This window comes from Silene latifolia, chromosome 7, assembly GCF_048544455.1.
Source record: "Silene latifolia isolate original U9 population chromosome 7, ASM4854445v1, whole genome shotgun sequence".
Taxonomy (NCBI): Eukaryota; Viridiplantae; Streptophyta; class Magnoliopsida; order Caryophyllales; family Caryophyllaceae; genus Silene; species Silene latifolia.
The window spans coordinates 67082872-67227050 of NC_133532.1; positions in this window are offsets into that span (position 1 = coordinate 67082872).

Consider the following 144179-nt stretch of genomic DNA (forward strand, 5'->3'; position numbering starts at 1 on the left):
AACATATGTAATCCAGCTCCCGAGTGGTTTTGAGTTATATTTATATAACTGTTACTATGTACCCAGTTTATCTAAGAACATTATTTATGTGGGATTTATCTGTATGCATCCCTTTAAATATAAGGACTATAACGAATTAATCATGATGAAAGCATCTCATAAAATAAATTGCATAAACAAAAAGGGTAAAGAGATGACGAAATAACCTTCGGTCCTAGCTAATTCGGCCTATGAACAATATCGCAATGATATTCTCCTATCAGTTGCACCCAAGATGCTCCGAGAAATGCCCTTTGATTTTGCTAGAATCGATTCCAAAATTTTCTGAAAATTTTTTGGTTATTTTTGGGTTTTTTCTGATGAGAGGAGGCAAGAAGCAGTGAAAAATTAGGGTAGGATTATTAGGGTAGAACAATGAGCTCCCTCTTCCTCTTATTCTAACCGAAAAAGAGGAGTGAATGGGGAGATATTTTTACCCTCCTAATTTTCGGCCCAATGCTAACCGAAATAAGAGAGATCCATTTGAAATGACCCAGAAAATAACTCCTCGAGTGGCCCTGAGAGATAACTATACCTGATAAGGGTTAGATATTTTCCTCAACTCGAATCCTGCAGATGTAAGCACAGTATGAAATGACCCAGAAAAAAATCTACTTAACCTCCAGTTACGGCAGACCGTGAGAAAGAAACCAAAGTCACCCAAAAACTGCCTTAATCTCAAGAGACAGTCGATAGTCAAAAGAATCTTTTCTAGGAACACAATGGATGTCCTATCCACGACCTGGCACCGAATGTTTTTAAACATTTAGGACTCCATTACGTTGTCACAAAAAGTTGTCCTACGAGGTATCGTTATAATCTCGCATCTGTGATCGATCAGTCAAACGTTTGACTTATGCCTCGTTGAACCCACCATCAATCGACTGCACAATATACTAGCCGGAGTTATCAGCTCACATTGACGATTACGGACCAAAAAAAATATAATGTAATTCAGTTCACTTTGTGGCGTTCAATGTTGTCAGTACAATCCACATGAAAAACAAAATAATATAAAACGATGAAGTTATAAATAGTTTATGAAAAAGATAACGTATCAAATTCATAATCAACTACTATAACTCAGGTATACGTTTAATTTTCATGGAAATAACGTGCCCTCTATGCTTATCATACTTCAATGGCTCAGTAGTAGAATCTGCTACAACTTCCTGTTTGGAACTATTCCAGCTGACCGCAGCACCATTAAGAGTAACAACGAATCTAGACTGAGATTTCTAATCATCTCGATCCGTTTGGAAGCTAGCATCTGCGTAACCGATTGCGCATAGCTTAGTATCTCCTCCATAAGTCAATACCCTATCCTTACTCCTCCGTAGGTACTTGAGGATATTTTTAACAGCTATCCAATGTGTTTCACCTGAATTCTTTTGGTACCGACTCGTCATACTCAATGCATATGCCACGTCTGGACGTGTGCATATCATGGCATACATGATTGATCCTATTGCAAATGCATAAGGAACACGACTCATACGCTCAATCCCTTCAGGCGTCGTGGGTGACTGAGACTTGCTCAACTGCATCCCAGACGTCATTGGAATGTTCCCCTTCTTGGAGTTGGTCATGCTGAACCTCTCAAGAATCTTATCCAAATAAGACTCCTGACTAAGTGATAACGTCCGTCATGATCTATCTCGGTAGATACGGATTCCCAAAATGCGTTGTGCCTCACCCAGATCTTTCATCTGGAAATGGTTCTTCAACCATCCTTTAACCGAAGATAGGAGAGGAATGTCATTCCCAATCAAGAGTATGTCATCGACATACAATATCAAGAATACAATCTTACTTCCACTCGACTTGGTATATAAGAATGGTTCCTCGACCGATCGAGTAAAACCATACTCTTTTATCACCTGGTCGAAACGATGATTCCAACTCCGAGAAGCTTGCTTAAGTCCATAAATGGAATGCTTAAGCTTGCATACTTTCTTAGGATGTTCAGGATCTATGAAACCTTCGGGTTGCACCATGTACAACTCTTCCTCCAAATAACCGTTTAAGAAGGCGGTTTTTACATCCATTTGCCAAATTTCATAGTCATGAAAGGCGGCAATCGCTAAGATTGTAAGAATGGAACATAGCATGACTACAGGTGCAAAAATCACATCATAATGCAATCCATGCACTTGAGTGAAACCTTTTGCCACTAGTCGTGCCTTATAGGTATCTGGTTGCGCGTCTACAGAACGCTTTAATTTGTAAAGCCATTTGCACTGTAGAGGTTTTACCTTATTAGGTAAATCAACTAGATTCCATACGTTATTCTGATACATGGAGTCCATCTCGGATTGCATGGCTTCGAGCCATAGCTTTGAGTCGGAACAGGTCATGGCACCTTTATAGGTAGCGGGTTTATTACTCTCCAGGAGTAAAACGTCATTCTCCTCGACCATACAAATGTATAAATGGGAGGATTAGAGACTCTACCCGACCTCCTAGGTTCCTCAGGAATATTAACCGTATCATCAGTTGGAGGAACAACTTCCTCTATCTGTTCCTCGGTTGTTGGTTCTGGAACCTCCGACAGCTTGAAGGTTCTATTACTTGTCTTGTTCTCGAGAAATTCTTTCTCTAAGAACGTCGCACTAGCCGCAATAAAAACTCGATGTTCGGTAGGCGAAGAGAACTAATGACCAAATGTTCCTTTTGGATAACCTATAAAGTATGTCTTGACCGATCGCGGGCCGAGCTTATCCTCGTGTCTCCACTTGACATAAGCCTCGCAGCCCCAAACCCGAATAAAGGACAAGTTAGGGACCGTTCCCCTCCACATTTCATATGGAGTCTTGTCGACAACTTTAGTCGGACTTGATTAAGTATAAGAGCGGTGACAAAGAGCATAACCCCATAATGAATCAGGCACTACCGTGTGACTCATCATGGATCGAACCATATCCAGTAAGGTTCGATTTCTCTGTTCGGACACACCATTTAATTGAGGTGTTCCAGGTGGAGTTAACTGTAGTACGATTCCACAGTCTTTAAGGTGTTGATCAAACTCATTTGAAAGATATTCGCCACCCCGATCTGAACGGAGTGCTTTAACCTTTCTACCCGGTTGGTTTCGAACCTGTTCCGGTATTCCTTGAATTTCTCAAAGGACTCACTTTTATGCTTCATTAAGTACACATATCCGTATCTACTCAAATCGTCCGTGAAAGTGATAAAATATCTATAGCTATCTCTAGCGGTAATTGACATAGGTTCACAAACATCAGTATGTATGAGTCCTAATAGGTCACTAGAGCGCATTCCAACACCTTTGAAGGAAATTCGAGTCATATTGCTAATGAGACATGATTCACACGTGCCATATGTAGAAAGTTCGAATGCGGGAATAGTCCCATTATCGACGAGTTTCTTTTCGCGTTTCTCATTTATGTGTCCCATTCGACAATGCCATAGATAGGTTTGATCTTTGTCACCAACCTTTAATTTCTTATTATTCATGTGTAATTCTTCCGTGGTTTGATTTAAGATCTAAATTCCATTCATGGAAACTGCTTTGCCATAAATCATTTCATAAAAAGAAAATACAGCTATTATCCTTTATTGAAAATGCAAAACCGTCTTTAACAAGTACGGAAACTGAAATAATGTTCTTAGATAAACTGGGTACATAGTAACAGTTATAAAAATAACTCAAAATCACTAGGGAGTTGGATTACGTATGTTCCCTTCGAGGCTATGACAACTCGTGCTCCATTCCCGACTCGCAGGTCCACATCACCCTTTTCGAGAGGCATGATGTTCTTTAGGTCCTGCAAATAATTACACTGATGAGAACCACAACCAGTATCAAGTACCCAAGTTCCGAAACTTGCATGGTTTATCTCAATCATATGAATATAAGATGACATACCAACAGGAACGACGCGGCCTGCTTTTATGTCCTCACGGTACACGGGACAGTTCCTCCTCCAATGTCCAGTCTTGTGACAATGTTGGCACTCAATGTCACCGCCCTTGCTCTTTGTCTTGCCCTGTGAGCCACTAGTCTCACCAGGCCCACTCTTACCGTTTCCTGGCTTCTTGAACTTTGGCTTACCTACAGCTAGGTCGCCATGAGCCTTGCCCTTACCTTTACTTTTATTGGAAATCATGAGAACAACCTGCTTCATGCTCCAACTAAATTTCATATCCTTCTCGGTCTGTACAAGAAGGGAGTGTAACTCATGAGGACTCTTTTTCAAGTCATTCATGTAGTAGTTCGCCCTGAAAAGGGCAAAACCATCATGAAGAGAATGAAGCATTCGGTCAATGACAATGCTCTCACTGATTTTGCAATTAAGTGCCTCCAATTTCTCGACATTCTCAATCATGTTAAGAATGTGTGGGCTAACCGGTTGGCCCTTTTGGAGTTTCGCATCAAAGAAGCGATAGATATGCTCATAAGTAACGATTCTCGGTGCCTTTGAGAATTCGTTAGTGAGCGTGGTGAAAATATTGTTTGCACCTTGGGCAATGAAGCGTCTCTGCAAATTGGTTTCCATTGCAAATATGAGTACGTTCTTTATCGCACCCGCTTCCATAACGAAATCACTATAAGCGAGTGACTCGTTGACTCCTGCATTGGGGCCTGGGTTTACCGGTATTGGCTCAGTTAAGTACCTGAGCTTACCGTCAGCAATGACAGCATTCCGTAGTGCTGCCTCCCAGTCCGCAAAGTTGGACCCGTCATTTTTTAGACGTGTGAACTGATTCATGTTGTCCATAAAAACTTTCAGCCAGGACGCGCGATCAAGTGTTGCACTTGGCATTGGGATTTCGTTATTTCCAGCCATTTGTTGTAACAGTAAAATTAACGTGTTCTACACTGCGAAAATAAAATTGAATAATAAGCCTATGCATCGATTTGATTTTTAAGTCTAATGCAATACTGTTATAACGCGAAGACTCATGCATTTAGACAATTGACCTTCCTCAAGAATTATATAAATGATCCCAAGACTCAATTTCTGTAAATTGATAAGCCCACCTCTTGGCTAATTCTACCTTTAGAATTCTTGGTCGATAAATTTCTGTAAATTCTGTCTTTAGTCCATTATAATCACGAGAAACTCTTCGGACTATAATGTTGAGATAAACTAAGTCAACACAAACTACTTACCCAACGTAGAAGGGGTCATATTATGCCTACCGATGAAGAAGGTATTCATAGTTGTTTGCCCTTATAAAGACTAATCTCAATTTCCGTTTTAGAGGAAGATCCCATCAACTTTATTTTAATTCATTTTAAGTGAACTAATATCTAGCATGCGTGAATGAATAAATTAAGTTGATGGCTTAATAAGTATGTGACGTCTGTATGTCCATGAAAACTAACATACAATCTATATGAGTCAATTTTCATGCATTTTAGTAGTAGGTGGTTTGGTTTAGGCGGAATATGATGCATTAACTAGCATGTGAATGAAAAACAATAAAAATAGTAAAATGTAAAAACAATAATAGAGTCCTAGTGTGGCCTATCCTATCAAAATGAACATAAATACAAGTTTGGAATCCATCCTTGGACCCGAGAAGCTTGTCTTGATGTTCCATCTTGATCCATGTAGCGGGAGTGAGCTCCAACCTCCATCTTTAGTCTTCTTTGAAATTACAATAAATAAAATTACATAATAAACCTATTTATTACATTCTAATTTCAAAAACTCAAAACTAAAGAAATAAAAAAAAAAGAGATTCGAGATCTCATAATTACATAAAAATTATGTTTCCTTCATTACGAAAACATAATTTGACTAAGGCCATACTAAGTATTACAAATTACAACCGATTGCAAAAATAAGTAAATTAAACCATTCAAACGATTCATTCAACTAAATAAAATGCATCAACTAAAAAAAATTAAACATGCAAGACATAATTCTTTAATTATGTAGATTAATTTTATCCAAACCACCCATTTAAATTATCAAATTAAGTGACAATTCCTCAATTAATCACATTAATTTCAATCTTAATTCATATTAAACTTGTAATATGAATTTAATCAAATCAAAATTTTATCTTGCTTTAAAATGATTAGGAATCCATGAATTATGAACCGCTTCACAATAATTAATTGGCCACAACAAACCCAAAAAAATTTTCTTTAAAATTTATCTCGGTAAAAACCGAAACAACCCAAAGAAAACTTTTTCGATTTTACACTAAAACCGAAAAAAAAAAAAAACAATTTTTTTTTTAAATCATCAAAGACGTGAACGAACTTGAGAAACCAAAAATTTTTTTTTACTTTTCTCTCTACTGGATAGACAAAACAACAAAAGCGACCCGTTTTATTTCTTTCTTCTAGCGGTTTTTTCAGAAAAACCATAACAAAACAAAATTATTTTTTTTATTCTCGCCACTTTGTGAAAGCGGTAACCACGTGAACGAGACAGGAAAAAAATTTTCTTTTCTCGGATGCTTTTCAAATCGGCATAAACAAAAACAGTAGTAAAAAACTTTGTCGGTTTTTCAGAGGGCGAAAGGAAAAAAGAATTTTTTTTCTTTTAAAAAATACTGTTCATCCGTGAACAGTAACGGAAACGAAAAAAAAAAATTCCACGGCTCAAAAAATAAATCCAGCCGATTACCTTTTGTTTTCGCAAACCCTAATTATTGTTTACAAACAATTTTATGAAAATCATCAAAATTAAAATTCGTGGCCTTGGCTCTGATATCACTTGTGTGATTTATTTGTATGCATCCCTTTAAATATAAGGACTATAACGAATTAATCATGATGAAAGCATGTCATAAAATAAATTGCATAAAAAAAAGGGTAAAGAGATGACGAAATAACCTTCGGTCCTAGCTAATTCGGCCTATGAACAATATTGCAATGATATTCTCCTATCAGTTGCACCCAAGATGCTCCGAGAAAAGCCCTTTGATTTTGCTAGAATCGATTCCTAAATTTTCTGAAAAATTTTAGGTTATTTTTGTGTTTTTTCTGATGAGAGGAGGCAAGAAGCAGTGAAAAATTAGGTTAGGATTATTAGGGTAGAACAATGAGCTCCCTCTTCCTCTTATTCTAACCGAAAAAGAGGAGTGAATGGGGAGATATTTTTACCCTCCTAATTTTCGGCCCAATGCTAACCGAAATAAGAGAGATCCATTTCTCTTTTTTCTGTTTTTCCAAAAATGTATAAAATGTGTTAAATTCTAGTGAGGATCGAACCCATGACCTCTTGGTTTGAGTACCCTCACTATTACCACTATGACACATTCATCTTGTTGATATTAAATATAACCGATTACATTTAATTACGAATTAACAGATTAATTCGTCCAAGCTAACATTACATACATTTAATTAAATATAACTTATTATATTTAATTTACTTAATTGATGATTAATTGTCTCAACTAATATTATTTAATCTTCATTAAATAATTGTCTCATCAACACATTGACTAACTGTTTAGTCATACAAGGCATCAATGTGATTATATTTCTATAACCACATCTCTCAAACACATCCTATAGGTGTGACCTTTAGGGACCAGTTGATCACCGCCATCTGTATGATAATAATGTCAAACTTTCTAGCAAGCCAACCGTTATTAGATAATCGTTAATCAACTGATTAAAATACGAAGTATACCCTTGTGAACCTTTAAGAGATTTATTAATGTTATCACACTAATTTGTGGAGGACACAAACTCCAACAATTTCTGTTTCCGTACTTGATAAAGACGGTTTTTCATTTTCAATAAAGGATAATAGCTGTATTTTCTCTTTTAATGAAATGGTTTATGGCAAAGCAGTTTCCATGAATGGAATTTATATCTTAGATCAAACCACAGATATATTACATGTGAATAATAAGAAATTAAAGGTTGGTGACAAAGATCAAACTTATCTATGGCATTGTCGAATGGGACACATAAATGAAAAACGTGTAAAGAAACTCATTGAGAATGGGACTATTCCCACATTTGATTTCTCTTCATTTGGCACGTGTGAATCATGTCTTATCGGCAAAATGACTCGAATTTCCTTCAAAGGTGTTGAAATGTGCGCTAGTGACCTATTAGGTCTCATTTATACTGATGTATGTGGACCTATGTCAATTACCGCAAGAGACGGCTATAGATATTTTATCACTTTCACAGATGATTTGAGTAGATACGGTTATGTCTACTTAATGAAGCATAAAAGTGAGTCCTTTGAAAAATTCAAGGAATACCAGAATAAGGTTGAGAACCAACTGGGAAGAACAGTTAAAGCACTCCGTTCAGATCGGGGTGGTGAATATCTTTCAAATGAGTTTGATCAACACCTTAAAGACTGTGGAATAGTTTTACAGTTAACTCCACCTGGAACACCTCAATTAAATGGTGTGTCCGAACGTAGAAATCGAACACTACTTGATATGGTTCGATCCATGATGAGTCACACGGTAGTACCTGATTCATTATGGGGTTTTGCTCTTTTGGCAGCTGCTCTTATACTTAACCGAAGTCCGTCTAAAGCTGTTGACAAGACTCCATATAAAATGTGGAAGGGAACGGTCCCTAACTCGTCCTTTATTCCGGTTTGGGGCTGCGAGGCTTATGTCAAGTGGAGACACGAGGATAAGCTCGGCCCGCGATCGATCAAGACATACTTTATTGGTTATCCAAAAGGAATGTTCGGTCATTACTTCTATTCGCCTACCGAACATCGAGTTTGCGGCTAGTGCGAAGTTCTTAGAGAAAGAATTTCTCGAGAACAAGTCAAGTAATAGAACCTTTGAGCTGTCGGAGATTCAAGAACCAACAACCGAGGAACAGATGGAGGAAGATGTTCCTTCAACTGATGATACGGTTAATATTCCCCCAGGAACCTAGGAGGTCGGGTAGAGTCTCTAATCCTCCAGACAGATACATTGGTATGGTCGAGGAAAATGACGTTTTACTCCTAGAGAGTAATGAACCCGCTACCTATAAAGGTGCCATGACCTGTTCTGACTCCAAGCTATGGCTTGAAGCCATGGAATCCGAGATGGACTCCATGTATGAGAATGACGTATGGGATCTTGTTGATTTACCTAACAAGGTACGACCTCTGCAGTGCAAATGGCTTTACAAAATAAAGCATTCTGTAGATAGGCAACCAGATACCTATAAGGCACGACTAGTGGCAAAAGGTTTCACTCAAGTGCACGGATTGCATTATGATTAAATTTTTGCACCCATAGTTATGTTGCGTTCCATTCGAATAATCTTAGCGATTGCCACTTTTCATGACTATGAAATTTGGCAAATAGATGTGAAAACCACCTTCTTAAACGGTTATTTGGAGGAGGAGTTGTACATGGTACAACCCGAAGGTTTCATAGATCCTGAAAATCCTAAGAAAGTGTGCAAGCTTAAGCGTTCCATTTATGGACTTAAGCAAGCTTCTCGGAGTTGGAATCATTGTTTCGACCAGGTGATAAAAGAGTATGGTTTCACTCGATCGGTCGAGGAACCATGCTTATATATCAAGTCGAGTGGGAGCAAGATTGTTTTCTTGATATTTTATGTCGATGACATACTATTGATTGGGAATGATATTCCTCTCTTATCTTCGGTAAAAGGATGGTTGAAGAACCATTTCCAGATGAAAGATCTGGGTGAGGCACAACGCATATTGGGAATCCGTATCTATCGAGATAGATCACGACGGATGTTATCATTGAGTCAGGAGTCTTATTTAGATAAGATTCTTTAAAGGTTCAGCATGACCAACTCCAAGAAGGGGAACCTTCCAATGACGTCTGGGATGCATTAGAGCAAGTCTCAGTCACCCAAGATACCTGAAGGGGTTGAACGCATGAGTTGTGTTCCTTATGCATCAGCCATAGGATCAATCATGTATGCCATGATATGCACACGTCCAGACGTGGTATATGCATTGAGTATAGCGAGTCGGTACCAAGGCAATCCAGGTGAAACACACTGGATAGCTGTTAAAAACATCCTTAAGTACCTACGGAGGACTAAGGATTGGGTATTGACAAGCTATGTGCAATCGGTTACGCAGATGCTAGCTTCCAAACGGATCGAGATGATTCAAAATCTCAGTCTGGATACGTTTTTACTCTTAATGGTGTTGCGGTCAGCTGGAAAAGTTCCAAACAGGAAATTGTAGCAGATTCTACTACTGAATGAGTACTATGCCGCTTGAAAAAAAGAAAGGAAGCTATATGGATGCGTCAATTCTTATAAGGAATAACCATAGTTCCTAGTTTGAATGACCCAATCACCATCTATTGTGACAATAGAGGTGCCATCTTCCAGGCCAAGGAGCCTAAGTCTAGCAACAAGTCTAGACATGTACATCGGAAAGCTCACCTGATCCCTGATTACGTGGAGCAAGAGGAGATAGTGATTGACAAGGTAGCTTCGGATGATAACATCGCGGATCCTCTCACTAAACCGTTGAAATATGACAAGCATGAAGGGCACGTTATTTCCATGAGAATTAAACGTGTTCCTGAGTTATACTAGTTGCTTATGAATTCGATACATTTTCTTTTTCATATGCTATTTATAACTTCATCGTATTATTTCGTATTTTGTTTTTCATGTGGATTGTACGACAACATTGAACGCCATAAAGTGAACTGAATTACATTATATTTGTTTTGGTCCGTAATCGCCTACATGAGCTGATAACTCTGGCTATTATTTTGTGAAGTTGATTGATGGTGGGTTCAACGAGCCATAAGTCAAACGGTTGGCTGATCGATCACAGATGCGAGTTATAACGATACCTCGTAGGACAATTGTGACAACATAATGGAGTCCTAAATGTTAAAAAACATTCGGTGTCAGGTCGTGGATTGGACTTCTATTGTGTTCCTAGAGTAGATTCTTTGACTATCGACTGTCTCTTGAGATTAAGGCAGTTTTGGGTGACTTTGGTTTCTTTCTCATGGTCGACCGTAACAGGAGGCTAAGCAGATTTTTTTCTGGGCCATTTCATACTGTGCTTATATCTGCAGGATTCGAGTTGAAGAAAATATCCAACCTTTATCAGGTTTAGTTTTTTCTCAGGGCCACTCGAGGAGTTGTAACTGAAATGCATGGCCATGCTCGAATGATGATTCGTTTATCAGTTAAGTTACTCTCTAGTCGAGAAAACCACTCTTGATACTGATCACTTGTAAAATACGACCTTTGTGAATACGGATTTTGCAAATTGTTTTACATTGAGTGGGAGAAATTTTAGGATATGAGAATCGGTTATCGCACATACACTTGTGAGGACAAGTGGGAGATTGTTGGAGCTTGTGTCCTCCATAGTTAGTGTGATAACGTATATAAATCTCTTATAGGTTCACAAGGGTATACTTAGTATTTTATCAGTTGATTAACGTTAACATAATAATGGTTGGCTTGCTAGAAGTTTGACGTTATTATCATACTGATGGCGGTGATCAACTGGTCCCTAAAAGTCACACCTAAAGGATGTATTTGAGAGATGTGATTATATGAAAATGTAATCACATTGATGCCTTATATGACTACAAGGTTAGTTCATGTATTTGACTAAAAAGTTAGTCAATGTGATGATGAGACGATTATTTAATACAATTAAATAATACCAGCTGAGACGAATTAATTGTTAAATTCGTAAATTGAATATAAAATGTTATATTTAATTAATGTATATAATGTTAGCTTAAACGAATTAAGATGTTAATTCGTAATTAAACGTAACCAGTTATATTTAATAAGCAAATTATAAATATAATAAGCAAATTATAAATATGCGATATTTATAGTTAATGTATATATTATACGATATTGTCATAATAAATGATGACAGACCGGTATTAAGTGTGTGGACTTATTAATACAGCACGACATAAATGACAATTGATAAATAATACACATTTTATACATTTTGAGAACAACCAAAAATAAGAAGATTTTCTCCTTATTTTTGGTGATTGGTGAAACCGAAAATAAGAAGATAATTCTCCTTATTTTCTCGGTTGTTACACACAAAAAAAGGAAGAAAAAATCTTCCCTTATTTACCTCCTTTTACATGGTTAAGAGGAGAGGATTTGGGGATCATTTTCTGAGCTTTTTGACCTAATTCTCACATCACACAAAAACCTAAAAATTCGAAATTAGGGTTCATCTTTTCTAGCAAAAGAGAGGCATTTCTCATAGCATTTTGGGTGCAACAATTAAGAGAATATCGATTTCGATATTGTTCTTAGGCCAAATTCCTAGGACCAAAGGTTAATTCTAAATCTCTATTCTTTTGTTTATGCAATTCGTTTATGACTAGGAATTTCATATATCATAATTCGTTATAATCCGAAATTTTCTTGTTGAAATATACCGATATTTCCTACATACGCCACCACCCACGACCACCCACCAACTCCTCTCACACCCCCTACTTTCACCGCCCAAAATCACCCAAGGTCAGGCCCACGACGGTGGTCAAAACACTAATCCTAGAACCGAGTCATATAACCCAACATACCCTAGATCTACTCGGTCACACGTGGGTATGGGTGGTCAACGGTGGTCAGGGTTGAGACGGTCGAATAAAATAATATATAAGCTAGTGAGACGGTCTTACCTTACGAACTCAAGGCGGAGGGACAAAATCTCTATTTTCTCTTCCTTTTTCTCTCTTTCTCCCATCTCTCATGTTTGTGGATTTTGTGAGATTACAAAAGGATAGGGTTGGGGTGGATAAGGTAGGGTATCTATGAGTTGAGTGCGGTATATACTACACGTATAGTATATCATATTATTATTATTATTATTATTATTATTATTATTATTAATATTAATATTCCGTCTGAAACACAATTCCTATAAAATATAACATAATATTATTATTATATAATTATAAAATACGGAGTATTACAATGTGTCTTCTAGACAATGCTTCAGCAACCACATTATCCTTTCCCTGAATAAACTTGCTGGAAAATGAGAATGATTGCACGAATTCAACCCATTTTGCATGCCTTGGATTTAATTTATGTTGACCATTGATATATTTGAGTGCCTCATGATATGAGTGTAACACAAAAGGTCTTGGCTTTAGATAAGGACTAATGATTGAGAGCCCTGGCAATAGCATAAAACTCCTTATCATAGGTAGAGTAATTAATCTTTACCCCATTTAACTTTTAACTGAAATAAGCCATAGGCTTGTGTCCTTGCATCAACACAACACCAATCCCCACTCCACTGGCATCACAATTTACTTCAAACAATTTAGTAAAATCTGGTAAAATGAGAACATGTGAGTTGCAGAGCAGCTTCTTAATCTCTTCAAAAGAGATCTGAGCTCTTTCATTCCACTTGAATTCTCCTTTTTTCATGACTCAGTGACTATTGTCATGACTGAATTGAATCCTTGAATGAACCTTCTGTAGAATGAAGTTAGGCCATGGAAACTCCTGACCTAAGTTATGATCTTAGGAGCAGGCCAAATTTTACTGGCTTCAATCTTTAGAGATCAACAGATATTCTTTTATCAGATATCACAAAGCCAAGAACTTGACCTCAGATTGCATATGATGCAAGAGCATACTCTGAAAGAGCAAGCAACACAGGTTACTTGAAAGGCAAGGAAGCTAGAGCTATCCACACGATTTCCTAAACCGTGTATTAACAATTATGTCAAGTTTTGTGATCATAATTTAGTTTCCTAAAACTAGTTTCCTAATTAGTTTAAGGTAATTGTTGTTTCTTTCCTAATTTCAGTAGAGGCAAAAATAAGGCAATAATGCCATTTAGAAGTCGGTTTCCTAATCACATGAGAGCTGTTTTTAGGACGTTTTTCCTCTTATGTATCAGGAGATCTTAGTCGGCCTACTCTACTATAAATAGAGGTCTTTATTTGTATTAAGTTTTATTCAATGGGAGTTTGAGAATTAATATAAGATTTTCTTGTTGGGTGCTTAATGCTTGCGAGTTATATGTTCTTTATTTCTTCTTTGCGAGGTTGAGATTTTAGTGTGATTCGATCCTTGCGAGGTGAGAGCCACCATTCATGTATATCTTCGAATTTTTTGCGAGGAAGGAGAGTTTATTCCGCTGCGTATTTTATTATTCAAAAATCAAACATCAAAATCTGAGTAGTTTTACATCAGTTTGGTAAAACATGTGCTTATTTTATATCAAAGTGTTATCCGATCAAGGTTTAGATTTATTTCTCAATAGATCTGTCTTGGGAGTTGAGTTTATCGTTGTCACTGATATTGTTATGTCTTGAAAAAAACTCAAACAAGCATTGAGGAAGTGGGAGGAATATGAGGAAGAATTGTTATTGGAGGATATAATAAGAAGAATCGACCATCTTTCATCCAAATACGAGAAGTGGGAGCGTGAACTTTATCAATCTTTTGGAACGAAGGAAGAAGAGATAAAGATTGAATCTTGTAAATTAGCTCACGAAGAAGAAGCAAAAAAGCATGGAGAGACGTCACAGAATAGTCTAGAAGACTGTCAGATTCAGAATGATGAAACAAAGGGACAAGGCGAGTTTATCACATATATTATTGAACCGGTAAGTGACGATGAACAATAAGAAGAATTTCTGGTTTGCAACTTAAATCTTCAAACTGATCTGATTAAAGAAGAAAAGAGTGTATCTTTTAATGATAATCATGAAAAATAGAAGCGCATAGAAGGCGCGTTTGCAGATGAAAATCGTTTTTTGAAGAGGAAACTCATGCAAAAGATACATCTTTATTTGACCCTAATCTGCCAGCTATTTTTGATGAAGAGAATGAAGATGTGTGATATGGTCGTTATGTACCAAAAATAAATAACTAAATATAACTAACAGAAGCTAGTGATAAGTAGGGTCGATCTCCACAGGGAGGCAAGGTATCTATCTGTAAGTCCGTCTATCTAAGTCACAAATGGGGGGTTTTAAATTGGTTTTCTAAAATACTGAGGATCAAAGGTCAAGAGAAATAAAGCAAGGGCAATAAAGTGAGAAAATGAGATATACATGATCAGATAAAGAGGTATGTCAGGATTTCGGTTCACCATGGCAGTTTATCGACTTAATGCAAATAGCCTAGACAATCTACTAAGAGAAGGGCAAGGGAAAGGTCCTTCCGGTCCGCTATCCACCCTAGAATTCCACTAACTTAACTTCCGTCCTCATTAGGGTAGTCTACTGTTCATCGCAGGTGTGTTTATTCCAATCTTCCGATCCAAGAACAAAGTTAACCAAATTAATGTTATTTAGAAGCGTGCACTCAACTAAATATGTTATAGTTATATTGCTATGGTGATAGATTCTCACAAGTAAAGCATCTAGTCTATTTAATTCATCGTCACATCGCTACCATGGACCCCCTAATCCTAACATAAAGGGATTAGCTACTCATGTTCTTAATGTGATCAACAATAATAACAATAAGCATACTATTTAGAGACATAATGAAGAAATAATAAATAAGCATAAACTAAAGAAGAACAAGAATAACAATAAGAGAACAAGAAATAAAAACAAGCAAAGTATTAAGATTAAGATTAAGAGAAAGGAAAGATTATAATCCAAATGAATCCGGCGTAAAGAACAATCCACCGTAATTATGAGCAAAAGTTGCAAAGTGATTAAGAGAAGTTCAGAGATTAAGAAGTATGTAAAACGTAGCTAAGAGATGTTTTATAACCTAATGACGACTCCTTTATATAAGGGAGCGAAAATTAACATAATTAAACCTATCACGGATTACTAAAACCCGTGTAACACAGCAAACTACTCGATCGAGTACTTTCAGACTACTCGATCGAGGTCTTCTCCAGCCAAACTGTTCGATCGAATAAAAAGGGATCTCGATCGAACTCTTCCAATAAAGCGCATTTCGATCGAGTATAAAGAACCACTCGATCGACCTCTAATATCTGCAAAAGTACTCGATCGACTTCCAGAACCTCTCGATCGAGTGCTTTCCACTAAGAACAGCCTTCAACTCGTCTTTGCAGCTTCATATGACCTTCCTTCACACATCCCGAGGTACGACTCTTGCTCTAACAACTCCGTCTCCTTATAATGCATGCTAAATGGGACGAATAAGAGACGATTTCGCTACTTCCGGGTCCATTTCTGCAATTAAGACAAAACAAACCAAAGTAGCCAATTCGGGGCATTTTGCAATACAAAGCGATACATATGGCATAGAAATGCGTGCAATAAGAGGGTAAAAAGTCTATATAAATTGTACTTATCAAATCTCCCCAAACCGAACCTTTACTCGTGTTCGAGTAAACTAAATGCAAACTAATGGAACGGATATTAAAACTCAGAGATAGCTATAACTTGTCCATTTAAACCAATTTAATGCAATAAAAAATTAACAGCTACAGCTATAGCAGTCAATACGCAAACGAGTTGTATGATGTCCATAAATAAGCTAACATATCGACCTTGGAAGACCATCAAAATCGGACTCTCGCGGGTCACTCTTCTCCCATGAAGCAAAGGGTTAATATATGTGTAAGAGAGAAAGAGAAAAAAGTCACTCACCTAAACTGCGACCCACATAACATGCATGCAACAAAAATGATAGACGATTCAAGTACTATACATACATTCCAACCAACAATGTCCGTCACAGCCGAGGGCTTACAAAAGATATGGGAGAGTGAGGTTACAGGTAAGAAAAGGCAAAACATATTATGGAAATGTGGAGGTAAAGCGTCAAGCTAGCACCTAAATAGGACCAGTTACGACTATCCAATTATCAGCTGACTAGAAATCAAGCACAAACACGCCCTTCCATCGATGCAAAACTCACTACCCAATACAATGCACAATCTCCTCAAAAAAAATACAAATAAGAGTGAAGGAGTAGACCGTCAGGATTTCGGTTCACCATGGCAGTTTATCGACTCAATACAAATAGCTTAGACAATCTACTGTGAGAAGGGCAAGGGAAAGGTCCTTCCGGTCCGCTATCCACCCTAGAATTCCACTAACTTAACTTTCATCCTCATTAGGGTAGTCTACTGTTCATAGCAGGTCTGTTTATTCCAATCTTCCAATCCAGGAACAAAGTTAACCAAATTAATGTTATTTAGAAGCATGCACTCAACTAAATATGTTACAGTTATATTGCTATGGTGCCAGATTCTCACAAGTAAAGCATCTAGTCTATTTAATACATCGTCACATCGCTACCATGGATCCCCTAATCCTAACATAAAGGGATTAGCTACTCATGTTCTTAATGCGATCAACAATAACAACAATAAGCATACTAATTAGAGACATAATGAAGGAATAATAAATAAGCATAAACTAAAGAAGAACAAGAATAACAATAAGAGAACAAGAAATAAAAACAAGCAAAGTATTAAGATTAAGATTAAGAGAAAGGAAAGATTACAATCCTAAGGAATCCGGCGTAAAGAACAATCCACCGTAATTAAGAGCAAAAGTTCTAAAGTGATTAAGAGAAGTTCAGAGATTAAGACGTATGTAAAGCGTAGCTAAGAGATGTTTTATAACCTAATGACGACTCCTTTAGATAAGGGAGCAAAACTTAACATAATTAAACCTATAACGGATTACTAAAATCCGTGTAACACAGCAAACTACTTGATCGAGGTCTTCTCCAGCCAAACTGTTCGATCGAATAAAAAGGGCTCTCGATCGAACTCTTCCAATAAAGCGCATTTCGATCGAGTATAAAGAACCACTCGATCGACCTCTAATATCTGCCAAAGTACTCGATCGACTTCCAGAACCTCTCGATCGTGTGCTTTCCACTAAGATTAGCCTTCAACTCGTCTTTGCAGCTTCATATGACCTTCCTTCACACATCCCGAGGTACGACTCTTTCTCTAACAACTCCGTCTCCTTACAATGCATGCTAAATGGGACGAATAAGAGACGATTTCGCTACTTCCGAGTCCATTTCTGTAATTAAGACAAAACAAACCAAAGTAGCCAATTCGGGGCATTTTGCAATACAAAGTGATACATATGGCATAGAAATGCGTGCAATAAGAGGCTAAAAAGTCTATATAAATTGTACTTATCAAATCTCCCCAAACCGAACCTTTACTCGTGTTCGAGTAAACTAAATGCAAACTAATGGAACGGATATGAAAACTCAGAGATAGCTATAACTTGTCCATTTAAACCAATTTAATGCAATAAAAAAATTAACAGCTACAGCTATAGCAGTCAATACGCAAACGAGTTGTATGATGTCCATAAATAAGCTGAAATATCGACCTTGCAAGACCATCAAAATCGGACTCTCGCGGGTCACTCTTCTCCCAAAAAGCAAAGGGTTAATATATGTGTAAGAGAGAAAGAGAAAAAAGTCACTCACCTAAATTGCGACCCACATAACATGCATGCAACAAAAATGATAGACGATTCAAGTACCATACATACATTTCAACCAACAATGTCCGTCACAGCCGAGGGCTTACAAAAGATATGGGAGAGTGAGGTTACAGGTAAGAAAAGGCAAAACATATTATTGAAATGTGGAGGTAAAGCGTCAAGCTAGCACCTAAACAGGACCAGTTATGACTATCCAATTCTCACCTGACTAGAAATAAATCACAAACACGCCCTTCCATCGATGCAAAACTCACTACCCAATACAATGCACAATCTCCTCAAAAAAAAATACAAATAAGAGTGAAGGAGTAGACCGTCAGGATTTCGGTTCACCATGGCAGTTTATCGACTCAATACAAATAGCTTAGACAATCTACTGTGAGAAGGGCAAGGGAAAGGTCCTTCCGGTCCGCTATCCACCCTAGAATTCCACTAACTTAACTTTCATCCTCATTAGGGTAGTCTACTGTTCATAGCAGGTCTGTTTATTCCAATCTTCCGATCCGGGAACAAAGTTAACCAAATTAATGTTATTTAGAAGCATGTACTCAACTAAATATGTTACAGTTATATTGCTATGGTGACAGATTCTCACAAGTAAAGCATCAAGTCTATTTAATACATCGTCACATCGCTACCATGGATCCCCTAATCCTAACATAAAGGGATTAGCTACTCATGTTCTTAATGCGATCGACAATAATAACAATAAGCATACTAATTAGAGACATAATGAAGGAATAATAAATAAGCATAAACTAAAGAAGAACAAGAATAACAATAAGAGAACAAGAAATAAAAACAAGCAAAGTATTAAGATTAAGATTAAGAGAAAGGAAAGATTACAATCCTAACGAATCCGGCGTAAAGAACAATCCACCGTAATTAAGAGCAAAAGTTCTAAAGTGATTAAGAGAAGTTCAGAGATTAAGACGTATGTAAAGCGTAGCTAAGAGATGTTTTATAACCTAATGACGACTCCTTTATATAAGGGAGCAAAAATTAACATAATTAAACCTATAACGGATTACTAAAACCCGTGTAACACAGCAAACTACTCGATCGAGGTCTTCTCCAGCCAAACTGTTCGATCGAATAAAAAGGGCTCTCGATCGAACTCTTCCAATAAAGCGCATTTCGATCGAGTATAAAGAACCACTCGATCGACCTCTAATATCTGCCAAAGTACTCGATCGACTTCCAGAACCTCTCGATCGAGTGCTTTCCACTAAGAACAGCCTTCAACTCGTCTTTGCAGCTTCATATGACCTTCCTTCACGCATCCTGAGGTACGACTCTTTCTCTAACAACTCCGTCTCCTTACAATGCATGCTAAATGGGAAGAATAAGGGACGATTCCGCTACTTCCGGGTCCATTTCCACAATTAAGACAAAATAAACCAAAGTAGCTAATTTGGGGCATTTTGCAATACAAAGCGATACATATGGCATAGAAATGCGTGCAATAAGAGGCTAAAAAGTCTATATAAATTGCACGTATCAATGGGTTTAGGTGAAGGGCGATTCCATCAAGAGAAGAAGCAAGCCAAAATTCTGATTCTTGCCTTGTACATAAGTTTCCCAACAATGAATTTAAAAGTGCTTACACATCTCCATTGGAATCCTATATAGATAATTTCTTATACGGTGATATAAGTAATGATACTGATTACTTTACTTCGTTGTTAATGGGGAAAATTGAAGATAAAATTAAAGTTTGTGAATTGAAATTTATTTTTGATAAATTCGTGCATGGACGGTGGCGGGGTGGAAGGCACGATATGTAATACTACGGTTTTCTCTGTCTATGGGTATTCTATCGAGTGAGGCTTACTCTGTCGAGTAAGTATGTTTTTACGCAAAATAGTAGCGGACATGATGGGTACTCGATCGAGTAAGTGTGATACTCGATCGAGTAAGGGGCACTCGATCGAGTAAGTCACTTATTCGATCGAGTAAGTGCGTCTTCGGGTTATTTTAGCCGGGTTTTGTTAATAACGCGTGATTAATATATTTCCGTCATTGTCTTTAATCACTCTTTCACCTTTCTAAAACCTTTCAAAAGAAAAGAAGTTACGTAGTTCTCTCTCGTCGCGTTGTTAGCAAATCCTAAGGTCTAGGATCGTCGGATTATCTTGTTCTTTACGCCGTTGTGATCATCGTGTCAAGGGTAAGCTTCTTGTATAATTTTTATAACATGTCGTTGAGTTTGGTTAAAACCCTAATTGGGTAGCTTTAGGGGTTTTGGGTGTATTGTGTGGATTTGGTGCTTCCTCGGCTGAGTGGAGTCACTTGCGGGAGTGGGTTCACGCCCTTGATTCACCTTCTGTGGAACCGGCCACAGAAGGGATGTGTACATTTAGGAACTTGGGTTTATCGCTCGGATGAGATGAGCGGGGCTTAGGTGGGAACGGCTGCGGTCCCCCAATGGCGGTGTGGAATACTTGTTGTGATCAATATTCTAGCAGGACTGCACACTTTAGTGTGTAGACAGGTGTGTGGTGGTATGATAGAGATTGGTTTGGTTTGATTTAATTGAATTGTTGTATTGCTTTGTTGTATCGTTTGTGTAATCAGTATTGACCCCGTTTAATTGTTTTGAAAACTGTGGTGATCCATTTGGGGATGGTGAGCAGGTATGAGATGGCTTGCGCGAGGGATAGCTGGGATGGAGTCATCATATAAGGCACTAGAGTCTTCCGCTGTGTCATGAACTTATTTTATTATAATTTGTTTTGTTTTGGAACATTTGATTTGGTTTTACGGTTTTGGCTTTGGATTGTAATCAGTTAAATTCATTTACTTAATTAAGTACATTTCGTTATTGTCTATTTGATATACATTTGCTCGGGTAACGAAGATGGTAGCACTTTCATACTTTAAGTGGTCTTGGTAAGGCACTTGGGGTATGAGGGTGCTACACGATAAGAATTGCCACGGACATGGAAAGTATAAGAAGAAGAGGTTGAAGATAATATGGCACAAGAAGAGCTTGGAATAAAAAAAAAGATGAATGAGCTTGAAACTTGCATCGAGGATGATGAGCTCAAATATGATTCGAGTGCATTACTATTCCTTATCAACGATCTTGCGTCCAGATTTAAGATTCATATTTGATCCGGGAGGTCGATGGTTAAAGAATCAGGTCGATTCTTTTTTGAAGAAGGGGAGTATGATGCAGGAGCATACTCGGAAAGAGAAAGCATCACAGGTTACTTGGAGGGCAAGGAAGTTAGAGTTGTCCACACGATTTCCTAAACCGTGTATTAGCAATTATGTCAAGTTTTGTGTTCATAATTTAGTGTCCTAATTAGTTTCAGGTAATTGTTATTTCTTTCCTAATTTCAGTAGAGGCAAAAATAAGGCAATTATGCCATATAAAAGTTGGTTTCCTAATCACGGGAGAGCTGTTTTTAGGACGTTTTTCCTATTATGTTCAAGGAGATATTAGTCGGCCTACTCTACTATAAATAGAGGGCTTTATTTGTATTCAGTTTTATTCAATGGGAGTTTGAGAATTAATACAACAATTTCTTGTTTTGTGCTTATTGCTTGCGAGTTATAAGTTCTTTATTTCTTCCTTGCGAGGTTGAGATTTTATTGTGATTCGATCCTTGCGAGGTGAGAGCCACCATTCGCGTATATCTTCGAATTTCTTGCAAGGAAGGAGAGTTTATTCACGTCATATCTTTATTGTTTTCGTTAATCTACAAATGAAAATCAAACAAAAACACAATTTATTCCGCTTGCTTATGCTATTGGGAGATTGCTAAAAGGTAGGATATTTTTCTACTCGATTTCAGTAATATAAATGTTAGTCATGTTTTTCCATATGTCATTCTTATTTTTGTTAATTTTACATGCATTGTATTTGCATTATAACTTGTAATTGGATGATTGTGTCTCAGTGGATGGTTGTAAAGGAGGGGATTGCTTTATAACATGTTAATTGGGAAGTATATCTTGAAGTATCACTTTTATTGTTGGTTCACATGAGTACATGGCTTAATTGACATCCATTTCATATATGAGAAAGAAGCATGTTTAATAATCATTGTACATGTGAAAATATCATGGTAGCATATTGTGTTGCATATTGAGATATATGTGATTGTGATGGATGTTGAAGGTTGTGGTGGAGTTCTGGTGGTGATATATGGTTGTTAAGGAGATGTAAGAGGGGTCGGGAGACCGTCTTACGCTCGATTCATCTCTTGGAGCTTCCCACTCCGAGAGGGACGTGCACGTTTATGACTTGAGTATCGAGGGGCTCGTGTGGTGTCACAGCGCCTGGCAGGGGTCCGGTTAGCGTCCTGGCTTGGTACCACGGATGTGTTCCGAGTACCAATTTTTGGGCTGCGGTCCGACTATTTGGCATGCAGTGCTGGGGTGCCGTCACCTGGTTGTTAGTCATGTGGATGTGTTCTTGGTACTGGTGTGGTGGGGGTGGAGTGGTAACTTTTGTTTTTATTTGATGCATTGCATATTCACATTCATGAGTCGTATCTTGAGTTTTGATATTATAGACGTGTGCTTATTATGTGTAATTGTGGCCTTCTTTAATTGGGTGGCTTGTGATGAACCATATGATATTTTTGGTCATATGGGGAACAGTTTGAGTATTGGTTTGGTTTTGGTACCTTGCGGGAGACGGGACGAGCTACGGACACTTGTAGTCAAGTTGCATAGCTAGAGGTTACACAACATAGATTATAGTTGAGTTGTATAATGTATAGTTCACACTTGTTATTCATTTAGTAGTATGTATATCATTAAACATGTCATTTATATATAAAAATTTACTTCATTGTTGTTCTGATTCATTGCCTCGGAAACCCGAGATGGTGACATCTCTTGATACCTTGGTCGGGTAAGAAGGGGGTGTTACAATCGGAGTGAGAGTATATGGTTCCCGAAATGGGGAATGTCATGGCCTTAATTGACATAAATTGTGTTGGTCATTTTGAGTTATTTCTCTATGGTTTGGAAGACTATTTGTATTAGTATATTTTGTTGATAAAGATAATCTACTTTTGTATTTTTAGCATTGATATATATATATATATCTATATATATATATATATATATATATATATATATATATATATATATATATATATATATATATATAGAGTCAAGATCTGGTGCAAACGATCACTCGGTGCAAACGGTGAGAACGACCTTATTAATAAACATTTAAAAAAGAAAAAAAAGGCTCGCACACACTCATAATGTAAACAGCATACACTCAAGTCTCTCTCATCCATACTGACGATGATATCAACCATCAGTCCAACTCTGGCAGTCCGCACCGGCACCAACTCCGTCACCGTCGTCCACCGTCGCCACCAAAAGACTCGCAATGCGCCGACGTCACCCACCGTCCACCGACCAATTATTCCCCGTTCGTTCTCCCCTTCGTCGGCGCTGAAATCGGAATTTCTCCATCAAACCATACACTCCTCTTAACTTTATACAATGGCCGCAAATTAAAACAGGAGGAAAACCACAACAAACCACCAAAATTGGAGAAATGAAGTCGATTCTCAAAAACCTCAATACTCCATTAATTTGATGCTTGACTGTTCTAATTTGCAAAAAATACACCTCCAAATCAGATTAACTTCAAAGTTCAAACAGACATTGAAAGTGCACCGGAGTGATGCCTGAGATGGAAAGTGATTGCCGGAGCAACAAATCAATTTAAGCTTCACGAAATTAGTGTATCTGGGTTCTATATTGATGTATCTCACACCAGTTTTTATGTACCTAGAAATTAATTTTGTGTATCTATGTTAGATACATTAAAACAATGGTTAGGTACATAAAAAATTGGTGTAGATGCATTGCAATAGACGGGAAATAAACGATGGGGAGGAGTGTTGGGGTTGGTGTCCCTAACAGTTAGTGCAAGGACTCATAAACCTCTAAAAGGATCAAAGGGCATACTTTTGGTATTATTATCAGTTGATCCACGTTTATCAATAACGGTTGGCTTGCTAGATAAGTTTGACGTTATTGTCATACAGATGGCGGTGATCAACTGGTCCCTAAAAGTCACACCTATAGGATACGTTTGAGAGACGTGACAGTATGAAAATACTGTCATGTAGATGCCAATTTTGACTAACCAGTTAGTCCGAGTTATTTGACTAGTAATTAGTCAAAATGTGATGTTGAGATATTATATTTAATACGGATTAAATATCATGGGCTAAGGCGAATTAAACAGTTAATTCGTAAATTGAATATAAGCGTTTTATATTTAATTAAATGTATATTGAATATAATTGTACAATATTGTCTTTGTCGGACATGCATTAATAACTCAACTAATCCGTGTTATTAGTTGACGTTTTAATGTCCGATAACCGATGACGATTTATAATAAACCGTGTCATATACATTTAGTGGATTTCGGATTGGGCCACGAGTTAAACATAAGGAGAAAACGGAAGCCCATTCCCTCCTTGATCCACTCGGCCAAACCGAGATTAGGAGAACAAAAGGAGAGCTCCTCCTCTTGTTTAACCTTATCATCATTAGTGAAAAATAATTAGGGTTTTGGAGATTAATTTTCTCTCTGAAACCGAGATCTCACATCTCGAAAACCTCACATCAAGTTCTCCCAATATTGCAAGGCAATCGGAGAACACCTTCTAGCACAAGGGCATATCTCGGACAAATCTTGGGTGCAACAATTAGGAGGGAATCTCGTTTGATTTCTGTTCTTTACGCCGTGCATCAAAGGACCCGAAGTTAATTCTTTACCTTTATCGTTTCTCCTGTATTTACGCTTTATGACAATATTTCACATGCTAAATTTACGTTATAGTCCTAAATTTAGAGGGTCTTATACGGATATTACCCTACAAGTGGTATCAGAGCGAGGCCACGTAAATTTTCATTGTGATTTTTCATAAAAAACGATTTTGAAACGATTGTTTTGTCTCGAAAACCGTGCCATGTATACACGGCTGAAATTTTTTTGAAACCGTGACTTGTTTTACACGGTTATTTCATCTTGTTTTTCAATTTGTTCTTTTACATATTGTTATTTTATACGGAGATTATAGCAATATGTCAAGTTTTGTCTTTTATAGAATTGTTTTGATGCGGTTTTGATCAAAATCAAAGTAGGTTTTGCATTGTCAAACTGTTTTCACGAGGGTTTTTGAATTTTCAGCCATGTTTGCATTCGATCGAGCGTATTTCTACTCGATCGAGTGCTATTTCTGTTTTGTTTTTGCTCGATCGAGTCCCTGTTGTACTCGATCGACCCCTTTTCAAAACCCCTCTGCTCGATCGAGATGTCCTCGTACTCGATCGAGCAGATTTGCTGATAAAAGTACTCGATCGACCACCAGTTTAGTCGATCGAGCACTTTCTGATTGGCCATCCTCTCGATCGACTTGCAGTTCAGTCGATCGAGCCCTTTTGTTCCTCGATCGAGCACTTATGTCCCTGGATCGAGGGATTTTGTTTTGGCAGCTTTGAAAATTTATTCTTTTTGCTTTAAATTTTCTTTTGGCCTTATTATGTACTTTATACGGATATTGTACACTCGCTATGATTGTGAAACGATTCACACACGTACCATTAAGTTATTTTAAAGCGTATTTAAAGTAACGGACTGTATTAGATTAAAATTAAATTGATAGAAGCGGTTTTATCACATGAATTTTAATCATTAAAAGGTGGTTTGGATAAATTTAACATAATTACAGAATTATGTCACGAATGAATTTGTTTTTAGTTGATGCATTTATTTTTCGTTAATTTTGAATGTTTTTGAATGCCTTTTATTACGTATTTAATTATTTTGCAAACGGTTGTAACTTAGTGTGGCCTTAGTAGAACGTGTTACCGTAATGATGGAACACGGTCTTGGTTGTATTTTGAGATCTCGTATCTCCGTTTTGGATTTTTCACTTGTAATTATAGTTTTTAATTAGAATGTAAATAGGTTTATATTTGTAATTTTAAATTGTAATTTTTGAGAAGACCAAAGATGGAGACCGGATGCTCACTCCCGCTACATGGATCAAGATGGAACATCAAGACAAGCTTCTCGGGTCCAACGGTGGATTCCAAAGTTGTTTTATGTTTTATTTTACTAGGATAGGCCACACTAGGAATTTTTATTTACGTATTGCATTCAATTATTTATTTTATCGTAACGATAGTATGCATCATATTCCGCCTAAAAACCAAACCACCTATTTATTGCATGAAAACTGACACATATAGAGGTCACGAGTTAGTTTTCTTTGACATTCGTATGTCACACGATTCATTATAAGCCATCACCCAAATTAATTCATTCACGCAGACGCTAGTTATTCGTTCACTTAATATGAATTATAATTTAGTTGATGGGATCTTCCTCGTATAAACAAAAATTGAGAACGGTCTTTATAGGTCAAACTCCAATGAGTCCCTTCTTCGTCGGTAGGCATAATATGACCCCTTCTACGTCGGGTAAGTTGGAACCGATTGACCTATTTTATCTCAACACTATGATCACTAAACGATCCTGTGATTATGGTGGACTATAGATAGGATTTAGAGAAATCTATCGACCAAGAGTTCTTACGGAAGAATTAGCTAAACAGTTGGCTTATCAATTTACAGAAATTGAGTCTTGGGATCACTTGTATCATTCTTGAGGGAGATCAATTATGCAAGTGCGAGAGTCTACATGTTTAAAATGAATTTTAAAATACACTTAAATCACCTCGATGAGTTGCTTATTTCGTTTTGTTTTTCTTTCTTTTTCAGTGTAGATCACGAAATTTTAAACTGCTAACAAATGGCTGGTTCTACTGATAACCCAATGCCAAGTGCCACATTGGACCGCGAGTCCTCGGCCGGATCTTCATGAATCGATGAATCAGTCCACTCGATCAAGAATGATGGATCAAACTTCGCGGACCGGGAGGCGGCATTACGGAATCGCGGCCGCCGACGGAAGCTCAAATATCTATTAGAGCCCATCCCGGCAAAACCCAGGTCCCACGGCTAGAGTCTTGAAATCACCAAGTTTAATGATTTACGTATGGAAGCGGGTGCGATTAAAAACGTACTCATTTTTGCAATGGAACCCAATTTGCAGAAACGCTTCATAGCCCATGGTGCGAACAAGATTTTCACCACGCTCACCAAGGAATTCTCGAAAGCACCGAGAATCGTGACCTATGAGCATACCACTCGCTTCTTTGATGCGAGACTCCGTAAGGGCCAACTGTTAGCCCACACATTCTCAGCATGATTGAGAATGTCGAGAAGTTGGAGACCTTTGATTGTAAGATCAGCGAGAACATTGTGATCGACCGCATACTTCACTCACTCCACGATGGTTATTCGCAATTTAGAGCGAATTACTATATGAATGATTTGAAGAAAACTCCCCATGAACCGCACTCCCTCCTCGCATGCAGGACCGAGAAGGACATGAAGTTCAGTGGGAGCATGAAACAGGATGTTCTCGTTGTGACAAACAAGGGAAAGGGTAAGGGCAAAGCTCAGGCAAACCTAGCAGTAGGTAAGGCGAAGTTCAAGAAGTCGGGTTCAGGTAAGAGTGGGCCTGGTGAGTCGAGAAACTCATCAGGCACGACAAAGAGCAAGAATGAAAACATGGAATGCCATCACTGCCACAAGACTGGGCATTGGAGGCGCACATGTCCTGTTTATCATGAGGACATAAAAGCAGGTCGCGTCAAACCTGTTGGTATGTCTTCTTCTTCTACTTTTATTCATATGATTGAGATTAACCACGCAAGTTACGGAACTTGGGTACTTGATACTGGTTGTGGTTCTCATCTGTGTAATCATGTGCAGGGCCTCCGAAATCTCGAGCCTCTCGTAAAGGGTGAGGTTGACCTGCGTGTCGGGAATGGAGCAAGAGTGGCTGTCGTCTCGAGGGGAACATATGTGATCCAGCTTCCTAGCGGATTTGAGTTATCATTATATGATTGCTATTATGTACCCAGTCTTTCGAAAAACATTATTTCAGTTTCTGCACTTGACAAACTTGGTTTTTCATTTGTAATAGAGAATAATACTTGCATTTTCTCTTTACACGATATGATTTATGGCAAGGCAGTCTCCATGAACGGAATTTATGTTTTAGATCAGACCACCGAAATACTACACGTAATGAATAAAAAGTTAAAGGTTGGTGACAAAGATCAAACGTATCTATGGCATCGCCGTATATGGGACACATTAATGAGAAACGCGTAAAACAGCTCATTAAAAATGGAGCTATCTCGGCCTTTGATTTTCAATCATTTGGCACGTGTGAATCATGTCTCATCGGTAAGATGACTCGGATTTCCTTCAAAGGTGTTGGAATGCGCGCTGCTGACCTATTAGGGCTCATACACACGGATGTATGTGGTCCTATGTCAATCACGGCACGAGAAGGCTATAGGTATTTCATCACTTTCACGGACGATTTAAGTAGATATGGATATGTCTACTTAATGAAGCACAAAAGTGAATCCTTTGAGAAATTCAAAGAATACCAAAATAGGGTACAGAACCTACTTGGTAGAAAGATAAAAACACTACGTTCAGATCGTGGTGGCGAGTATCTTTCTCACGAGTTTGATCAACACCTCAAAGACTGTGGGATTGCCTTACAGTTAACTCCACCTGGAACACCTCAATTGAATGGTGTGTCCGAACGGAGAAATCGAACACTACTTGATATGGTTCGATCCATGATGAGTCACACGGTATTACCTGACTCATTGTGGGGTTATGCTCTTCTGTCAGCTGCTCTAATACTTAAACGAAGTTTGTCTAAAGCTGTTGACAAGACTCCATATGAACTATGGAAGGGAACGGTCCCTAACTTGTCCTTTATACGGGTTTGGGGCTGCGAGGCTTATGTCAAGTGGAGACACGAGGATAAGCTCGGCCCGCGATCGGTCAAGACATACTTTATAGGTTATCCCAAAGGAACACTTGGTCATTACTTCTATTCGCCAACCGAACAACGTGTTTTTGTTGCGGCTAGTGCGACATTCTTAGAGAAGGAATTTCTCGAGAATGCAAAGAGTGATAGAACCTTCGACCTGTCGAAGATTCCAGAACCAAACACCGAGCAACCATTGGAGGAACCTGTTCCTTCAATCCCGGCTGCGGTGAATATTCCTGAGGAACCTAGGAGGTCGGGAAGAGTCTCTATTCCTCCGGACAGATACATTGGTATGGTCGAGGAACATGACATAGATGACGTTCTACTCTTAACAAGTAGTGAACCCGCAACCTATAAAGGTGCCATGACTAGTTCTGACTCAAAGCTATGGCTTGAGGCCATGCAATCCGAGATGGACTCTATGTATGAGAACAACGTGTGGGATCTTGTTGACTTACCTGCTAAGGTTCGTCCCCTTCAATGCAAATGGCTTTACAAGATAAAGCATTCTGTGGAAGGTCAACAAGATATCTAGAAAGCACGACTAGTTGCTAAAGGTTTCACCCAAGTGCCAGGTTTGCACTACGATGAAATTTTTGCACCCGTAGTCATGCTGCGTTCCATTCGGATTATCTTAGCGATCGCCGCGTTTCATGACTATGAAATTTGGCAAATGGATGTGAAACCGCCTTCTTAAACGGCTTTTTGGAGGAAGAGTTGTACATGGTACAACCCGAAGGTTTCATCGATCCACAACATCCTAAGAAAGTATGCAAACTTAAGCGTTCCATTTATGGACTTAAGCAAGCATCTCGGAGTTGGAATCATCGCTTCGACCAAGTGATTAAAGAAAATGGATTTACTCGATCGGTCGAGGAACCATGTTTATATATCAAGTCGAGTGGGAGCAAGATTGTTTTCCTAATATTGTATGTTGACGACATACTCCTGATTGGGAATGACATACCTCTCTTAACTTCGGTGAAAGTATGGTTGAAAAACCATTTCCAGATGAAAGATCTGGGAGAGGCACAAAGAATTCTGGGCATCCGTATCTATCGAGATAGATCACGACGGATGCTATCTCTCATCAGAGTCTTACATAGACAAAGTCCTAGAGAGATTCAAAGATGACTAACTCCAAGAAGGGGTTCCTTCCTATGGCTCCAGGGGTGCATTTGAGCAAGTCTCAGGCACCAGAGACACCGGAAGAGAAAGAGCGCATGACACGGATTCCTTATGCTTCGGCTATAGGATCAATCATGTATGCCATGATATGCACACGTCCGGACGTGGCATATGCATTGAGTATGACAAGTCGATTCCAACAGCATCCAGGTGAACCACATTGGCTGGCTGTCAAGAACATTCTTAAGTACCTACGGAGGACTAAAGATTGGGCATTGACTTATGGAGGCAAACAAAAGCTATCGCAAATTCTGTTACGCAGATGCTAGCTTCCAAACGGATCGAGATGACTCGAAATCTCGGGCCTGGATTCGTTTTTACTCTTAATGGCGCCGCAGTCACAGTGGAAGAGTTCGAAACAAATCACAGCAGATTCTACGATCGAGTCCGAGTACTATGCCGCGTCCGAAGCTACAAAGGAAGCGATATGGATGCGTCAATTCTTACATGGGCTCTCCGTAGTGCCTAGTTCGAATGACCCGATCACCATCTATTGCGACAATAGTGGTGCCATCTTCCAAGCTAAGGAGCCAAAGTCTAGCAACAAGTCTAGACATGTATAACGGAAAGCTCATCTAATCAAGGGATTACATGGAGCAAAAGGAAGTAGTGATAGAAAAGATTGCTACAGATGATAACATAGCAGATCCTCTCACTAAACCATTACGACAAGATAAGCATGAAGGGCATGTTAATTCCATGGGAATTAAACGTGTTCCTAAGTTGTAGTACTCTTTTATGGATCAGATTCATTCTCTCTTGTACTCTATACGACATCATCGTTTTGATATTTTATATATATATTTTGTTTTTCATGTGGATTTGTTCGACAAATTTTGAACACCACAAAGTGAACTGAACGAACATTATATTTTTCAGTCCTTAATTGCCCACATGAGCTGATAACTCTGGCAATTATTTTGTGACGTTGGTTGATGGTGGGTTCAACGAGCCATAAGTCAACCGGTTGACTGACCAATCACAGAGGCGATTTATACGGATATTTCGTAGGACACAATTGTGACATCGACGTGGAGTCCTAAATGTTTTATAACATTCGGTGCCCGGTCGTGGATAGGACCTCCATGGTGATCCTAAGAGTCGATTCTTTTGACTATCGACGGTCTCTTGAGACTAAGGCAAATTTTGGGTGACTTTGGATTCTTTCTCACGGTCATCCGTAACAGGGGGCCAAGTAGATTTTTTCTGGGTCATTTCATGCTGTGCTTAGATCGGAAAGAGTTCGAGTTGAAGGAAATATTCAGCCTTTATCAGGTACTCGATATTTCTCAGGGCCACTCGAGGAGTCAGAATCGAAATGCATGGCCATGCTCGAATACGGATTCGTTTTATCAGTTAAGTTACTCTCTAGTCGGGGAAACCACTCTAGATACAGATCGATTGTAAAATACGACCTTTGTGGATCCGGATCTGCAAATTGTTTTACATTGAGTGGGAGAAATTTTAAATGAATATGAGAATCGGTTATCGCACATACACTTGTACGGACAAGTGGGAGTTTGTTGGAGCTTGTGTCCTCCAGTGAGTGCGGATAACGTCATTGCACATACACTTGTACGGACAAGTGGGAGCTTGTTGGGGTTGGTGTCCTTAACAATTAGTGCAAGGACTCATAAACCTCTAAAAGGATCAAAGGGCATACTTTTGGTATTATTATCAGTTGATCCACGTTTATCAATAACGGTTGGCTTGCTAGATAAGTTTGACGTTATTGTCATACAGATGGCGGTGATCAACTGGTCCCTAAAAGTCACACCTATAGGATACGTTTGAGAGACGTGACAAGATGAAAATACTGTCATGTAGATGCCAATTTTGACTAACCAGTTAGTCCGAGTTATTTGACTAGTAATTAGTCAAAATGTGATGTTGAGATATTATATTTAATACGGATTAAATATCATGGGCTAAGGCGAATTAAACAGTTAATTCGTAAATTGAATATAAGCGTTTTATATTTAATTAAATGTATATTGAATATAATTGTACAATATTGTCTTTGTCGGACATGCATTAATAACTCAACTAATCCGTGTTATTAGTTGACGTTTTAATATCCGATAACCGATGACGATTTATAATAAACCGTGTCATATACATTTAGTGGATTTCAGATTGGGCCACGAGTTAAACATAAGGAGAAAACGGAAGCCCATTCCCTCCTTGATCCACTCGGCCAAACCGAGATTAGGAGAACAAAAGGAGAGCTCCTCCTCTTGTTTAACCTAATCATCATTAGTGAAAAATAATTAGGGTTTTGGAGATTAATTTTCTCTCTGAAACCGAGATCTCACATCTCGAAAACCTCACATCAAGTTCTCCCAATATTGCAAGGCAATCGGAGAACACCTTCTAGCACAAGGGCATATCTCGGACAAATCTTGGGTGCAACAATTAGGAGGGAATCTCGTTTGATTTCTGTTCTTTACGCCGTGCATCAAAGGACCCGAGGTTAATTCTTTACCTTTTTCGTTTCTCCTGTATTTACGCTTTATGACAATATTTCACATGCTAAATTTACGTTATAGTCCTAAATTTAGAGGGTCTTATACGGATATTACCCTACAAGGAGGTGAGGTATTTGTCACTGGCAAGATGCAGGAGATAAACGGCGTCGACGAATGAATCGGAAAAATATTTATAGGTACAGAGGAAATAGCGAGGGGATGAAAGACATTGGCGACAACTCCTGGTTGGTCATCGGAGATGCGTCGTCGCTTGTGACAGTCGACGATGGTGTGCCGTCATTGTTGAAACTCGTCGGCGGCGGCAGCTAGTAGGAGTGGGGGTATAGAGATAATAAATTGGAAATTTGAGGTAGGATAAATGGCCGGAGTTGCGCCGAGTGGTTGTCGGCGTCTGGTCGTGGTTGTTGTCGCCGAATTCTGGTCATGGTTGTGGCTGATCGGAATGTATGCTGGTGGTAGTGGATGAAATTAAGGAAGATAAGTTGGGATGGTGAGTGAAACAGAAATCGATTAGTTTGAGTTTTTTATAATGAAATCTGGGCCTTTTATATTTGTATAATCCAATGGTTGGTAACCGTTCTCACCGAATAATCGTTCTCACCGGATCCTAAATCTATATATATATATATATATATATATATATATATATATATATATATATATATATATATATATATACAATTTGCATCACATGAGTCCACCCTATCTTTTTGAGTCCCATGAGTCCACTTATGTATCACACGCTCTACACAAAATATCACGTTTTGTTTTGTTAAAAAAAGATGTGATATTGTTTAGTATAACCTATGATATTGTATCTGAGTCTGTGAGTCCAGTAAAAGAGTATCACGAGTTATACAAAACAGTATCACACCTTACAATAAACAATATCACTGGTTGTACTAGACAATATCACGGGTTATACTATACAATATCACACCACTGAACCTAAAATATGTCAAACTACTTCTCGATTCTTGAATAGTTTCAAATTGACTGGTTACTGTGGAATTGATAGCATTGAATAATGCAAAATGACTGGTTATTTACTGTCGATTATCTGACAAATAAGTCATCGCATCAATTATTCACGCAGTTCTTGATTCTTACTTCTCCTCCATAATTGAATTATGCAAAATGACTGGTTACTGTGGAATTGATAGCATATTGCGTAACTAGTTTCATTTCGTCCCAATTTTCTCTTTAAGGGCACTCTACAAGTCGATAGCTTCAGATGTGCATACACGCAGGTTAGAATTTCTTGTCTTCGGTAAACTTCAAATGTGTAGGCTAGAATTTCTTTTATCTGACATAAAGTTCTTTTAGTGTCCATTTATTTTTGATAGAGCCAAACATATATATGCGTTTTTATTTTTTGCCTGGGGAATTTAACGAAAGAGATTAAAATGACTTGTAAAAGTCTCAACTTTTCTTTTCCATGAAGTGGTAGATAATCGTCGTTTTTTGGTCATAAGCTGGTCGAAAGTAAACTTTCTTTTATTGTACTGTGTACACCTAACCTCGTTACCCCAATTATGAGCAGGAGCTAGTATCCTCACACTCCACTCGAGTCAGATAAGTTAAATGTTTTCAGTGAATGAAGGTGATTTTAGAATGCAAATGGCAGTGAGTATTATTTTGCCTTGTTAATTACACATAGTTACACTGCCTCGGGGAGATGCTGACGAATTTGAGTTGAAAATTTTGTTATTCAATTCGTGATATTATTGTGTACAACGTGTGATATATAAGTGGACTCATGGAACTCAAAAATATAGGTGGACTCACCGGATCTTGCCTATATATATATATATATATATATATATATATATATATATTACTCCCATTTCACACACAAAAAAAAAAAAACAAAAAAAAAAATAATAATTTAAAGACCAAATTTTAATGTTGATTATCCCGCAGTGAAATCGGAATTACAATTAAGAAACTTCATTAAATAAATAACAAGTTTAGTGATTACATAAATGTAAACAAATGAATAGGGTGAAGTATACAAATTACAAGTCGACTACCGTCCATGTCATCTATTCTATGCTACTCGACTCCGAGTCCAACGCGCGGCCCAAATCCCGATCACGTCTATAACCAAAACCTGTACTCAACCTGCTCCCCATATGATTAGAAATATCATATGGATCGACATAGGCCACCCTGGAAATAGGTGACAATTCCACAGACATACAAACGTCAGTTTCAATAAATGAATACAGTGTGACTCAACTCAAAATGTGTGAGTATGAAACATGACTAAAACATGAATGAGACACTATTGAACAAAAACCACTCCGGCACCGAGAGATGCCCAGGCGTACCCACAACCACCACCGAATCGGGACACACCCAGACATATCGACAACCACACTGGTACCGGGACACGCCCAGACATACCAACAACCACAAATAGGTACCGGGACACGCCCAGACGTACTGGGTCTGGAAGCCAACCGGATCCCCTGCCAGACGTCGTGTCCCAACCACAAGAGTCCCTTCGTAACTCAAGCCATTAATGTGCACATCCCTCTTGGAGTGGGAAGGTCCAATAGGCGACTCAAGCATAAGACGGTCTCCCAACCGTCTTCTGTCTCCTAAATAACCAAGTAACACCAACAATGATCTCCAACACAACACAACAATGACCATACATAGAAAATGCAACACAACACCAATTATATGACTCATCATGAACTCAATCCCAACATATCATGGATACAACTTCCTCAAATACCAACATGTAATCCCAATCGACTCATATAAAAAAATGATGATGCAAGACACATAAATATGCACACAAAAATATTGAAACCGAGTAGGATAAACCACCTTTTAGCATTCTTCACAAGCAACTCGAATCCCACATGATTCCGTCTCGCAAGAACGTCTTAATCCTATACAAATCATGTAATACTATCATAAATACATGCTACACTATTATAAACTACAAAACCCCTTATTACTACCCACTAATTACCCATAATACATATAGTAATTACTAATTAATTACCCAATACAAAACCCCAAAAAGTAAAGGTGTAAACAAATTAAAGAAAGGTAGATCTTAATTTACAAATTTTGAGGGAGGAAGAAAAAGGATGAACAATCCATGAAAGTAAGGTTTAGAGAAGGGAGAACATAGAATGAATGAGGATAAGGGGATAAGATTTCCTTATCCCGTGTTCTAATTCAGCGCCACTCGATCGAGTGGCGAGTCCACTCAGTCGAGTGTCACTCACTCGATCGAGTGCCGAGTCTACTCGGTCGAGTGACCTTCACTCGGTCGAGTGCATGCAGTTCTCAACAATGACAAGTTTTTGAAAAACAGTCATATCTCACTCATTTCTTTGTCATTTTGGGCGTGTGATCTACCGTTGGAATCTTAAGAGAACAAGCTATCATCGGCAATTGGAATCACATTAATACCATGTCTAGATCTCAAGGTATGACAGTTTTAAGACGACCCTTCTATAGGAAGACATTATAACAACTCCACTAATTCTAGTATAGGTTATACTCGAGCCACTCTATAGTCATACTTCACTTCCGAGTAGACTCATCAAACCCGAGGGTCCTCTCACGCAACCCAAGGTTTCTTTAGAGGTCCCAAAATATCCAGGTATTACACCCTATGCTCTTCTTGGGCGCTTCTGACTCCTTCTAGGCCAACACTCATCTTCTGAGCTTCTGCTCTGATGTGACCAATATTTTGTTAGAATAATTAATCTCATTAATTTACATATTCATATATGTGACATTTTAATTTAGTCATAAAATTAAAACTAGATCTTATGCATGCAAACAAAAATAGACAAGAGAAGAAATCGTCTTTCTTACTATGGAATTTCGGATTAAAGGGCACAAGTAAGTTCTCCTTCTTACTTGTTCTTGAGCTTTCCTTAAAGTGGATGAACAAAGGATCCAAAATAGAATCCCTCCCAAATGTGAATACCCAAAGAAATCCCTTAATAACTAATATTATTTGTACTAGAAATAATACTAATCTTACTAAAAATTGACCCAAAATATTTATTTTGGTCTCTTGCAATTTCGGTCAAGAGGAAGGAATTTTGAAGATTTTATCTCTCTAATTTTTCATAAGATGTAGAGAGTAGTATATTTCTAACACACTAGAAATATTATATAAGGTAATGAATAATTAAAGAGAAAACAATAGTCTTTCTCTAGTGGGAATACCGGTTGGGGTATGGGTCATGGGGGAGCCAATGCATGAAAAAATTGCTCTTCTTAAAAGCTAGGTATGCATGGCTACTAGGTAGATTTAATTATTGTGTTTTCCACTCAAGATAAAACACAATATAAATCTTATACTCTCTCCCTTATTTCGGTATACCTAAAATAAAATGGGTAGTCCATTTTATTTTGTCACTTGTTAATTTTATCATATGTAACATATTACATGACATGTCACAATGTAATGTATTTTTAACATATTAAAATTCAACATACTCATAAAATATGTCATTTACAAAATCGACTAGTAATTCGTAATTACTTATACCAAAACGGTTTATCAAATTATAAATTACAACGTCTTGTATTTATAATAAATTATTCATTCAATTTCGATTTCAATTGTTTCGTAAACAATAATTTTATCCAAATAATAAAACAATTCGATTACTTAGACCGTATCTAATATAATCGAATTACAATAAGACACGTTAATCTCACTCACAAATCATCCGTCAATTTTAAGCAATTTAATTAACTCGTATCGGCATACGATTAATTAAATAATCAATTAATGGTATTTCCCTATAGGTATGACCTAAGGGGATCAACTGATCACCACCGTCGCACGACAGTAATGTCAAACTCTAGTCAGCCAATCATTACCGATATGTGTGGACCAGTTGACTGTAAAATATTACATCCCACATATATTCTTAAAATGAGATTTAAACATGTGATCATCATGATCAACAGTTGTGATCGCATTATTGTCGGAGGACACATATTCCAACAATCTCCCACTTGTCCTCGACAAGTGTGCGTCGCCAATTCTCTTGTCCTATTACTATCTCCCACTCAATGCAAGGTGTCTTTCGGGTCGTACTTGCAAGTGATCATATCGAGAGTGGTTTCCTCGATCTGGAGAATAACTGATTGACCAGAATTATCTACCATAGATACCTTCCGAGCGTGGCCACGCATTTCCAGTTCATTACTTCTCGAGTGGCTCTGAGATATTGTTATAACCCTGACATGGGGTGGACAATTCCTATTGCACTTATTCCCTTCGACTAGCCACAGTCATTATAACCCAAAATATGCCCATTTGACCCCATTTACGAAGGTCGTAGTAACATAAATCAAAGTTAATCTGAAACTGTGCCACCTTAGGCGAACGGTCTTTAGCCAAAAGAATCGACTCATTAGAATACTATAGTAGCTCTCGCCACGACCAGGCTATATAAATTTGCCAGAACTCTATAAGCGGTCATAAGGCCCGACAAAGTGTTCCTAACAGTCTGCCTATGTGATCGACTAGTCATCTCACATGACTCCATGGCACTTGAACTTGCCATCAATCGCATCACACTCTAGTCACTTCGAGACGTCACCTCGTACAAGTGACTATGGGCGAATACTATGTTAATCCGTGTTCACTTTAACGGGGTTCAATTGTAACTACAACCCGTTTGGATGTAACAATGTATAAAGAAAAGATAAAAGACAGATGTGATTATGAACATGAACAAAAACAACACTTTTTATTTCATTTCAAAATCTAACACAAACTAGGTACACGTTTAAGACCCATGGATACCATATGTCGATTGTGTTTAGCCTACGATAAAGGCTTGGTGAGCGGATCGGCTATTTTGTCATCCGTCCCAACCTTACATATCGCAATTTCCTTTCTTTCAATGAAATCTCTAATTACATGATATTTTCTAAGTACATGTCTAGATCTATTACTAGACTTTGGCTCTTTAGCTTAGAAGATTGTCCCACTATTATCACAATAGAGAGTGATGGGATCATTGGCGGTAGGTACTACTCTTAGACCTTCCGTGAATTGCCTGATCCATACAGCTTCCTTGGTAGCTTCTGATGCTGCAATGTACTCACAGCTTCCTTGAAGCTTCTCCAGCTAACATCACCACCATTAAGCATGAAAATGAAACCAGCTTGTGATTTCATGTCATCTCTATCCGTTTGGAAGCTTGAGTCCGTGTAACCATTAACACGGAGCTCGGTGTCTCCTCCAAACACTAAGATAGAATCCTTAGTTCTTCTCAAGTACTTAAGGATGTTCTTGACGGTTATCCAGTGACTCTCACCTGGATTTCCTTGATATCTGCTCGTCATGCTCAAGCCATACGAGACATCAGGACGTGTGCATATCATGGCATACATGATTGATTCAACAGCGGAAGCATAAGGGATCAACTTAACGCGTTCAACATCATGGGGTTTGGTGGGCGATTGAGACTTGCTCAAAATCGTCCCAGTTACCATAGGTACCAATTCCCTTTTTGATTTGTCCATGCTGAAACGTCGAAGAATCTTATCAACATAAGATTCTTGACTTAGTGCCAATATCCTCTTGGATCTATCTCTATGGATCCGGATACCTAATATGCGTTGTGCCTCTCCTAAATATTTCATTTGGAAATGGTTACCTAACCACTTCTTAATAGAAGACAACATTGGAATGTCATTTCCAATGAGTAGTATGTCATCGACATACAAGATTAGGAACACAACATTGCTCCCACTGAATTTCATGTATAAACATGGTTCCTCAACACTTCGAGTGAAACCATTCTCTTTTATCACATGATTAAATCGATGATTCCAACTTCTAGATGCTTGCTTAAGACCATAAATGGATCTCTTAAGTTTTCATACTTTGTTAGGATTTTTAGGATCGACAAAACCTTCGGGTTGTATCATGTACACCTCCTCTTCTAAATGCCTATTTAGAAACGCGGTTTTGACATCCATTTGCCATATTTCATAATCATGAAATGTGGCAGTCGCTAACAAAATCCATGGATCTTAGCATGGCTACGGGGGCGAAGGTTTCATCATAATGAAGACATTGGACTTGGGTAAATCCTTTTGCCACTAGCCTAGCTTTGTAGACATCATCATGTCCTTCTATGTCATTCTTGACCTTGAAAATCCATTTGCATTGAAGAGGTCTTGTCCCTTTAGGCAAATCCACCAAGTTCCAAACTTGGTTTTCATGCATAGAATCCATTTCGGACTGTTGGGAATAATTAATCTCATTAAATTTACATATTCATATATGTGACATTTTAATTTAGTCATAAATTAAACCTAGATCTTATGCATGCAAACATAAATAAGATAAGAGAAGAAATCATTGTTCTTACTATATGATATCGGTTTTATGGGCACCAACAAGATCTCCATGAATATGTAAATTTAATGAGATTAATTTTCCCAACAAGTGGTATCAGAGCCTTAGGTTGTCTGCATGCAAATCGGTTATTGTTTTTCCGAGTTATACGATTAACAAACAAAACTTATAAATTTGTGTTTATTATGAAATATCACGAAATTTATTTACATGTTAAAGTTTCTGTTCCTAAAATGTATTTAGGATATTTTGGTTTATTTATGGATTTTATTGTTCATTTTATATAATAATGACATTAAAATGTGATTTTTATGATAAAAATGTCATTTTTGGACTAAAAATAGCTAAACTTCGTTTTTTCCAGTGGGTTTTGGATATGTTTTCACATATATTATATAATGATGGCCTGTAAATGTTCATAATAAAATGAGTTGTTATGCTCGAAATATGGATTTTTCAAGTTAAAATCGTATTTAAATGAAAAATAGGTTAATATGAGTTATATTTCGAATCTGGTCATAAAATTTTAGTATGTTGTCACATGAAATTGTACAAGAGTTTTGTAAAATATTTGGCTATAATGAAGGCTTTATGCATGATTTATGAATTTTTGATGAAAAATCACATAAATAGTGACTTTAATTAGTAAAAATTGCTAAAACATACTTCATGACTAAAGAAAACGTCACATGTTGCATTTTATCATATATTTCAGATCTAAAAGTGAAAAGTTAATAAAAATAATTTTTCTCATATTTTTATGGTAATATTTGATAAATCCGATAAACCGCAACATTGTTTTTCTCGATAAATTTTCGAAATTTTAACCTATGTTTTTGAGCATTATGAGTGTCATGGTATTTTTCCAGAATGTTCATGAGTTTAAATTTCAAATTTTCAAATTATCTGAAATTTTTTATGATTTAATTTGAAGTGTATGGCAAAATTTTGTATTTTGAGTCCATTTATAAACAATATTAAGAAATATAAGTTAATTATTGTCAAATGTTAGTGAATACTAATTTTGAGTCCTAAGATGGTTAGGGTAATTAACTTGTACATAAATATGAATTTATGTAATTATTGTGATTTTAAAAGGTTAAATCACGCAAATCCATAAAAACCGATTAATATACGATATTGGCTCCTTAAAGGCGATTTAGCATAAAATTGGGCATGTTCATACATATTATAATGCTGCATTTTAGTTATGATTGTCATATTTTAATTTTATGTAATTTTTGAATTATGTAATTTTACTTAGTATGGCCTTAGTTTTAATTGGTATTGCCCGAAATGTATGGGAATATCGATTCGGTTGTAATTTATTGTGATCTCGTATCACCGTTTTGTAATTTAATAGATTTATTTTTATTTTTAATTACAAATGTATAATAGGAAATTATGTAATTTATTATGTAATTTATTTATTCCGGAGTTGCTTGAAGACGGTGCCACTCGAGAAGGCGATCCATTAAAAAAAGTATTGCCTTGAAATGCGTGCCAAGACCGAAGTTCAAGGGACCAAAGGAGTTGGTTTCCGAATTTGTAATAGTTTATTAGATTTACTATTCTAGGAAGGCCATAGTAGGATTTAATTTATGCTTTGCATTTTATTTATATGTTGCATGCATCGCTAAATCGCCATAACTAAACATGTATTTTAAATCGAGTTTATCGACCGTGTCAATTACAATTATCGTAGTTCACCGCTTTAGTTCACTTAAAACGTGATAGATAATAAATTGACATGACCTCTCGCTAAAAATAAACAATTGAGACCTAGCCTTACCAAAAAGTAGAAACCATGAAAACCTATTTCGTGAGGGAGTGCACTCGGCCACACCGGGGTACAAACCTTGTTACGTAGGGGAAGTGGGTGATAAATGTCTATCCATCGAATTTATGTTGATGAGGGATTTATCGGCTACACCGTGCCCAAGTTAATGTGGGTTTGGATCATGGACACATTTATTCGAAATTTGGATTGAGCTCAACGGAAGTATTCGTGACCGTTGTTGCACGTGTTCCGGGCTAAAGATATATGTTAATGTAATTTTATCGACCAAGAGTTCTAAAAGTAGAATCAATTAAAGAGTTAATCCACCGAGTTATATTGATAAGGGATTTATCGGCCACACCGTGCCCAAGTTAATATGAATTTGGATCTTGGAATCATTTATCATAGTTGGGTAGAGGTCACTATGTAAATGCTTTACTTGTTATTTACAAGTATTAATAAAACGATAAATGTTAGGTTTTCCACCATTCCGTTATCATATTGTTCTATTTCTTTACCACAATTCATATACGATATCATTTCGATTTTTGATTCAAATCTCCATTAAAACATCGTAACAAAAGACAAATATGAATTTGCTTCTAAAACCTCATATGAACCATTGCTAAGGATCTCTTGTAAAGTGTATAGATAAATGTTATTCGTGATCAAAAGGGTTTTTGATTCTTGACTAACATATCTACTTACAATGAATTATTTCTCATATACTTAATTGAGTTAAGTAGTTTGAAACGTTACATTATTTTGGTAACTAGATTTGTTTGAAATCAAAATTGACCAAAATACCGCAACCACTTCAATGAAAATTTTAAGATTAAACAAACGAATGAAGAGTAGTCTTCATGAATTTCAATTTTGCTTCTCTTAGCAAAGACTCATTGAAATAAGTGGGAACATTCTCTTAAACCGTTAAGAAAAGGATAAGGTTTTAAATAAGCAAAATTAGAATGGAATTGATACAAGGTAATGTTAAAAGTAAAGTTATTGAGAATAACGATACTAAACCTATCAATCCCGACCGATAAAGTTTCCATTGTCTTAATTGTTGGACGCTAGAAAGGAAACTACCCAAAATTATAAGGAAACTACCCCAAATTATTGAAGAATCAACAAGTTAGTTGTGGGACATCTAATGGGACCTTCTTCTTTAAATGTTTATTTGATTGACATAAATTTTGCTAGTACTACTTCGTCAATATTAGAAACCGGTGGTGGTTTTCATCATTGTATTTGATACATAGGATGATTAGAATATGACAACTAGCAACAATGATGTTGAGAGATAGAGTCATTGTGTACTCAATCTAGTTTTGGGTTTAGAGTTGTACTTAATTGTGACTATTAAGTGCACAAACTCTAAATAATAATATAAACTTGTTAAGATACAAAAGAGGTTTCACTTTTGTGACCCTATACACCATGATTTGATGTATGGCTAGCCCATTATCAAGGTGATTGTATTTTAAACCAAACTAGAATGATATATCATGTAGATGATGAAAGACTCAAATTGGTAACTGGTCGTGTTCCCTCGTGGGGTTTAGTTTTCAGTACTTGTTGTAAGGAGCACCTAGACCAAAACACAATTTATAACTTCACAAACAACTCTACAATTAGTAAAGAGGCAAGTAAAGGTCGAATTCCAAGGGACGGGAATTGAGATGAGATTTCTATTGCAACTAGTGGTGTCTAAGGGTGTCACAATTGGGGTTTGAAGTAGAAGATCACTAAACTAAATAGCAATGAAAGTAAACAAGCAAGATGAATTAAAAGGGATGTAAACAATTGATAAAAGACACTAGGGTGTCATGGGGTCATAAAGGAATCATGGGAATTGATCATACAAACATATTCTTAAGTTATAAACAAGCAATTATTGTTGTGATGGATCGAGTTGGTTTATATCTTACAATCCTAGGAAAGTTTGGCTCCCAGAGCCGAATCGATTAGATTGTACAACACCTACAAGTCGACTTAATCTTCCCTACTCAACAATATGCATGGTCTAATGAGACTCGAGTTGGTTTATGTCTTACAAGTCTCATTGAAAAGGTAGGTGATGGGTAAAAAATGCAAGGATTCATAGGCTCGTATTTCATCAAACATAACATGTGCATGAGTTGAGATCATAACAAGCAAGCAAATAAACCATGAAAGCATATTAATTTAAGCATGAATCATTCCCCATGTTGGTTTCCCTAATTACCGATTAACCCTAGCTAGGTGACTACTCACTCATTATCATGTTGAACATGTTAGCAAGGTTATCAATCATACCAACAAAGTGAAACATAATGAAAAATGAAAGTAATTAGCAATAATTAAAAAGGGATTAAGAGAATTATACCTACTAATGATTCCAATAATAAGCAAAGAATAAAAGAAGTACTTGATGCTTGATTAGAAGGTTGTCAATCTCCCAATAATAACCCAAATAATCTTAAATTACCCAAAATAAAGGATGAACAAAAGAGAGATTAAGGAAATAAAACTTGTATTAAAACTTGATTAATTGTTGATTACAAAACTAAAGAGAGATTTGATTGATATTAACTACACTAAAGATTGATAAGAAGAACATGCTCTTCTAATTAGACTAATGGGGTATTTATAGTGGGGATTAGTTACATGAATTAGGGTTAACTAAGGGCTTAAATGACGATACACTACTACAATTTTAAGCAAAGAGGACGCCCCTTAGAGTACGGTTGAGAACGGAACCGTCTTACATCAACCAATTAATATTGGCGCCTTTAGTAATCACATATGTAGCACGGTTAATAAAAAGATCCGTCCTCTTTTAAAAAGCAACAAGCACGGTTGGTCAATTTGACCGTCCTCTTAAATAAATTCAAGACGGTTAAGTCATTGAACCGTCCTCTTTATTATATATACACGACGGTTAAGTCATTGAACCGTCATCCTTTTTTTGATCAAAATTGAAATTCGCAACTCTGTGTCACTGTGTGTCTCTCTTATTCGATCAAACAAACCCTAACCATAACTGGCACAATCGTCTCTCATAATCAGTTCACCACCGCACTCTTCTTCATCGTGCCCCAATGCAACACCACTGCCCTCGTTAGCATCATCGCTCTAGGTCAGCACCACCGTTCTCCTTATCAGTTCTCTCCTTGATTGCAATCAATCACCCTTAGTCCCCATGATTAGTAACGCCACTACGACCGCTTATCTACCTACTTGCCGATCACTACGCTTCCACCCAGTCCGTCGCTGCACGCCTCAACTCCGGTACGCCCTTGATTCTTTTATGTATTTCTCGATCCGTTTTATTTTATGATTAGTGTGTATTAGTACTTCGCTATTTTCTCCTCGTCACGCCTATTCATCGTTATATTACTGATTGAATTTACAGGTAATCATTGTTATATGTACCCACTTGCCCTAAGTCACCGTATTCACACACACTTTTTGTTTTGATTGTGTACTACTCGAGGTCACGAACTAGTCTCCGCTAATCAATTACAAATATAATGCTAAGCGAAAATACAACCATGACGCAATGAAATTTTAACTTACTGGTAGTTCCTTTCAACAAGTGGGTATTTTATTTTAAAGTTAAGAATTATGTTAAGAACATATCTAACTTGCTTGGAATTGTTTTATCAACATGTGGGCATAATAAAATGAATAAATGGGATGCATATGTTACCCCTCATACTACTGATCCATTTGAGGTAATTTTAAAGTCATTTTGATTGTTTTTACCGCATATTTTTACTCCATTTATTAGTCCTCCAATGGATTAATGCGACATACGTTATGTTGCTTAGGAAGGATATAAGACTAGTATATTCCATTTTATGTAATATAAATTGAACATCATCGGTTCCGTTTACATATATTGGTAAAGTCTAGAGACCGGACATCATCTCGACTTGAGTGTTTGATTTTGCAAACCTGCTTCAGAAGAGATTTACTCCCTACTTACCAGTAAACCCATAGATTGCTCATTCACTTGCACTACGCTCCACTGTATACTGTCAGCTGAAGTGTATCTTGCAAACTGCACTAGAAGAGCCGCAATTTTTATTTTCATAGGAGTACCAAATTACGATTCTTATTATGCTTATTGTTAAGGAATTGATCATTAGAAGCGAAACCGGTATTTAGAGTTTAGAAGTGCTAGGTAATGATGCAATGGAACAAACTAGGAAAAAAGATCCAATACTTTCTAAAACTTTCAGTTTTTTCATTGTTGAGGGGCCGCCCTTGCCCGACTTTTTTCTCGCCACTATATACTTTGCTACTTTATTGGAGCTGACGTTGTAGTTTGTTCGTATGTGTACTCATAGAATAATTATCTCTGACATTGGTCTATATCAATAATGTACACATAATGTAATAGACATTCCTCAGTGCACCGGTTTGACTTCCATTGTCTAAAGCATTTCCAGATGCAATTTCTTTTCATTTTGTCTGTGTGAATATTTTCTAAATGCACTTATTTGATTGAATTGGTCTACAGGCCTATGACCCATCATCCCAGCATCAATGCAGCAATTGGGCTACTTTGAACTGGTGTGTTATTATTCAAAGATGGTTTGATAAACCATTCTGTTTTTCTCTGTTGGTTGTTGTCGCGTGTTGGTGACCAGTGAGATAATCTTTTGTGTAAATTACTTCAGGATTATATTTTTTCTAATCTGTTGCTTATGTATAGGTATAACTGAATTAAATGTGGAGCATATTATGAAGACTTGGGTACGGGTGAATTGCAATATTTGCAAGTTAGTGATGGTTTCTAACAATATTTTTTTAGTAATTGGCTAGTTCATAATTTGCTGCAATATTATTGATTTTGGGTGCTTGCAGATGACGCTCTGACAACACATGATACTTCACTTCCATTTTCTGATAGATAGAAATGGTTTACATCTTAACCCATACTGCCTTAAAACTGAAGCCGATTTTGTATGAAACTATGAAAAGATAGAAAGTAAGACTTAGGGTATCGATTATTGTAGATGAATATTGCTACCTTTTTTTGATTAATTTTTGTTCTAGTTTCTATGGAGAAAGGGTGGCGAAAGATGCAACGTTCATCTAATTCACTCTGTTTGGGCAAACTTCCAGACATCAACGAATAATGTAAGTTACGTATCCAAATTTGTCATTGGCTTTCAACTATTATGATTTGATTATTATGTCATTGTTATGGGTCTTCAGGCTTGCTTTTCACAATTCTTACCATTTATATTACGAGTACATTTTTAGTTAGAGTTAGGAGTGAACATGTGCTACCAAGATACTTGGGCAGCCCTTTTTGTAGAATATAGCGTTATTGCATTTGTAATTGAAAATAGTAGTTTTTCGAATATTTTAGAGGACACCGTTACAATATTAAGTTATTTTTAGAATTTCGATTTCAGTCTTACCTCTATAACTCATCGTGATAGTTATCATAATTCTCTAATAAGACACAAAATATTGGATAACAGTAGTAAAGTATTTGTTATTCTCATTGATACATAAAGTATTTGTTCCTTAAAGATTCCGCCAGAAAATAACTTTTGTGGATCAGATTTGTATTTTGTAAGTTGCAACTCTGATTTCTTAGTTGTACTGAAGTTGGCTTTTATGAACCAAGTAAGGCCATCCGAAAACTTTTGTGCAATTACAGTAGATATGTGAAACTCACGGTAACATGTAATTGTAGGTAGGATTTGAGTATGAAGTGAGAATGGCCTTTTATGGTCATTTTTTAAGTAAAGCGAGGGAATCGTTTTCCGGGTCTCGAACCATCTCCCTAGCATTTAGTCTGGGGTACCTCCTCTAGAACACAATTGATCATCTTCTATTAAGTTTTACGTGCAAAATTAATTGCTGATGATAAGTTGCCCTATTTTTTATGTAGTGAAAAACTTGAAGACAAATATTTGTTGTGCAGATAATTTTTTTGGAAACAGGTGGAGACATCTTTTTGGTGAGAGAGACTTTTGAGAACATGTTGGAGGTATCGTTGTGTGCTTGACTCCCTCGAGTTTCCAATTGTTCGCAGAGTTCCCAATGGCATTGGCATAACAGAATTTTTTTGGGAAAGTTCCCAAAAACCCAACTCGTGTTAGTGTTTGTGTTAAACGATCAATTGTCGATAGTATGTATTTTGCGGGTTGAAACTAATCCCATTTTGTTTGGTTGGATTTAGATAATAAAAAATTTGTTGGTTTTTCTGAAATGTAAAAGGATATACTTTAGCTATACGACTTTTAACGTATAAAGCATAATGAAAAGATTTTATTTTTAGAAAAAATCTAGTGGTGAGTGAGCATGAATTTGTGCCAAAATTGTGCTAGAAATATTAATAAATTACGCGCTAAATTTATTTCAAAGCCAATGCGAAGAAGACGGTTCCTTAATGAAGCGTGATGAAGATTAGCAAAATTTTGGCGCGCCATGTTTACAAAAGAAGACGGTTTAGGCACGGAAATGTCCTCTTAGATTATAAAAAGAAGACGGTTCACAACCACAACCGTCCTCTTATTAACTCCTAAAGAAGACGGTTTGACTTTCTGTCAATCGTCCTCTTAGGCAACGAGGACGGGTGATTTTAGGACGGTTCATTTAAGCTTTAAGGACGGTTTTTGACCGTTCTCTTTGTCCCTTTTTGTAGTAGTGATAAAGTCCCTTGTTGAGGAATCGCCGGTCTCTAGGGAGACTCCGGTCTCTAGAAAAAGATGTGCATCCTTCCTTAAAGCTTGTAGAAGAAGAAATGGGACTGTCTGGGAATCCGGGCGTCTTTAGCACGGGACGGGCGGATTTGGCAGCTTCTGGACGGGCGTCCAGGGGGTGAGGACGGGCGTCTTCTGGAGATTCTGCCCGGGCATCTTGTGGGGGAAGACGCTCGGATTGTGGGTGATGGACGGGCGTCTTCTGGGGAAGATGCACGGATTGTCAAGCAGTCTCGTTCCTTCTTGTTTTCTTCCTTTTTCTTCATAAAATCCTTGAGGATTTCCTCGGGGATGCAAGAATCTTTTCTCATCATTGCCCATCTACTATAGTATGTACAAAGGCCTTCTAATCTTGTCTCTCCTTGATGTTTGGTCATTGAATTCAATTAATTTAGCCTCATTTTGCCATGAAAATGCAAGGTTTGCACTCCTTTCCTACCAAGGACACAAAACCTCAAAGAATATGCAAAACAAAGAACTAAAGACAATAAATTACCCAAATATGCACTAAAAAGCATGGGAACAAGGCTAATTCGGGGACTAAATATGCTCTAATTATGGTCACATCAAATATCCCCAAACTGAACCTTTGCTCGTCCCGAGTAAAGAGGTGACAAAGACTAGGACCATTATTTAAACTAACCTAATAACATAGCCGATATGAGAGAATTAGCGGGTCTCACTCTGCCCCTTCAACTCACGACAAGACAACCATAAGGTAGGATGCCTTCTTGCAAGGCAAGGTGGGTCTTGCCAAAATGGCGACACATCCAAACATTAAGCACACAAAACAAGTAATGGATGCATCTACAAAAGAATAGCCACTTTCCTCATCTAAGTGGCGGAAATTATCTACAAGGGAAGCAATTCAAGGGTACACATTCCTTCATAGATGCAATTTCTTCAAACCACTAAGCCTAGAAGGATACCAATAAATCACCTCCAAGTTGTGTCAAGCTAGGGTACCTTTGTCCTAAATCGTTAAATGCTTTTGTCAAGAGTAAACTCCCTATGGCGTTAGAAACACTGGAGGATCGCGGAATTCCCCCTCTTGCCTAGACAAGAAGAAGGGTCGTCCCCTCTCTACCATGCACAAAAATGGATACGATGGATAAAGGGATTAATAGATATTTGAGTTTCATTTTGGGAGTTTGCTTTTGTTTTTGTTTTTTCCCCCAAATTTCTTGTGGCATATAACATTTGAGAACACTTTCTTGCCATTTCTTTTTGATTTTTGGCATTTCAACACTTGACAACTTTTCAACTTTTGCATTTTCTTTTGAACATTTTCAAAGTCACCCCATATGTAGTGAGGGTGCCTTATATTTGAAGCATTAGGAGTCTATTTTTGCTCCTCTTTTCATTTGATGCATTTTTGCAAACTTTCTTTCACATTTCTTTTCATTTCTTTGAACTCAAATCAATTTCTTTTTGTGCCCATTCCCTTTGATGGTAAAAATGTGGTAGAACATGGATGATGGATGCATGGTTTCAAGGGTCACCTTGGAATAAGCGGTAGCCAAGGAGTTATCACATCACAAGGTACTCTTGACTAGGCCTTAATCCATGGGTCAAAGGATACTAGCATGACACATCCTAGGGTGTTTTACAAGTATTCTAACAAGCAAAGTCTTAAGAAGAAAAAGCATCTACTAGGGCCTATATACACTTGTCAAACTTCCCAAGTAGACGGTTTCACAAAATTTTTCTAACATGCAACTACATGTCATGATGCAACTAGCATATATACATCCTAATGCAAATGATTCTACCAACTAATATGCCATATAATCTAAATGCAAGTCCTAAGTTCACATTGTTATACCGCATAAATTCAAAATAAAGCCACATAGTCATTAACATAAAGAGGAAAAAGGAGATTGGAAAGATCATACCATGCGGTTTTCAATATCCTCATGTCTCGGATTTGGCGTAGTCAATCAATGTGAACAAGGATAAAACAAACACAATATATACAAGACTACACTACAATGGAAATGAACTTGTTTTTAGATTTTCAAATTTTTCAAATTTTTATGGTTTTTCGAAATTTTTTGATTTTTTTGGATTTTTGAATAAAGCTAAGTTAGAATTCCCCATCCCCACACTAATATGGCCATTGTCCTCAATGGCCAAAATGATGGGAAATTATGCAAACATGATGCATGATTTCTACACTAAATGCAAGCTATACTAATCTACACTACATGATGCATGGGTTTTTGTTTATGACGGAGAGCGTAATTTAGATTACCTCCCGTTGCGTATGCATGTACTTCCCCAAACCGAGATAGACATTATTTCTAATGTCCTAAAGTTGGGGTAGTTCATGCACACAAGATGCAATGCATGAGACTAAATTATCATTTTGGATTTTCAAAAGTGGGAACAATGAAATAAGAACACCTCAATGGGGCCGAGGTGTTAGTCCTCTATGTTGCTAGGACTCTCCAACCATAGACAAAGTCAAATAATGTACAAGTTAACAAAACATAAACTTCTTTCATGAAAAGTGAAACTAAAGAGAGGAGATGAGGAAACTTCACTTAAGCTTGAGATGGGTGCCTCACGCCCGCTCCATCTAGCTATGAAGAGATCCTCTAGAGATCGCCGTCATCACCCTCTAGATCACTATCACATTGGTCGGAGTAAATCTTTTCGGTAACTTGTCATTAGGAGCACCTAGACCAAAACACAATTTATAGCTTCACAAACAACTCTACAATTAGTAAAGAGGCAAGTAAAGGTCGGATCCCAAGGGACGGGAGTTGAGATCAGATTTCTATTGCAACTAGTGGTGTCTTAGGGGTGTCACAATTGGGGTTGATGTAGAAGGTCACTAAACTAAATAGCAATGAAAGTAAACAAGCAAGATGAATTAAAAAGGGTTGTAAACAATTGATAAAAAGCACTAGGGTATCATGGGGTCATAGGGGATTCATGGGAATTGATCATACAAACATGTTCTCAAATTATAAGCAAGCAATTATTGTTGTGATGGATTGAGTTGGGTTATATCTTACAATCCTAGGAAAGTTTGGGTCCCGGAGCCGAATCTATTAGATTGTACAACACCTACAAGTCGACTTAGTCTTCCCTACTCAACAACATGCATGGTCTAATGAGACTCGAGTTGGTTTATGTCTTACAAGTCTCATTGAAAAGGTAGGTGATGGGTAAAAAATGCAAGGATTCATAGGCTCGCATTTCATCAAACATAACATGTGCATGAGTTGAGATCATAACAAGCAAGCAAATAAACCATAAAAGCATATTAATTTAAGCATGAATCATTCCCTATGTTGGTTTCCCTAATTACCCATTAACCCTAGCTAGGTGACTACTCACTCATTATCATGTTGAACATGTTAGCAAGGTTGTCAATCATACCAACAAAGTGAAACATAATGAAAAAATGAAAGTAATTAGCAATAATTAAAAAAAGATTAAGAGAATTATACCTACTAATGATTCCAATAATAAGCAAAGAATAAAAGAAGTACTTGATGCTTGATTGAGAGGTTGTCAATCTCCCAATAATAACCCAAATAATCTTCAATTACCCAAAATAAAGGATGAACAAAAGAGAGATTAAGGAAATAAAACTTGTATTAAAACTTGATTAATTGTTGATTACAAAACTAAAGAGAGATTTGATTGATATTAACTACTCTAAGAGTGGATAAGAAGAACATGCTCTTCTAATTAGACTAATGGGGTATTTATAGTGGGGATTAGGTGTAGGAATTAGGGTTAACTAAGGGCTTAAATGACGATTAAGTCCCTACTTAGGGAAACGCCGGTATTTTTGGAAGGATGGGCATCTTTCTTTGAAGCTTGAAAAACGAAGTTGTGCTGCCTTGGAATCCGTGCGTCTTAGGCTCGGGACGGCCGGGTTCGTGAGTTGCTGCCCGGGCGTCTTTGGGAGAAGATGGGTGTCTTCTGGTTGCTGCTGCCCGGGTGTCTTGTAAGGAAGACGCACGGATTGTGGCTGGGTGGACGGGCGTCTTCTTGAGAAGACGCACGGATTGTCATGCAGCGTGCTTTCTTCTTCTTTTCTTCCCTTTTCTTCTTAAAATCCTTGGGGATTTCCTCGGGAATGCAAGGATCTTTTCTCATCATTGCCCATCTACTATAGTATGTACAAAGGCCTTCTAATCTCGTCTCTCCTTGATGCTTGGTCATTGAATTCAATCAATTTAGCCTCGTTTTGCCATGAAAATTCAAGGTTTGCACTCCTTTCCTACCAAGGACACAAAACCTCAAAAAATATGCAAAACAAAGAACTAAAGACAATAAATGACCCAAATATGAACTAAAAAGCATGGGAACAAGGTTAATTCGGGGACTAAATATGCTCTAATTATGGTCACATCAAATATCCCCAAACCGAACCTTTGCTCGTCCTGAGTAAAGAGGTGACCAAGACTAAGACTCACTCCGCCCCTTCAACTTACAACAAGACAACTATGAGGTAGGATGCCTTCTTGCAAGGCAAGGTGGGTCTTGCCAAAATGGCAATACATCCAAACATTAAGCACACAAAAACAAATAATGGATGCATCTACAAAAGAATATCCACTTTCCTCATCTAAGTGGCGGAAATTATCTACAAGGGAAGCAATTCAAGGGTACACACTCCTTCATATATAAAATTTCTTCAAACTACTAAGCCTAGAAAGATACCAATAAATCACCTACAAATTGTGTCAAGCTAGGGTACCTTTGTCCTCAATCGTTAAATGCTTTTGTCAAGAGTAGACACCCTATGGTGTTAGAAACACTGGAGGATCGCGGAATTCCCCCTCTTGCCTAGACAAGAAGAAGGGTCGTCCCCTCTCTACCATGCACAAAAATGGATACGATGGATAAAGGGATCGATAGATATTTGAGTTTCACTTTGGGAGTTTGCTTTCATTTTTGTTTTTCCCCCCAATTTCATGTGGCATATAACATTTGAGAACACTTTCTTGCCATTTCTTTTTGATTTTTGGCAGTTCAAAACTTGACAACTTTCAACTTTTCTTTGCATTTCTTTTGAACATTTTCAAAGTCACCCAATATGTAGTGAGGGTGGCTTATATTTGAAGCTTTAGGAGTTCTATTTTTGCACCTCTTTTCATTTGATGCATTTTTGCAAACTTTCTTTCACTTTTCATTTCATTGAACTCAAATTTATTTCTTTTTGTGCCCATTTTTGGTCGGACTAAATATTTTCGGTAACTTGTCGTTAGGAGCACCTAGACCAAAACACAATTTATAGCTTCACAAACAACTCTACAATTAGTAAAGAGGCAAGTAAAGCTCGGATCCCAAGGGACGGGAATTGAGATGAGATTTCTATTGCAACTAGTGGTGTCTTAGGGGTATCTCAATTGGGGTTGATGTAGAAGGTCACTAAACTAAATAGCAATGAAAGTAAACAAGCAAGATGAATTAAAAAGGGTTGTAAACAATTGATAAAAAGCACTAGGGTATCATGGGGTCATAGGGGATTCATGGGAATTGATCATACAAACATGTTCTCAAATTATAAGCAAGCAATTATTGTTGTGATGGATTGAGTTGGGTTATATCTTACAATCCTAGGAAAGTTTGGGTCCCGGAGCTGAATCGATTAGATTGTACAACACCTACAAGTCGACTTAGTCTTACCTACTCAACAACATGCATGGTCTAATGAGACTCGAGTTGGTTTAAGTCTTACAAGTCTCAATGAAAAGATAGGTGATAGGTAAAAAATGCAAGGATTCATAGGCTCGTATTTCATCAAACATAACATGTGCATGAATTGAGATCATAACAAGCAAGCAAATAAACCATGAAAGCATATTAATTTAAGCATGAATCATTCCCCATGTTGGTTTCCCCTAATTACCCATTAACCCTAGCTAGGTGACTACTCACTCATTATCATGTTGAACATGCTAGCAAGGTTGTCAATCATACCAACAAAGTGAAACATGATGAACAATTGAAAGTAATTAGCAATAATTAAAAAAGGATTAAGAGAATTATACCTACTAATGATTCCAATAATAAAGCAAAGAATAAAAGAAGTACTTGATGCTTGATTGAGAGGTTGTCAATCTCCCAATAATAACCCAAATAATCAATTACCCAAAATGAAGGATGAACAAAAGAGAGATTAAGGAAATAAAACTTGTATTAAAACTTGATTAATTGTTGATTACAAAATTAAAGAGAGATTTGATTGATATTAACTACTCTAAGAATTGATAAGAAGAACATTCTCTTCTAATTAGACTAATGGGGTATTTATAGTAGGGATTAGGTGTAGGAATTACGGTTAACTAAGGGCTTAAATGACGATTAAGTCCCTACTTAGGGAAACGCCGGTATTTTTAGAAGGATGGGCATCTTTCTTTGAAGCTTGAAAAACGAAGTTGTGCTGCCTTGGAATCCGTGCGTCTTAGGCTCGGGACGGCCAGATTCGTGAGTTGCTGCCCGGGCGTCTTTGGGAGAAGACGGGCGTCTTCTGGTTGCTGCTGCCCGGGCGTCTTGTAAGGAAGACGCACGGATTGTGGCTGGGTGGACTGGCGTCTTCTTGAGAAGACGCACGGATTGTCATGCAGCGTGCTTTCTTCTTCTTTTCTTCCCTTTTCTTCATAAAATCCTTGGGGATTTCCTCGGGGATGCAAGGATCTTTTCTCATCATTGCCCATCTACTATAGTATGTACAAAGGCCTTCTAATCTTGTCTCTCCTTGATTCTTGGTCATTGAATTCAATCAATTTAGCCTCGTTTTGCCATGAAAATGCAAGGTTTGCACTCCTTTCCTACCAAAGACACAAAACCTCAAAAAATATGCAAAACAAAGAACTAAAGACAATAAATGACCCAAATATGAACTAAAAAGCATGGGAACAAGGCTAATTCGGGGACTAAATATGCTCTAATTATGGTCACATCAAATATCCCCAAACCGAACCTTTGCTTGTCCCGAGTAAAGAGGTGACAAAGACTAGGACCATTATTTAAACTAACCTAATAACATAGCCGATATGAGACAATTAGCGGGTCTCACTCCGCCCCTTCAACTCACAACAAGACAACCATGAGGTAGGATGCATTCTTGCAAGGCAAGGTGGGTCTTGCCAAAATGGCGACACATCCAAACATTAAGCACACAAAAACAAATAATGGATGCATCTACAAAAGAATATCCACTTTCCTCATCTAAGTGGCGGAAATTATCTACAAGGGAAGCAATTCAAGGGTACACACTCCTTCATTGATAAATTTTCTTCAAACTACTAAGCCTAGAAGGATACCAATAAATCACCTCCAAATTGTGTCAAGCTAGGGTACCTTTGTCCTCAATCGTTAAATGCTTTTGTCAAGAGTAAACACCCTATGGTGTTAGAAACACTGGAGGATCGCGGAATTCCCCCTCTTGCCTAGACAAGAAGAAGGGTCCTCCCCTCTCTACCATGCACAAAAATGGATACGATGGATAAAGGGATCGATAGATATTTGGGTTTCACTTTGGGAGTTTGCTTTCATTTTTGTTTTTTCCCCCAATTTCATGTGGCATATAACATTTGAGAACACTTTCTTGCCATTTCTTTTTTATTTTTGGCAATTCAAAACTTGACAACTTTCAACTTTTCTTTGCATTTCTTTTGAACATTTTCAAAGTCACCCCATATGTAGTGAGGGTGGCTTATATTTGAAGCTTTAGGAGTTCTATTTTTGCTCCTCTTTTCATTTGATGCATTTTTGCAAACTTTCTTTCACTTTTCATTTCATTGAACTCAAATTGATTTCTTTTTGTGCCCATTTTTGGTCGGACTAAATCTTTTCGGTAACTTGTCGTTAGGACCACCTAGACCAAACCACAATTTATAGCTTCACAAACAACTCTACAATTAGTAAAGAGGCAAGTAAAGGTCGGATCCCAAGGGACGGGAATTGAGATGAGATTTCTATTGCAACTAGTGGTGTCTTAGGGGTGTCTCAATTGGGGTTGATGTAGAAGGTCACTAAACTAAATAGCAATGAAAGTAAACAAACAAGATGAATTAAAAAGGGTTGTAAACAATTGATAAAAAGCACTAGGGTATCATGGGGTCATAGGGGATTCATGGGAATTGATCATAAAAACATGTTCTCAAATTATAAGCAAGCAATTATTGTTGTGATGGATTGAGTTGGGTTATATCTTACAATCCTAGGAAAGTTTGGGTACCGGAGCCGAATCGATTAGATTTACAACACCTACAAGTCGACTTAGTCTTCCCTACTCAACAACATGCATGGTCTAATGAGACTCGAGTTTGTTTATGTCTTACAAGTCTCATTGAAAAGATAAGTGATGGGTAAAAAATGCAAGGATTCATAGGCTCGCATTTTATCAAACATAACATGTGCATGAGTTGAGATCATAACAAGCAAACAAATAAACCATGAAAGCATATTAATTTAAGCATGAATCATTCCCCATGTTGGTTTCCCCTAATTACCCATTAACCCTAGCTAGGTGACTACTCACTCATTATCATGTTGAACATGCTAGCAAGGCTGTCAATCATACCAACAAAGTGAAACATGATGAACAATTGAAAGTAATTAGCAATAATTAAAAAGGGATTAAGAGAATTATACCTACGAATGATTCCAATAATAAAGCAAAGAATAAAAGAAGTACTTGATGCTTGATTGAGAGGTTGTCAATCTCCCAATAATAACCCAAATAATCTTCAATTACCCAAAATGAAGGATGAACAAAAGAGAGATTAAGGAAATAAAACTTGTATTAAAACTTGATTAATTGTTGATTACAAAACTAAAGAGAGATTTGATTGATATTAACTACTCTAAGAATTGATAAGAAGAACATGCTCTTCTAATTAGACTAATGGGGTATTTATAGTGGGGATTAGGTGTAGGAATTAGTGTTAACTAAGGGCTTAAATGACGATTAAGTCCCTACTTAGGGAAACGCCGGTATTTTTGGAAGGATGGGCATCTTTCTTTGAAGTTTGAAAAACGAAGTTGTGCTGCCTTGGAATCCGTGCGTCTTAGGCTCGGGACGGTCGGATTCGTGAGTTCTTTGCCAGCGTCTTTGGGAGAAGACAGGCGTCTTCGGTTTCTGCTTTGCCGGGCGTCTTGTAAGGAAGACGCACGGATTGTGGCTTGGTGGACGGGCGTCTTCTTGAGAAGACGCACGAATTGTCATGCAGCGTGCTTTCTTCTTCTTTTCTTCCCTTTTCTTCATAAAATCCTTGGGGATTTCCTCGGGGATGCAAGGATCTTTTCTCATCATTGCCCATCTACTATAGTATGTACAAAGGCCTTCTAATCTTGTCTCTCCTTGATGCTTGGTCATTGAATTCAATCAATTTAGCCTCGTTTTGCCATGAAAATGCAAGGTTTGCACTCCTTTCCTACCAAGGACACAAAACCTCAAAGAATATGCAAAACAAAGAACTAAAGACAATAAATGACCCAAATATGCACTAAAAAGCATGGGAACAAGGCTAATTCGGGGACTAAATATGCTCTAATTATGGTCACATCACCCATATTTCCTTGGATGCATCACTTGTATTCGGGTCCATGAACTCGTCCTCTTCACTTCCAAGCTCCACCGTGTCCCCTCCGCAAGATTTGTTGCTCCCTTCCTCTTGTCGCCCGTTTGCCCCTTCATTTGCTCTCTCCGAATTGGGGAAGAGTAAATCCATTTGTGCCGAAGAGGGAAATGCTCCCTGTGGACATGGCCCACCGGCAGGTCCGGTTCGATCTGCGGACATATAGCGGTCTTTTTGAAAGCCACGCTCGGCGGCGTAAAAATACCTTCGACCGGATCGTTTTAGATCGGTCGGTTTCGTCTCGGTAAGGGTCTCGAAACGATTAGAGATGTTCGGAGTCGCCACCAAGCATTTGTGGGATGCCTGGAACCCATTCGAAATCCACTTTATACCTCGGTCAAATCGAAGCACAAAGCAGCGTTTGACATAGGTACTAAAGATAAGGAAATTGTCCCTCTTTAGCATCCTATCTCTAGAATGACTCTCGTACGCCCTGGATAAGGTCGTCCACTATCCAAAGTTTCTGAGTAAGAGGTGAAGGTACGTATTGGGAAGCCCTTTAATCAGACACCCAATCCCGCCCGCATTTAGCGGCCTATACTGATCGATCTTGGTTGGTTGAATGCAAAAGTTGATAAAACGGTTTAAATGCATGAATGCGCATCTAATGATTTAAACCTAACATGTGAGAGCTTTCTAAGTCGGTTGATTTAATCCAAGTATCAAGTATAAGATGTCGAGTTGGATTAATGGTTGATTTGCATGCAAGACGGAAATTAAACATCCATTTACCGTATTAGGTTTAGGGTGCATAACATGATCCATTTGTCTTAGTAAGGCATTTTGCAAATATGGTTCGAATGGTCATCTGATCCATCCTATATCCGGGTTAACCGGAGTCGGGATCGTCCTAGACTAATGCTGGAAGGGAACAGGCCCTGTACCAGACGGCTATAAGAGGCGCGAGCCAGCCGGCGGTGTAAGGGGCCTCTCTCTGGTTTTGAAAATGAGAAAGAAAAGGCCTGCTTGAGGCGTGGGTTAGCCAATGGTTATATGCCGTGTTCTAACTATTTAGAAAACGTTATAAAACGTGTTGAAAATGGGTATTTGAACACGGTTTGATTTTTAAAGGGTCGTTTAGACCGCGTTTGTTGATTTGAAGAACTAGACTCGAAATATCATCATTATTTGATAATATTCGGTGTCGAGTTCGGTTTGACAAGCTTGACATGAATAGTTTTGAAAATGATTATGGACTAATTGTTTTAAGTCCATTTTGAATGTAATTAGTCGGTACTCATCATCGTACCCGGGTTAAAATCCGGCATGGTATGTATAACCAAGGATGACTTTGTGTTGGTGACTAATATGTTTGTTTGAAAATGTAAAGAAATGAAATAAAAGGCTTTAAAATACCTCTTAAATGTCATTAACCAAATATTATCACCGAAACACGGATTTAGCCGTCATGGTATGAAGAACCAAGGGTGAAAAATGCTTTATGGTTAAAACATGTGAAATGAAACAAAAAGGGTTTCGAAAATACTTGAAATGGTAAAAACCGATTATAAATATGAAAATGGATTAAGGGAAATGACGAAAACAAACACGGTTGATTTCTGGTCTGAATACCCCATTTAGGCGCGAGCCAGTTGGCGACCTAAGGGGCTTCTGCCTCAGACCAAAATTGGTTTTGGCTCGTTTATTCCATGTTTTGGTTCATGTTATACATGTTTTAGCATGTTAGAGTCATGAAACAAATGAAAACATAATAAAAGAGGATTTTTACACCCTCATACTTACATGTTTGGTTATGGCGAGTAACCGACGTAAGTGTAATAACTTGTTTGATCGGAAAAAACTCGGTTTAAAACCATTTTGGTAAGTAAAAAGAGTGTTTTAAAAGTTTAGTGATGGTGGTCGAAGTGGTAGGTCAAGTGGTTTAATGCACGATGACGGTACCAAACAATGTGTAAGGCTCGTGTTTACGATCGGTAGGTCGTAAATACGCGTCGGGTTGTGACTTAAGAAGTCGAGTCGAGAAATTTAAGGGAGAAAAGAGGGGGCGGACCCTCGCGTAAGTCTCAAATGGGTGGCATTTGAGAGGTATTTATAGGAGAATGAGTGGTTGTGTGAGTTTTGAGCGACGTGGCCACCTTGGCTGCTCAAAGAGGCGTGAGCCACGTCGCGGCACTTCGAGTTGTGTTGTCACTATCACAACAAACGCAATCATGATTTGTTCTATCCTAGGTTTTGTAGTCACATGTTTGGTACTTGACCAACATGAATCCCGGAAAACTTAGTATAGAAGGCTTGAAGATATTTTGTTTTTGTGGTTGACTCGGTTTGACTCGTTGTTGGAGTGGGGATTTGAATTTTTGAGTCGGTTTTTGGTCCGGTGTCGGTTTTGACTCTAGTTAGTGTCATTGAGAGACCCCGTCGTCGTGCATTAAACACTCCAGGTATTTTTGAAATGTTTTGAAATGTTTTATTTTCGAAATCGTTTTAAGTTTTCCGACGTAAAGTTGTACACAAACTGTCGATCAAACGCCGCAATTCCAAAACATGTTGTAGTCCGATAATCATCGGGTGTTTGTTGGAGTCTCAGTAGATACTGGGTATCTACAGAGCCCCCACTTTGACTGAGGCTTGGACAGGGCGAAAGTCAAAGTAGAGTCTCCAGGTCAATCGAAGATTACAACCTGAAGACCCAAGCGACGTCGAGGCGGCTCGAAAGGATTCGGGCCAAGGACCTGTCGTCGGGAAGGGCGACGCCAAGGCGACTCGAGGGTAAGAGTCCAGGACCTGTCGTTGGGAACAGTTTAGAGTCTGTCGACTTTCCTGTTCGAGTCGTTTAAAGTCCATTAGACTACGTACGAAGGGTCGCCAGCCATAAGAAGGAGTCATACCTGAGGCATCTTTGGATATGTCCTTGCATGGTTGCGGATGAATGCTAGCCAGCTGCGGTGCGTACGTGAGGAGGGCTCGCCAGCCGCGATATGTATGTGAGGAGGGCTCGCCAGCCGCGATGCGTAGTAAGGCTCGCCAGCCAAGACAAGGAAATGTACCCGAGGCATTTTCGGGATCTGTCCTTGGAAGAGTGCGGACGAAGGCTCGCCAGCCATGGTTCGTATGTGAGGAGGGCTCGCCAGCCGCGGTGCGTTGTAAGGCTCGCCAGCCGTGATGCGTATTAAGGCTCGCCAGCCAAGACAAGGAAATGTACCCGAGGCATCTTCGGGATGTATCCTTGAAAAGGTAAGGAAATATACCCGAGGCATCTTCGGGATGTATCCTTGAAAAGGTAAGGAAATGTACCCGAGGCATCTTCGGGATGTATCCTTGAAAAGGAAAGGAAATGTACCCGAGGCATCTTCGGGATGTATCCTTGAAAAGGTTGCGGATAAAGGCTCGCCAGCCAAATGTAACGGTCGGTTAATGGATCATGGGAATAGCCGCGTCGAATGGGCTTGTTTTGAAAGTAGCGAACTCGTGATGTCGCTGGGGAAATAGTGAATTTGGATTTTCACTATCACCGTTTTTGGAATGAGTGGGTTCCGCGAGGAAGCCCCCTGCTGGTATTTGAAGGAATAGTGAATTTGGAATTTTCACCATTCGTCGGCTTGAATTTGCAGTGGCGGTTTTGATCGCCGTTTGTTCTAATTTTGAAGGAAAATAGCTGTAACACCCCCATACTCCAAGTGCCTTACCAGGACCACTCAGGTATGAAGGTATTACCATCTCGGTTACCCTAGGCAATGATAATCAAATAAACAATTAAGAAACAACGTTTAAATATAAATACTTAGCGAAGAGTTACAATTCTCAAAACCAAACCAAAAGTGTAATACAATGTTCTCAAATTGACTGTTCTAACTGAAATGTAAATAAACTAATAAGCTACAGCGGAAGACTCCTATCATCATGTCGTGGCCATCCCAGCTATCCCAGTACTCATCTCATACCTGCTCAATATCTGCTCACCATCCCCGAATGGATCACCGCATGTTTACAAAACAACACCGGGGTCAGTACTAATCACACAACACAATATATATTAACAATAAGATAAACGGACAGCTTAACTGTCATACACACACAATCGCGCCAAATCCAATCATCTCAATCGATCGTCTCATGGACCACCCGCCGATGGGGGACCGCAGCCGTACCCACCAAATCCCCGCTCCACATAGTGAGCGATAACCCTGTCCATTAATGTGCACATCCCTTCTGTGGCGGGTTCCACAGAAGGCGAAACTAGGGCGTGAAGCCACTCCCGCAAGTGACTCCACTCAGCCGAGAACGCATCTCGAGAACCACAGACAAACAATCACAATCACAATATCAACAACCGTCTAAATACAATTACTATATCAAACAATCAATCTCAATACAACAATAATCATCCCATTATGGGACTAATACTGAGTAGGAAATCCTACCTGGTAAGCACACAATCAGACGGTCTCTACTGCTGAATCAAAAAGCTTCCTCTATGAAACCTCCTCCTATCATACGACATACAAATGCTACCAAATCACATACTATACAAAAACCCGCAAATCCCTATATTAGGGTTTAACCAAATTAAAGGAAAGACAACAAAAAGGGTACATAGATCTTACCCTCGACGCAAGGAACTCAACGGTATAAACAACGATAAGAACTGACCCTCCAAACTCCGAAAATTGCTAACAATGCGATTAAGATGGTGAACTTGCTTGCTTTCTCTCTTAAACAGTAATTTAGGTTTTGCAAAAGTGACTTAGAAACAATGACGGAAGGTTATATATCTTAATCGCATAATTAACAAAATCCGAGAAAACTCCCCGTAAAACCGGCTACTCGATCGAGTACCCAAGATACTCGATCGAGTACCCCCCCTACTCGATCGAGTATCCCAGCTACTCGATCGAGTACCCAACAGGTCAGAAACTTTTCTAAAACGCAACTTACCCTTACTCGACAGAGTAAGGCCCACTCGATAGAGTACCCAAAGACTCATAAATACGGAGTATTACAGTCTTCCCTCCTTAAAAAGAACTTCGTCCCCGAAGTTCAAACCACTACTAAACAAAGGTACTCCCATAACACTCCCGACTCAACAACCAAAACAAAACCCAACATAAAACTTTGTACTAACCCAACTCATCCCGACAAACATGCCGACACAACATACTAAAAGGGTATAAAAACGGTTTAAAACTCTTTGCGATCATCTCCTACCCCCCTAAAAGAAACAAGGTTACGTCCCCGTAACCATACATACCTGATCAAACAGAAAAGGGTATCGCTCTTTCATAGCTTCCTCTGGCTCCCATGTAGCTTCCTCGGTCTCGTGGTTAGACCAAAGGATCTTAAGCAAGACTGTCTCACCACTCCTAGTCTTCCTAACCTTTCGGTCAAGAATCTGCTTAGGCACCTCAAGATATGATAAGGACTCATCTAGCTCTAAGTTCTCTGCCTCTAACACATGTGATAGATCACTCACATACTTCCGCAGCTGCGATACATGAAACACATTATGCACTCTCTCTAACGTAGCTGGTAAAGCCAGACGATATGCAACTTCCCCAACTCGCTCTAAGATCTCATAAGGCCCGATAAACTTCTGACTTAACTTGCCTTTCTTCCCAAATCTCATAACCCCACGCATAGGAGACACTTTAAAAGAACCTTGTCCCCAACCTGAAACTCTATGTCCCTGCGATGTAGATCTGCATAACCCTTTTGCCTATCCTGAGCTGCCCTCATCCGTTCCCTGATCATCTTAATCTGTTCCACCATCTCATGCACCATCTCTGGTCCTAAAACCATCGCCTCAAAGACTATCGTCCCAACAGATTGGACTCCTACATCTCCTCCCATACAAAGCCTCAAACGGTGCCATGCCAATGCTAGTGTGATAGCTGTTATTGTAAGAAAATTCTATCAAGTCCAACCTCTGTTCCCAGCTACCACCAAAATCCATCACACAAGCTCGCAACATATCCTCAAGAGTCTTGATTGTTCTCTCAGTCAGTCCGTCTGTCGCAGGATGAAATGTTGTACTCATCTTCAAAGTTGTTCCCAACGATTCCTGCAACTCTTTCCAAAACCTTGATATAAACCTCGCATCTCTGTCAGACACTATGTCCTTAGGGACTCCATGTAACTTAAGCACGTTCTTTCGATAGGCCATAGCCAATTGTGCCTTAGTCCATGTATCTTTCATTGGAACAAAGTGAGCTGACTTGGTCAGTCGAACCACTATTACCTAAATCATGTTGTTACCTTGTTGACTCTTTGGCAAACCCACGATAAAATCCATGGAAATGGATTCCCACTTCCACTCAGGTACCTCTAAAGACTGAATCTTACCTTGTGGTCATCGCTGTTCCCCTTTAACTATTTGGCATGTCAAACAACGGGACACAAACTCAGCTGTCTCTTTCTTCATCCCAGGCCACCAAAACGTTTTCTTCAAATCCTTGTACAGTTTGTCACCACCCGGATGTACTGAGTATGGTGTACAATGCGCCTCTGTCATGATAGTCTTTTTCAACTCCTCATCATTAGGAACACACCACCTACCATCGAACCTCAAACTACCATCTGTATGAATAGAAAATCGGGACACTGTCCCTTTCTCTACTCCAGCTTTCCACTTAACTATCTTAGGATCCAACGCCTGCTTAACTCGAATGTCATCATAAAACTCAAGATGTACTGTCATATCACCCATGGCATCTCCTTTCTGCATCATGTGTATCCCAAACCTCGCTACCTCATCTCTCAACCTCATCAGAGATAGAGCTGTGCACAGAGAATGTACACTCTTCCTACTCAAAGCATCAGCAACAACATTGGCCTTCCCTTCATGGTAGATGATTTCCATGTCATAATCGCCAATCAACTCCATCCACCTCCTCTGTCTCATGTTCAACTCTTTTTGAGTGAAAATGTACTTGAGACTCTTGTGATCAGAAAATACCTTAAAGATTGCTCCATAAAGGTAATGTCTCCAAATCTTGAGAGCAAACACCACCGCACCCAACTCCAGATCATGAGTAGGGTAGTTCTTCTCGTAAGGTTTCAATTGCCTAGAAGCATAGGCAATCACTTTACCATTCTGCATCAACACACATCCCAACCCATTCTTTGAGGCATCCGTATACACCTCAAAGTTCTCGCTCCCTTCAGGCAATGCTAAGACAGGAGCTGTGGTCAAACGCTCCTTTAATGTTTGGAACGCTGTCTCACAACTCTCATCCCAACGAAACCTGTTCTCTTTCCTCATCAACGCTGTCATAGGTCTAGCTATCTTGGAGAAATCTTTCACGAACCGTCTGTAGTACCCAGCTAAACCCAGAAAACTCCTAATCTCAGCAACATTCTTTGGTGCTTCCCACTTTGTCACTGCCTCAATCTTCGCCGGATCCACAGCCACTCCCTCCTTAGAGATCACATGCCCCATAAAAGCAACTTTCTCTAACCAGAACTCACACTTGGACAGCTTAGCATACAACTCATGCTCCCTCAAAGTTTGCAACACGATCCTCAGATGCTCCTCATGCTCCTCCTTAGTCTTAGAGTAGACTAAGATATCATCGATAAACACCACTACAAACTGGTCCAAGAACTGTCTGAAGATTCTATTCATCAAATCCATAAACACTGTCGGTGCATTAGACAACCCAAACGGCATCACCACATACTCATAATGGCCATACCTCGACGTGAAAGCTGTCTTTGGTATGTCCACCTCTCTAATCTTCACCTGATGGTACCCCGACCTCAAATCAATCTTAGAAAAGACTGATGCACCACTCAACTGATCAAACAGGTCATCTATCCTTGGCAAAGGATACTTGTTCTTCACCGTCACTCGATTCAGCTCTCTATAGTCTATGCACAACCTCAGACTCCCATCTTTCTTCTTCACAAAAAGAACTGGTGCTCCCCACGGCGATACACTAGGTCTAATGTATCCCTTATCTATCAGATCATCTAACTGTTTCCTGAGCTCCTCCATCTCCTTAGGACCCATACGGTATGGTGCCTTAGAGATTGGCCCCATCCCTGGCTTCAACTCAACGGTGAAATCTATCTCCCTCTTCGGTGGCAACCCCGGAATCTCCTCTGAAAAAACATCTGCAAACTCTCCCACCACTGGTATCTCATCAACTGTCGGACTCTCTATCCGGTCATCTCTCACATGGCACAAGATCAAAGGACATCCCTTCCTCAGATAAGACTTCAAGGTGACAGCTGCAATCAACTTAACTTTGGGTTGGACTAGAAACCCACGATAAGACACACTAACACCCTTAGGACCTCTTAAAGACACTTTATTTTGATGACAGTCTATCTTAGCTTTATACTTTCCTAACCAATCCATCCCGACTATCATCTCAAAACCGTTTAAAGGAAACTCTAGCAAGTCTACAGGTAGATCAACTTGCCCAACTATCATAGATGCATCTCTAAACAACCTCCCACATGATACAGACTCACTCGAAGGTACATAAACTTGCTCACTAACAGACTCATATACCCTCAAACCCAACCGTTTAAGATGACTTGAAGATACAAATGACTGAGAAGCCCCCGAATCAAACAAAACAAAGGTAGGAATACCATTAACAAGGAAAGTACCGGTGATAACGTGAGCATCCTCCTCAGCAGCTTTCTTCTCCATCATGAATAACTTTCCACTGGTCTTCTGTCCACCTCCCTGGGACAAGATCTTGGCCTGATGTGGTCGGCTTAGCACCGACCCTTGATTGTTGTTGTTGTTCGTTGGTGGTTTCTGATAAGAATTACCGCCGTTGCGTTGCCTCCACTGTAACTCGACTTCCCGGTTTGGCCATGACCCAGCCCTGGTCTGTTGCTCGCATAGCTCTGCGCAGTCTCTGGAAAGATCCCGGTGCACTTGTGCACTCATGTCTCTTGTGGCCTACACCACCACACCCAGCGGCAGTCACTCCCCAACTACCACTAACACTTCCACGGCCACGCCCAAAGGAAGCCCCAAAGATCAACCCCGACTTAAGAAAACCCCTTAGACCGATTGTGGTTGCCTTTCTTGTGATTAGATTGGCCACCACCCTCGCTCTCAGACTTCCTTTTCTCACCACCTAACCTCTCCTGAGTCATCTCCACCAACCTCTCAGCTCTCCCAGCCCTCTCATAATCTTCCTTAACATCAGTAAGGACTCCCACGGGTAACTTATCCATAATCTTAGGGGTCAACCCCCTCTCAAACCTCAACGCTAGGTTCTCCTCACTCAAACCCATATCCTCAAAGATACCTAGACTTCTCATTGAATCGCCTCGTAGTACTCGGCCACAGACATCTCGGTCATCTTAAAATGTCAAACTCCTCCCTCAACTTACTCCTCACATGCTCCTAAGACGAACTCTTTTCTCACAACCCTACGAAACTCCTCCCAAGGTATAGCGGGTAAACCTTGGTTTGTATATATCTCCTTAGCACTCACTTTCATCGTATCCCACCACTTGCCACCGCCTCCCTCGGATAGAACGCACTGTTCCACCTCATCTCATCGGACAAGTGAACCAAATCTAATATGTTCTCCATCTCTCTCAGCCAACTATCAAGAAGGTTAGGCTCCCCAACTCCCTTGTACTCCTTCGGGTTAAACCTCGCGATATAGAGGCTGATTTTAGAATGATCAACCTCCTTCTCCTTATCCTTATCCTTATCCTTCCCCACAGTCTTTAAAGCCTTAGTGAGAGCATCCTGATGCTCCAACATCTTAACGATGTCATCTATGTTCATAAGCTCAGCTCTCGCATACAAAGCAGTCTTCTTGGGCGGCATCTTAAAACTATATATAAGAAAGGGTAGACATAAACACACGTACTAAACCTCAAAACACGAAAACACGCTGCCCAGAACCTACTCGATCGAGTTCCCAAACACACTCGATTGAGTAACGGGCTACTCGATCGAGTGCCCAACATACTCGATCGAGTACCCAAACATCAGACCCCAAACAGACCTTCTGATCTCTAACGTACTCGACCGAGTAGCTAGGCTACTCGATCAAGTGACCCCCTACTCGATCGAGTACCCCTAGTTACTCGATCGAGTACCCCAAAACACGATTCTAGACTCAAAATCGTCAAAAACCCACCCGATCAAGTCAGTCTCACTCGATCGAGTCATGCTAACTCAGAAACACTACCCGCATGCTATATAATATGCTAACATGATAAAAACTTTATAAAACCACATATTATATCATAACTAAGCATATAATGCTACGCATCTTTTCGTACGATCTACGAGATCATTGTATCATGTTATTAAATGCCACCTTGTAAACATGCAACATATCATTACTCCAACAACAAGTCTACATATATCATTAACCTTTCTTTCACATTCTCAACTTTCTACTTCAAACATCCAACAATCACACACACTTCATCACATTCTCACACAAGTTAACCAAACAACACATACGACCTGACACACCCCCTCCCCCCATGTGACCGGTTCAAAGTTGTAGGGCAAGTTCGCGACTTTAGGACATCTCCCAAGCCTTTGCATTAGCTCCTACAACCTTTACCCCGGGTTCATTTTAATTGACTCCCTATGTTCATTAGGTTCATTGGTTACAGGTTTCAGGATCGTCGCTCTGATACCATTTGTAACACCCCCATACTCCAAGTGCCTTACCAGGACCACTCAGGTATGAAGGTATTACCATCTCGGTTACCCGAGGCAATGATAATCAAATAAACAATGAAGAAACAACGTTTAAATATAAATACTTAGCGAAGAGTTACAATTCTCAAAACCAAACCTAAAGTGTAATACAATGTTCTCAAACTGACTGTTCTAACTGAAATTTAAATAAACTAATAAGCTACAGCGGAAGACTCCTATCATCATGTCGTGGCCATCCCAACTATCCCAGTACTCATCTCATACCTGCTCAATATCTACTCACCATCCCCGAATGGATCACCGCAGGTTTACAAAACAGCATCGGGGTCAGTACTAATCACACAACTCAATATATATTAACAATAAGATAAACGGATAGCTTAACTGTCATACACACACAATCACGCCAAATCCAATCATCTCAATCATCGATCATCTCTTTGGACCACCACTGCCCGCTGGGGGACCGCAGCCGTACCCACCAAATCCCCGCTCCACATAGTGAGCGATAACCCTGTCCATTAATGTGCACATCCCTTCTGTGGCGGGTTCCACAGAAGGCGAAACTAGGGCGTGAAGCCACTCCCGCAAGTGACTCCACTCAGCCGAGAACGTATCTCGAGAACCACAGACAAACAATCACAATCACAATATCAACAACCGTCTGAATACAATTACTATATCAAACAATCAATCTTAATACAACAACAATCATCCCATTATGGGACTAATACTGAGTAGGAAATCCTACCTGGTAAGCACACAATCAGACGGTCTCTCTCTTTGAATCAAAAGCTTCCTCTATGAAACCTCCTCCTATCATACGACATACAAATGCTACCAAATCACATACTATACAAAAACCCCCAAATCCCTATATTAGGGTTTAACCAAATTAAAGGAAAGACAACAAAAAGGGTACATAGATCTTACCCTCGACGCAAGGAACTCAACGGTATAAACAACGATAAGAACTGACCCTCCAAACTCCGGAAATTGCTACCAATGCGATTAAGATGGTGAACTTGCTTGCTTTCTCTCTTAAAAAGTAATTTAGGTTTTGCAAAAGTGACTTAGAAACAATGACGGAAGGTTATATATCTTAATCGCATAATTAACAAAATCCGAGAAAACTCCCCGTAAAACCGGCTACTCGATCGAGTACCCAAGATACTCGATCGAGTACCCCCCCTACTCGATCGAGTATCCCAGCTACTCGATCGAGTACCCAACAGGTCAGAAACTTTTCTAAAACGCAACTTACCCTTACTCGACAGAGTAAGGCTCACTCGATAGAGTACCCAAAGACTCATAAATACGGAGTATTACAATAGAAAATTTGAGTTTGCTATTGCGTTTGAAGTGACGGTTTATGTGCCGCCGTTGACGTTTGAAAGAAATAGTGAATTTGGAATCTTCACTATTGATTGAAGTGACAGTTTATGTGCCGCCGTTGACATTTAAAAGAAATAGAGAATTTGGAATCTTCACTATTGATTGAAGTGACGGTTTATGTGCCGCCGTTGACATGTGTGGTGAAAATAGTGGAATTCAAATCCCCACTACTATTTTGAAAATGACGGTTTTAATTGCCGTCGTCTAAAATTTGGAGAAATAGCGGTTTTTGTATTTTCGCCATTTTTTGAAATTGGAGGAAAATAGTGATTTTGAATTTTCGCTATTATTTTTCAAGTTGGCGGTTTTGATCGCCCTTTGCTTGAAAATAGCGAGTTTTAAATTTTCGCTATTTGTTTTGTTTGTTTTCGAGGAAATGACGACATTCATATCGTCAACGAAAATTTTGGAATTCGTCATGGAAAATTGGGCCAAAGGCCAAATTTCGCTGAAAAGCAAAGGGGAGGCCTGGTTTAGGCGCGAGCCATCTGGCGATGCAAGCCAGCTTCCCTATTTCTTGTTAAAAAGACGCAGGTTGAGCTGTAGATGATTATTCATCTTCAACCTCGAAAACTCGCCAAAATCGCCATTAAAGGACCTTCAAGCTTGCTTTCACTTGTGCAATTGTCAACGAATGTCATCTCAAGGTAAGTATTTCCTCTTGAATCCTTTCAAATTTGTTGATTGTTAGCTTAGTTGAATTAGGGCGGATTTTGCCCTAAAAAATCGAATTGGGCGTTTTTGATTGAGCCAATTTCGAGTGAAATCGATGTTTACATTAGGTTAGAACCCTGTTTAGGAGTATAGGGGTGCTTTTAGTTTGCATTTTGGTCCCCGTTCCCGCTCCCTATGCTCGAAAAACGTGAGTGAGGCGAGAAATCGTCTCATTTCACAATGCCAAATTTATTTGCTTGGGTAGTGGGTCCCACTAGGTTGCATTGTAGTTGGGAAAACCCGTATTTGCCATCTAAGGACCTTCGTTGGATATTTGTGGGCAAAATTGGATTTTTGCCTTTTGCGACAGTCTTACGTCTGACAAAATAAGCTCCTGTTTGGGCTTGAATTGAGTCAGTTTGCCTTGGATTGGACCTTATTGGTATCTTAGGTCACCTTGAGCCATGATAAAATCACGTTTGCCTTTTTGCGGTCGTTTTTGAATTTTTGACCGGCTCGGGCTCAAATTAGCGTATGAATTGCCTTTTTGAGCCGCAGAAAAATCCCCATTGTGTCGGGAATGTATTTTGGATTATTGGCAGATCTTGTATGGGTCATGAAATGCCGTTTTTGTGATTTTGACTCGTCTTTTGCTTGAAAAGAGGGGCGAGTCGTTTTTGTGTTTTTTTGTGAACCATTTTGTTTGGCTGGATTTTGGGCGGGATTGCCCTTGTTTCTGCATTGCAGGTTGTGTTTTTGTTTTTCGGTTTATCCATTTCATGTCGTCGTAATGCCGAAATTTCGGCTGACGTTTTTTTGTTGTTTTTTTTTTATCGCAGAGTATCATCTGGGACTGATGGGGCCCGTTGTTGAGTCTTTGGAGGAGGAAGTCGATCCCGGAGGGGAGATAGTGGCCGAGGAGGCTGCCGTATTCGAGGCGGTGGTGGAGGATGCTTCCGTAGAGGAGGATAGGCGGCTGATATGGCCGGTTTGTCCTTTTCGTTGTGGCTCATAGACAGGGTGGCTGATGAGTGGGGTTCAGTATCGGAATGTTGCATCGCATCATGGTCCTGGGCCTTCTCATTATCCGAAGTCTGCAAGACACTGTCTTCTTTTTTGTCATGGAGCAGGAGCGGAGGGTTATCGTCATGGTAACCTCCTCTGCTTTCACTGTTGCTCTTCTGTTTCACCTGTTGCTCTCTTTCTTTTCCGTTTGAGAGGATAGAGAGTGCTTAGTTCGGTAGGTGGCGGTTAGCCCCCAGTTCGTTGTTTTAGGCCAGCGTCTATATGATAGACGTTTGTTTTAGGCTAGTGTCTGTATGATAGACGTTTGTTTTAGGCCAGTGTTTGTATGATAGACGTTTGTTGATGTATTTTGCGTAAGGCGGTTTGTATATGTGTTTTTGGATTATGGTTTGTTTTGTGATTTTTGGCTTTTTGTGTTGTGTTTCGGAGGAGCGCTTGTCGGCTGTTGATTCTCCTTTTGCTTTGCACCAGTTCCTGCATCGTTAGTGTAGAAAACAGGCAACAGATAGCACATACGCATAAACGTAGACACGTAAAAGCATTTGATTGAAAATCACATAAAGCATTTGTTTGAAAATCAAAATTAACCAAGATGACTTGAAGTTAAAATTGAAATTTTAAAATCGACTCGAAAAATATAAAACTCAAACCGTCAGGAACGAATTTTAGAAAAGGATTTTTGCGAGTATATTTGATTTTTGATGTCAAGACTCGAATTTGTGAGTGCTTGAATTTTTGAGGAAAAATTGATGTCGTGTTATCAATTTTCGATTTTGATTTTTGTTTTGCGAAAAATTTCGGAATTTCGACTGACATGGAAACGATCCATCGCGGATCGGGGCGACTAGCCCTTCCCACCTTTAAAAAAAGAAAGAAAAATACGTATGTTAAAAGCTGCGTCATGGAAACCGTGTCGGATTTCGTAAAACGCGAAAACAAGGAAATGTGAGTGTGAAGAAACACAAAGTTTCCCGGATCATCCCGAAGAGGCGCGAGCAGCCCGGCGGGAGGTTTGAGGTGTCAGGAGAAAACACAAGTTGAAAGAGACAAGTCAACAGCGCGAATCCTGGAGAAGCCTCAAAGAGGCGCGAGCATCTTGGCAATGGAAGCCGGCTCTCCTCTTTTTCTGAAAAATGCGCTGATCATTTTGTATAAATAGGGACGTTTGCGCTTCATTGTTTCAGCATCCGAAACACAAAAACACCTCTACAAAACCTCTTCCTCTTCCACAAAAATATTTCATGGATGCTTTTGAGAACGCAATGTGACAATGGTGCCGGGATTTGTCGCCTCCCGAGATGTATCAACTCGATTGCATGGGAGTTGGTCAATTGTTGGTGCTTCGTCAAGTCAAGGTGCAACCTTCGTTTCTTGAAGCATGTTCTCGGTTTTGGGATTCGAAACATCATGTTTTCGTTTTCCCGAAAGGTGAGCTTTGTCCTCTTGCCGAAGAAGTTGGAGTCATTGGTGGGTGGCCGGGTTGTGTTCCGGTACTTCCTCCGACTCGGTTGTGCTACAAGGAGAAATTTCGTTCCATGTTGGGCTTATCAACAAGCCTAGTCAACTTTCTTCTTGCTCCACATGGTGTGGATATGCTGGCTCTTATCAACATCTTCTCGAATCGGTTAGATGCTAATGTCTCGGAGGTGGCTAGGAGAAGGGCTCTTGCATTTTGTCTTGTCCATGTGTACCTCTTTGTTGATGTCTTGAAGAAGGAGGGGCCAAGATGTCATGGTAGCATGACCCTCATCCATGTGATTGAGCAAATGGAGCATGGTAGAGATCCATCGTGGTTGGTGCTTGGAGAGATTATCCAAGCTTTGGACAAGGAAGGCTCTTGTGGAGAAGCTTCCTCTTTTGGATCGCCAAGGATCCTCCAAGTGTGGCTATTGGAGAGGCTAAGGTATGTAGAGCCTCCGGTTAATCCTTCTTCTTACTCCTTCCGTCACCTTACCATGAGGAAGAAGTTGTACCCGGATAGTTTTGCTTCCACCGAGGCCTATTGGGCCGCAAGATTGGCGGAGGAGGGTGGTCCTCATATCCGTTGGGTGGTGCCGTGGTGGCACTTGAGGTCCTTCACGGGGTTGCCCGCTTCGGGTGCTAGTCCTCGTTCTTTGATGGTGGTGGGCTTGAAGGTGGTTTCCTTCATTTATCCCGAAAGGCTCATGAGGCAAGTGGGGCGTCAACAAAAGGTGCCTGCTCAAGATACTCTTGTTCAAGAGAATGTTTTCCGGAACTCTGAGCTCGTGGAGTTCTTCAAAAGATGGTGGGCCACTCGGCCGCTTTGGGAGGTGCCAAACCCCGTTGCCACGACATGGGTGACTCCCGCTTATGTCAAGTGGTCACGTGCTCCGTCCTTGGAAGAGAGATCCAAATTTCGTAAGGACGAGGTTGTCGATTTGAAGTACCGAGAGGTTGGCAAGGCCAACCGTGCCTTCTTTAAGGAGTATGTTGATGGAGCCACTCCCGATGTGATGAGACCACTGAAGAGGAGGAATTCCGGCCCCAAGAATATGGTGGGCCGTGTATTGGCTCTTCTTGGGTCGAATATGGGGTCTTGTGCTAGACCGGAGGCCGTCGCCGTCTTAGATCCGTTAAGGATCCATTCCGAAGAGGAAATCCATGCTAGGCGGGCCAACAAGAAGAACAAGGGGAAGATGTACCCCGAGGGAAAAGGCAAGGGTAGAATGGAAGAGTGAAGACCTCCATTACCCACTTTATTATTATGTTGTATTATTGTTGTGAGTTTTTATTATGTTGTACTAGCTAGTTGTTGTGTCTTTTGTGCTAGTTTTACAATGTGAGGCGTGTTAGTGGACGCCTTAGCTTCGACAAGTTGTAGACTCGTCGAGCTTTATTTGTTGTTGAAATTGTAATCCTTCCCATTATTAATTAAATAAGAGGATTGCTCGTGTCGAAAATTGTGAACGCTTGTTTCTTCCATCCATTTTGTGAAGGCAATTCGATTTGAATCGTCCTAAACGTTTGCACTTGGGAAAGTGGTATTTTGCGGAAAGGGAGAAAGGCTCATTTTTGTATTTTTGTGGAAAAAGGAATGGTTTTTTTTCTTTCTCTATTTTGATGGGGATTTTTTTTGTATGTGGGGATGGTTATTTTATTTTATTGTGGGAATGGTTGTATCCTTCTTGTGTAAGAAAGGACTGCCTACGTATCCACCTGAAGAGGTGAAATCAAACCATGATCGTAGTTCGAAATATTTTGTGAATTTGAATTGGGTTTTGTGATTGTATCCCTCAGGCATAAGAGGGACTGCCTACGTATTCACCTGAAGAGGTGAAATCAAACCATGCTCGTAGTTTAGGGGGTTTGTTTTTGTTGTGCAAATGGACATTGCCTTTGACGGATCAAAGGACATTTGAAACGGGCAAGGTGCCGCAGCTTAGACTCGATAGAACATGCAATTTCAAATCAGAACATATTGAGGAACTTGACTTGAAAAGGGTTGAGGTCGGTGGCTAGTTGCAAAACTAGGCTAGGTTGTTGACTGATAGGGTTCAAGGGTAGTATTTCTTGAGTTGGTCTAGGTTGGTCGGGTTTGTAAAGTCCTCCCCGTCTAGGTCACTCAGTCTCACTGTGCCCCCCGAAAGTATTTTCTTGACCAGGTATGGCCCGGCCCAGTTGGGTTTGAATTTTCCCCTCGGATCGACAGGCAATGGTGCTCGAACTGACTTGAGGACCAAGTCACCCTCCTGGATGTTTATGGGTTTAACCTTCTTGTTGAATGCCCGTTGTATGCGTCGTTGGTATAGCTGGACGTTGTGCAAGGCGTTGAGCCGCCGTTCGTCTAGAAGAGTGAGTTGCTCGTACCTTCGACGGGTCCATTCCGCCTCAGGGACTTGACTCTCCAGTAGGATGCGTAGAGAAGGGACCTCTAACTCTACCGGTTGAACCGCCTCCATGCCGTATGCTAGGTAGAAGGGTGTGGCGCCTGTCGGTGTTCGAATGGAGGTTCGGTACCCCCAGAGTGCGAATGGGAGTTTGCTCGGCCAATCGCGGTAGTTGTCTTGCATTTTCTTGATGATGGTAACAAGGGTTTTGTTCTCTGCCTCCACCGCTCCGTTAGTTTGGGGACGATAGGGGGATGATCGATGTCGTTTGATCTTGTACTTGTCCAGCAAAGCTTGAGTTTCCTCCCGGAAGTGAGAGCCTTGATAGCTGATGATTTCATGGGGTACCCCATATCGGCAGATGATGTTGTTTTGAATGAACTTGGCCACTTGTTTGGCGGTCAAGACTGCATATGACTGCGCTTCCACCCATTTGGTGAAGTAGTCGATGGCGACGAGGACGAAGCAATGCCCCTTGGTGCCTATCGGGTTGACTTTCCCGATGATGTCGATGCCCCAGGTTGAGAAAGGCCAGGGTGACGTCATGGTGTATAAAAGGGATGGTGTTATATGTTGTATATTGGCGAAGATTTGGCAATTGTGGCAATGTTTGACGTAGTTACGGCAATCGGCTTCCATGGTTGTCCAGTAGTAACCTAGCCGCATGATTTTCCATGTAAGCATCATTGCACTCATGTGAGGGCCACATTCTCCGTCATGGACCTCTCCCATGACTTTTTTGGCTTTGTGATGGTTAATGCAAAGGAGGATAATTCCTTGGGGTGTTCTTTTGTAGAGTTGATTTTGGTTTATCACGAATTGTGAGGCAAGTAAACGGATGGCTCTTTGTCCTCTTTGATCAGAGTTGGGAGGAAATTCGTTTTTGGTTTTGTAATTGAGGATGGCTTGGTACCAAGGTTTATCATGGCTTTCCTCGTTGTCGATAATGGCACAAATGTGAGCTGGCTCGCTCCTTCTCTCGACACATAGGGGCATCGATGTCATGTCGTCAGGTATGTTGACGAGCACGACAAGTTTTGCCAGGGCATCAACAAATTGATTTTCCTCTCGCGGCAAGTGGAAGTAGTCGACTTGGTCGAAGAACTCGGCCTCTTGACTGATCTTCGCTTGGTAGGGAGCTAAGCTGTCAGATCAGATTTTCCATGATCCGGATACCTGATTGATGATGAGTGAGGAATCGCCATGGACCCTCAATCTCTTGATGCCAAATGTTATGGCTGCTTGTAGGCCGATGAGGCATGCTTTATATTCAGCGGCATTGTTGGTGACGGCGAAGTCTAGCTTGACCGAGATTGGAACATGTTCTCCCTCTGGTGATATTAGAAGGATTCCTACCCCGAAGCCTCTCAGATTAGATGCACCATCAAAGTATAGGTTTCATGCATCGGAGTCGGCACAAAGGATGTCTTCGTCAGGAAGTGACCATGTGTCGGTCGTTGGGTCCTCGTTGACGGGATTTTCCGCCAGGAAATCAGCGACTACTCTTCCCTTGATAACCTTGAGGGGTACAAACTTGAGATCAAATTCGGACAGCATGAGTGTCCATCTAGACAGCCTTCCGTTTAGTACGGGTTTTTCGAAGATGGATTTGACTGGGTCCATCTTGGAGTAGATGTGGACCGAGTAGCTGAGCATGTAATGCCGCAGCTTCTTTGTTGACCATACTAGGGCAAGGCATGTCTTTTCCAGTTGGGTATACCTCGTCTCGTACTCAATGAACTTTTTGCTGATGTAGTAGATAGCTCGCTCCTCGTTGCCAACTGTTTGTGCTAGCATCGCTCCCATGGCTGTGTTGGTAACAGTCAGGTACAGGGATAGAGGAATCTCCGGTTGAGGTGGCATGAGGACAGGAGGTTTGGATAGGATTTCCTTTATCCTGTCGAAGGCCTTCTGACAGTCGTCGTCCCAATCGGTGTGATCGGAGGCGCGAAGCTTCTTGAATATTGGTTCACAGATCATAGTGAGCTTGGCAATGAACCGGCTGATGTACTGGACCTGACCGAGAAATCCCCGAATCTCCTTCTTGTTCTTAGGCCGAGGCATTTGTTGAAGGGCTTTGATTTTGGTTGGATCATTCTCATTGCCTCTTTTGCTGATGACATGTCCCCAGAGTTTTCCGGAGGTGACCCCAAATGCACACTTCTGAGGATTTAGTATCATGTTATATTTCCGCAGACGAGCGAAGAATTTCCTGAGGGCACTGATGTGGCTGTCCCGTTCTTTTGATTTGTCAATCATGTCATCGACATATACCTCTACCTCCTTGTGCATCATATCATGTAGGAGAGTGGTAGCGGTTCTCAGATAGGTTGCTCCGGCGTTGATGAGGCCGAAAGGCATGACTATGTAGCAGTATGTACCCCACTGCGTAGTGAACACCGTCTTGTGCATGTCTTCCTCAGCCATTTTAATCTGGTTGTATCCGGCATACCCGTCCATGAATGATAGGAGAGCATGTTCGGCAGTGTTGTCCACCAGTATGTCATCATGCGGAAAAGGGAAGTCTTCCTTTGGGCTTGCCTTGTTCAGATCCCTGAAGTCGACGCAAACCCGAATTCTTCCGTCTTTCTTTGGTACCGGCACAATGTTGGCCACCCAATCCGAGTATTCAGATACTTTGATGAACCCGGCTTTGAACTGCTTGTCCACCTCTTCTTTGATTTTTAAGGCCCACTCAGGACGCATCCGGCGTAGCTTCTGTTTCACGGAGTTTAGCCGGGTTTGATGGGTATCCGGTGCTCTGCAATTTCTCGTCGATCCCGGTATGTCTCTATAAGACCGGGCGAATACGTCCTTGTATTCGTGGAGGAGGTCAATGAACTGCTGTCTTTTCGAGGGGTCCAGGGTTGTCGCTATCCTAAGTTCTTGAGGTGTATTGTCGGTTCCTACGTTAATAGGCTCGGTTTCCTCAATGATGGGGGTTCTGGTTTCCCGTTTGTCAAGTTCTTTGGCTAAGTGAGGTGGGTAGTCACTCAAGTCAAATTCCTCATAATCATTCAGAATTGCATTGCAGTTAAATTGAGACGAGTCATAAGCAAGCTTAGCGTTCATTAAGTTGACACGAGCGAAAACCTCGGAGAGGACAGACATATCGTGGTCAGTTAGAGGCGACACGACAGAAGAAGTGGCCCCTGGAACAGGCTCCAGGTTGTCACCTTTCATGGGGGTAGGGGTGACCTTAGTAGACTCAGCCTCTGAATCAGCCACGACTTTGTGATAAAATAGTGGGAAGGGGACCTTGACTGGGACTTCCGGAGTGTTAGGAGCTATAACAGACTCTGACTCCGACTCAGACTCAGATCCTTTTTCACTTTCCTCCTTGAACATAGGGCCTTCTCCAGTTGTGATCTTGAGAATGCGGCCTTGGCGATCGGTCCACTTGATGGTCTTCCTCCAGCCCTGGGTGGCTTTCTTTGAATCAGTATCGGAGATCAAGGCGGTTGGATCAAACTGATTGTCTTTCAGGGCGATGTTTATGATGTCCTCATAATCGAGGCGTTTGACGTTATCTTCCCCAAAGAGTAGTGTGACAGCTTGTCCGTCGAGGCATGGTGACGGTTTGGACTCAGTTGATGCAGCTTCGATGTTGTCGGGAATAAAGTAGCAGTCCTGGAAGACTTCCACTCCCGGGTATCTAGCCCTTGCCACAGAGTCATAGATCGGCTCCGGAAAGCCGTGGTAGAGTTCAGACTCTCCCTTGGGGACAAAGTATCCGTTGAGAGTCAGGTGGTAGGGACGGAGGGTGACTCCGTGCTTCTTGCGTTTTCGGATAAGGAGGTTCATCTCCTGGATGTCTTCATTGGTAGGTTCGTATCCCAGCCCAAAGCGAATGTTGGGGACCTTAGCCTGCTTCAAGGGAGACAATGGGTCCTTTAGTGGATTGAACAGCAAACCCGGGAAATAACCCTGACGCATCATGATACGGTTGATCGTGAGGTTGGTGAACGGGTCACACTCAGAGGTTGCAGGTTCATCAGTTATGGCGTTTACGACTTGGAAACCCCACATCTCATTATCGTCCTCCTCAATGGCTTGGGAGGCTACCCCTCTTCTCATAATTGCTTTGATTGGGGAAGCAGGGATCGTGATCGTTTTCCCGTTGGAGGGGACCCTGATCTTTTGGTAGAGCATTGATGTGACCGCCTTGACGGCGTGAATCCAGGGACGTCCCAGAAGTATGTTGAAGGACGCGTCAATGTCGACCACTTGAAAGCTGGTTTGTCTTTCTAATGGCCCGGTTGCGACGGTCAAAGTGACTATACCAGCGACCTTGCGACGAGTGCCGTCGTAGGCGCGTACTCCTTGATTCGTTGGGATTAAATCAGATTCCTTAATGCCCAGCCCGTGGGCAGTTTTGAGGGGAATGACATTCACGGCGGAACCGTCATCCACGAGGACCATCGGTATATTCTTCTAGAGGCATTTTACGGAGAAGACGACCGGATTACTCAGGTCAGGGGCATCTCTCGTCATGTTATGATTGGCTCCGAACAGGGGGATATCCTCGTCGGAGAAGACGACCGGATTACTCAGGTCAGGGGCGTCTCTCGTCATGTGTGCCACTATTTCTTCTGGAGAAGAGGTGGAGGGCACGGTTAATTTCCCCAAGGCCTGCAGCAAGGCCTGTCGGTGCTCAAAAGACATTGCGATTAATTGCCAGATAAAGATCTCGGCTTTTGCTTTCTGGAGCTGTTTCAGGATTGAGTTCTCGGGAGCCTTTGGTTGAGTGTCCACCTCTGGGACGATTTGGTCATTCGTTGTTGGAACGACCATTGGGTTGCTCGCATTTTGATAGGGGCGTCCGGACCGGGTGAGATGTCCGATTTCCCTCGTCCGCTTTTCCTTCCCCGGGATGACATAGACATCCTCAACATCATCCCGCCATATGCCGTTAATTTCAGGGTCTCGAGGATACCTTGGAGGGGTATTCCTCGGTGGGTAATTCTTGTGGGGAATATTTTTGTGAGGGCGATTTTTGTGAGGGTAGTTATTTTTAGGGTAGTTATTTTGAGGGTAATTCTCGTGAAGGTGGTTATTTTGAAGGTGATTTTCGTGGGGTCTATGCCAGAATGGTCGCGGGAGCAATCCATCCTGGGGTGGATAGTTTTGAATGCTTGGGGAATTCTCCCTCGGACGTGGTGCCGTGGATTGAAGATGAGTCGGCGGTAGGCGTCGTCGAGTCAGATGATTCTCTCAGAGAGGCTGGCTATGGCCTCTTCAACTTGCTGAAACATAGTGAGCATGGTGGCAGCACTGAACACGAACACTCCGTCTGAAGGGTCCTTTTCCACAACATTCACCTCGTCGTCAATTGGCAAGATGAGATGAGAGCAGTCTAGGGTCGGCTCATCATCAGAGATGGCGTGAATTCCCAGAGGATTCGTCTTGTTGTTCGGCTTAGTTTTTGGGGGTATAGGCAAATCTCCCTTCTCAATCATGTCTTGAATGAGGTGCTTGAGTTTGAAGCAATTTTCAGTATCATGCCCTTTCCCTCGATGATACTGGCAGTAGGCGTTGGGGTTCCAAAATCGGGATTTCTTGGCGTTGGCCGGGTCCGGGGTGGGCCCGATCGGTTGTAGCTTCCCTTGGTCCATGAGCCTTTTTAGGGCACTTGCATAAGTTGACCCTATGTTGGTGAACACTCTCTGGGGGCGTTCAATTTTCTTGGCAGATGGTTCGACGAGGTTGACCTCATCAATCTTGGTTGCCTGACCGTAAGGGCGAGATCCGGTTGAGGTGGATCCTTGATAACCCATGCCGGTAGTCTTTGCTAAGACACCCTTTCGGAGGTCGTCCTCCATACGTGTCCCCAGAATATGCAGATCTTGAAAAGTTTTGATATTTTGATACCTCAGCAGGTTGGCATAAACCGGGCGGAGGTTGTTGACAAATTTTTCTACCAGAGTTGACTCACTTGGCTTACTGACCAACTGAGTACTCACCCTCCTCCAACGGGTTAGGAACTCAGTGAATCCTTCCTTGTCGTTTTGGGTTAACACCTCGAGAGTATGGGTGTTGGCCTGGATCTCGACATTGTCGGCATACTATTTGGTAAACTCAACTGCGATCTCATCCCAGGTGGTAAGGTTTTTCGGGTCCAAGGAGTAGTACCATTGGCGAGGAATCGCCTCCAAAGAGGATGGGAAGATCCTGGTAAAAAGTTCCTGTTTGACCCCCTTAATGGCCATGTAGTCTTTGAAAGCACGGATGTGGTTGAGTGGGTCCTCCACACCCTTGAACTTAGGCACATCAATCAGGGTGAAGTTGTCAGGTAACTGGTCCCCAACAGGTTCGAACCTTCGGTTATTTTCAAGGTGGATATTGTTACCCCCGGCTAAGAGTTGTTCTTCCAAGAGTTTCAGCCTCTTTTCAGTCTCAGTCAGAGGTGGGGTATTGTGTTCCCCAATTTCCTTGTTCTCGAGGGCGTCGATACGGGTCTCGACGCGATCCAGAGTGACCTTAAGAGCGGTAAGCAGGTTGGCTAGCTGATCAGTTGTGACATCTCTGTTGTTATCATTGTTGTTGTGGTTGACAGACGAAGTCGAAGACGGGGCCATGGCTCTGCGGCAGAAAAACGGCTCACATTAAAACTCTATCCGACACGGTTCCAAGATTGAACGCAGACAACACAGAGGACGAGACCAAGATCGACTCAACAAGACGGGGTGACCGCGTGTGGTACCTCGGTGCCGACTCGATTTATGACGTGACGGTGTTTGACAGAACCTTTGACACGAGTCCAACATGACGGCGTGACGCCATTGGACGGGTCTCGTGGTGAGACGACTCATAAGTAAAGACCCATAAGTACGTTTGCTTTGACTCGATAGACACGAGGCGGAATTGGAATGGTGGACTGAAGTTTTCGAAAATAGGGATTTTCAAAAAGATTCATTTGTCGCTTTAATGGGCGGCTTCCGAAGATAGGAATCTCCGCAAGTCGATCAGTTGAAAAGGGTTTGTCTTGAGTTTATTTGAAAAATACGGTTTGAGTTTGAGTCGGCTCGAAAAACAGTGTATTGTTTCCCAAGACAGTTTTGAAATTCAAAATTGTATCTTTTGAAAATCGAGTTTGAAATGCTTGAAAAGGTCTCGGGGACGGTGCATGGTCCTCGGGATCTCGAAAGTGTCTCGAGAAAAGGGTGTGTGCTTTTCTCGGGTTTTGAAAGAGCCATTGTCGGCGCGAAACGGGTTAAAATCCGTGTCTAGACGCGGCGATTATAACGGCGTGAAAAGGTGATTTGAAACGGTTATAAAAAACCGAGTTTGAAAAATCGTCATTATGACGGCCTAGAAAGGCGTGTTGAAATGGTTATACAAAACCGGGTTTGAAAATCGTCATTACGACGGCCTAGAAAGGCGTGTTGAAATGGTTATACAAAACCGGGTTTGAAAATCGTCATTACAACGGCCTAGAAAGGCGTGTTGAAATGGTTATACAAAACCGGGTTTAAAAATCGTCATTACGACGGCCTAGAAAGGCGTGTTGAAATGGTTATACAAAACCGGGTTTGAAAATCGTCATTACGACGGCCGAGAAAGGCGTGCATCGGTCGGCGAAAGACCAAGGTTTGAAATGACCATTATAACGGCGCAAAAAGGTGATTTTGAAACTTTGCAAATGACACGGAAGGACTTATGATCAGGTAGCACATAAGCACTCACAGTTTCATGATATTATGCATCATGCTGACACGGGTTTTGGCTTAAAAGGGTGGGTTACACACCAAGCAATCAAACCCCGATTTGCGAGAGGGATACCAATCCAAACAAAATGTGTAAGGAGGGTGCCCTAGCCTCGGGCTCGAAAGTGATGAAAGCTCTTTGACGAAACAGAAATGTGTAACGTCAATGGTATGCTTGACTCAATCGGGATTCAAAACGCGGGGATGAGAAAACTCACGCCGACGGGACGAGCCAATTGGTCGAAAAGGGTTAGGTTGTGGGCCAGGACAAGGAACCCGACCGTGACCGTAATATCAATTAATGCATTCCAACCAAGACCTCATTCGAGTCTCACCATCTAGGGATCACAAAGACGTAAGCGTCCTAGTTTTCCCCAGTGGAGTCGCCAATCTGTGGACATGGCCTACCTGTAGGTCCGGTTCGATCTGCGGACATACATCGGTCTTTTTGAAAGCCACGCTCGGCGGCATAAAAATGCCTTCGATCGGATCGTTTTAGATCGGTCGGTTTCGCCTCGGTAAGGGTCTCGAAACGATTAGAGATGTTCGGAGTCGCCACCAACCATTTGTGGGATGCCTGGAACCCGTTCGAAATCCACTTTATACCTCGGTCAAATCGAAGCACAAAGCAGCGTTTGACATAGGTACTAAAGATAAAGAAATCGTCCCTCTTTAGCATCCTATCTCTAGAATGACTCTCGTACGCCCTGGATAAGGTCGTCCATTATCCAAAGTTTCTGAGTAAGAGGTGAAGGTACGTATTAGGAAGCCCTTTAATCAGACACCCAATCCCGCCCGCGTTTAGCGGCCTCTACTGATCGATCTTGGTTGGTTGAATGCAAAAGTTGATAAAACGGTTTAAATGCATGAATGCGCATCCAATGATTTAAACCTAACATGTGAGAGCTTTCTAAGTCGGTTGATTTAATCCAAGTATCAAGTATAAGATGTCGAGTTGGATTAATGGTTGATTTGCATGAAAGACGGAAATTAAACATCCATTTACCGTATTAGGTTTAGGGTGCATAACATGATCCATTTGTCTTAGTAAGGCATTTATCAAATATGGTTTGAATGGTCATCTGATCCGTCCTATATCCGGGTTAACTGGAGTCGGGATCGTCCTAGACTAATGTTGGAAGGGAACAGGCCCTGTACCAGACAGCTATAAGAGGTGCGAGCCAGCCGACGGTGTAAGGGGCCTCCCTCTGGTTTTGAAAATGAGAAAGAAAAGGCCTGCTTGAGGCGCGGGTTAGCCAACGGTTGTATGCCGTGTTCTGACTATTTAGAAAACGTTATAAAACGTGTTGAAAATGGGTATTTGAACCCGGTTTGATTTTGAAAGGGTCGTTTAGACCGCGTTTGTTGATTTGAAGAACTAGACTCGAAATATCATTATTATTTGATAATATTCGGTGTCGGGTTCGGTTTGACAAGCTTGACATTAATAGTTTTGAAAATGATTATGGACTAATTGTTTTAAGTCCATTTTGAATGTAATTAGTCGGTACTCATCATCGTACCCGGGTTAAAATCCGGCATGGTATGTATAACCAAGGATGACCTTGTGTTGGTGACTAATATGTTTGTTTGAAAATGTAAAGAAATGAAATAAAAGGCTTTAAAATACCTTTTAAATGTCATTAACCAAATATTATCACCGAAACACGGATTTAGCCGTCATGGTATGAAGAACCAAGGGTGAAAAATGCTTTATGGTTAAAACATGTGAAATGAAACAAAAAGGGTTTCGAAAATACTTTTTTTTTTTTTTTGCTAAAATGTAAGAATTCTCATTAATGATCAAATATCCGCATTACAAACTACTAAAGGATCATAAATTTTAGTGCTAAAATTACATCAAGTGCACTCTAGACAACCAAAGTTTATCCTTAACAGTGATAAACTGAGGACTTAAAACACGAATTCTAGTATGAATAACACGCCAAATATGCTCAACTATTAATTCAGGCCGTGAAACCTTAAAGAACAGCCTAGCTTCATTGCGTTGATTCCAGATAAGGTACCAATCTGCCAAAAGAATAGCAGTGGTCACCTGTTTCCTCAACCTTCTCCATCTCTTCTTCATAATACTCTGCAATTGATTAGTAGCATCTAGCCTAGCACCCAACTTCACAGCTAGATAACTATAAATTTCTTGACTGAATTTGCAATCTTGAAACAAATGGGCATGACTTTCAGTAGCAAGGCCACAGATACAGCAACTGTCATCAGTAGAAATCTGCAACTTGAATAACTTCTCCTTCAACATTAAAGCCTGACTTGAAATAAGCCAGGCAATGAAGCAATGCTTAGGAGGAGACACTGCATTCCAAACAGATCTATGACAGTCAACAACTGGTCTTTTTTCTCTCAACCAAGAATAGCACGACTTCACAGAATAGTCACCAACACCTATACTCCAAATTCCATCAGAAAACCCTTCCTTGATAGTATCACGAACATGACAAACTTTCCTCCAATGCCAACTGGTATCAGAGGAGGGATTATAGGATTGCCAGGACTGCCCTTTTAAATAAACATGATGCACCCACTGGACCCATAGCTTATCAGGCTTCACTGAAAGCCACCAGACCAGTTTGCCAATGGTAGCAACATTCCATATTGAACTGACTCTAAGACCAAGCCCCCCTTCCTTCTGAGGGACACAAACCTTATGCCAGGCAAGTAAAGGAGCTTTATTATGCTCAGTACCCCCTTGCCATAAGAAATTCCTGCAAATGGCATCAACTCTATTCATGACTCCCTTAGGCAACACAAATAAAGAAGCCCAGTAGTTATACATGGTAGAGAGCATTGATTTAACAAGGACAAGTCTCCCTGCGAAAGAAAGCTTCTTAGCTCCAAGGCACCTGATCCTCTCAACTATTTTATCAATGAGAACCCCACAATCACTCTTTTTTAGTCTACCTACTGTAATAGGGACACCAAGGTATTTAAAAGGCAAGGAGCCTTCTTTAATACCAGAAATAGACAAGATCTCCTTCTTTAGCCGAGATGGCACACCATTGAAATAAGCACAGGACTTCTGTGGGTTCATCTTAAGCCCTGAAGCTCTGGAAAAGGATTCATAAGCCCTCAGCAAGACCATAATAGACTGTGCATCTCCTTTAGAGAAAAGAAGCAAATCATCTGCAAACATCAGATGAGTAAGCCTCATAGGTTTGCAAAGGGGATGAAAGTGGAATGGCAGCTTCTCAGTAGCACAGTCAATGATTCTTGTGAAATATTCCATACATAGAGTGAAGAGTAGTGGGGACATGGGGTCACCTTGCCTCAGTCCTCTCTTGCCAGGAAAGAAACCAAATGTATCCCCATTCAGACTGAGAGTATAAGTAGCACTACTCACACATTCCATGATAAGCCTTCTAATAGAAACTGGAAAATTAAAAGCTTCAAGGATATCAGCTAAAAAATCCCAGCTAACTGAGTCATAGGCTTTCATCAAATCCATTTTAAACATACATCTAGCAGAGCAAGACTGTCTATTGTACAATCTCACCAGATCTTGGCACACCATTATATTTTCTAGTATACTTCTCCCTTTAATAAACCCTCCCTGATTCTTGCTAATCAACTCAGGTAAGACAAGAGATATTCTGTTGCACAAAATTTTTGAGACACACTTGTAGAGAACATTGCAGCAGGCAATGGGTCTGAATTGATGAACATAAGTAGGCATCTTGCATTTAGGTATCAGAGTAACATTGGTAGCATTCAACTGCTTGAGAAGTTTACCAGAATTAAAGACATCTTGAATCGCAAAGCACATACTTCATCACCAATAACAGTCCAAGAGTCCTTAAAGAAGGCACTGGAATAACCATCAGGTCCAGGAGCTTTATGATCAGGGATTGAAAAAATGGCTGTTTTACTCTCCTGATTGGTCACAGGAAGAACAAGAATATCCTGAAGACTAGCATCACACACCTGTCCTCTCTTGATAATCTGAAAATTAACTTTGTCAGTGGGTACATCAGTCCCCAAGAGCTCCTTGTAATAATTTAAGAAAGCATCTTTAACAGCCTGGGGTGCAGAATGCTCCTGACCCTTAGAATCTTTCACACAAAGGACCTGATTCCTGAGAACACGACTCCTTATGGCTCCATGAAAATACTTAGAATTGAAATCACCATCTTTACTCCATGCTAATTTGGCTTTCTGACTGAGAAAAGACATACAGTCAGCTTGCAATTTCTTGTACTCCTCCACAGCATGGGCTTCCATATACAACATTTGCTGATTACTAGGATCATCAATGAGATTGATCTGAATGGCCTCAATATTTCTTAAAGCTACAGCAGCTGCATTTTCAATATCAGCAAAATGATCTTTGTTGAACTGTCTTAGATGAACCTTCAAATTTTTCAATTTCCTAACCACTTGAAACATCTTAGTACCCTGACAATGCACAGTCCACCAGGCAGTTAACTTTGGAATAAAACTCTTATCTTTACCCCACATATTGTAATATTTAAAAGGTCTCTTGAAACTATCAGACTGATCAGAACTCTTAATAATACAAGGAGTGTGATCAAAGGTTCCTTCAGGAAGGAAATGAGCATACATGGAAGGCATCTTCTGACTCCACTCACTATTGATAAGTACTCTATCAAGTCTACTGAAAACTCTAGAGCTTGCATCCTGTTTGTTATTCCAGGTATAATAGGCCCCTTGAGCAGGGCTATCAATTAGACCACAAGCATCCAAACAACTCTGAAACTCATCAATCTGTGCATCAGTGCTAGACCCACCAAGTCTCTCAGAGTGAGATAAAACACAATTAAAATCTCCAGCAACCATCCAAGGTCCATTAATAATAGATGCAAACTTGATAAGTTGATTCCATAAACTTCTTCTATCCACCAGATCATTAAATGCATAAACCATAGAAACATAAAATTGAGTGGAAGAGGCAACTTCAGTAACTTTCATGTTGATGCATTGAGCTAAAAAATCATAGAAATCAAGAATAAAAATAGTTGGATTCCAAAGTATCCAAACTCTACCACCTTTGTGCCAACTATTATTAGTAGCAATACTCCAACCATCAACTATTAAGCCATTTATAATATTTAGAGACAAGGCCTTAACCTTTGTCTCAAGGAGCCCAAACAAACCTACTTTGTTCATATGCATGAACCATTTAACATGCTTCTGTTTGGGAGGACTATTTAGGCCCCTAACATTCCAAAACCCTAGGTTATGCATTCCTCACCACAAGGTGAGGACCATTACCACTTATCCCAATGCCTACCTTGGGTGTAGGAGTATTCAAGGTTTCCAGGAAGGTATGTTGCCCAAATCGTGAAGATACCCTCCTTCACTAATATCTTGTCTCCTGAGTCTTCCAATTGCGTAGCCTTGGCGGGAGCAGGAGCAGCCCCATAGAATATGTCCCGAGAGGAATGCCAAACTACGGGAGTTTGAAGTTGTGTCTCAACAGGGTAGCTTTGCTACAACCACCGCAGAGGAGATTGGACATGAGTCTTAACAGGTTTAGCTTTCGAACATTCTCGTAGCCTTGGTCTTAGGTTTCCAAACTTTGACAAGGGTTTCGATTATTAGTCACCACTGCCTGTGTTTTCTTAGATCTCCTACACTCAGCAGCAGTATGCCCAATACCTTTATAACCAACACACACCACATGCTTCCATTCAAACTCAACATCAATAATAACAAGGTCACCATGTTCATCTAAAAACTTAACTTTGTCAGGGAGAGGGTCGCCAATCATTAACTCAATCATAACTCTCGCATACCCAATCCTGGTTTTATCCTCTGTAGCCAAATCACGCTTAATAAACTTCCCAATAAGTCCAGAGATACGAGTAAGACCTTTACCCCAGAATTTCAGAGGGAGTTTATGTAACTTGACCCACACAGGTACAGATTTAACTTCGTGCTTAACAAGTTCTACATCAGGGGTCCAAGGCTTAACTATAAGGGGTTTATTGTCAAAAAGAAAGTGACCTTGCCTTAAGACAGCATCTTTAGCGGCCTTGGAGAGAAAGCGAACCATGAAAACACCATTAGGCAAAAAGGAGAGTTTATCTACCTTATGGTTAATCCATAGTCTCCTGATGTAGCCTTCAACAATATCCCAGGGAGGGTTAGCTCCTAGAATAAAATAGTAGACAGAATTCTTCCAGTAATCAAGCTCCACCTTCACCTCCTCAGCAGTAAATTGAAGAACTCCAGAAGGCTCCTCTTCAATAACTGGTAAAGCCGTGACGTTGTTGCTAGATTCCGCCTCTGCATTTCGGCCCTCTCCGCCTCCTCTGTTACATCTTCTACCAAGACCTCAAGGTTTAACGGGGGAATTCCAATAACTTCATGAATGGCTTTCTCCTTAAGAACATCCGCACTTGTAGGTCCTTGGTTTGTTTTGGTTAGAGCAGGAAATTCTTCATTACTAGTATGAGAAAGAAGATCAAATTTATTATTACAAACAGTTTCTGAATTTTTGTGAATTTTTGATGAATTTTTTGGTGTATATTTTGAAGGAGATTTTGCAGCCGTCATTGCTGAAATCTAGGGTTCTATTTTTTTGGATTTTCGCAGCTTTTTTCTCTCTCTATCTCTAACCTTTCATTTTTGGTTTCGAAAATACTTGAAATGGTAAAAACCGATTACAAATATGAAAATGGGTTAAGGGAAATGACGAGAACAAACACGGTTGATTTCTGGTCTGAATACCCCATTTAGGCGCGAGCCAGTTGGCGACCTAAGGGGCTTCTGCCTCAGACCAAAATCGGTTTTGGCTCGTTTATTCCATGTTTTGGTTCTTGTTATGCATGTTTTATCATGTTAGAGTCATGAAACAAATGAAAACCTAATAAAAGAGGATTTTTACACCCTCATACTTACATGTTTGGTTATGGCGAGTGACCGACGTAAGTGTAATAACTTGTTTGATCGGAAAAAACTCGGTTTAAAACCGTTTTGGTAAGTAAAAAGAGTGTTTTAAAAGTTTAGTGATGGTGTAGTGGTCGAAGTGGTAGGTCAAGTGGTTTAATGTACAATAAGGGTACCAAACAATGTGTAAGGCTCGTGTTTACGATCGGTAGGTCGTAAATACGCGTCGGGTTGTGACTTAAGAAGTCGAGTCGAGAATTTGAAGGGAGAAAAGAGGGGGCGGACACTCGCGTAAGTCTCAAATGGGTGGCATTTGAGGGGTATTTATAGGAGAATGAGTGGTTGTGTGAGTTTTGAGCGACGTGGCCACCTGGGCTGCTCAAAGAGGCGCGAGCCACGTCGTGGCACTTCGAGTTGTGTTGTCACTATCACAACAAACGCAATCATGATTTGTTCTATACTAGGTTTTGTAGTCACATGTTTGGTACTTGACCAACATGAATCCGGAAAAACTTAGTATAGAAAGCTTGAAGATATTTTGTTTTTGTGGTTGACTCGGTTTGACTCGTTGTTGGAGTCGAGATTTGAATTTTTGAGTCGGTTTTTGGTCCAGTGTCATTTTTTACTCTAGTTAGTGTCATTGCGACCCCGTCGTCGTGCATTAAACACTCCAGGTATTTTTGAAATGTTTTGAAATGTTTTATTTTTGAAATCGTTTTAAGTTTTCCGACGTAAAGTTGTACACAAACTGTCGATCAAACGCCGCGATTCCAAAACATGTTGTAGTCCGATAATCATCGGGTGTTTGTTGGAGTCTCAGCAGATACTGGGTATCTACACTCCCTCCTCACTAATATTTCCCCTTTGAATCATATCGTGGTATTGAGGATAGAGAGCATAATAATTGTCCACGGTAGCTTCATATTGTCGAAAGTGCAAATCTTGTAGGATTCCCGTTACAAAGTCATCACGGGGAAGGATAAAGGGGTTGGGATGGTTATACGGTTGGTAAGGAAATGGGTAGGGAGGCACTTTGATTTTCTCATCTTGCGGTTGTTGTTCTTGTTGTTGTTGTTGTTGGGGATTTGGAGGTGGTGGTGCTTGCCTTGCTTGGGTTGGGTTTGGGGGGATGAGGTAGGATGGGATTGGTGATAAAGGTCCTCTTCTTGGTGAGATTCTTGGTAGGCCGGTCATTGGAAGGTAGATTGGATCACTTCCTTTCGTTATCCACTTGATCCTTTTATCAACCCCCTCAAGGGTTATCCAATGATGATGAATAAGAAGAAGGTCTTCATTTATCCTTGTATTTCCGGAAAGAGGAGCATACTCATTATTCTCATTGAATTTTGGATTGAAATGCTTTGCAATATTCGTAATGAGCCCTCCATTAACAATGTGTCTCATCCCATCATCATCACCGTTCCTAAACTTTGCCCATTTTTCGAGTAGCACAAGTGGCACATTGAAGCGGTACCCACCCCTTCCTTGGATATTGAGATAATACTCCATGAACATAAGGTCAAGTTCGTTCACTATTGCCGGATCTCGGCGAGCAAGTAGAGTGCCGGAAAGGAACTGGTAAGTAAGTCTCAAAATAGGATTTTGAATGTGGAAAGTTAGACACTCCTTGATGTACATGAAATCTCGGCCGGTCATGGCCCTCCATAGGGGTGCAACACTATATCTCTTCGGTTTTGATGTCCGGGTAGGCGAGACATCGAGACCAAGCACATTAGCAAATTCCACTAGAGTCATTATTCTTGAAACACTTTCCAACCTAAATTCTATGCATATTGTTCTATTCAAGATTGTAATCTTCAAGAAGCTCAAAAATTCGAGCACAAGGGATCGGTAAGTTTGCTCATGCATGTGGAAAAGGGTAGAGAGACCAAACACTTCAAAAAGGGCTTCCATTTGATGATAAATCCCAAGTTTCCTTAAAGTATCATGACATAAAAACTTAGTAGGGAGAATGTTCTTACGAAGAAGCCGGTGGAAAACGAGTCTTTGCACATCATTGACGAATTCAACATTTGAGAAATCATCAAGTCTTGTAAGATCCACAATTTCTTCATGCTCCCTTCTTAATGTGTTGATATGGGAGGTAGAAGAGCTTCCTCTTACCCTTGGTCTTCTCCTATCCCTAAAGGAAGATCCTTTTGGTGGCATTTCTTGATTATTGAGCTGGAATTTTTGATTTGTTAAAGTATAAAGATGCTCCTTGTGGATTGAATGTTGCCTTTGAAACCCTAGGAATTTGGGGCTTTTTGATTTTGTGGGGTAAAAGAGTGATTGGGATATGCTTTATAGTCATAAGGAGGTGGGTTTTCATAATACAAGTGGAAGGAAGGGTGATGTGTCACAAATTGTGTGGTGGGGTGTAATAAAAATAGGAAAAATCGTGGTTGATTTACCGCAGGAAGACGAGCGGATTCGAGCATAAGACGCTCGGATTCCGGCGTTTCGGGACGAGCGGCTTTAAGGGAAGACGCCCGGATTCTGTCACAGTTGATTCTCCAAAAATATGACGCCGCCAAGACGGGCGTCTCGACCCCAAGACGCTCGGATTTTCTGAAAGGAGACGGGCGTCTTTTCCCAAAGACGGGCGGATTCTGAGACAGTAACTTTCCTGAAATGCACTGGGAAAAAGACGGGCGGATTCCTCAGGTCGAGCGTCTTCTCTGTCAGGACGCTCGGATTCTTCGACAGTCCCAAAATTTCAATTTCATAGCCTAAAAGGACGGACGGATTCTGCCAAAAACGCCCGGATTCCAGCAGGACGGGCGGATTCCAGGGAAGACGCTCGGGTTCCTTGCTGCGGATTTTTCTTTGATTTCCTTGACTTCGACAAATGCTTCCCCACACTTGAAGATTGGTTCCTTCCTTCATTCAAAATTCGTTAGTAACCCTCCCTCACTTACTCTCATGAAAAGAATTTACGTTTATAATTAAAGGAATGCAATAAAATTATAAATACAAGTTAGAGGGTTAGTATATTTACAAGTGGTGGTTTAGGGAGGACTCCACCAAACTCTCCCTTTGATGGTTCTTTCAAGGATGAGAAGGCCCGAGGTAGGTGACCTCGACCTCTCCAATAAACGCTCCCTCATAGTATGGCTTCAACCTTTGACCATTGACTTTGAACTTGCTTCCATCTTCCGCCTTGATTTCAAAATCCCTATATTTTCCAACTTCGGTTATCACATAGGGACCCATCCATCTAGAGTTCAATTTTCCCGGAAAGAGTCAGTAGCGGGAATTGAATAGAAGGACTTTATCCCCTTTGTGCAAGGCTTTTTGTTTAATCCTTTTGTCATGGAGCAATTTTGTCCTTTCCTTGTAGATCTTGGCATTTTTATAGGATTGTAGTCGGAATTCCTCCAACTCTTGAATTTGAATCATCCTCTTTTGACCACTCAATTTGAGATCAAGGTTAAGTGCTCGGATTGCCCAAAAAGCTTTGTACTCCAATTCGATTGGCATGTGGCATGCTTTTCCATAGACAAGCTTGTAAGAGGAGGCTCCTATTGGAGTCTTATAGGCCGTCCTATAAGCCCAAAGAGCGTCATAAAGCTTTGTGCTCCAATCTTTTCGGGTCTTGTTCACAACTTTCTCAAGGATTTATTTGATCTCTCTATTCGAAACTTCAACTTGACCGCTTGTTTGAGGATGATATCCCAAGCCGGTTCTATGTTGAACACCATATTTGGTCAAAAGAGATGCGAGTTTCTTTTCATGAAAATGCGTTCCTCCATCACTTATGATTGCTCTAGGAACTCCAAATCTTGGGAAGATTATTTTCTTGAAGAGTTTGGTGACCGTTTTTGCATTATCATTTGGAGTGGCAATTGCCTCTACCCACTTTGAGACGTAGTCTACGGCCACAAGGATGTACTTATTCCCATTGGATGTCACAAAGGGACCTTGGTAGTCGATCCCCAAAACATAGAAGATCTCCACCTCTAGAATGCCCCTTTGTGGCATTTCGTTCCTCCAAGAGATATTCCCCGTTCTTTGACAAGCATCACAATGAATGATGAATTCCCTTGTGTCTTGAAACATTGTAGGCCAATAGAAGCCCGATTGAAGAATTTTTGCAGTGGTCCTCCTTACTCCACGGTGCCCACCGTAGGGTGATGAGTGACACCCTTCCAAGATTCCTTGGACTTCCCATTGAGGGATGCATCTCCGGTAGAGCCCATCACTACACTCCTTATAGAGGTTTGGGTCATCCCAAAAGTACCTCTTTACTTCGAATAGGAACCTCTTTCTTTGGTTCTGGTTTAAATTTGGAGGGAGTACTCTTCCAACAATATAGTTGGCATAATCGGCAAACCATGGGGTGATGTGCCTTTCAAGATGTGTTTGAATGGCCATCAAGATATCGTCGGGAAATGAGTCATTGATCGGTGTTTCTCCATGTTCATCATGAAACCGGATCCTTGACAAGTGATCCACCACTACATTTTCGGCTCCTTTCTTGTCTCTTATTTCCAAGTCAAATTATTGAAGAAGCAAAATCCATCTCAACAATCTTGGTTTTGCCTCCTTCTTTATCAACAGATGTCGGAGAGCACGGTGATCCGAAAAGACAATCACCTTGGATCCAAGTAAGTAGGAACGGAATTTGTCCAAGGCATAGACAATGGCAAGAAGCTCTTTTTCGGTGGTATCATAGTTCACTTGGGAGGGATCAAGAGTTTTACTTATATAATAGATGGCATGAAGAGCTCTTCCTACCCGTTGGCCAAGAACCGCTCCAACGGCGTAGTTACTAGCATCACACATAATCTCGAACGGTAGTTCCCAATTTGGAGGTTGAATGATTGGTGCCGAGATTAGTGCTTCCTTGATTCTATTAAAGGCTTCAACACACTCATCAGTGAAATGGAATTGGGCATCTTTAAGCAAGAGTTGAGTGAGGGGTTTCGCTATTTTTGAAAAATCTTTTATGAAACGGCGATAGAAACCCGCGTGACCGAGAAAACTTCTCACCTCTCTAACATTCGCGGGAGGTGGGAGATTCTCTATCACCTCAACCTTAGCCTTATCGACCTCGATGCCCTTTTCCGAAATTAAATGACCCAAAACAATTCCTTCATTGACCATGAAGTGACACTTTTCCCAATTTAAAACAAGATTAACATCTTCACATTTTTGCAATACAAGAGAAAGATTATGCAAACATGAGTCAAAGTCCTTTCCATAAACACTAAAATCATCCATAAAAACTTCCATTATGGTCTCTAGGTAGTCGGAGAAGACAGTCATCATGCATCTTTGGAAAGTGGCGGGGGCATTACATAAGCCAAAAGGCATCCTCCTATATGCAAAAGTACCATAAGGGCATGTGAAGGTGGTCTTATGTTGGTCATCCGGGTGTATAGGGATTTGAAAGAATCCGGAATACCCGTCAAGGTAACAAAAGAATTTGTTGGAGGCGAACCTCTCAAGCATTTGGTCAATGAATGGTAGGGGGAAATGATCCTTTCTTGTTGCGGAATTCAATTTTCGATAGTCAATACACATACGCCAACTGGTGATCTTCCTTGTGGATATTAGCTCATTCTTTTCGTTTGTCACCACCGTGGTACCTCCTTTCTTAGGTACCACTTGAACGGGGTTAACCCACAAAGAATCCGATATGGGATATATGATTCCTCCATCAAGTAATTTCATAACCTCTCCTTTGACAACTTCTTGCATGTGGGGGTTCAATCTTCTTTGAGCTTAAATGGTAGGTCTATGGTCCTCCTCTAGATGAATTCTATGCATTCAAAAGTTGGGACTTATCCTCTTAAGGTCATCTAGACTATAACCTATAGCCTTCTCATGTTGTTTCAACACATCAAGCAATTTTCCCAATTGGTTCTCATCAAGTCTATCATTAACAATCACGGGTTTGGTCTTTGATTCATCAAGGTAAGCATATTTCAAATTTGGGGGAAGGGGTTTTAGAGTAGGGATTTGTACCTCACTTTCCTCCTTTGAAGGTTCATTGAGAATTTGCTCCATCTCCATTAGGAATTCCATTCTCATGGCATATTCAACTTGTTCTTCGTTCTCATCAATCTCATCACCTTCGAATTCCATGACGAATTCCTCTTGCTCTTGAGCTTGTAAGATGTCTTCTACGATGGATTCCTCATATTCTATAGGTTGACATGCTTCCACAAGGATGTTATGCACTAATTCGGATTGTGCATGAGTAAGTTCTTTGTTAGCTAGAGCGGCCTCAAAAAGATCTACCTCCAATTCCCAATACATATTTTTAGCCTGACTTGCTTCCAAGGCTTCCAATGCTTGCATGGGATCTTTGAAGAAAGGTATACTTAAGTGGTCCTCTACAAAACAATCTATAAGGTCCATCTTGCAAAATAACAAACAACTCGAAAATAGTTAGAACAAACCTTGAGGAGTTTTACTTCCCCAAGGCAAAGAAAGATACAACTAATAACAATACAAGAAAATCTAAATCAAGTTAACACCGTCCCCGGCAACGGCGCCATTTTTGGTCGTGTTCCCTCATGGGGTTTAGTTTTCAGTACTTGTCGTTAGGAGCACCTAGACCAAAACACAATTTATAACTTCACAAACAACTCTACAATTAGTAAAGAGGCAAGTAAAGGTCGGATCCCAAGGGACGGGAATTGAGATGAGATTTTTATTGCAACTAGTGGTGTCTAAGGGTGTCACAATTGGGGTTTGAAGTAGAAGATCACTAAACTAAATAGCAATGAAAGTAAATAAGCAAGATGAATTAAAAGGGATGTAAACAATTGATAAAAGGCACTAGGGTGTCATGGGGTCATAGGGGATTCATGGGAATTGATTATACAAACATATTTTTAAGTTATAAACAAGCAATTATTGTTGTGATGGATCGAGTTGGTTTATATCTTACAATCCTAGGAAAGTTTGGGTCCCGGAGCCGAATCGATTAGATTGTACAAACACCTACAAGTCAACTTAATCTTCCTTACTCAACAATATGCATGAATCATTCCCCATGTTGGTTTCCCCTAATTACCCATTAACCCTTGCTAAGGAAACTACTCACTCATCATCATGTTGAACATGCTAGCAAGGTTGTCAATCATACCAACAAAGTGAAACATGATGAATAAATGAAAGTGATAAACAATAATTAAAAAGGGATTAAGAGAATTATACCTACTAATGATTCCAATAATAAAGCAAAGAATAAAAGAAGTACTTGATGCTTGATTGGAAGGTTGTCAATCTCCCAAAAATAACCAGAATAATCTTCAATTACCCAAAATAAATGATGAACAAGAGAGAGATTAAGGAAATAAAACTTGCATTAAAACTTGATTAAATGTTGATTACAAGATTAAAGAGAGATTTGATTGATATTAACTACACTAAAGATTGCAAAGAAGAACATGCTCTTCTAATTAGACTAATGGGGTATTTATAGTCCCTTGTTGAGGAATCGCCGGTCTCCAGGGAGACTCCGGTCTCTAGAAAAAGATGGGAATCCTTCCTTGAAGCTTGTAGAAGACGAAATGGGACTGCCTGGGAATCCGGGCGTCTTTAGCACGGGACGGGCGGATTTGGCAGCTTCTGGACGGGCGTCCAGGGGGTGAAGACGGGCGTCTTCTGAAGATTTTGCCCGGGCGTCTTGTGGTGGAAGACGCTCGGATTGTGGGTGAGGGACGGGCGTCTTCTGGGGAAGATGCACGGATTGTCAGGCAGTCTCGTTCCTTCTTCTTTTCTTCCTTTTTCTTCATAAAATCCTTGAGGATTTCCTCGGGGATGCAAGGATCTTTTCTCATCATTGCCCACCTACTATAGTTTGTACAAAGGCCTTCTAATCTTGTCTCTCCTTGATGCTTGGTCATTGAATTCAATCAATTTAGCCTCATTTTGCCATGAAAATGCAAGGTTTGCACTCCTTCCTACCAAGGACACAAAACCTCAAAGAATATGCAAAACAAAGAACTAAAGACAATAAATGACCCAAATATGCACTAAAAATCATGGGAACAAGGCTAATTCGGGGACTAAATATGCTCTAATTATGGTCACATCAGTAACCCAAGATTAAACCTTAAATTCTGGAATGATGAATGCAAAGAGTTGTCGAGTACTCTTGAAACCATTAGATTGTAAATCTTATGGTATATGCGTATCTTGTATTCAAAGCAAGAGGTCTCGTGCTTTTGGTTGAAAAGGAGATCGAGAATGTAAATAATTGATACAGAATAGGTTGATCATTTACTTTTACCAACGATTTAAGTTGACACTAATGTGTTCACTTAATAAGGTAATAGAGAAATCTTTGAAGAAGTTCAAAGAGTTCAAGGAATCACGATTTAGTCGTGATGGGATTATCAAAGTGAAGACTTTGATATAAGCCAAATGAAATATGAAATAGTATCACAAGTTAATCTCTCTTAGCACGCATTATGGGATAATGTGTGGTTGGATAAGAAATCAAACGCTATTCGATATGGTTTGAACTTCAATCAAGTTACTTTGAGTTACTTGATTCTTTTGGGGACTTTATCATTTGGTCTAAATTATTTTTCCACTAAATCTAAAACAAATCATATGAGATATGAAATGGTAAGGTACCATGTTTGTAAGTTTTTCAAAAGAAACAAATGCTCATTTTTCCTTACTATAATCACGAGTACAACGGTTTTGTGGCTCGTGAAGCTATCTTTCTAGAATACAAGTTTATTTCTAGAAGACAGAGTGGGAGAAATTATTCAAGAGCCACAAAGAATGCTATGTCGCAAGAAACTGGTCTTTCTTGGCTACATAAGACGTTTTGTGTAAAACGTTGTTTCTTCAAAACCTAGGAGGTTAAAGTCATCACTTGTTGAAGATGATGAATTAGTGTTACTTTTAGAAAGTAAATAGCTTGTAACTTACAAAGAAATTGTTTGATTCAAGTTGATTACTTCTGGAAAGTAATGAACATATGACTTACATGAGAATGTTTAAGTCACAACTCAATACAAGGCTTAGAGCCATAAAAATCCGAAATAAAAGGCTTGATTAGTGACAAAGGGTTTTGCACTAATAAAGAGATATTTCAAAGCTTGATTGATAGCAAAGGGTTTTGCACTAGTTGAAATGCTTAAGTCTATTTGGATCTCCTTAGAGATTGTGTTTCATTATGATGATATATATATAGCGAGTGAATCTAAAACCCACTTCTTCAATTAGAAGGAATGTATTCAATACATGTCTTGAGTTTTGTAGATTCTTGCAATCCTAAGATAATGTGAAACTTAAGAGAGGGTCTTAAGTACGACATCAATGAGTTGGAATCAACATTTTGATCATGTGATGAAACTTTTCTCAATAAGTTGAGAAGTTATGTTTATACATGAAGTTTAGTGGGAGTTACGGAAATTTTAATTAGTCTAATATAAGGATGACATATTGATCATTGGGAATGATTTTAGACTTTTAGAGTATTATAATACATCTTAATATCCGGATTTATGGAGATAAATCCACATTATATTAGTGTCAAATTAGAAGTCTTATGTTGATAAGATTCATGACTAGTTCAATCGAGTTGAATATATTTGATTGATTTCAATTGCTTCCGCTGCCAGATCGATTAAATAGGAAATGATGTATAACACTTCATATACTTTGAGTATGATGAATTGTTTCAAATGGAATTTAAGTAATATTTACTAAGTAAGCCATAAAAATTACCCTTAAGTGCTTCCAGAAGCATTAAGGATGTAAAGCAAAGTGTTTTTGATGCAATTTTGTGTAAGGGTGTTACACAAATGACAGTTGACAATTGAGATTGCACATAGTTTCCGACAAAACCATAATCAAAACACATTAGGATGGTTAAGATACCATTGTGGCTATGTTATTTTTCTAGAATCGTTCTAGGCAATAAAGAACAATGACAAATATTTAAAACGGAAATTGAGTACACTTGCAATCATGTGATGTGCAAGAGGGATGAGTCTCGCACACTGTGAAAACAGTGGGAGCTATTCTAAGGCTAGAGGGCCTATGTCTAGATTGGATCTAGACACGTACTCAGAAAGTTTTGTAATTCAAATGTATACATTACAAAGGAAAACGAGTATGTAGTAAGGTTGAGTAAGGTACAAGAAGTTGATAAAACCTACTAACCAAAGCCTTCTCATAGGCTTAACATGATGAGTCATGTCATATGTCATTTCAATTGGATTGAGATGAACAATTACATACAAGATCTAAATTGGATTATAGAATATGAAGTAGTAATCAAGTATTGACTACTAATATGATAATCACATTTGTCGTTTGAGTTTTTAAATCAAAAACTCTTTTTTATACTTTGTTACATCCAAACGGGTTGTGGAGACAATATTGAACCCCGTTAAAGTGAACCCGGATTAACATGGTATTTGCCCATAGTCACTTGTATGAGGTGACGTCTCGAAGTGACTAGAGTGTGATGCGATTGATGGCAAGTTCAAGTGCCATAGAGTCATATGAGATGACTAGTCGATCACATAGGCAGACTGTTAGGAACACTTTGTCGGGCCTTATGACCGCTTATAGAGTTCTGGCAAATTTATATAGCCTGGTCGTGGCGAGAGCTACTATAGTATTCTAATGAGTCGATTCTTTTGACTAAAGACTGTTCGCCTAAGGGCGGCACGGTTCAGATTAACTTTGATTTGTGTTACTACGACCTTCGTAAATGGGGTCAAATGGGCATATTTTGGGTTATGATGGTTGTGGCTAGTCGAAGGGAATAAGTGCGATAGGAATTGTCCACCCCCTTGTCAGGGTTAAAACAATATCTCAGGGCCACTCGAGGAGTAATGAACTGGAAATGCGTGGCCACGCTCGGAAGGTATCTATGGTAGATAATTCCGGTCAATCAGTTATTCTCCAGATCGAGGAAACCACTCTTGATATGATCACTTGCAAGTACGACCTGAAAGACACGTTGCATTGAGTGGGAGATAGTAATTGGACAAGAGAATTGGTGACGCACACTTGTCGAGGACAAGTGGGAGATTGTTGGAATATGTGTCCTCCGACAATAATGCGATCACAATGATCATGATGATCACATGTTTAAGTCTCATTTTAAAGAATACATGTGGGATGTAATATTTTCTGATCAATGGTCCACACATATTGGTAATGATTGGCTGACTAGAGTTTAACATTACTGTCGTGCGACGGTGGTGATCAGTTGATCCCCTTAGGTCATACCTATAGGGAAATACTCTTAATTGATTATTTAATTAATCGTATGCCGATATGGGTTAATTAAATTGCTTAAAATTGACGGGTGATATTGTGAGTAAAATTAACTTGTCTTATTGTAATTAGATTATATTAGATACGGTCTAAGTAATTGAATTATTTTATTACTTAGATAAAATTATTGTTTATGAAACAATTGAAATTGAATGAATAATTTATTATAAATACAAGACGTTGTGATTTATAATTCAATAAACCATTTTGGTACAAGTAATTACGAATTACTAGTCGATTTTGTATATGACATATTTTTATTAGTATGTTGATTTTTAATGGGTTAAAAAATGCATAAATGTGAGACATAAACATGTAACATGTTACATGTGACATTGTGACAAAATTGACAAATTGACAAAGATAAAATGAAACCCATTTTATCTTATATATACCGAAACAATGGAGGGAGTATGAGGATTAATATTGTGTTTTTATTTTAAATAGGAACATGATTATTACCTCTAGCGACTAGCCTTGCATGCCTATTTTCTTGGGTAGAAAAACAAGCCCATGCATAGGGTACTCTTCCCCCTCCAACCGGTTTTGGCATGAGAAAAAGGCAAGGGTTTTTCCTCTCTAATTTATTCATTCATTTTTGATATAGAATTTCTAGTGTAAGAAATTACTATTATTCTCTCTACATCTTATGAAAATTCTAGAGAAATAAACTTCACAAATACTCCCTCTTGAACCGATTTTTCAAGAGCAAAAGTTAAAATTTTTGTGTCAATTTTATTGTAAGACTTATATTATTTATAGTACAAAATAATATTAGTTATTAAGAGGTTTCCTTGGGTATATGCTTTTGGGAGAGATTCTAAACTTGAATCTTATTATCCATTATTGGAAAGCTCAAGAACTAACAAGAAGGAGATCTTGTTGGTGCCCATAAAACCGAAATCATATAGTACGAATAATAATTTCTTCTCTTATCTTATTTACGTTTGCATGCATAAGATCTAGGTTTAATTTTATGACTAAATTAAAATGTCACATATATGAATATGTAAATTTAATGAGATTAATTATTCCCAACACGGACTTCATGGCTTGAAGCCATAAAGAGGAATTTGGACTAGAGATTGCGGCCTTGTAGGTGGCGGGCTCGTCACTTTCTAAAAGTAACACATCGAGTGTTCCATCTTCTTCGATAAGTCCCACATATCGATCGGGGTGGCTAATAACTCGGCTCATTCTTCTAAGTGGAGGAGGAACAACCGCGCTAGATGACGAAGGGATATCTTCTTGCATCTCTACTTCGGTTTGTGGCTCTTGAACTTCATCAAGTTCAAAATTTCTCTCACTCTGTCTCTTAGAAATAAATTCTCTTTCTAAGAAGACGGCCTCACAAGACACAAACACTTTGTTTTCTTGAGGTTTATAGAAGTAGTAACCTTGGGTGTTAGAATAACCTACAAAGGTGCATTTTTCAGATCGTGGGGCTAGCTTATTGTCATTTATAGTCTTGACATAAGCATTACATCCCCAAATTTTCATGTAGGATACATTAGGAACTCTTCCTTTCCATATTTCAAATGGAGTTTTCTCGGTGGCTTTGGTGGGACAATTGTTCAAAGATCTTATTGCGGTTTGAATCGCAAATCCCCAAAACGAGTTCGGTAACTCGGTTTGACTCATCATAGATCGAAACATATCAAGTAGGGTTCGATTTCTCCTTTCGGCAACACCATTGAGTTGTGGTGTTCCGGGTGGAGAAAGTTGTGATATAATACCACAACCTTTCAAGTGTGAATCGAATTCAAGGCTAAGATATTCTCCACCACGATCGGATCGTAGTGCTTTTATCTTTTTGTTCAATTGGTTCTCTACTTCATTTTGAAATTCCTTGAATTTCTCAAAAGGTTCACTCTTATGTTTCATTAAATAGATATACCCATATCTACTCAAGTCATGGGTGAAGGTTATGAAGTAGTCATAATTTCCTCGAGCGGTGATACTCATTGGTCCACACACATCGGTATGTATGAGTCCCAATAGTTCACTCAATCGAGTTCCTTTACCGCTAAAAGGATTACGAGTCATTTTGCCAAGAAGGCAATATTCGCATGTTCCATATGATTGATAATCAAATGGTGTAATCACATTAGTCGAAATTAATCTTTTGATGCGATTCTCGTTTATGTGACCTAATCGACAATGCCAAATGAACGATTCATTTGGATCACTTGATTTGAGTTTCTTTGATTGAATGTTGTAGATGTCATTGGTCGGATTCGAGGTTTCTAAAATGTAAATGCCATTAATGGAAGGAGCTTTGCCTATAACCAAGTCGTTCCTTGAAATAGTACAATGATTGTTTTTAATGACAAAACAAAAACCATCCATGTCCAACATAGCGATTGAAATAATGTTTTTAGAAAGTGTAGGCACATAAAAACAATTATGTAAATACAACTCAAATCCATTAGGCAAAGCTAATACATAAGTTCCCTTGAATTCGGTCACTACTCGAGCTCCATTTCCAAGGCGTAGATCCACATCTCCTTTGCAAAGCCTCTTCACGTCTCTTAACTCCTGTAAATGATTACAAAGGTGAGAACCACAACCGGTATCCAGTACCCATGTCGTAGTGGAAGTATAATTTACATCAATAACATAAATTTCCTTAGTAACTTTACCTTTTGGAACGATGATTCCTTCCCTTATATTTCGCAAATATACGGGACAATTCCTAAGCCAATGTCCCATGCCATAGCAATAATGGCATTCATCTTCAACTTGCTTGAAGTTTTTCCCTTTCTTTCCCTTCTTCTTGAACCTTTTGTCCTTGGAAGCAAGAACTTGATTGCTTGAGCTCCCACTAGTTTTGGCATCTTTCTCTTCCAAAGACAAAGATCCTATAGATTTTATGAGGCGGTCTTCCTGAGACCGGCTCACAAGAGATCTTGTAGTAGTAGGATGTTTAGAAGAAGTGATGAAGTTTATGTTTCCATCCGAACCTATCCCAAAACAAAGTTCTCTAGTAGTGTCGAAATCATTGTTGAAGCAAACGTCGTCAAAAACATTGTGGCAAGACTCAATAGTTATTGATGTAGTAGCGTTTGATAGATTCATTGTAATGAACTACAAGTATGGAGGAAAAGGAAATATTAACATTTGTCATTTTTAATCATACTTGTAAATAATTTTAACAAGATATGAGCATTTATATAGTGACCTCTACCCAACTATTATAAATGATTCCAAGACCCAAATTCATATTAACTTAGGCATCGGTAGTTTCGAATACAACCCTTATCAATATAACTCGGTGGATTAACTCTTTAATCGATTCTACTTTTATAACTCTTGGTCGATAAAATTACATTAATATTTATCTTTAGCCCGAAACACATCCGGCAACCGTCGAGAATACTTTTGTTGAGTTCAACCCAAATTTCGAATAAATGTGTTCATGATCCAAATTTACATCAACTTGGGCATCGGTAAAGCCGAATGCAACCCTCATCTTTATAAATTCGGTGGGTAGACATTTATCACCCACTTCCCCTACGTAGCAAGGTTTGTACCCCGGTAAAGCCGAGTGCACTCCCTCACGAAATAGGTTTTCATGGTTTCAAATTTTTGGTAAGGCTAAGTCTCAATTGTTTATTTTAGTGAGAGGTCATGTCAATTTATTATCTATCACGTTTTAAGTGAACTAAAGCGGTGAACTACGATAATTGTAATTGACACGGTCGATTAACTCGATTAAATGATTATGCATGTTTTAGTTATGGCGATTTAGCGATGCATGTAACATATAAATAAAATGCAAAGCATAAATAAATTCCTAGTATGGCCTTCCTAAAATAGTAAATCTAATAAACTATTACAAATTCGGAAACCAACTCCTTTGGTCCCTTGAACTTCGGTCTTGGCACGCATTTCAAAGCAACAATTTCTTTGATGGATCGCCTTCTCGAGGGGCACCGTCTTCAAGGGACTCCGGAATAAATAAATTACATAATTTCCTATTATACATTTGTAATTAAAATAAAATAAATCTATTAAATTACAAAACGGTGATATGAGATCACAATAAATTACAACCGAATCGATATTCCCATACATTTCGGGTAATACCAATTAAAAAACTAAGGCCATACTAAGTAAAATTACATAATTCAAAAATTACATAAAATTAAAATATGACAATCATAAATAAAATTCAGCATTATAATATGTATGAACATGCCCAATTTTATGCTAAATCGCCTTTAAGGAGCCAATATCGTATATTAATCGGTTTTTACGGATCTGTGTGATTTAACCTTTTAAAAATCACAATAATTACATAAAATCATATTTATGTACAAGTTAATTACCCTAACCATGTTAGGACTCAAAATTAGTCTCCACTAACATTTGACAATAATAAAACTTGATTTCTTAATATTGTTCATAAATGGACCTAAAATACAAAATTATTCCATAAACTTCAAATTAAATCATAAAAATTTCAAATAATTTCAAAATTTGAAATTTAAACTCATGAACATTCTGAAAAAATACCACGACACTCATAATATTCAAAACTTAGGTTAAAAATTTCGAAAATTTATCGAGAAAAACAATGTTGCGGTTTATCGATTTTAACAATTAAGACCCTAAATTATGAGAAAAATTTATTTTTATTAACTTTTCACATTTAGATCTGAAATATATGATAAAATGCAACATATGAAGTTTTTTCTTAGTCATGAAGTATGTTTTAGTATTTTTACTAATTAAAGTCACTATTTATGTGATTTTTCATCAAAAATTCATAAATCATGCATAAGACTTCATTATAGCCAAATATTTTACACACATGTTGTAAAAGTTCATGTGACAACATAATAAATTTCCATGACCAGATTCGAAATATAACTCATATTAACCTATTTACCCATTTAAATATGATTTAAACTTGAAAAATCCATATTTCGAGCAATATAACTCATAATATCATGACAATTTACAGGCCATCAGTAGATAATATATGTGAAAACATATCCAAAAACCACTGAAAAAATTGAAGTTTAGCTATTTTTAGTCCAAAAATGACATTTTTATCATAAAAATCACATTTTAATGTCATTATTATATAAAATGAACAATAAAATCCATAAATAAACCAAAAATATCTTAAATACATTTTAGGACCAGAAACTTTAACATGCAAATAAATTTCATGATATTTCATAATAAACACAAATTTATAAGTTTTGTTTGTTAATCTTATAACTCGGAAAAACAATAACCGATTTGCATGCAAACAACCTAAGGCTCATGATACCGCTTGTTAGAATAATTGATGCGTGTCATTTATATGATGTTTTACAGCCTATTTTACACGCATTTCAGAGATCATTTATGTAGTTTAAGGCTACTATTTGCCCCATTTCGTCTACTTTCGTATTTTCATGTAATATTGCAGATTTATGCGGAAATGAGTAGATTTTGAGCCAAATCGTCCCCGAGTATCTTGCATTGCATCTGACGTGAAGTATTTACTCAAGGAACGAGCTTGGTGCACATTTCGAGGCCCGAAAGACAAATCCACGAGAAGTTAGAAGTCAAGAGTCAGCTAAAGCAGTCGATCGACCGGGTCCTATGGTCGATCGACCAACCCACGACTTCCAGTAGCTACTGTTCAGCATAGACCAGTCGATCGACCAGTCCCATCAGTCGATCGACCAAACCGCTACTTCAGACGTGAATCAATAGATCGAGAAACTTGAAGCCCAAAGCTATGTTAGGTTTGGGAATAAAGTTACTTTAGTTTGCAATATAACGTAACCTAGTTTACAGAGATATTCATTCAGAAAATTATCCAGTAACATTCAGTTTTTATTAAGTTTTAGAATATCGAATAATTAGGGTTCGGAATATTGTTTCGCATTGGATTTTCATTCGTGCTTTTAATCTTTCCGTTACAATTCCTCTGCAATTTCGGTATTCCTCTGCTCTTAATTCAGTTCATCTTTATTGCATTGATAGTATAGAAATTGATAGTTAGTTTCCCGAAGCCATAATTATCGTTTTATGTTGTTTACTTGTTTAATCGTTTCGAGCATGAATTCAGTAGAATTATCAGTCAATTTCATTGTTGTTATCATTCCTAGTATGAGTAGCTAATTTCATTGTGCTAGGATGTAGGGAATATATAGGATTAGGCGGCGTATAATAGTAGACTGAAATCGCGTGCCAGTCGATCGACCGCCGTACCTGGTCGATCGACTGGCCACGTGAGGTTTTGTTTCGTTTTAATTGTTTTAATTTCTATATTTGACGAATCGAGTGCACGCGACTAGTTGAATGTTTAGGATTTGACTGCCCATTAGGTCGAAAGATAGGGAAGGTTGATTGACCATCAATTAAAATGACTAAACTTTGTTGAGATCGAAAGATAGGTAAAGTTTAGGCTTTTAGTCACTTTTCAGGACGAAAGTCAGTATTAGTGATATTAGGGACTTGTAGCGAGATCGAAAGATGCTACTTGTTAAGAGTGGACCGAGAGGACCTCTTGTTTTCCCGCCTCATGTGTTTGATTTAGACCTACTTAGTATGCTGCCGCCGAAACTATAGTGAACCGACCATCCTAGTACCCCTTCTTTTATCTGTTGTGTCCGTCTATTTAGTTTGTTGCCTTTAGCTTTAGACCAAATCAATTCAACCCCCACATTTGTTACCTTAGACTAGAATTAGACAATTATTAATTACATTCGCCTCCTTGTGGTTCGACCCTGTTACCACTAGCCTAGGTTAGTTTTAATAGGAAATATAAATTTTATTTTTGGTACTCACAACGACGGGTATCAAATTTTGGCAAGGTTGCCGGGGAGGCATTTGTTCTAATTTTTAGTTGTTTTATTTTAGTCTTTCTTTTAGTTTAAGGGACATCCGTTCCTTAAACTATTCTCATATTTTATTTGTAGTTTCTTCTTATGCGCAGGTCACAAGGTGGTGAACTACTACCGCTCAATCCTGAGATTGAAAAGACCCTGCGCGAGTTGAGACGTTCATCTAGGATATTGCCGACAGAGGAAGAGCTGAGTACTCTATCTAGTTACTACGAGAACGAGCTATTTGAGGAGGATCCACATTCTTCTCCTGTTTCCACTTCTTCAGCTGAGACCGTCACATCTCCAGATTTTCCAGTCATGGCTGAAGAAGCGAGCATAGCTAGTCACTCTGAGCCGACAGCTGCGAATCTTTACAAAGGATTCGTCTTACCAGGGGAAGACAGAAAATTCGAGCCGAAACCTGCTTACATTAACTTGGTTGAGAGGAACCAATTCGGGGGAGCTGCAAATGAAGATGCAGCTAAGCACATGGAGACCTTTATCGATTATTGCTGTTCAATACCCCCACCAACTGGTGTGACTCAGGACCAGGTGAAAGAGACTATGTTTATATTCTCCCTTCGAGATGCTGCGAGGGAGTGGTATAGAGACCTGGATCGAGCTGCTAATGGGATCACAGACTGGACTTCGTTGGCCTTGGCATTTTACAAGAAATATTTTTCTGCCTCAAAGTCCAATGCGATTAGAGCTCAGATCACGAGCTTTAAACAAGGGCCGGATGAGAATTTTCACGAGGCGTGGGTTCGGTTCAAAAAGTTGGTGCGAACCATACCTCACCATGGATTCGAGAAATGGAGCCTATGCAATCAGTTCTATAATGGGCTGTACGACGATCAGAGGGCTATTCTGGATGCTGCAACTAGTGGCAGATTCCAGGAGAATATGGGAGAGACTAAGGGGTGGAAGATCATTGACGACTTAGCCACCCATAAAGCTGAGTATGGGAATTCGAAGGGAAATCAAAGGAGAAGTGCTGAATCTCCTTCGGTAGCTGCACTAGAGGCTCTCACGGCCTGATTCGATAAGTATGAGTTCGGAGGAGCTTCTAAAGGAGGGATATACCATGTGAATGCTGTGTCAGACGGTCCTTTCGTCTGCAAAAGATGTGGAGCTGAGGGGCATGTTTCAGAAAATTGTGCTAGTCCCTTTGAGTCTTGTGCTGCCTTTCAACATTATAGGCAGACAAACACCTACTATGAGCCGAATGTTCATCCTAACTTGAGGTGGAGTAGCCAGAATGTCCTAAATCAAACTTCACCTCCGCAGCAGCAGCAAAGCTATGCGCCCACTCACAAGTAACAACAATATCAAAAGCCTCCATATGTCCCTCAGAAGCAGCAACAATCCCATGGTTCTGATTTTACTGAATTTAAGAACTTGTTGCTGAAAGAGTCTCAAGCTAGAGAGGTCGGGATGAAGATGTTAGAGAGCCAAATTGCGCAATTGGCTAGCAAGAGCACAACTCGAGCTCCCGGACACTTACCAACTCAAACGGAGCAAAAAGAGACCCTCAATGCCATTACTTTGAGGAGTGGGTCTACCCTTGAGGGGCCTGCTAAGCTAGAGGATGCCCCTGAAAAAGATGAGGTGGAACCGAGTCAGAAGAAAGCTGGAACGAATAAGAACAAGAAAAAGACGAACAGCAGGTATGTCAGTCGATCGACTGACATACCCGGTCGATCGACTGAAGTGCGGCAAACAGTAGCTTCTGGTACTGTACAAGTCGGTCGATCGACTTGACTGAGGGCGCTGCTGAAGGTGATTCTTTTCGTCCTCCAATGCCAAATAACTTGAGGGATCACCTGTTTCGGGGTACGACAACTCCGAAAGTATTGAGTCAAGACCCGAATGCTGATGGGTCTGTTCCGGTTCCGAAGTACGACCCGATGACGATAAATGGTTCATTTCTAAGACGGACTGAAGAAGTGTTGAGCTACAACAAGGAGAAGGTGGTGGATTTTCAGCCTAAATCCACCGACGCCGGCATGAGAGACTTAGAGGAGAGGGCTAAGTTACTTCTTACAGCCCCCTATCCGGAGAGATTGGTGCTGACGAAGGAACAGGTATCTTTCAATAAATTTGAAAATGTTGTTCGTAGTCTAAACGTGCAAGTACCTTTCCTAGAATTAGTTAATCAAGTGCCTGCTTATATGAAGTTCATGAACCAATTACTTTCTAAAAAGAAGTCACTTGAAACTGTACATATTATCGCATTAACTGAGGAGACATGCTCTTATTTGTCCCATACTGCACCTCTTAAGCTAGAAGACCCGGGAAACTTTTCAGTCCCATGTAATATTGGCACCTTTCCTATTGAGAAAGCCTTATGTGACCTAGAAGCCAGTATTAGCGTTATGCCCTTGAGTCTTGCTAGGAAGCTAAAGTTGAATAATTTTGCAGTAACCAATATGGCAGTACAGATGGCTGATCGCTCTGCGGTCCAGCCAATAGGAGTCTTAGAGGACATCCCCGTGCAAATAGGGAAGTTTTTCTTCCCTGTTGACTTCGTGGTGCTTGATATGCCCGAAGATGCACACATACCTATCATACTAGGTAGACCATTCTGCGCACACCGCTTCTTTGGTGCGATTATTGATGTTGGTTCAGGTACTTTGACCTTTAAGGTAGGCAAGCATTCCATTGTCTTTGCCCATACATCTAGGAAGAAAGACCCCATGTGGCCTGTCACTTGCAATACGGTTCTGAAAAGAAATCTTATTTTATGCTTTCTGATATGCCTGTCTCTATTCCTACTCCTGTTGTAACACCTCCGCCCCAGATTGGGAGCAAAGTGGAGGATGATTCTTCTGTTTTAGACATTACAGGAGCTGTTTTGGGGAAGGGAGAGATGCATGTTGCTCCAGCTGTGAAGGAGCAAGTCGTTTCAAGAGGCAGTCCAGGTTGCCTTAGCTATGGCACGGATGAGGAGCTTGAAGATGAGCCAGTCAAAGTGAGAGAGTCCGACCTAGACTTTGATGAGCTAGAAGAGGTCATTGATTGGGGAGATGATGAAGCTATCGATCCGTTGAGCTCTACGGATGTTGAAGCTAAGAAGGGTGCAGCTGAGAAGATGAGCACCGTTGAGGCTACCTCTTTTAGCCAGAAGCCAGTCAAGTGGGCCATTCCGTGGCCGTTCTTAATCAACTATTAGTTGATTGAGACTTCTTCAAAACTTTTACATTTTATTTGCTTTTGAACCTTTTATTTATTGCTTTTGTGTGCGCGAGACTTCGCAATTTATTTCGTTTGCTTAGGATTTTAAACACTTAGGATGGTTACTTTGGGTTTTGCGCAATTTTGGGCACGTATTATTGTGCATTTGCAGGTTTTTAGACCTTATTAGCTCATGCTATCGAGCTAATTGAGAAATCAGAAAGTTACAGCAGTATTTCCAGTCGATCGACTGACCCTTATGGTCGATCGACTGAGCTGCACAGTTCTAGGAGCTTCTGTTCCTGTTCACCTGGTCGATCGACTGAGTGAGATGGTCGATCGACCGTTGCCTATCCTATTAACGACCTCTCCCCTGCTGTGTTTGGTCGTTTTGCGGAATTGAGGGAGTCTTTCCTTCTCTTTATTTTTCGACATAATTCTATTTTCTTCAATTTCTTCATCTTATGCACATTATACCGCTTGAAAAAATTGTTTTCTCGGACTTATGCGTGGTTCTTTTGTCTTTTCAGGTACCTATTGGTAGCACTGCTAGCTACTGAAACCTCCTAGCTCACGCTGGTTTGGGGAGGTTTCCTTTTGCTGCGCTTAAAGTCTTGTGAGTTCCAAGTCCTCACTTCATGTCATATTTCTTTATTTTCTCGCAAATTCTCGTTTCTCTTTTCCTTCATTACATGATTTTGCACAATGGGGACATTGTGCGATTTGGTTCGGGGAATGGTTTTGCGTCCCATATCATTTGCTTGCATTCACGTTTACATTTCAATTTGCATTTGTTTGTTTCGTTTCTCATATATACAAAAATTCAAAAAATTGAAAAAAACTTCAAAAAAAAATGCACGTTTATTTTAGCATATAGGTCGAGTCGGAACGGTAGTATTTCAATGATGACATTGCATTTGCATCTGTTTTTGCCTAAGCCTTGCTGATTGACATGTTATTAGTAGAATCATAAATGCATATCGACGAGTTTTCGTTAATTTACTTGCTGGACTTGAGACTTGACTTAGAATTATGGCAAACTACTTATATTTCTGAGTTATTAGAGCCTATAACTGGTGACATTCATGACCAGTTTATCTAGGATTGTGATTAGTACTCCTTATGAGACGTGTTTCATTAATATGCATAAATATGAACTTAATCTGCTTAATACCTGTATGCATTCGGTTCGTGGTTTGTTGACACATGTGGTAGAGGTCCCCTTTTCTCATTTTACCCATAATCTCCACACTGCCAAAATAACCTTTTTGTCCTGTTAACTACATCTTACATTTAGCCTGCCTTTGTCAAGCTAGTAGTTTAGTTTTTGGGGTTGTTACTTTGTTTTTGGTAGCATATGCTCATGTTTGAGATGTTGTTGGGAAATTGAAGGAAGGAAAGAAAAGAAAAGGAAAGAAAGAAAAAAGAAAAAAAATGATTCGAAAAAGAGAAAACAAAGGGGTCTGTACTGTTTAATGCAGTCGATCGACTGCCTCTTTTGGTCGATCGGCCGCTACCCGAGAAGGGAAAGAGAAGAAATCATTTTCGCACGATTCAAGTCTTTATTAAATGGCGATTTTTGCTCCCATGTTTCATTTATATATTATGGGGAGTTGATTTATTACGGAGATTGTGAGTTTTGTGCTTGCTATAGCACCGCATTGATTGAATTTTGAGCAAGAAGAAGGATGTTGTCATATGGTTTTGTTTCAGTACTAGCTTGATCACCTGTACCTCGACGTTTCCATAAATGTTTTGCCTCTTTCTGCCCATTACCTCACATATCCCATATTTACCTCGGCATGTCTCATGGTCATCTGTTTGGTTGGAATGTATATGTACGGTTGTAGAGATTACTTTCATATTATATTGCAGGCATGTTCTTATAGGTCGTAGTTAGGTGAGAGTCACTACAATATTACTTCTTTCCATCTCATACATTATTCACCTTGCGCTTATTTGAGTGATTTGAGCGACCCGTGAGAGTCCAATTTGATAAGTCTCTATAGTCAACGGTTCAGCAGTTTTTAACGACTTCATAACTCGTTTGCATGAGTCACATTGCTAATTGATTGTGGATTAAATTGGTTTAGGCTATTCAATTGCATTTTGCTCTGAGATTGAACTCGTTCCAATAGGTCATTAGATCGAGTCTAGTTCTTGCTTGAGGACAAGAAAGGGTTTTGTTTGGGGAAGTTTGATGCGTGTCATTTATATGAAGTTTTACACCCTATTTTACACGCATTTCAGAACTCATTTATGTAGTTTAAGGCTACTATTTACCCCATTTCGTCTACTTTCGTATTTTCATGTAATATTGCAGATTTATGCGGAAATGAGTAGTTTTTGAGCCAAATCCGTCCCCGAGTATCTTGCATTGCATCTGACGTGAAGTATTTACTCAGGGAATGAGCTTGGTGCGTATTTCGAGGCCCGAAAGACAAATCCACGAGAAGTTAGAAGTCAAGAGTCAGCTAAAGCAGTCGATCGACCGGGTCCTATGGTCGATCGACCAACCCACGGCTTCCAGTAGCTACTGTTCAGCATAGACCAGTCGATCGACCAGTCCCATCAGTCGATCGACCAAACCGCTACTTCAGACGTGAATCAATAGATCGAGAAACTTGAAGCCCAAAGCTATGTTAGGTTTAGGAATAAAGTTACGTTAGTTTGCTATATAACGTAACCTAGTTTAAAGAGATATTCATTCAGAAAATTATCCAGTAACATTCAGTTTTTATTAAGTTTTAGAATATCAAATAATTAGGGTTCGGAATATTGTTTCGCATTGGATTTTCGTTCGTGCTTTTAATCTTTCCGTTACAATTCTCTGCAATTTCGGTATTCCCCTGCTCTTATTTCAGTTCATCTTTATTGCATTGATAGTATAGAAATTGATAGTTAGTTTCCCGAAGCCACAATTATCGTTTTATATTGTTTATTTGTTTAATCGTTTCGAGCATGAATTCAGTAGAATTATCAGTCAATTTCATTGTTGTTATCATTCCTAGTATGAGTAGCTAATTTTATTGTGCTAGGATGTAGGGAATCTGTAGGATTAGGCGGCGTATAATAGTAGACTGAAATCGCGTGCCAGTCGATCGACCGCCGTACCTGGTCGATCGACTGGCCACGTGAGGTTTTGTTTCGTTTTAATTGTTTTAATTTCTATATTTGACGAATCGAGTGCACGGGACTAGTTGAATGTTTAGGATTTGACTGCCCATTAGATCGAAAGATAGGGAAGGTTGATTGACCATCAATTAAAATGACTAAACTTTGCTGAGATCGAAAGATAGGTAAAGTTTAGGTTTTTTGTCACTTTTCAGGACGAAAGTCAGTATTAGTGATATTAGGGACTTGTAGCGAGATCGAAAGATGCTACTTGTTAAGAGTGGACCGAGAGGACCTCTTGTTTTCCCGCCTCGTGTGTTTTATTTAGACCTACTTAGTATGCTGCCACCGAAACTATAGTGAACCGACCATCCTAGTACCCCTTCTTTTATCTGTTTTATCCGTCTAATTAGTTTGTTGCCTTTAGCTTTAGACCAAATCAATTCAACCCCCACATTCGTTACCTTAGACTAGAATTAGACAATTATTAATTACATTCGCCTCCTTGTGGTTCGACCTTGTTACCACTAGCCTAGGTTAGTTTTAATAGGAAATATAAATTTTATTTTTGGTACTCACAACGACGGGTATTAATAATTAATCTCATTAATTTACATATTCATATATGTGACATTTTAATTTAGTCATAAAATTAAAACTAGATCTTATGCATGCAAACAAAAATAGACAAGAGAAGAAATCGTCTTTCTTACTATGGAATTTCGGATTAAAGGGCACAAGTAAGATCTCCTTCTTACTTTTTCTTGAGCTTTCCTTAAAATGGATGAACAAAGGATCCAAAATAGAATCCCTCCCAAATGTGAATACCCAAAGAAATCCCTTAATAACTAATATTATTTGTACTAGAAATAATACTAATCTTACTAAAAATTGACCCAAAATATTTATTTTGGTCTCTTGCAATTTCGGTCAAGAGGAAGGAATTTTGGAGATTTTATCTCTCTAATTTTTTATAAGATGTAGAGAGTAGTATATTTCTAACACACTAGAAATATTATATGAGTAATGAATAATTAAAGAGAAAACATTAGTCTTTCTCTAGTGGGAATACCAGTTGGGGTATGGGTCATGGGGGAGCCAATGCATGAAACAATTGCTCTTCTCAAAAGCTAGGTATGCATGGCTACTAGCTAGATTTAATTATTGTGTTTTCCACTCAAGATAAAACACAATATAAATCTTATACTCCCTCCCTTATTTCGGTATACCTAAAATAAAATGGGTAGTCCATTTTATTTTGTCACTTGTTAATTTTGTCACATGTAACATATTACATGACATGTCACAATGTAATGTATTTTTAACATATTAAAAATCAACATACTCATAAATTATATCATTTACAAAATCGACTAGTAATTCGTAATTACTTGTACCAAAACGGTTTATCAAATTATAAATTACAACGTCTTGTATTTATAATAAATTATTCATTCAATTTCGATTTCAATTGTTTCGTAAACAATAATTTTATCCAAGTAATAAAACAATTCGATTACTTAGACCGTATCTAATATAATCGAATTACAATAACACACGTTAATCTCACTCACAAATCATCCGTCAATTTTAAGCATTTAATTAACTCGTATCGGCATACGATTAATTAAATAATCAATTAAGGGTATTTCCCTATAGGTATGACCTAAGGGGATCAACTGATCACCACCGTCGCACGACAGTAATGTCAAACTCTAGTCAGCCAATCATTACCGATATGTGTGGACCAGTTGACTGTAAAATATTACATCCCACATGTATTCTTAAAATGAGATTTAAACATGTGATCATCATGATCAACAGTTGTGATCGCATTATTGTCGGATGACACATATTCCAACATATTTGAGCATATTTAGTCCCCGAATTAGCCTCGTTCCTATGCTTTTTAGTGCATAGTTGGGTCATTTACTATCTTTAGTCCTTTGTTTTGCATATTCTTTGAGGTTTTGTTCCCTTGGTAAGAGAGGAGTGCATACCTTGCATTTTCATGGCAAAATAGATCTAAATTGATTGAATCTAATTACCAAGCATCAATGTAAAGACAAGACTAGAAGACCTTTGTAAAAAATGTAGTATATGGGCAATGATGAAGAAAATCCTTGCATCTCCGACAAGATCCCGGAGGATTGTTGGAAGAAGAAAAGAAGAAAAGAAGAAAAAGCTCACTGGACTGGAATCCGCTCGTCCCAGCACCAGGCCGCTCGTCCAAGAGCTCCACAGTCCGAGCATCCCACCTACCAAGCCGCTCGTCAACCACCGGCACAATCCGCTCGTCCCGACCTTTTGGACGCTCGGATTGTTCTCCAGTGCAGCCCGGCATCTCCTTGTTCTACTCGGGATGCGCATATTTTCGAAAGACTAGCAAAAAGGAGATTCGCATCATTCTTTGAGAGGAGCATTTCCTCAACTTTTCTTAAGGACTTAATCGTCATTTAAGCCCTTAGTAACCCTAATTTGTGCACCTAATCCCCATTATACTAATTAGATTATCATGTTCTTCCTATCAATCTTTAGTGTAGTCTATATTATTCTAATCTCTCTTTAATCTTGTAATCAAACTTTTAATCAAGTATTAATACAAATCTCATTTCCATAATTTCTCTACTGTTCATCCTTTATTTCGGGTAATTGAAGATTATTTGGGTTTATTTGGAGGATTGACAACCTTCCAATCATTCATCAAGTACTTCTATTATTCTTTGCTTATTATTTTGGAATCATCATTAGCTATAATTCTCTTAATCCCTTTTTAATTATTGTTAATCATCTTTACTTATTCATTATGTTTTGCTTTGTTGATATGGTTGACAACCTTGTTAACATGTTAAACTTGATACTGAGTGTGTAGTTCTTTTAACTAGGGTTAATGGGGAATTAGGGGAAACCAACATGGGGAATGATTCATGCTTAATCTAAAATGTTCACATAATTTATTTGCTTGCTTGTTGTGATCTTAACTTATGCACATGTTATGTTTGATGAAATGCAAGCCTATGAATTCTTGCACTTTTTACCCATCACTAACCTTTTCAATGAGACTTGTAAGACATAAACCAACTCGAGTCTCATTAGACCATGCATATTGTTGAGTAGGGAGGATTAAGTCGATTTGTAGGTGTTGTACAATCTAATCGATTCGGCTTCGGGACCCAAACCTGTTAGAAATTATTATTCTCATTAATTTACATATTCATATATGAATGAATTTATTTAGTCATAAAATAAATTCTAGATCTTATGCATGCAAACATGAACAAAAGGAGAAGAAATTGTCTTCCTTACTATAAAATTTCGGATCAAAGGGCACAAGTAAGATCTCCTTCTTACTTGTTCTTGAGCTTTCCTTATATGGATGAACAAAGATTCAAGCTTGGAATCCCTCCCAAAGATGAATACCCAAGATAACCTCTTAAAAGACTAATATTATTTGATCTAGAACAATATTAATATTACTAAAAATTGACCCAAAATATTGTTTTTGCTCTCTTGTTTTTCGGCCAAGAGAAGGAAAAATGATGGAGTATTTTCTATCTCTAAGTTCTAGTAATCTTAGAGAATGGAATAATCTTACACTAGAAAAATATGTAGTGTAAAAGTAGAATGATTATGGAAGAAAAGACTTGTTTTTCTAGGTGGAAACCGAGTGGAGGAAGAAAAAGAAGCCAATGCATGGCCAAGATGCTCTTCACAAAAGCAATTAGGCATGCATAGCTTGAAGTAGTGTAATCATTTTTCATTCCACTTAATTATTTAACATAATTTAAACATATACTCCCTCCATTTTTCGGCACTTATAAAATGTGAGGTCCATTTTATATTTTGTCATTTGTCAATTGTCACATGTCACTAGTCATGTGTAATTGTTATATATTTTTAACATATTAAAAATCAACGTATTAATAAAAATACGTCATGTACAAAATCGACTTAGTAATTCATAATTACTTGTACCAAAATGGTTTACCAATTATAAATCACAACATCTTGTATTTATAATAAATTATTCATTCAGTTTTAATTGTTTCGTAAACAATAATTTTATCTAAGTAATAAAACAATTTGATTACTTAGACCGTATCTTATTTAATCGAATTACAATAAGATACGTCAATAATACTCACAAAATCGTCCATCAATTTTAAGCAATTTAATTAACCCGTATCAGCATACGATCAATTAAATAATCAATTAAGAGTGTTACCCTTTAGATATGACCTAAGGGGATCAACTGATCACCACCGTCGCACGACAGTAATGTCAAACTCTAGTTAGCCAATCATTACCGATATGTGTGGACCAGTTGACTGTAAAATATTACTTCCCACATGTATTCTTAAAATGAGATTTAAACATGTGATCATCATGATCGACAGTTGTGATCGCATTATTGTCGGAGGACACATGTTCCAACAATCTCCCACTTGTCCTCGACAAGTGTGCGTCACCAATTCTCTTGTCCTATTACTATCTCCCACTCAATGCAAGGTGTCTTTCAGGTCGTACTTGCAAGTGATCATATCGAGAGTGGTTTCCTCGATCTGGAGAATAACTGATTGACCGGAGTTATCTACCATAGATACCTTCCGAGCGTGGCCACGCATTTCCAGTTCATTACTCCTCGAGTGGCCCTGAGATATTGTTTTAACCCTGACAAGGGGGTGGACAATTCCTATCGCACTCATTCCCTTCGACTAGCCACAACCATCATAACCCAAAATATGCCCATTTGACCCCATTTACAAAGGTCGTAGTAACACAAATCAAAGTTAATCTGAAATTGTGCCACCTTAGGTGAACAGTCTTTAGTCAAAATAATCGACTCATTAGAATACTATAGTAGCTCTCGCCATGACCAGGCTATATAAATTTGCCAGAACTCTATAAGCGGTCATAAGGCCCGACAAAGTGTTCCTAACAGTCTGCATATGTGATCGACTAGTCATCTCATATGACTCTATGGCATTTGAACTTGCCATCAATCGCATCACACTCTAGTCACTTCGAGACGTCACCTCATACAAGTGACTATGGGCGAATACGACCATGTTAATCCGGGTTCACTTTAACGGGGTTCAATATTGTCTCTACAACCCGTTTGGATGTAACAAAGTATAAAAGGAGTTTTCAGATTTTAAAAACTCGAACGACAAATGTGATTATCATATGAGTAGTCAATACTTGATTACTACTTCATATCCAATTTAGATCTTGTATATAGTTGTTCATCTCAATTCAATTGAAATGACATGACTCATCATGTTAAGCCTAAGAGAAGGCTTTGGTTAGTAGGTTTTATCAACTTCTTGGACCTTACTCAACCTTACTACATACTTGTTTTCCTTTGTAATGTATACATTTGCATTACAAAACATTCTGAGTACGTGTCGAGATCCAATCAAGACATAGGCCCTCTAGCCTTAGAATAGCTCCCACTGTTTTCACAGTGTGCGGGACTCATCCTTCTTGCACATCTCATGATTGCAAGTGTACTCAATTTCCATTGTAAGCATCCTCATTGTTCTTTATTGCTTAGAACGATTCTAACAAATCTATTTTTTAAATAACATAGCCACAATGGTACCTTAACCATCCTAATGTGTTTTGATTATGGTTTTGTCGGAAATAATTCATCATACTCAAAGCATATGAAGTGTTATACATCATCACTTATTTAATTGATCCGACAGCGGAAGCAAATGGAATCAATCAAATATGTTCAACTTGATTGAACTAGTCATGAATCTTATCAACATAAGACTTCTTATTTGACGCTAATATCATGTAGATTTATCTTCATAAATCCGGATATTAAACTTGTATTATAATACTCCAAAAGTCTTAAATCATTCCCAATGATCAATATGTCATCCTCATATTTGACTAATTAAAATTACCATAACTCCCACTAAACTTTATGTATAAACACAACTTCTTGACCTATCGAGAAAAGTTTTATAACATGATCAAAATATTGATTCCAACTCATTGATGTCCTACTTAAGACCCTCTCTTAAGTTTCACATTATCTTAGGATGGCAAGAATCGACAAAACTCAAGACATGTATTGAATACATTCCTTCTAATTGAAGAAGTGGGTTTTAGATTCACTCGCTATATGTATATCATCATAATGAAACACAATCCCTAAGGAGATCCAAATAGACTTAAGCATTTCAACTAGTGCAAAACCCTTTGCTACCAATCAAGCTTTGAAATCTCTCTTTATTAGTGCAAAACCCTTTGTCACTAATCAAGCCTTTTATTTCGGATTTTCATGGCTCTAAACCTTGTATTGAGTTGTGACTTAAACACTCTCATGTAAGTCATATGTTCATTACTTTCCAGAAGTAATCAACTTGAATCAAACAATTTCTTTGTAAGTTGCAATCTCTTTACTTTCTAAAAGTAACACTAATTCATCGTCTTCAACAAGTGATGACTTTAACCTCCTAGGTTTTGAAGAAATAACGTCTTACACAAAACGTCTCATGTAGCCAAGAAAGATCAGTTTCTTGCGACATAACATTCTTTGTGGCTCTTTGAATAATTTCTCCCACTCTGTCTTCTAGAAATAAACTTGTATTCTAGAAAGAGAGCTTCACGAGCCGCAAACCCGTTGTACTCGTATTATAAACTTGTATTATAGTAAGGGAAAAATGAGCATTTGTTTCTTTTGAAAACTTACAAGCATGGTACTCTACCATTTCATATCTCATATGATTCGTTTTATATTTAGTGGAAAAACAATTTGGACAAAATGATAAAATCCTCAAAAGGATCAAGTAACTCAAAGTAACTTGATTGAAGTCCAAACCATATCGAATAGCGTTTGATTTACACATTATCCCATAATGCGTGCTAAGAGAGATTAACTTGTGATACTATATCACATTTCATTTGGCTTATATCAAAGTATTCACATATTTTGGATCAACCTATTTGGGATCAATGATTTACAACCTCGATCTCCTTTTCAACCAAATGGCACGAGACATCTTGTTTTGAATACAAGATACGCATATACCATAAGATTAACAATCTAATGGTTTCAAGAGTACTCGATAACTCTTTGCGTTCATCATTCCAGAATTTAAGGTTTAATCTTGGGTTACCAATTTGAGTCTTACATTATCTACATGATGTGTCATTCTAGTTTGGTTTAGAATATAATCACCTTGATAATGGGCTAGCTATACATCAAATTATGGTGTATAGGGTCACAAAAGTGAAACCACTTTTGTATCTTAACAAGTTTATATTCTTATTTAGAGTTTATGCACTTAATAGTCACAATTAAGTACAACTTTAAATCCAAAAACTAGATTGAGTACACAATTACTCTATCTCTCAACATCATTGTTGCTAGTCGTCATATTTTAATCATTCTATGTATCAAACACAATGATGAAAACCACCATCGGTTTCTAATATTGACGAAGAGTATTAGCAAAATTTATGTCAATCAAATAAACATTTAAAGAAGAAGGTCCCATTAGATGTCCCACAACTAACTTGTTGATTCTTCAATAATTTGGGGTAGTTTCCTTTTTAGCACCCAACAATTAAGACAATGGAAACTTTATCGGTCGGGATTGATAGGTTTAGTATTGCTATTCTCAATAACGTTACTTTTAACATTACCTTGTATCAATTCCATTCCAATTTTACTTCTTAGAACCTTATCCTTTTCTTAACGGTTTAAAAGAATGCTCCCACTCATTTAAATGAGTCTTTGGTTAGAGAAGCAAAATTTAATTTCATGAAGACTACTCTTCATTCGTTCGTTTACTCTTAAAACTTTCATTGAAGTGGTTGCGGTATTTTGGTCAATTTTGATTTCCAACAAATCTAGTTACCAAAATGATTTAACGTTTCAAAGTACTTAACTTAATTAAGCATATGAGAAACAATTGTAAGTAGATATGTTAGTCAAGAATCAAAAACCCTTTTGATCACAAATAACTTCCATTTATACTCTTCACAAGCGATCCTTACAATGGATAATTCGAGGTTTTAGAAGAAAAATCATATTTGTCTTTAGTTACGATGTTTTAATGGAGATTTGAATCAAAAATCGAAATGATATCGTATATGAATTGCGGTAAAGAAATAGAACAATATGATAACGGAATAGTGGAAAACTCAACATCTATCGTTTTATTAATACTTGTAAATAACAAGTAAAGCATTTACATAGTGACCTCTACCCAACTATGATAAATGATTCCACGATCCAAATTCACATTAACTTGGGCACGGTGTGGCCGATGAATCCCTTATCAATATAACTCGGTGGATTAACTCTTTAATCGATTCTACTTTTAGAACTCTTGGTCGATAAAATTACATTAATATTTATCTTTAGCCCGGAACACATGCGACTACGGTCACGAATACTTCCGTTGAGCTCAATCCAAATTTCGAATAAATGTGTCCATGATCTAAACCCACATTAACTTGGCACGGTGTGGCCGATAAATCCCTCAGTAACATGAGTTCGGTGGATACACATTTATCACCCACTTCCCCTACGTAACAAGGTTTGTACCCCGGTGTGGCCGAGTGCACTCCTTCACGAAATAGGTTTTCATGGTTTCTACTTTTTGGTAAGGCTAAGTCTCAATTGTTTATTTTTAGCGAGAGGTCATGTCAATTTATTATCTATCACGTTTTAAGTGAAGTAAAGCGGTGAACTACGATAATTATAATTGACACGGTCGATAAACTCGATAAAATGATGATGCATGTTTTAGTTATGACGATTTAGCGATGCATGCAACATATAAATAAAATGCAAAGCATAAATTAAATCCTAGTATGGCCTTCCTAAAATAGTAAATCTAATAAACTATTACAAATTCGGAAACCAACTCCTTTGGTCCCTTGAACTTTGGTCTTGGCACGCATTTCAAGGCAATACTTTCTTTAATGGATCGCCTTCTCGAGTGGCACCGCCTTCAAGGAACTCCGGAATAAATAAATTACATAATAAATTACATAATTTCCTATTATACATTTGTAATTAAAAAATAAAAATAAATCGATTAAATTACAAAATGATGATACGAGATCACAATAAATTACAACCGAATCGATATTCCCATACATTTCGGGCAATACCAATTAAAAACGTAGGCCATACTAAGTAAAATTACATAATTCAAAAATTACATAAAATTAAAATATGACAATCATAAGTAAAATGCAGCATTATAATATGTATGAACATGTCCAATTTTATGCTAAATCGCCTTTAAGGAGCCAATATCGTATATTAATCGGTTTTTACGGATTTGCGTGATTTAACCTTTTATAATCACAATAAATACATAAATTCATATTTATGTACAAGTTAATTACCCTAACCAACTTAGTACTCAAAATTAGTCTCCACTAACATATTGACAATAATTAACTTATATTTCTTAAAATTGTTCATAAATGGACTCAAAAATACAATATTATATCATAAACTTCAAATAAATCATTAAAAATTTCAAATAAATTTGAAATTTGAAATTTAAACTCATGAACATTCTGGAAAAAATACCATGACACTCATAATGCTCAAAACATAGGTTAAAAATTTCGAAAATTTATCGAGAAAAACAATGTTGCGGTTTATCGGATTTATCAATTATTACCATAAAAATATGAGAAAATTATTTTTATTAACTTTTCACTTTTAGATCTGAAATGTGTGATAAAATGCAACATGTGACGTTTTTCCTTAGTCATGAAATATGTTTTAGCAATTTTTACTAATTAAAGTTACTATTTATGTGATTTTTCATCAAAAATTCATAAATCATGCATAAAGACTTCATTATAGCCAAATACTTTACACACATCTTGTAAAATGGCATGTGACAACATACTAAATTTCTATGACCAGATTCGAAATATAACTCATATTAACCTATTTTCCCATTTAAATACGATTTTAACTTGAAAAATTCATATTTCGAGCATAACAACTCATTTTATTATGACAATTTACAGGCCATCAGTAGATAATATATGTGAAAACATATCCAAAAACCACTGAAAAAATCAAAGTTTGTCTATTTTTAGTCCAAAAATGACATTTTTATCATAAAATCACATTTTAATGCCATTATTATATAAAATGAACAATAAAATCCATAAATAAACCCAAAAAATCCAAAATACATTTTAGGACTAGAAACTTTAACATGCAAATAAATTTCGTGATATTTCATAATAAACACAAATTTATAAGTTTTATTTGTTAATCGTATAACTCGGAAAAACAATAACCGATTTGCATGCAAACAACCTACACAAATTCTCATTGAAGACATGACATATTCGTCACAAGCTGAAGACGGATACCATTATACCTCACAATGTACCCACTTTTTCTCTCTCTGCAACACTATTCATGTGGTCCCCTTTCTCCACTAACCCATTTTGTTACCATTTTATCTCACAAAATATCCGTCACAAATGGTAACCCGTCACAAGGGAGACCAATTGAACAACCTAAGGCTCTTGATACCGCTTGTTAGAAATTATTATTCTCATTAATTTAAATATTCATATATGAATCAATTTATTTAGTCATAAAATAAATTCTAGATCTTATGCATGCAAACATGAACAAAAGGAGAAGAAATCGTCTTCCTTACTATAAAATTTCGGATCAAAGGGCACAAGTAAGATCTTCTTCTTACTTGTTCTTGAGCTTTCCTTATACGGATGAACAAAGATTCAAGCTTAGAATCCCTCCCAAAGATGAATACCCAAGATAACCTCTTAAAAGACTAATATTATTTGATCTAGAACAATATTAATTTTACTAAAAATTGACCCAAAATATTGTTTTTGCTCTCTTGTTTTTCGGCCAAGAGAAGGAAAAATGATGGAGTATTTTCTATCTCTAAGTTCTAGTAATCTTAGAGAATGGAAAAATCTTACACTAGAAAAATATGTAGTGTAAAAGTAGAATGATTTTGGAAGAAAAAACTTGTTTTTCTAGGTGGAAACCGAGTGGAGGAAGAAAAAGAAGCCAATGCATGGCCAAGATGCTCTTCACAAAAGAAATTAGGCATGCATAGCTAGAAGTAGTGTAATCATTTTTCATTCCACTTAATTATTTAACACAATTTAAACATATACTCCCTCCATTTTTCGGCACTTAAAAAATGTGTGGTCGATTTTATATTTTGTCATTTGTCAATTGTCACATGTCACTAGTCATGTGTAATTGTAATGTATTTTTAACATATTAAAAATCAACTTATTAATAAAAATACGTCATGTACAAAATCGACTTAGTAATTCATAATTACTTGTACCAAAACGGTTTACCAATTATAAATCACAACATCTTGTATTTATAATAAATTATTCATTCAGTTTTAATTGTTTCGTAAACAATAATTTTATCTAAGTAATAAAAGAATTTGATTACTTAGACCGTATCTTATTTAATCGAATTACAATAAAATACGTCAATAATACTCACAAAATCGTCCGTCAATTTTAAGCAATTTAATTAACCCGTATCAGCATACGATCAATTAAATAATCAATTAAAAGTGTTACCCTTTAGGTATGACCTAAGGGGATCAACTGATCACCACCGTCGCACGACAGTAATGTCAAATTCTAGTAAGCCAATCATTACCGATATGTGTGGACCAGATAACTGTAAAATATTACATCCCACATGTATTCTTAAAATGAGATTTAAACATGTGATCATCATGATCGACAGTTGTGATCGCATTATTGTCGGAGGACAAATGTTCCAACAAAACCTTACTAGGATTGTAAGATATAAACCAACTCGATCCTATCACAACAATAATTGCTTGCTTATAATTTGAGAATATGTTTGTATGATCAATTCCCATGAATCCCTTATGAACCCATGATACCCTAGTGCTTTTAATCAAATGTTTACACCTCTTTTTAGTCATCTTACTTGTTTACTGATACGTCTATGATGTACCTATCAAAAAAGTCAGGTCGATCTCCTCAGGGAGGCAAGATATCTGTAGAAGTCCGTCTATTAGGTCACAAATGGGGGGGGGGGGGGGGGGTTGTTTGAATTGTTTTCGAAACTAAAGGTTTTAAAGGAAGAGAAGTGGAGACAAGAGCAGCAAGGCAAGAAAATAGGATTAAACTATCAGATAGAGAAGAGACATGTCGGGAATTCGGTTCACTACGGTAGTCCACTGACTCAGCTGTAAACAACTCAGACGAATTAATGCAAGACGGATGTGGAAAGGTCCTTTCGGTCCACTTTCTATCCTAAAATACCACTAACTTAACTTTCATCCTCGCCAGGGTAGTCTACTATTCATAGCAAGCCTATTTAGTCCAATCTTTCGATCTAGGATTAATTTTAGCCAGATTAAAGAGATGACTCAGAAGCGTGCACTCAACTAAGTCGATAAATACAATTAAATTGCTATGGTGACAAAATCTGACAATTAATTCATCTATTTCATTTACTACATCGTCACATTCCTACCGCAGATCCCCTAATCCCAACATGCATTAAATTTAGCTACTCATATCTCTATTAATACCAAAACTAATAACAAAAGACGAATTAACAATAAACATGATGAAATAACAAATAAAATGCATAAAAGTAAATTAGGGCAGAAATTAAGTATGACTAAACGAAGAATTAAAGCAAACAAAAGAGAGATTATTATTAAGGAAAGAGAAAGGAATTACACTCGTGCGAATCCGGCGTAAAGAACAATCAAATCCAAGCAAAATAAATCCCAAAGTAAAGTTATAGTGAAGGAGAATAAGTAACGCAGTAATGTTTTATGAATTTTGATAGTAGAAAATTAGATAGAAATCCCCCCTCTAATAACCTTGTAACATCATGCTTAAATCGAAAATAACTAAGTTTATCGAAATAAAATAACTCACGGCCTAACTAAAGCCCATGACAGCAGAAACCACTCGATCGAGTGGAATAAAATCACTCGATCGAGTAAAACTCAGGAAAATCTACTCGATCGATTAGAATAGTTACTCGATCGAGTAACTCTCTTTTCAGCACCTTTGGATCGAGTAGAAAACTACTCGATCGACCAACTGGGGATGTAGAAACCACTCGATCGATTAAATGAACCACTCGATCGAGTCTTCTGTCTTCATTTCAGCTTAGACTCGTCACCGACTGCCTCGTAAAACGTGCCTTCACACTTCCCAATGCAGTATCTCACTCTGGAAAATCCCGTCTCCTCTAAATGCATGCAAAAAGGACAGAAAAAGGTACGATTCCACTACTTTCGCGTTCATTTCTACAAAACGGACAAAACGAACCAAAGTAGCCAATTCGGGGCAAAATACTATATAAACAGTATAAAAATGCATGGAAATACGTGCTGAAATAGGCTAAAAAGACTATACAATATGCACGTATCAAATCTCCCCAAACCGAACCTTTACTCGTCCTCGAGTAAACTAAAATGCAACTAATGGAACGGAAATGAAAACTCAGAGCTAGCTTAACTTGTCTACTTGAACCAGTTTAATGCAACAAAAGCTAACAGTTAAAGCTAAGCAGTCAATACGCAAACGAGTTATAAGCTGTTCAGAAATATAGCCAACCTATCGACCTTGCAAGACCAACAAAATCGGACTCTCTCGTGGTCACTCTTCTCTCATGAAGCAAAGGGTGAATGTTATATGTAAAAGAGAGAATAAAAGACAGTCACTTACCTAACTGCGACCTACATAGCATGCATGCAACAAAAAATGAAAGATAATTCAAGTACTAATGCACACACTCCAACCAATAATGTCCGTCACAGCCGAGGACTAACAAATAATATGGGAATAGTGAGGTTCAGGTGAGAAAAGGCAAAACAAGTTATGGTAATGTGGAGGTAAAAGCGTCAAGGTAGTTCCTAAACAGGACCATATAAGACCACCCGAATCTCAACTGACCGAAAAACTAAGTACAAGTGCCCTTCATTTGGCACACAGCTCACTAAACTCAAACACAATCTCCTCAAAAATATGGAATAAGAATGGAGGAGTCAGACGGCCACAAACTTCCCTTTTTTAAATACCGTCTGAATGAAACAACTGAAACAAGTCAAACCTTTTTTTTTCCAAACTTCTTTTTTTTTTTTTTTTTCACGTTTCCAGCTTTTTTTTTTTCATTTTTCATTTTTTTTCTTTCTTCCTTTCTTTCACGTTTTCCCTTTTTTTTTCTTTTTCTTTTCCCTTTTTTTCCTTCCTCTATTTACACCAACTCCATACAAAAGATACGGGCCAAACTGCAGATGGAAAGATCGTACCACAAAAGGACATACTAAACTAGCTTGACTAGGCAGGCTTAATTTGGAATGTAGCTAATGGGTCAAAAAGGCAAGTTTTGGCTTATGTGGAGCTAAATGGGTGAAAAATATAAGGAAAGGGAAATTTGCAAGCAACTCCCTGCATGTGACACCAACCACAAACCCGAATATGTGCATTTGACAAGAAATTGAATGTCATAAAAGTGCAAAAATGATGAACATGCTATGAAAGGAGTACTACTCTCAAATCCTAATGAACTGGTCATGAATGTCACCAGTTATGGGCTCTAAAACTCAGAATTTATCAAGTAGTTTGCCAATTTATCAGGTCAAGTCTAAACAGTCAGCTATATTTGAACAAAAACTCGTAGGTTATGCGTATGACAAAGCTAATAACTATCAACAAAAGTGCAAGGCTCAAGTAAAATGACAAGTTATAGTGCGGTTTCATCACGGAAATCTACCGTTCCGACTCAACCTATATGCAAAAATAAACGTGAATTTTTTTGGATTTTTTGAAATTTTTCTAATTTTTTGAAATTTTTCTAATTTTTTGAAATTTTAATGAAATAAATAACAATGCAAGCTGAAATAACTAAACGTGAATGCAAAACAAATGCAAATGCAGACTCAAAAGGATGCAATACCCTCCCCAAACCAAAACGGACAACGCCCTCGTTGTCCTCCAGCATACACCAGCAGATATATACATGGGAGTGGGAATATACAACTAATAAAGAATAAAAACAATAAAATAAAGAGGAGCCAAAATAAAAGAGTAAGAAATACATACAAAATACGAACTTCCCCAAACCAGCCAGAAAACTGGGGAAGTGAGTAGACCAGTAGCTACTCATCATCGTCCTCGTCACGGACGTCCTCCACCCTGAACTTCCGACCAGCCTCCTCCTCTCTCCTCCTCCGCTCCTCAGCTCGAGCTCTCTCCAATGCCACATCAGGGTCCTCGTCCTCCTCCTCCTCAGCAGACTCCGGGTACCCCTCAGCTGGGTACCGGTAGAAGGAAGAGTGTGGCCAACCCTCTAGGATCGGACGGTGTCGCCTCAAGTGGTACTCGTACAGAGGGTGCAAGGTAAGAGCCAAGTCCCTCTCCATACGAGCCTGTCGCTCTGCAATCTCAAGCAACAAACCATCACGGCGCCCTTGGTCCATGACCGCGGACGCCACAAAGGGTGGAGGTGGTACGAAAGTAGCCGGAAAAACCGGCTGAGCCTGTGTCTGGTCGGTGGGAGTGGAAGAAGGAGTAGGAGTGGGGGTAGGGGTCAGGATGGGAGTAACCGTGGAAGGCTGGGTACTCCCTGAAGGTGTGGACCCCTCTCCAGTCTCAAGTCGACGCTGCTTCTTGGCGGCGGGTAAAGTGGGGGGTGTTCGGAGTGTAAGGTGGTAGTCCGGTGGAGGTGGCAGTGGGCCGCCCCTAGCGACAGTAGGCAAAGGGGCTAGACGGGGGAGAGTGTCACAAGGTAAGTCCACGGACAAGGAACCATTTATCTTCCATGTCTGGTAGTCTGGGGTCAGCCAATGCTGAGAAAGCATGGCATCCAGACTCAGTAGCCTCTCTCCCTCGAGGTACTGCAAGTCACGAGGCCAGACGGGGAAGAGGGAACAGGCAAGAATGGTGGCTATGACACCGCAGGCAATAGATCCCATCTCCTTTAGCCCCTGGGCCTGAAAGTACTGGGCGGTCAGGTAGGCAATGTTGAGGGTAAAAGGACCCTCACGGTCAACGTTCAGGTAACCGCCCAGGATAGAGAGCTCGGTGTTTGTGATGTTGTTCGGCTCCTTTCGGCCGAAGATGGTGCTCCCCATCATCCTAAGAAAGTAACGGGCAGGGGGGAGGTGGACTTGGGCGAGCTTTCGCTAGGGAAAGGTGGTCTGGGCTAAGGTCCTCCAAAGCTAATGGTTGACCCTCCTGGGGGCGGTAGTGTCGCCCATAGAGGAAAGGCCAAGTCTGCGACCAAACTCCTCCAAAGTCATCGGGAAGGTCCGGTTAAACAACCGGAAAGACACTGAAGAACTAGCGGGGTCAGCATCGTGTGCCCCGGAGGAGAAGGTGAAGGGGCTGAGAAACTCAAGGCTCAGCTCCAAAATGGTACGGCCGCTCATAGTGATGAGTCCGGCCATCCCCGTGCCTCGTAGTAACTCACCAACTGACTCGTAGAAGCCGAGTGTCTCAAGTGCCGGTTTATCTAAAAACCGGGAAGGAACAAACTCACAGCCTAGGAGGTGATAAAACCTCTTACGATGTACGGCGTTAACAAAAATTACCTGTGGATAGTCGGGGTGAGAGTCAAGGGAGGTGTCCCCTCGGACAGTAACCGTGCCAGAAGGAGAAGCATCTGAAGTGGAGGGAGCGGCAGAAGTAGAAGTAGCAGGAGCTGGTGCAGAACGAGAACGCCCACGACCTCGGCCCCGGCCTCTAGAACCCAAAGTAGAAGCCCGCTCAGTGACGGTGCGAGGGACTAGGGCCGCTCTAAAGGCAGCTGAATCGCTAGGTGAGTCCACCACAGTGTGAAAACAAGTGGAGTAGAAGTAGTGGCTGCTGTGGCTACCACTGACGAAGAAAGGCTAGCAGTGGTGGTGGCCGTAACGGAAGTGGCAGCCGAAACAGAGCTAGCAGCAGAGCTAGCTGGGGTAAAAACGGTACCGGCAGCTGAAACTAGGAAAACAGGGGCTGCGGTACTAACAGTAGTGGAGGCGGTGGTAACAGCAGGGACCACCGTCTCACTCAGGGACGGACTAGATGTCTGGCTAGTAGAGGGCAGTGAGCTAGACTCCATCCTGTATACAAAGGGCAGGGGACATGATAAGATAACGGTGGCTAACAGCAAGAAAACTAGCATGTGACAACAAGACAGTCCCCATACAGTCGAAAAAAAATCGACTTTAGCCCAAGGATTCCCAAAATTCCTCAAAAATTTCGAATTAGAACATGCAAACAGCGATAGGGGCGGGATAGCAGTCAACAACTGCAGCAATTACGCAACAATTGAGGTTAACTAGGCATTTGACAGCAGCAAAAACCAATTTCCAGTCGAAAATTTCGACTGTAAGAGCCCCTAATTGCGAAACTCGTGTAAAATTCGAAATAATCATGCAACATACAGCGAGGATTAGGGATTAATCATCAAGCAAGATAGGCAAGGGCAAGCAATGACAGTATAAGTCGAAAAATTCGACTAATCAGAGAATTTCGAAACCCTAAGTCCAAATTTACCTCATAAAAATACGAAATAAACTAAATTAAATGTAATGAGGATGGATTAAATACACTTGATGAGAATAACCTACAAATTGCAATTAATCTTAAAAGAACAAGCTAAAAAGGCGATTTTTCGATCGAAAAGCCGCGAACCCTAAACCCGCTAATTAACCGTGTAAACGAGCAAAAATCAAGGGGGAAATAGAGGGCTTTGAAAGATTAATTAGCAAGCAAGAAAATGTAGGTGACGGATTTGGTATTAGAGCAATTAAAATGGGATTTGGGGGATTTTTCGCAAAGGAAGGGGAAGGAGACGAAAAAATTGGGGTTAAAATGAAATTAGAATCAAAAACAAAGAAGTTAAAGAAAAACTCCCTGTGTCCTTTCCTAATCTACTCGATCGAGTGGTTTAGAACCGCTCGATCGAGCACTTTGATGATCCATCTACTCGATCGAATAGAATTATACTCGATCGAGAACTCCCCATATATGCTTTACTCGATCGACTGAAAAAGAAGCACTCGATCGTCCATATTTCACTCGATCGAGTACAAAAAGTACTCGATCGAGCTCTTTTCTCGTGTAAGCTCTTTAATTTCGTCTTTCTTCCTTTGAACTTGCGTAAAAATTCCCCAAACCTGCATAGTAACACGTGCAATAATATCCCAAAATACCAAATACGCATAGTAACAGTCTATAGTCTTAAATCTACGCTAAAAACTGTCTAAAATCTAATTGTCCTAATTAAAAGTAATAAAAGAAATTCAACGGAAAATTCAAAAATTGTTTTTACAAGGTGTTACACGGGGCATTTCCCCGCTCACTTCCCAACGCAATTCAGTAGCCCCTTGGAGGGCTCCTGACTGGAGGACGTCATCTCAGCAACATTGATCGTCCTCTTCAGCTTCCATGACCTTAAACTTGAGTCATTTGGAGGAGAATAGTTCACATCCACATATGCTCGAACTTTTCTCACCCTTGCTCCATTCTCATCGGCTGTAGCATTATCACTCCTAGCTTGACTGACTTTAATTGCACATTGCCCTTTGACAGCTCCTTCATTGCTTTCATCTGTACCTGCAGCAAGGAAAACAGACGAACTTTCCTCCTTTTTGCTCTGAATCTGAGGCGGAAGAGTAACAATAGCAGCACAATACTCCAAAGTTTCATTTGGAGTGTCAATAATAGGGTCAATAGAAGAGAGAGCATTGCAAGGCTGAGCTTGCATGGGAGCCCTCCGGAACTTAGACTGATGGAATATCAGCTCCTCATCCCCTACCTGAAAGGTCAAAGTCTTCCCCCCGAAGTCTATAACTGCACGGGCAGTAGACAAAAATGGTCTCCCTAAAATAATAGGGGTATGTGCATCTTCGAGGATGTCTAAGACGACGAAGTCAACGGGAATAAAGAATCTCCCGATCTTAACAGGTACGTCTTCTATTACACCTAGTGGCCGTGATATACTACGGTCGGCCATCTGGACAGTCATGTTGGTGCAATTAAACTTTGTCAAACCAAGTCTCTTAGCTATAGACAACGGTAAGACACTCACGCTAGCGCCTAGATCGCATAACGCGTTATCAATCAAATGGGTACCTATATGACATGGAATTGAGAAACTACCCGGGTCTAACTGTTTTGGAGGTAACTTATTTTGAACTAGGGCCGTCCCTACCTCAGTCAAAGCTACCGTCTCATTATCACTAATATGCCTCTTACGCGTCAAAATTTCTTTCATAAATTTAAGGTAAGAGGGTACCTGTGTCAGCAGTTCGGCGAACGGTACAGTGACCTGCAAGCTTCTCAAAATTTCAGCAAATTTGTCAAATTGTTGGTTAACCTTAGTATTCTGTAGACGCCTCGGGAAGGGAACCGTGATGGGTATCTCGAGTCCCTTGTTTCTCTCTTCCAATGTGTCAGCCGGAGCAAGCTCTGTATCCTTTGGACGCTTCTTTCCTCTTGAACGAGGTCTTTCAGGTGATTTATCGCTTAATCGAGCACTAGCAGGCTCTCGATCAAGCTCTCCGTCATCCAAACTACTCGATCGACAAAAATTCTCATTCGATCGAGTAGTTTGTTCAATAGAATCACTCGATCGAGTGGAAAATTCACTCGATCGAGCAGTCGCCTTTTCCTGTTCACTCGATCGAGTAGAAAATCCAGTCGATCGAGCACTTTCTTCATCAATTCTACTCGATCGACCTCCAGAAACAAGTCGATCGAGTATTTTCTTAGCCGTCAGCTCATTTTCTTCGCCAGAACATTGTTCATCATCAGTTATAGCCTTCCTTGGGTCTGATTTTTGCATTTCCGGCCCCTCATATGAACGACCGCTTCTCAAATTGATTAAATTTACCATCTCATGTGGATTTTTCTCAGTTTGAGATGGTAATTGACCCTGCTTTCTTATGGATTGATTCGTGGCTAACTGGGCAACTTGAGTTTCAAGTGCCTTAATGGATGCATCTTTCTGTTGATCACTCAGCTGCCACTGCTTTGTAAAGGACTGCAACATAGACTTAAACTCACCTATTTCACTCACCCCTCCGGAAGATGATGCTCCGTGGTTGGCAGGAGAGAAGGAAGGAGGCTTGTGAAAGCCTTATTGATTTTTATGTGGAGGAACATACGGTTGCTGCTGGTGCGGAGGAGGGGTAGGATTTAGCACATTTTGACTAGTCCATCTCAAATTGGGATCGACTGCCCCTTGGTTGTTGTAATAGGAACCCCCTCCTTGCCTGTATTGTTGAAAGGCAAGGACTTGTTCCTTCTCTGTAAGACAGCCAACAGCAGTGTGACCATCATTGCTCCCACACCTCTCACATGTGACGGTCTCCCCTCTAGTAAGAACATGGACCGTCTGAGGCTCCCCAGCAGCATGTAACTCCAATTTGTCAAATCTAGCATTCATGGCTTCCAGCTGAGCCACAACCTGCTTATCGACTGCATGAACTATTCTTATACTATCCCTCGGGTTTCCATACTCAGCACTGTGATTCGCCATCTCTTCAATAAGGGCCCATCCCTTATCATCATCGGTATTTTCCTGGAATCTCCCACTAGATGACGCATCATGTATGGCTCTGTGGTCATCATACAGCCCATTGTAGAACTGGTTAGCTATAAACCATGGGTCAAAACCATGGTGAGGAATAGACCTCACCAATTTCTTGAATCGGGACCACGCCTTATATAAAGTCTCATCGGGAGCCTGCCTGAAACTGCTAATCTTGGCAGCAGATTGGTGCGCTGTGGAGGGAAATATCTCTTGTAAAAGGCAAGAGCAAGAGACTCCCAATCTGTAACCCCTGCAGCTGTGCGGTCCAAATCAGTCAGCCACTCCCTGGCTGAGTCGGTCAAAGAAAAAGGAAATAAGACCTCCTTAATCTTGTCTTGAGTTACCCGCTTTGTGGCGGGGATAGTAGAACAGTAGTCTGTAAAGACCTCCATGTGCTTCCTCGGGTCTTCACCTGCCACACCTCTATATAGATTTCTTTCAACCTGATTGATATAGGAAGGACGGATGTCGAATGTATTCCCATCCTCAGTCTGGAGATTGAAACCCTTTGGAATCGAGGTTGCTTTAGGCACCGAATGACTAGAAAGTTTTGGCATCTTTACTTGTTGATCGGTAAAAATAGGAATGTCTTCTGCGAAAAGAGAATGGTGTAGCTCTGGCTCGAAAGTACTCAAGTCTTCCTTTCGTGATTTTCTCTGCAGACGGAGTCTATGCCTGAATAATCTCTCAGTTCGAATCAATTTGAAACTAACTCAAACCTGTCTGACCTGGACATAAACAACACTGAAAGAAAATAAATAAGAACTACCTCAAGGAATAAAAATTCTCTGAGACGGATAAAATAAACGAAACAAAGACAGATAGGGCAATTGCCTCCCCGGCAACGGCGCCAAAATTTGATACGTCTATCGTGTACCTATCAAAAATAAACTAACTAAACTAACTATATAGCTAGGGAAGTTAGGTCGATCTCCTCAGGGAGGCAAGATATCTGTAGAAGTCCGTCTATTTGGTCACAAATGGGGGGGGGGGGGTTGTTTGAATTGTTTTCTCAACTAAAGGTTTTAAAGGAAGAGAAGTAGAGACAAGAGCAGCAAGGCAAGAAAATAGGATTAAACTATCAGATAGAGAAGAGACATGTCGGGAATTCGGTTCACTACGGTAGTCCAGTGACTCATCTATAAACAACTTAGACGAATTAATGCAAGACGGGTGTGGAAAGGTCCTTTTGGTCCACTTTCTATCCTAAAATACCACTAACTTAACTTTCATCCTCGTCAGGGTAGTCTACTGTTCATAGCAAGCCTATTTAGTCCAATCTTTCGATCTAGGATTAATTTTAGCCAGATTAAAGAGATGACACAGAAGCGTGCACTCAACTAAGTCGATAAATACAATTAAATTGCTATGGTGACAGAATCTCACAATTAATTCATCTATTTCATTTACTAATGGTCGGACTAAATCTTTTCGGTAACTTGTCGTTAGGAGCACCTAGACCAAAACACAATTTATAGCTTTACAAACAACTCTACAATTAGTAAAGAGGCAAGTAAAGGTCGGATCCCAAGGGACGGGAATTGAGATGAGATTTCTATTGCAACTAGTGGTGTCTTAGGGGTGTCACAATTGGGGTTGATGTAGAAGGTCACTAAACTAAATAGCAATGAAAGTAAACAAGCAAGATGAATTAAAAAAGGTTGTAAACAATTGATAAAAAGTACTAGGGTATCATGGGGTCATAGGGGATTCATGGGAATTGATCATACAAACATGTTCTCAAATTATAAGCAAGCAATTATTGTTGTGATGGATTGAGTTGGGTTATATCTTACAATCCTAGGAAAGTTTGGGTCCCGGAGCCGAATCGATTAGATTGTACAACACCTACAAGTCGACTTAGTCTTCCCTACTCAACAACATGCATGGTCTAATGAGACTCGAGTTGGTTTATGTCTTACAAGTCTCGTTGAAAAGATAGGTGATGGGTAAAAAATGCAAGGATTCATAGGCTCGCATTTCATCAAACATAACATGTGCATGAGTTGAGATCATAACAAGCAAGCAAATAAACCATGAAAGCATATTAATTTAAGCATGAATCATTCCCCATGTTGGTTTCCCCTAATTACCCATTAACCCTAGCTAGGTGACTACTCACTCATTATCATGTTGAACATGCTAGCAAGGTTGTCAATCATACCAACAAAGTGAAACATGATGAACAAATGAAAGTAATTAGCAATAATTAAAAAGGGATTAAAAGAATTATACTTACTAATGATTCCAATAATAAGCAAAGAATAAAAGAAGTACTTGATGCTTGATTGAGAGGTTGTCAATCTCCCAATAATAACCCAAATAATCTTCAATTACCCAAAATAAAGGATGAACAAAAGAGAGATTAAGGAAATAAAACTTGTATTAAAACTTGATTAATTGTTGATTACAAACTAAAGAGAAGTTTGATTGATATTAACTACTCTAAGAATTGATAAGAAGAACATCCACTTCTAATTAGACTAATGGGGTATTTATAGTGGGGATTAGGTGTAGGAATTAGGGTTAACTAAGGGCTTAAATGACGATTAAGTCCCTACTTAGGAAAACGCCGGTATTTTTGGAAGGATGGGAATCTTTCTTTGAAGCTTGAAAAACGAAGTTGTGCTGCCTTGGAATTCGTGCGTCTTAGGCTCGGGACGGCCGGATTTGTGAGTTGCTGCTCGGGCGTCTTTGGGAGAAGACGGGCATCTTCTGGTTGCTGCTGCCCGGGTGTCTTGTAAGGAAGACGCACGGATTGTGGCTTGGTGGACGGGCGTCTTCTTGAGAAGACGCACGGACTGTCATGCAGCGTGCTTTCTTCTTCTTTTCTTCCCTTTTCTTCATAAAATCCTTGGGGATTTCCTCGGGGATGCAAGGATCTTATCTCATCATTGCCCATCTACTATAGTATGTACAAAGACCTTCTAATCTTGTCTCTCCTTGATGCTTGGTCATTGAATTCAATCAATTTAGCCTCGTTTTGCCATGAAAATGCAAGGTTTGCACTCCTTTCCTACCAAGGACACAAAACCTCAAAGAATATGCAAAACAAATAACTAAAGACAATAAATGACCCAAATATGCACTAAAAAGCATGGGAACAAGGCTAATTCGGGGACTAAATATGCTCTAATTATGGTCACATCAAATATCCCCAAACCGAACCTTTGCTCGTCCCGAGTAAAGAGCAGACAAAGACTAGGACCATTATTTTAAACTAACCTAATAACATAGCCGATATGAGATAATTAGCGGGTCTCACTCCGCCCCTTCAACTCATAACAAGACAACCATGAGGTAGGATGCCTTCTTGCAAGGCAAGGTGGGTCTTGCCAAAATTGCGACACATCCAAACATTAAGCAAACAAAAACAAATAATGGATGCATCTACAAAAGAATAGCCACTTTCCTCATCTAAGTGGCGGAAATTATCTACAAGGGAAGCAATTCAAGGGTACACACTCCTTCATAGATGCAATTTCTTCAAACTACTAAGCCTAGAAGGATACCAATATATCACCTCCAAATTATGTCAAGCTGGGGTACCTTTGTCCTCAATCGTTAAATTCTTTTGTCAAGAGTAGACTCCCTATGGTGTTAGAAACACTGAAGGATCGCGGAATTCCCCCTCTTGCCTAGATAAGAAGAAGGGTCGTCCCCTCTCTATCATGCACAAAAATGGATACGATGGATAAAGGGATCGATAGAATTTGAGTTTCACTTTGGGAGTTTGCTTTTATTTTTGTTTTTCCCCCCAATTTCATGTGGCATATAACATTTGAGAACACTTTCTTGCCATTTCTTTTTGATTTTTGGCAATTCAAAACTTGACAACTTTCAACTTTTCTCTTCATTTCTTTTGAACATTTTCAAAGTCACCCCATGTGTAGTGAGGGTGGCATATATTTGAAGCATAGGAGTTCTATTTTTGCTCCTCTTTTCATTTGATGCATTTTGTTTTGCAAACTTTCTTTCACTTTTCATTTCATTGAACTCAAATTGATTTCTTTTTGTGCCCATTCCCTTTGATGACAAAAATGTGGTAGAACATGGATGATGGATGGGTGCATGGTTTCAAGGGTCACCTTGGAATAAAGGGTAGCCAAGGAGTTATCATACCACAAGGTACTCTTGACATGGCCTTAATCCATGGGTCAAAGGATACTAGCATGACACATCCTAGGGTGTTTTAAAAGTATTCTAACAAGCAAAGTCATAAGAATAAAAATCATCTACTAGGGCCTATATACACTTGTCAAGCTTCCCAAGTAGACGGTTTCGCAAAATTTTTCTAACATGTAAACTACATGCCATGATGCAACTAACATATAAACATCCTAATGCAAATGATTCTACCAACTATTATCACATATACACTAAATGCAAGTCCTAAGTTCACATTGTTGTACCCGCATCAATCAAAATAAAGCCACATAGTCATTAACATAAAGAGGAAAAAGGAGATTGGAAAGATCATACCATGCGATCTTCAATATCCTCATGTCTCAGATGTGGCGTAGTCGATCAATGTGAACAAGGGTAAGACAAACACAATGTATACAACAATATATACATGACGACACTACAAAGGAAATGAACTTGTTTTTGGTTTTTCAATTTTTCACATTTTTATGGTTTTTTGAAATTTTCAATTTTTTTGGATTTTTGAATAGAAGTTAAGTTAGAATTCCCCATCCCCACACTAATATGGGCATTGTCCTCAATGGCCATAATGATGGGAAATCATGCAAGCATGATGCATGAATTCTACACTAAATGCAAGCTACACTAATCTACACTACATGATGCATGGGTTTTTGTTTATGACGGAGAGGATAATTTAGATTACCTCCCGTTGTGTATGTATGTACTTCCCCAAACCGAGTTAGACATTATTTCTAATGTCCTAAGGTTGGGTGTAGTTCATGCACACACAATGCAATGCATGAAACTAAATTTGTCATTTTGGATTTTCAAAAGTGGGAACAATAAAATAAGAACACCTCAATGGGGCCGAGGTGTTAGTCCTCTATGTTGCTAGGACTACTCCAATCATGATCAAGATTAAATAAAATACGAGTTAACAAAACACAAACTTCATTTCATGAAAATTGAAACTTAATGAGAGGAGATGAGGAAACTTCACTTAAGCTTGTGATGGGTGCCTCTCGCCCGCTCCACCTAGCTATGAAGTAATCCTCTAGATATCGGCATCATCTCCTTCTAGATCACTATCCCATATCTCCTTTGATGCATCACTCATATTCGGGTCCATGAACTCGTCCTCTTCACTTTCAAGCTCCACCGTGTCCCCTCCGCAAGAATTGTTGCTCCCCTCCTCTTGTCTCCCGTTTGCCCCTTCATTTGCCCTCTCCGAATTGGGGAAGAGTAAGTCCATTTTTGCCCATGAGGGAAATGCTCCTTCCTCACTAATCTTTCCCTTTTGAACCATATCGTGGTATTGAGGATAGAGTGCATGGTAATTGTCCACGTTGGTTTCGTACTGGCGGTAGTGCAAATCTTGTAGAATTCCCGTGATAAAGTCGTCACGGGGGAGGATGAAGGGGTTGGGATGGTTATACGATTGATAAGGAACTGGGTAGGGAGGCACTTTGATCTTCTCATCTTGAGATTGTTGCTTTTGTTGTTGTTGTTGATTTGGAGGTGGTGGTGCTTGTCTTGGTTGGGTTGGGTTTGGAGGGATGAGGTAGGATGGTATTGGAGACAAAGGTCCTCTTCTCGGGGAAATCCGTGGTAGGCCGGTCATTGGTAGAAAAATCGTATCACTTCCTTTCGTTATCCATTTGATTCGCTTTTCAACCCCCTCAAGGGTTATCCAATGATGATGAATGAGAATAAGATCTTCATTTATCCTCGTGTTTCCCGAAAGAGGAGCATACTCATTATTCTCATTGAATCTCGGATTGAAATGCTTCGCAAGCCTAGTAATGAGTCCTTCATTTACAATGTGTTTCATCCCATCATCATCACCATTCCTAAACTTTACCCATTTCTCGATTAGCACTAGAGGTGCATTGAAGTGGTACACATTTCTTCCTTGAATATTGAGGTAGGATTCCATAAACACAAGGTCTAGTTGGTTCACGATCGCTGGATCTCGGCGAGCAAAGAGGGTGCCCGAGAGGAATCGATAAGTAAGTCTCAAGATCGGATTTTGAATATGAAAAGCGAGACATTCCTTGTTGTGTATGAAATCCCGGCCGGTCATGGCCCTCCACAAAGGTTCAACACTGTATTTCTTTGGCTTTGATGTCCGGGTAGGCGAAACATCGAGTCCAAGCACATTTGCGAATTCTACAAGGGTCATCATCCTTGAAACATTTTCCAACCTAAATTCTATGCAAATTGTTTTGTTCAAGGTTGTAATTTTCAAAAAGCTCAAAAACTCAAGCACAAGGGATTGATAAGTTTGCTCATACATGTGGAAGAGGGTAGAGAGACCAAATACTTCAAAGAGAGCTTCCACTTGGTGATAAATCCCAAGTTTCTTCAAGGTATCATGACATAAAAACTTAGTAGGGAGAATGTTCTTACTTAGAAGCCGGTAGAAGACTAGTCTTTGCACATCATTAATAAACTCAACATTTTAGAAGTCATCAAGTCTTGTAAGATCCACTATTTCTTCATGCTCCCTTCTTAATGTGTTGACATGGGAGGTAGAAGAACTTCCCCTCATCCTTGGTCTCCTCCCATTCCTAAAAGAAGATCTCCTTGGTGCCATTCCTTGATTTTTGAGCTGGGACTTTTGATTTGTTAAAGAATAAAGATGCTCCTTGTGGATTGAATGTTGCCTTTGAAACCCTAGCAATTTGGGGCTTTTTGATTTTGTGGGGTAAAAGAGTGATTTGGATTTGCTTTGGAGTCATAAGGAGGTGGGTTTTTATAATACAAGTGGAAGGAAGGGTGAAGTGTCACAAATTGTGTGGTGGGGTGTAATTAAATTAAGAAAAGTCGGGCTAAATCATCGTAGGAAGACGGGCGGGTTCGAGGAGAAGACGCTCGGATTCAAGCTCCTCGGGACGGGCGGATTCTGGGTAAGACGCCCGGATTCTTCCACAGTTAACTTTCCAAAAAATATGACGCCACAAAGACGGGCGTCTCGACCTCAAGACGCTCGGATTCTCCAATTGCAGGATGGGCGTATTCCGCTGAAGACGGGCGGATTCCTTTCCAGGGAATTTTCTTGAAATGCACAGGTAGAAAGACGGCCGGTTTTCTGCAAAGACGGCCGGATTCTTCAGGACGAGCGTTTTCCCCACTGAGATGCTCGGATTCTTCTACAGTCCCAAAATTTTCAATTTCTCAGTTTAGAAGGACGGACGGATTCTTCCCAGGCCGCCCGGATTCCAGCAAGACGGCCGGATTCCAGGGAACACGCACGTGTTCAGAATTCTTCCTTTGACTTCCTTTCCTTTCAAAAATGCTTCCCCACACTTGAAGATTAGTTCCTTCCTTCATTCAAAATTCGTTAGTGACCCTCCCTCACTTACTCTCATGAAAAGAGTTTATGCCTATAATTAAAGAAATGCAATAAAATTATAAATACAAGTTAGAGGGTTAGTATATTTACAAGTGGTGGTTTAGGGAGGACTCCACCAAACTCTCCCTTTGATGGTTTTTTCAAGGATGAGGATGCCCGAGGTAGGTGACCTCGACCTCTCCAATAAACGCTCCTTCATAGTATGGCTTCAACCTTTGACCATTGACTTTGAACTTGCTTCCATCTTCCGCCTTTAGTTCAAAATCTCCATATTTTCCAACTTCGGTTATCACATAGGGATCCATCCATCTAGAGTTCAACTTTCCCGGAAAAAGTCGATAGCGGGAATTGAATAGAAGGACTTTGTCCCCTTTGTGCAAGGCCTTTTGTCTAATCCTCTTGTCATGGAGCAATTTCGTCTTTTCTTTGTAGATCTTGGCATTCTCATAGGATTGTAGTCGGAATTCCTCCAACTCTTGAATTTGAATCATCCGCTTTTGACCACTTAATTTGAGATCGAGATTAAGAGCTCGGATTGCCCAAAAAGCTTTGTACTCCAATTTGATTGGCAAGTGACATGCTTTTCCATAGATAAGCTTGTAAGGGGAGGCTCCTATGAGAGTCTTATAGGCCGTCCTATAAGCCCAAATAGCATCATCAAGCTTTGTGCTCCAATCTTTTCGGGTCTTGTTCACAACTTTCTCAAGGATTTGCTTGATCTCTCTATTTGAAACTTCAACTTGACCGCTTGTTTGAGGATGATATCCCAAGCCCGTTCTATGTTGAACACCATACTTGATCAAAAGGGATGCAAGTTTCTTCTCATGAAAATGCGTTCCTCCATCACTTATGATTGCTCTAGGGACTCCAAATCTTGGGAAGATTATTTTCTTGAAGAGCTTGGTGACCGTTTTTGCATCATCATTTGGAGTGGCAGTTGCCTCCACCCACTTTGAGACGTAGTCTACGGCCACAAGGATTTACTTATTTCCATTGGATGTCACAAAGGGACCTTGGTAATCGATCCCCCAAACATCAAAGATCTCCACCTCTAGAATGCCCCTTTGTGGCATTTCGTT